This window comes from Mustela nivalis, assembly GCF_964662115.1.
Source record: "Mustela nivalis genome assembly, chromosome: 7".
NCBI lineage: Eukaryota > Metazoa > Chordata > Mammalia > Carnivora > Mustelidae > Mustela > Mustela nivalis.
This window is the reverse complement of record NC_139026.1, coordinates 66,338,866-66,483,044: the sequence shown is the minus strand read 5'-3', so window position 1 is coordinate 66,483,044 and position 144,179 is coordinate 66,338,866. Positions and strand designations below refer to the sequence as shown.

The 144,179-nt window shown below is 39.1% G+C and overlaps 2 protein-coding genes and 2 pseudogenes across 4 annotated transcripts; 3 read left to right on the top strand and 1 right to left on the bottom strand.

Moving 5' to 3' along the window:
* Nucleotides 1-19,618: 19,618 nt before the first annotated feature.
* LOC309870254 (liprin-beta-1-like) lies at nt 19,619-68,247 on the top strand (the record flags this gene model as incomplete). Its single annotated transcript, XM_082742438.1, has 22 exons — nt 19,619-19,675; nt 20,932-21,027; nt 22,723-22,797; nt 23,734-23,847; nt 24,753-24,884; nt 29,428-29,520; nt 29,843-29,935; nt 31,289-31,403; nt 34,628-34,689; nt 37,838-37,922; nt 48,040-48,194; nt 53,600-53,715; nt 54,688-54,744; nt 56,049-56,118; nt 58,322-58,493; nt 58,957-58,989; nt 61,120-61,252; nt 61,539-61,667; nt 63,159-63,309; nt 63,994-64,105; nt 64,253-64,341; nt 67,945-68,247. 22 exons carry the CDS (start codon nt 19,619-19,621, stop codon nt 68,245-68,247), a joined length of 2,442 nt encoding a protein of 813 aa, XP_082598564.1.
* Nucleotides 68,248-74,754: 6,507 nt separating this feature from the next.
* LOC309868510 (rab15 effector protein pseudogene) lies at nt 74,755-75,511 on the top strand (annotated as a pseudogene). Its single transcript has one exon. The product of its transcript is annotated as a rab15 effector protein pseudogene (transcript).
* A 5,448-nt stretch (nt 75,512-80,959) lies between these two features.
* LOC309868501 (small ribosomal subunit protein mS35-like) lies at nt 80,960-124,220 on the top strand. The gene is made up of 8 exons (XM_082738426.1): nt 80,960-81,143; nt 85,138-85,184; nt 86,792-86,959; nt 89,675-89,735; nt 97,399-97,538; nt 103,133-103,242; nt 105,535-105,604; nt 123,937-124,220. Exons 1-8 carry the CDS (start codon nt 81,032-81,034, stop codon nt 124,204-124,206), a joined length of 978 nt encoding a protein of 325 aa, XP_082594552.1. The 5' UTR covers nt 80,960-81,031; the 3' UTR covers nt 124,207-124,220.
* A 9,079-nt stretch (nt 124,221-133,299) lies between these two features.
* On the bottom strand, nt 133,300-139,852 carry LOC309870253 (MANSC domain-containing protein 4 pseudogene; annotated as a pseudogene). Its single transcript has 3 exons — nt 139,291-139,852; nt 136,418-136,552; nt 133,300-133,940 (listed from the first exon to the last, which is right to left on the bottom strand). The product of its transcript is annotated as an MANSC domain-containing protein 4 pseudogene (transcript).
* Between the last annotated feature and the right edge of the window lie 4,327 nt (nt 139,853-144,179).

Below are 144,179 nucleotides of genomic sequence, written 5' to 3'. Positions count from 1 at the left end.
ATCCCCCACTCATTGTGATTTTGTCCAGTAGTTGCTTCGTGTGCTTCAGTCTCTCAGACACCTAGTAGGTAGCGACCTGCTGGTCCCCAGGGGAGGTTAATCCATAGGGAAGTGGCAGAAGGTAGGCAAGAGGAGGAGGAGGAGGGGACACAAGGACCTGAATGCTCCACAAACTATATGTCTTTTCTGTGTGGTTGAGAAAAGATCTTGCCATTTCTCTCTGATGTTTACTCCAATGGCAACAAACTTTTCTATGTAGCAAACCTTGACAATGGTTCCTATTTCTTGAGCTCTTAACTCTGGGCTACATGTTGTAGACACTGTTTTAGATGTCACTTCCTATTTCACACTCACAGCATCTCTTTGGAGTAGTCTCTTTTTAGATCTTTTTAATCTCTTTTTAGTAGTATTGGCTCCATCTTCCCAAGGGGAAATTGAGGATGAGTTTCATAAGTTTGCATGGTTACAGGGCCAGCACTCGAAGCCGCTCCCACCTCTGTGTCACCGGCTGCCCTACAGCTGTATACAGCTACTGTTGATCTGTGTAGCAGGGTTCAGCATGTTTCATGTCACTTAGTTTTTAAGGATTTGCTGGGCTCTTTATTTCCTTGAGGCGAAGTAGTAATTAAATCAGCATTTTTTCCCCTTTATTTCTAAGTCAGTCAAGGATGTAGCTACAACACATCATTATTTGGTTTAAAAATTATTCTTTTTACCCCCTGAAGGTAGTATGTCAGGGATCAATATTAAGAAAACACTAGAGATGGATTTTTTTTTTTTTTAAAGCCGTAGCTTGGATTCATACTTTCACCCTTCCAGTAGGTGAAGAGTGAAAGAGTTACTTTCAAAGAGTAGGAAATGAGGTGCTTCATGGTGAGAATTTATGGATGAGAGAGCACTTTGTATGTAATTCCAGAATACATTCCAGCCGGTGACTGTTGCAGTTAACAAATGACAAAGAGATCCTCTCGGAATTAAGAAATTTAGTCTTATGACACCCAGAAAAAGCATTCCCTCTTGTGACCCCTTTCTGCAGGTGTTCCCCTTTTCAACTCTTCCTGTGTGATATATGTTCCTTTCTCCACTTCACAGGTGGGGAAACTGAGGACGAGATGAACTGAGATTTAGTGACTTATCTAAGGTCACACAGCCATTGAGTGGTGGAGCTAAGATCTCCCCGGGTGAGCCTGGGCTCACAATCCTCAGCAGGACGCGTGTTCACTAAGTGGTCCGCGTTGGGGTGGCAGTTTCATCTTCAACTCAATATTGAAAAGCGTCTTCTCTTCAAGTGAATTTGAGCATGCTGGGTCTGGAGAGATGGAATTGTTTACTTTTAACTGCTTACTCATTCAGCCCTTACATGTTTACTTAGGACAAATGCTTATGCTGGATGAATATTAAAAACCGTTTTGATCTTAGAAAATTTACTATCTGTGTACCTTTGGGAAGCAAAAACAAATTGCAGACTGGTAAAATTTAGTCCTTATTTGCAAGCTTTATTTCCTTTGGTTCCCCAAATTTGCACACACAGAGAGAGCATCATGGTCAGATTTTAAGGACCATTGGCAGCAGGAAAAGTAAGCAACATGAAGTAGAGACCCCCCCCCCCCCCCGGTGGCTGCCACCCCAGTGAAGTCGGTTGGCATAAAATGTGACTGGCTGGCTAGGTGTAATGGACAATGTGAGGTTCTTGCTGAAGAGTACTCTGTTCACTTTGTCATTTGAAAAACAAAACAAAGACTCATTTAAACGGACACGTTGCAGGCACCTTTGAAAACATCTTACTGTTTTAGTAGGTGTAGGTGGCTATTACCCACATGTCCTATGTCATGGTACATCAGTGTTGATTAGACTCCTGCTAGGAGATCACACATGGGCAACTTGTTCCCTGTTTCTTCCTCATCTACCCTCTTACCTGCATTTTTCAAATGTGGGTCTCCCCATTCTTTCTTAGGATATTGTTAATTTTGAAGACATTGTTGTATTAGTGGTAGATGTGGTGTCTAAATTTACTACTTTATTTCAAACACTAGAAAACTAAGAAATTATAATGGTAGTATCTTATCTCAGTGTGGTACTTCCTGAGAAACTGTTGCCTGTAATGTCTTGACCATCCTGTGATGAGTATTATCCCCATACCAGCAATAGTGAATTGGCGTGTTTGGACTAGGGTCAGAGAGCTGCTTCAGGTCTTTCTGTTGCATTGTGCTCTGCTCACACTCCTGTAAACTTGAGACCAAGCACCAATCTGGGAGACTGACCCAAATGTGTATCCCATCTGGCCTTCAAGGAGTCATTAATTTCTGTGCGCTACACTGGAACAAATTCGTTTTTTCTTTTCAATTCAGAAGTTAAAAGTTACAAGACTTTTATGTAGCATCTGAAGCTGATGAGCAGTATTTGATTGTATTACTGAATATGGGGCTTAAAACCAGTGTCTTCTCCTTTTAAAATTATTTTATTTATTTGAGAGAGACAGAGATAGTGAGAGAGAGCATGAGCAGGAAGGAGAGGGAGAAGCAGACTCCCAGAACCCTGGAATCATGACCTGAGCCAAAGGCTGACGCTCAACCAGCTGAGCCACCCGGGTGCCCCTAAAATTATTTTCTATTATGATAAATGAGCATTTGTTGATTTAAGTATTTGTTAACATACGGAAGCCCCCGTAAGGGTGCTGTATCAAAATATGTTTAGTTTGGTGCTTATGTAGCCCTTTGTATTGTGTTGTGAAACAGTATATAAGATGCCCTCGGATGGAGCGGTGGGATGGGGGGGGCGAGAGATCTGCCAGGAGCACTTGTGGTAAAGGGGTCTTTGAACCACCCTCTAGCACCCACCCTTAGCATATGCACCATAGAAGGTGCTAGTGTGTACCTAACATGGAGCCTCCTCAATGGGGCGGAAGAATTGGAAACATGCTGAGTAGAGAGACAAGGGAGGTTATGCGTTCCTCCCTTAACACTTGCTCCCGCTGTTGAAAGAAATATTAAAATATTAAATGTTAATATAAATTATTATTTAATGTTAATATGAATAAATTAATATTACTATTAAAATATCTTTGGTTCTTGGCATAAGGCTAAGCAAGACTACTCTTGGTTATATTGAGTTGCTTATCTCTAATTGCTAACATTTGAAAAATGCTTCATTCTTGTGAATTCTGAGATAGGAGTGAAATTTGAGGTGTCATTTGGCCATTCCTCTGTCCCCAGGCAGAATGGCACCCAGCTTGGAGAGCTAATTTTCTTTAGATCACCAGCACATTCCTCAGTCTGCTTTAGCAGTTGATGCCATTTGCCTTCTTAATGGTTAAGAAAACTGACTCTCTGGGCCTTTTTATCTCTCTTTCAGGTCTAACTTCAAACTTGTGGCTGTTAATTCAAAACTCTATGCCATTGGTAGGCAGGCCGTTTCTAATGTTGAGTGTTACAATCCCGAGCAGGATGCCTGGAATTTTGTGGCACCCTTACCAAACCCTCTGGCCGAGTTCTCTGCGTGTGAGTGTAAGGGGAAAATTTATGTCATTGGAGGATATACGACCAGAGGTAAGTGAAGGGGCCAAGTAAGTGATCCTCTTCCACGTGAGCTTGGGCAGCCTGGGGAAATGCTCTGATGTACATATTGTAATTTCATACATTATATACTGGACATTTGCATATCTGGGAGGAAGAGAGTTGAGTATTACAAGGGTACTTTGGACAGAAGGGACCTTTGATCCCTTTGTGTGAGCATGAAAATTGAATGGGGTAGAGGATGTGATGAAGAGAATACGTATTTTCTTTTTTTTTCTTTTTTTAAAGATTTTATTTGTTTATTTGACAGAGAGAAATCACAAGTAGATGGAGAGGCAGGCAGAGAGAGAGGAAGGGAAGCAGGCTCCCTGCTGAGCAGAGAGCCCGATGCGGGACTCGATCCCAAGACCCTGAGATCATGACCTGAGCCGAAGGCAGTGGCTTAACCCACTGAGCCACCCAGGTGCCCCAAGAGAATACGTATTTTCTTTCTGCTCTGGAAGCCCAGCCTTGTGAGCAGCTGTCTTGTGACTGGACTGGGTAAGTGCCATCCTTCTTGCAAACACATTTAACACTATGGAATTTAGGGCCAGAACATCCTTGTGGATCTGTGTTTTCACTTTCTTCGTTCTTGAGCACAAACCTATCAGACAGTTTCCAGAAGCTCAGCTCAAGGCTGTTGTTCACATAGTGAAAGAGGATTACAAAAGACAACAATATAAGAGAACTTTTTCCTGACCAGAGGTGGGAGGTGGTTGTGCTTTTTATTAAGCTGTACTGTTTTTGGTGGGCATTTGGCATTGATAATTTGGAAATAAGTTTTCCCAATAGGTTTTTTACTGCTGTTCTTGGTAGATAGCATCTCACATGATAATGACAAACTTGGTTGTGTTAGGAGGCGGTGGGGCCCACCAGATAGAAGTGTGTCTTGCCTTTTATCACTCTCCCCCACTTGTGTCCGAGTTACCTCTTGGCCAAAGAAATTTATTTATTTTTTATTTTTTAAAAAAGATTTGATTTATTTATTTGACAGGAATAGAAAGCGCATATCTTTGAGGGAGCCACTGTTGAACTCAGTACAGGTGCTGTGTTTATGCATCTAAGGAGAGGCAGTGACCAAGAGAAATGCATGGGACGCAGTGAACTTTTTTGTTTTTTAATGCCCTCAAGTTTTTATCCCTGTGGAGCTAGTCCCAGTGCCTCTCCCTCATGACTTTCCAGTAAAGATAAGATAATTGCCAGCTTTTTGGGGTAATAAATAATTGAAAAAGAGAGAGAGAGACATAGCAACCATTTCTTTTACCTTCTACATTGGTGTTTGGGTACGGTGGTCAACTTCATGTGTTTAATGAAACCAAATGTTCTTACAAAGAACATTTGTTGTAAAGGCCTGTAAAATACATTGTTTGAATTTTAGAGATAAACCTCATACCTGTCAAGCAGGTTTATATAACACTGAAAAGTAAGCCCAAATATGTAAGCAAGTCTGAAGAAAATGATTTTGTTTTGCTGGTACGGCGCACATACTTTTTTCTCTCATTGGGATCCTACTGAGTAAAAAATTGACATGGGGTGGGCAATAAAATTTACGTTAATCTCTCCAATTCTGTGTGTGGAGAAAGCTGAATGCTCTCTATGTATGCTTGGTAAGTTTTCACGACAGTTTGACCCATTATGACATTATTGATTCTAGAATATGAGTATCTAAGGTAACAAACACTTGTCTAGTGCAACTAGCTGAACTTTGTAGGTTTCAAGGTTGAGCGGTTCACTTGAAGGAGTTGTTTTAGTTTTGGATATTATGATAATCGGAATCCCAAAATGTTTTGGTTATTTCGGTTAGCGTGTGTCTGGCAAGTGCGGTCATTCGAAGCTTAAGATCACAGCAAAGGTAGGACCTTCCAGGGACCACTTCCATTTTGCTCTCAGTCCTTTTGATGTATAATGGGCCTCCTCTAACCCCAGCCCCATGTGTGTGACAAAAAGTGGAGAACCTGGTCGTAGTTTAACATGTAGCTAATAGCGTCATAGCATATTTGACACCATAATGAAGAGGAGATAATGAAATATTTCCTGTTTTTAAGCACTTTGACTTGCTTTCTGAGATATAGCATGATAACCCCAATGAGACAAAGAACATTTGTTGTAAAGGCCTGTAAAATACATTGTTTGAATTTTAGAGATAAACCTCATACCTGTCAAGCAGGTTTATATAACACTGAAAAGTAAGCCCAAATATGTAAGCAAGTCTGAAGAAAATGATTTTGTTTTGCTGGTACGGCGCACATACTTTTTTCTCTCATTGGGATCCTACTGAGTAAAAAATTGACATGGGGTGGGCAATAATATTTACGTTAATCTCTCCAATTCTGTGTGTGGAGAAAGCTGAATGCTCTCTATGTATGCTTGGTAAGTTTTCACGACAGTTTGGCCCATTATGACATTATTGATTCTAGAATATGAGTATCTAAGGTAACAAACACTTGTCTAGTGCAACTAGCTGAACTTTGTAGGTTTCAGGTTGAGCGGTTCACTTGAAGGAGTTGTTTTAGTTTTGGATATTATGATAATGGGAATCCCAAAATGTTTTGGTTATTTCGGTTAGCGTGTGTTTGGCAAGTGCGGTCATTCGAAGCTTAAGATCACAGCAAAGGTAGGACCTTCCAGGGACCACTTCCATTTTGCTCTCAGTCCTTTTGATGTATAATGGGCCTCCTCTAACCCCAGCCCCATGTGTGTGACAAAAAGTGGAGAACCTGGTCGTAGTTTAACATGTAGCTAATAGCGTCATAGCATATTTGACACCATAATGAAGAGGAGATAATGAAATATTTCCTGTTTTTAAGCACTTTGACTTGCTTTCTGAGATATAGCATGATAACCCCAATGAATATTTCAAATTCTGTTTCTTACAAAGAACATTTGTTGTAAAGGCCTGTAAAATACATTGTTTGAATTTTAGAGATAAACCTCATACCTGTCAAGCAGGTTTATATAACACTGAAAAGTAAGCACAAATATGTAAGCAAGTCTGAAGAAAATGATTTTGTTTTGCTGGTACGGCGCACATACTTTTTTCTCTCATTGGGATCCTACTGAGTAAAAAATTGACATGGGGTGGGCAATAATATTTACGTTAATCTCTCCAATTCTGTGTGTGGAGAAAGCTGAATGCTCTCTATGTATGCTTGGTAAGTTTTCACGACAGTTTGGCCCATTATGACATTATTGATTCTAGAATATGAGTATCTAAGGTAACAAACACTTGTCTAGTGCAACTAGCTGAACTTTGTAGGTTTCAAGGTTGAGCGGTTCACTTGAAGGAGTTGTTTTAGTTTTGGATATTATGATAATGGGAATCCCAAAATGTTTTGGTTATTTCGGTTAGCGTGTGTCTGGCAAGTGCGGTCATTCGAAGCTTAAGATCACAGCAAAGGTAGGACCTTCCAGGGACCACTTCCATTTTGCTCTCAGTCCTTTTGATGTATAATGGGCCTCCTCTAACCCCAGCCCCATGTGTGTGACAAAAAGTGGAGAACCTGGTCGTAGTTTAACATGTAGCTAATAGCGTCATAGCATATTTGACACCATAATGAAGAGGAGATAATGAAATATTTCCTGTTTTTAAGCACTTTGACTTGCTTTCTGAGATATAGCATGATAACCCCAATGAGACAAAGAACATTTGTTGTAAAGGCCTGTAAAATACATTGTTTGAATTTTAGAGATAAACCTCATACCTGTCAAGCAGGTTTATATAACACTGAAAAGTAAGCCCAAATATGTAAGCAAGTCTGAAGAAAATGATTTTGTTTTGCTGGTACGGCGCACATACTTTTTTCTCTCATTGGGATCCTACTGAGTAAAAAATTGACATGGGGTGGGCAATAATATTTACGTTAATCTCTCCAATTCTGTGTGTGGAGAAAGCTGAATGCTCTCTATGTATGCTTGGTAAGTTTTCACGACAGTTTGGCCCATTATGACATTATTGATTCTAGAATATGAGTATCTAAGGTAACAAACACTTGTCTAGTGCAACTAGCTGAACTTTGTAGGTTTCAGGTTGAGCGGTTCACTTGAAGGAGTTGTTTTAGTTTTGGATATTATGATAATGGGAATCCCAAAATGTTTTGGTTATTTCGGTTAGCGTGTGTTTGGCAAGTGCGGTCATTCGAAGCTTAAGATCACAGCAAAGGTAGGACCTTCCAGGGACCACTTCCATTTTGCTCTCAGTCCTTTTGATGTATAATGGGCCTCCTCTAACCCCAGCCCCATGTGTGTGACAAAAAGTGGAGAACCTGGTCGTAGTTTAACATGTAGCTAATAGCGTCATAGCATATTTGACACCATAATGAAGAGGAGATAATGAAATATTTCCTGTTTTTAAGCACTTTGACTTGCTTTCTGAGATATAGCATGATAACCCCAATGAATATTTCAAATTCTGTTTCTTACAAAGAACATTTGTTGTAAAGGCCTGTAAAATACATTGTTTGAATTTTAGAGATAAACCTCATACCTGTCAAGCAGGTTTATATAACACTGAAAAGTAAGCACAAATATGTAAGCAAGTCTGAAGAAAATGATTTTGTTTTGCTGGTACGGCGCACATACTTTTTTCTCTCATTGGGATCCTACTGAGTAAAAAATTGACATGGGGTGGGCAATAATATTTACGTTAATCTCTCCAATTCTGTGTGTGGAGAAAGCTGAATGCTCTCTATGTATGCTTGGTAAGTTTTCACGACAGTTTGGCCCATTATGACATTATTGATTCTAGAATATGAGTATCTAAGGTAACAAACACTTGTCTAGTGCAACTAGCTGAACTTTGTAGGTTTCAAGGTTGAGCGGTTCACTTGAAGGAGTTGTTTTAGTTTTGGATATTATGATAATGGGAATCCCAAAATGTTTTGGTTATTTCGGTTAGCGTGTGTCTGGCAAGTGCGTTCATTCGAAGCTTAAGATCACAGCAAAGGTAGGACCTTCCAGGGACCACTTCCATTTTGCTCTCAGTCCTTTTGATGTATAATGGGCCTCCTCTAACCCCAGCCCCATGTGTGTGACAAAAAGTGGAGAACCTGGTCGTAGTTTAACATGTAGCTAATAGCGTCATAGCATATTTGACACCATAATGAAGAGGAGATAATGAAATATTTCCTGTTTTTAAGCACTTTGACTTGCTTTCTGAGATATAGCATGATAACCCCAATGAGACAAAGAACATTTGTTGTAAAGGCCTGTAAAATACATTGTTTGAATTTTAGAGATAAACCTCATACCTGTCAAGCAGGTTTATATAACACTGAAAAGTAAGCCCAAATATGTAAGCAAGTCTGAAGAAAATGATTTTGTTTTGCTGGTACGGCGCACATACTTTTTTCTCTCATTGGGATCCTACTGAGTAAAAAATTGACATGGGGTGGGCAATAAAATTTACGTTAATCTCTCCAATTCTGTGTGTGGAGAAAGCTGAATGCTCTCTATGTATGCTTGGTAAGTTTTCACGACAGTTTGGCCCATTATGACATTATTGATTCTAGAATATGAGTATCTAAGGTAACAAACACTTGTCTAGTGCAACTAGCTGAACTTTGTAGGTTTCAGGTTGAGCGGTTCACTTGAAGGAGTTGTTTTAGTTTTGGATATTATGATAATGGGAATCCCAAAATGTTTTGGTTATTTCGGTTAGCGTGTGTTTGGCAAGTGCAGTCATTCGAAGCTTAAGATCACAGCAAAGGTAGGACCTTCCAGGGACCACTTCCATTTTGCTCTCAGTCCTTTTGATGTATAATGGGCCTCCTCTAACCCCAGCCCCATGTGTGTGACAAAAAGTGGAGAACCTGGTCGTAGTTTAACATGTAGCTAATAGCGTCATAGCATATTTGACACCATAATGAAGAGGAGATAATGAAATATTTCCTGTTTTTAAGCACTTTGACTTGCTTTCTGAGATATAGCATGATAACCCCAATGAGACAAAGAACATTTGTTGTAAAGGCCTGTAAAATACATTGTTTGAATTTTAGAGATAAACCTCATACCTGTCAAGCAGGTTTATATAACACTGAAAAGTAAGCCCAAATATGTAAGCAAGTCTGAAGAAAATGATTTTGTTTTGCTGGTACGGCGCACATACTTTTTTCTCTCATTGGGATCCTACTGAGTAAAAAATTGACATGGGGTGGGCAATAAAATTTACGTTAATCTCTCCAATTCTGTGTGTGGAGAAAGCTGAATGCTCTCTATGTATGCTTGGTAAGTTTTCACGACAGTTTGGCCCATTATGACATTATTGATTCTAGAATATGAGTATCTAAGGTAACAAACACTTGTCTAGTGCAACTAGCTGAACTTTGTAGGTTTCAAGGTTGAGCGGTTCACTTGAAGGAGTTGTTTTAGTTTTGGATATTATGATAATGGGAATCCCAAAATGTTTTGGTTATTTCGGTTAGCGTGTGTCTGGCAAGTGCGTTCATTCGAAGCTTAAGATCACAGCAAAGGTAGGACCTTCCAGGGACCACTTCCATTTTGCTCTCAGTCCTTTTGATGTATAATGGGCCTCCTCTAACCCCAGCCCCATGTGTGTGACAAAAAGTGGAGAACCTGGTCGTAGTTTAACATGTAGCTAATAGCGTCATAGCATATTTGACACCATAATGAAGAGGAGATAATGAAATATTTCCTGTTTTTAAGCACTTTGACTTGCTTTCTGAGATATAGCATGATAACCCCAATGAATATTTCAAATTCTGTTTCTTACAAAGAACATTTGTTGTAAAGGCCTGTAAAATACATTGTTTGAATTTTAGAGATATACCTCATACCTGTCAAGCAGGTTTATATAACACTGAAAAGAGTGTTTATATAACACTCTAGGATCATGACCTGAGCTAAGGGCAGTTGCTTAACCAACTGAGCCACCCAGGCACCCCTGCTTATTGCAATTTCATATTGTCACTTATTAAACAAGTGCTTGGAAATTTTAAAAAAACAATGGTTCTTCACCAGTCTGAAAACCATGGTCTAGGTTCTCATACCTCCGTGTCAGAGCATTTGAAAGGCTCGTTGAACGGAACAGAGAAGAAATACATAACTATCTGTTGTCACCTTGCGTGAAAGATCTGAAACTCATTTTATTAACTGGTGGAGTGTGTGGTCTTGCAGTTAGGTAGACAGTCGGCCACTGCGTGTTAAGTGACTGAGGTAATTCAGCTCTGCCAGTTCAGAAAATTTCTCTTCCCTAGCTGACGTCTAAGTGGGGTTGTAATTTGGCCTTGAGCTGTCACACCTGCTGGGAAGCATGTGTCATTTAAAAGGATATAATGGTAACATCATTGTTTTTTCAGATCTAGGTTGGAATTTGCCCTTGACAAACACAAAATGATGAGTGACGCAAGTGATATGTTGGCTGTGGCGTTGGAGCAGATGGATGGGCTTACAGCAGGTAATCTGCGTCCTCTGAAAGATGGAATCATGACATTTACTCTGCACTTTTGGCTTTTTCATTCCAACTCTTTTATTACCTTTTCCACTTTATTTTCATTTATTGGTTGCCTTTAGATTCCTCGTGGTTTCACATTAGCCCCTCTTCTCTATTTTATACCAGTATCATTCTCAAACTTTGTTTGAAAATGTCTAATTCCATTTCCATACTGTAGTTCTGACTCAAGGAGAAAGAAAGTATTCTCTGGCAATGCTCTCGGGTTCCCTTCCTCCTCGGGAGCTTTGTACTATCTGTACTTTACTGTACTCCCAATAAACCTTGCTTTGCTGCCGACCCCCCCCCCCCAAAAAAAAGTAAGTAAGTACATCTCATGGGATTTCGGTGCAGGTAGTAGCTGTAGGTCACACTTTGAGAGATACTGCTCTACCTAGGATCCATGGATATTCTGATCTATTCCCTTGAATTTGACATTTACTTTGCCACCAGTAACTCTCACCTCTATTTACTTTCTCAATTCTCTGCTAAGCTTTGGGTCTCTAACTGCCAATCAGATACCTCCTTTGAAATAGCCGATATGCATATCCATGTCATCACAGAAAGAAAAAAGGAATGGACTCTGGGTCCATGACCTGAGCCAAAGGCAAACGCTTAATGACTGAGCCACCCATGTGCCCCTTAGCCATTCCTTTTTTTCCCCTCTGAAGTCTGTCCTGTCTGTGCTCTGCCGTGCTTTGTCCTGGCAACCCTCTCCCTTGATGTTCTTGGCATTCTTGCTTTCCCGCTGTAGTTCCTCATTCTCTAGACCACCAGAATTTTCTTTCTGAAACACAGATCTGGTCGTATTCCTCCCTTATTATGAATCTTGAGTGATTCTCTGTTATGGAAGTAGAGCAGAAACAGTGTAGATCATGACCTGCTTGTTTTCTCATCATGACCAGAGGGACTGAACAGTATGTAAACCCTTTCAGATGCTTGTGCTCTCCTAGGGGTAGTGGCTCCTTAAGGTCTCATGTCACATTCTGCGTTTTGTCACAGGAGAAGTACCTTTATGTATTTAGGAACCCATGGTCATGAAGAAAGGTTGAAGGGGCCAGTGGGTGGGGTTGTCATCCATCTGATGGTCTGATGGTCAGGGTCGAGGTGTGGGTAGCATCTACTGCTCCTCCATTCTAGCTACCTAGCCCCTGTTGCTTATCTTTTCTGGTCATAAATTTGACCCTACTCTGTTTCAGTGGTTTGAAGAAACCACAGGTGTTTTCATTGTCAGAGGTTCTTCCCTTGAATGCCATGGCAAGTCAAAGTTTGGCCTCCTTTGTTCTACTTGTATATCCCGAGACCAGATTTTAATTTGACCTCCTTTGTAGATTAGACCACATCTTGTGTACTGTGTTTAGTTCTTGGAATATCCGTTTCAAAGAGGTTATTGGTAAAACTTAAGAGGAGGTGACCGTGAAGGCGAAGAAACAACTTCATCTGGTAAGCAAGTATATTCTTGCTCAGGGCATGATAGATACTTTCACACAGTTGAAGGACTATTACGTGGAAAAGAGATTGGACTTACTGTGTCACAGTTTCGGAAAATAGAACCAGAGCCAGATCCTAGGCTGTTATCAGAGGTTATAACCTCAAATTCTTAGTGGAACTCCGTAGTCAAGACAAGTGATGTTTCTGGACAGTAGTTGAGGACTGACGTTTTACATACTCTACTAGATGAGTATATTTGTTCCTTAGCCCTGGCAGGGCTTCAGGACCAACATGAGAGTTCTTCGGAAAATCAAGACTTCCTGGGTCTCAGCTCACACTGACGCAGTCAGGAGCTTTTTGGGTAGGACCTGGCTTTATTTTCTCAAATTACTATCAGTAGCTCTCCACCTAAGGTAGAGGGAGATGTGATTGCAAATATTTGAGGAGTTTTTCTAAATATGCATTTCTCCCCTATCCCTCACCTTGTTTTGTGATGGAGACTTAAAAGAGTAGAAGGTTATTGTGGGTACATCTATTGTGAATAGTATTATCAGGTGATTGTAGTGCTTTAAACTACTGGAATAGGACACGATAGCCTGTTTTGTTTTTAAAATGCTCTACTGTTCCTCCCTTTCCCGGACATACTCTCCTCAATTTCTATTTTTCTGGATTTTCCTCTCAGCCTTATATGGTTCCTGAGGGGAAGATCATGGGAAGTATTTAACATTGGGCCTAGCATATCAGTGGTTACCATTATTACAGTTTGGCAGATTTGGGTCCTCATCATTTGGTCTAGTTCTTTGGAAGGTCAGTGGAATGGACTAACTAAAGGAAAATGCCTCTCCCTATGGTTGGAATTGATCAAGCTGTGTGGCAACTGGAGAGAGAATTTACACATTGGTTCACACTTTTCTTCCCTTTATAAGACCCTCAGATTAATGAGGTGGTAGTCAAAATATCATAATTATTGACACTTAAAGTTAGTACTTCTAATTAATATGTATATTTGATAGACCAGAAAATAAAAATCAAAGAGATGAAGAGGTATATATGAGTGATTTCTGAGCAGGCAATGGGTTAGTTATGTACATTCAAGTCATAAAACGCTTTCCCTTATAAGTAATAGGGAAAGAAAGGCTGTAAAACTATTTTTTAAAGCTGATATTAGCAAGAGTTTTTGATGCTAGGCTGCAAACAAAATCATGGGAGAAAATGTTAACACACACACACTCCTGTACATACGCAAATGTATACATGTAATTCATTGAAATTCTCCAAAGATTAAATTCTGGTAAATTAACCGGAAGCCAGTCCTGTTACCCTTGACATTATGCTATGCGGTTTCCACCAAATTGTGCAACTTCTTTTACAGGGAATTTCTCAAAATCTTATGGTACCTAAATTTATATTTTGGGGAGTACTTGGCTCTATCCACACTGATCTCTACCTTCTTAGCCCTTATTTCCATGAGGTCAGCACATCTTTCACCAAAGTCCATTCATTATGTTCTTACCATAATACACAGTTGAAGTCCCTGTTAGGTATTTGGTGATTGATATTTACCATCAATTATATGGATTTTATTTTTGCACCGAATCACTATGACTTGGAGAGATTCACACGACTCCTTTATTTTCTTTTCCTTTTTGCTTATTTTGATTATTCCTCACTGTGACTGGACTTGCTTGCCCCCCTCAGCTTTAGGACATTATGTAATATAAACCCTGTTGTTCTCTCTGTGATTTTTTTTTTTTAAACTTAGGTTCTAAGGCCCTGGAATATTCCAGTGGAATTTTTGATTGCCAGTCTCCCACCTCCCCGGGATTCATGGGAAGCCTGCGAACTCTGCACCTTGTGGAAGACCTGCGTGGCTTGTTGGAGGTGATGGACACAGATGAGAAGGAAGGGTTGAGATGCCAGATCCCAGATTCAACAGCGGAAACACTCGTCAAATGGCTTCAGAGTCAAATGGTAGATAATGGCACATTACAGATCCTGCGCTCGGAATCTCTTGTGGCTTATTCCAAAATTTAGAACATAGAGTAGCTGATTAGAGCAACAACAACAAAAAAGTACAGGGCAGCAGGTTCACTGTGATTTTTATCCCTTAATGCATCCCAGTTCCCTTTAAGGATAATGTTAGTGTACATTTCATGGGCTCCAGCCCACCACCTGATTTTGCCTCTGAAGGTGGACTCGCTTTCTTGGATGACCTGCTGTGGCCTAGAACAAATAGTCCTGTAAAGGAAAGAACCTTGCACGTAATAGATGCTTTCTCAGTACTATTGGAAAATTTACTGTAAAAGGACCAAGAGCAGTTCAGATAGGAAGCAGAGTGAATAGAACCTCCAAAGGCAGCGAGGCAGAGGTCTGCAGTATCTGATAGGAAGTGCCCTCTAGTGATCTGTGGGGGTCATGTCAGTTCTAGGGTGTGAGGGAAGCTATAGAATTGGGCTTCCAATCGCGTTCTTCTTCCCGGAACAGTGAAGCCCCTTTCTAGGCATCCGTCTCAAAAACAGATGGCGTGGAGGATCTGCCCTTTCCCTGAACACTTTGGTATATACCATGGTTTTAATACATTTGGAACAAATAAAATCTAAAGAATGCCACTAAAAATATTGAGAGAAGAAGATAGAAAAAGTGTTCTTTCTGTAATACGAGTAATGCCACTGAACTATATGCTTAAGAATGGTAAAAGTGACAAATTTTCTGGGTATATCTTACCACCACCCAAAATGAGAACATTAATACTGTGATAAAACTGATGGTTGGATTGTATCTTGGCATTTCCCAATGCAGGTGCTGGAGACAACAGACCTGAATTTCAATTTGGGGGCTGATTCTTAGAAGCTTGCATGATTTGGGGGAGATTTTTTAAGCTGTTTGTCTCGTTTCCTCGTTTGTGAAACAGGGACAACAGCTTCTGCCGCACGGGAGTGTGAGTCCCGGGAGCGAACTTATGAGTGCTTGTCAGTGCGCCTGGTAGACGAGTCGAAAATACAACACTGAAGAGATTGTAGAGGATGGAGGGGAAACTACGGGGTCCATCTGCAAAGAGGGAAAGAAAGTGTTGGCTCCAGTTCCGTGTCACTCCTACATGGTTCACTTTTTTACAAGGCTACAGACATTTTTCAGACTATGGAGAAGCTTTTACAATATTTTAGAGACTTCTTCTCAGTTACATAATTAAGATTTCATTTATGTTTAATGATAGCCACCTTGGGAGTTTATGTCCTTAAGACTGATACCGATCTTCTCATTAATGCCACTGGCCCTTTGCAGTTCTAATTACTTTGTCTGGGCCAGGAGACCCCCTGGTTTCCTGTCGGGTGTCGCGTCTTCCTTCCCTACTGATTTCTGCTGTATCATTCTTTCATATGATCAGAAGCTGGTTCAGAAGAAAGAAAATAGTCACATTAATAGTTTGTTACTTGTGAGGGGATATTAAATCACTAAGAATGAATTTGTTTGAATAAAGTAGCTATAGCTGTAACCTTCTAAACACTGACAAGTTTAAGACTCCGAAGTTCCTCTCCTGTGGTTAAAACAAAACAAAAACCCAAATCTGTTGAGTATGCCGTATTTGGTCAAGTACTGAGATATCTCTATCCTGTTAATAGAGATATTAATGGTGGAGAATTAATGGTGGAGAATTACATGCTTTATCAAGCTCTAAGTTCAAGAGGGCAAACAGAAAAATATGTCAAATTATTTGAGCCAAGCAACTCTATGAGTTGCCTAGAACATTCATACTATGCTTTTCCCAATAGAAGACGTTGAGGATCGTGACCTTGATCAGGGCATAAAATCCCACAAGTGACCAGTTGCTTAGCAGCTTTAGTATGAGGCATTCGCAAAATCAGCAGAAATGACAAAAGTGCAGTTTTTGACAAAGTGAGTGGAACTGCGATGATAGAACTTCAAATCGGCATCGTGGCCGATAAGATAAATTGAAGTGTGCCTCACTGGCTTCTGACCTGATAAGTCACAATACATTTCCATCGTATTTCTACATTTAAAAAATAGGTCCTATTAATTGCAAGTGTATCTTCTAAAAAAGTTTTTAGAACAAGTTTCATAAAAATAAAAATACTCATGACGTGAGACGTGGGGCACATTCTCTCCAGTCCCTGACTCTCCGCCACATGACCCATTCTAGGCCCGCCGTCCCCAGAATCCCCCACTGCTCTCTGCCCAGCTTCCCTTTTCATGTGTGTCTCCAGGGAATGTTTGTTCCAGCTTTGGCAAACAAGGCCCATCTTAAGATTGGGTCACAGAGTCACAGATCATCTGAGTTCAGCAGTGTCTCACTGAGACATCCTAGCTCACGTGAAAGCTTCTCACCCCCAGAACACTTGTTTCTTGCTCCCGTTGGCTATTGAGTGAAGAAGATGTGTTCTATTTCTGGAAAACAAACACTGAGAAAAATTACAACCCAGAAATAAATCCATATTTCTGATTTTGACCACATCTGCTCTCTTGACTTGGAAAGTACAGGAGGTACTCAGGCTTATCCTGAGCTTCGGGCTTTGAAGCACTTTCTGGCGACTTTGAATAAACAGGCATCTTTTTCTAGGAGAGGGTCATGAGTGGGCTTTTTGGGTGTGACGCTGTATATGTGAGATGGATTTCTCCCTTTGGATTTCTTTTTGAGCAGACCTGATGAGATTTTGGAAGAAATAGACATCTTCCTGGAAAGATTGTCTGTATTGCCCCGGGTTCGTATTTATTTTTTAGAGTCATAACAGAAATTTCAGAGGAGACAATAAATGGTGTGTTTCAAGATTGATGGAGGCAGACCTGCTAGTACATAGCGTCATCAGCCAATCAGTGGGGACACTCCAGTGGGGATGCTCCAGTAGCTCCCAGTGGCAGTGCTGTTGCCCTGAGATCATTATGCACGGCACAAGGTGAGAGCCTCACCGCCCTGATTCCATCACACTTGGAGAGAGGACAGGGGAGTGGAGTATTGTTGCCTGGTGGTTTGACTTCCAGTGCTCTTGCCATCACGTTCATTTATTCTTTGGACAACAGTGTATGAGATTCCTTCTTGTGCTGGTAGGCCCTGGTGAAATGTGACTGTGGTGTTCGTGGCCTTCCTGTCTTTCTCCGTTTCTCCTCCTACTCCAGTATCTGGTAGAGAGCAGGCAAACAAATGTCTGCACGCAGCAGTAGAGAGGTAATGCTGGTTAGGGTGCACGAGGCCCTGGTGTGAGAGGGTTCTTTGAGTGGCTGGAGATAAATTTAACCAAAGGAGATTTAGAGGGCTGCGCCTTCCTTTTTTTTCCTTGATACAGAATTTTGAAAAATGTCATCATGAAATAAAAAACTGGATGGCAGTTTTTAAAACTAATTTAAAAAATAAGTGTATTGAGGGGCGCCTGAGTGGCTCAGTGGGTTAAGCCTCTACCTTTGGCTCAGATCATGATCTTAGGGTCCTGGGATCGAGCCCCACATTGGGCTCTCTGCACAGTGGGGAGACTGCTTCCTCCTCTCTCTCTGCCTGCCTCTCTGCCTACTTGTGATCTCTCTCTCTGTGTCAAATAAATAAATAAAATCTTAAAAAAAAATAAGTGTATTGACTTTGGTGGAGACTGTGTATCTGTGTGTGTGTGTGTGTGTGTGTGTGTGTATGTGTCTGTGTGTGTGTGTCTGTGTTATAGCAGCAGTCCAACTGTTTCTTAACATTTGTTGTCCTTATAAAATGGAACTGATTTTCTTTTCCATATTGTCATTTAGCTACTCAGCACTCTGATTTGGGAATGTTCTATTCAAACTGAGTTCTGTGTTACAACAGAAGTTAAGTGTAATTGTGGCAAATCACTGCTTGCTTGTTGGTTTGGGATTTAGACAGGACAGTAGAGCTCTGGAAAGAACAAAGCAAAACGAAGCTGGGGAGAGAGGGTAGTCAACTGGAGACCAGTGCAAACCAACAGAACTAAGAAAATTAAAGGAAAATATAGCACGATACTTTAAGTGAACATAGCAGGCAAAACATTCCTGCCTACCTTGAAGTAGTAACCGTTGATATTGTTGTGTGATGGGTATTTAAGGTCTCTACTTTCAGATACAAATGAAATTTTGTATAATAAAACAGTTTTTGAAAGGGAGGCATGGGAAGCAAGATGCTAACATTTATTACATCTTTATACTTGATCGTGGGTCTACTTGACCATTAAAAGGAAAATAATATAAATAGAAGAGCTTCTATCTAGATGACTGTGGGTGAGGTATATTGTGCCTTTAGCATTATATGGAGCATCTGCTCCATGAATTCAGACAACTCATATTCCCAGGGGTGGTTGCTGGCTAACTTTTGGACTCTATAATTCTGTAAGGAATAGAGCCATTTAGACATTTTACCCGTCGTGCCAGGAATATCCGGCAAACACCACAAGTTCCTTAATTAAAGTATCACTGTTGCATTCGAGCTGGATCCCTTGCCTTGCTTTTCCCTCCCAAGTGTCCCATACCCTCCTCCACACGCACTGTTAGTTGGCTACAATACTATTGAAATCCCCAAGCTGATGCTGATTTTGACTTAAACTTTCAGTTGTATCGAATGTGGTCAGGATGGAGTTGCATCATGAGTGAAAGTAGGAAGAGTTATTTTGAAGGCATCTCTGGGATTTTGAGTAAAGTAATTTGAGCTGGTGTTCAGTGCTTTGGATGTCAAATAGACTCAACAAGAGTTGATACTCAATGTATTTTTAACTCTCTGCCCATGATTTTATAAGAATCTTGGGAGAATCAAAAGAAATGTAAGGTAGTTTTGCCTTGAGGGATCATTAAGGAGAATAAGTGACCAACTCTTGTAAGGTCATGAGGAAGCCATCCATGGCAGAATATGGTGAAAAGCTAAGTGGTGAAGGACAAGACAAGACAGAGAAGGGAAACCAGTGTAGGGGCAGAAGAGAGTATGGCATAAGGTAAGAAGGAGGAGGTGAGAACTGGCTAAGAAAAATGGATTTGTAGAGGCCGAGAGGAATGATGAGTGAGTATAGTGGTGGACACACAGCCTTGGAGTAGATGTTGGAATGGCCAGTGGAAGAAAGTTCACTAGGAGGAAGAAACTGAGAATAGTATGGGTAGAGGTGGTAATTGTAAGTCTCAGGGAAGCAGGAAATTAAGGATCCAAAGGTTATGTGGAATAATGAGCTTTGAGCAGGAAGTAAGACTCAATTCCCCCAAGATGGCGGAAGAAAGGGAAGATGTCGGAGGCCATATATACTCTGCTTTGGAGAAGATAGTATGTAAGGGAGTTCATGCAAGATAGTCTCAAGTATAGTCCATTAAAAAGGCTCTGAAAACACCTCCTAAACATGGTAGCAAGAGGGAGTACAGGCTTCAGGTCAACCACGGAGTGAGAAGTGAGAGGGCCAACTTGCAACCAAGTGTTCATTCATCCTGTATTCATCTGATGGTTATTGAACACCTATCATTCGTTATTCATTCCATAGTCATTTGGTTTGAACTCACTGTGTGCCAGGTGCAAAGGCAAACCTACTCACAAAGAAGGCAGTTTGTTGGAAGAGGGGAACATACATGTAGCCACGTCTAACCTCATCTGTTCAGTGTGTTGCCTGCCACGATGAGGATTCCACGATCTGGAATCTCTAACTGGCCTATGAGTGAACAGTTAACTCAAGGAACACTTCACAGGCCAAGCCCAGGTTGAGCTGGACTTTACAGAGCGAGGAAAGATGAGGAAAGGGTGGGAAATACGGCTCGCGCCAAAGGAATAGATTTCGAGAGTGCATGCCACGTGGGGAGGTTTTGAGTGGTCAGGTTGGTAAAGCTTGGGAGTTGGAGGAAAAACAGAGGTGGTAAGGTATTTGCCTAATGGAATTTACCTCCTGCAAGGATTCTTAAGTCCAAGATAACAGAATTGGCAGAAATAGAAATAAATGTGTGAAGAGACTAGACTTTCACCTGCTTGACTAGGTCAGTGCACTCCTTGAAAAGTATTTAACTACTCCATTGGTGATTCTTAACTTTGGCTTTGTTTTGCTGTGGTGACCTGTGGTCTTTTAAAAAAAGAACTCCTTGAGCATTATGAACTCTTGTAAATATCACTAGTCTCGAGAAGTGTGAGTATGTATGCTCATAGTGAGTCAGTTTTTAGTATTTTGATTCTAAGATCGTTTTGTGATACTGATTTTGGAACATCTGATTTCCATTTCAAATGCAGTAGCTTCGTGAAACCCTTCTAGAACTTGCTATAGCAGCATTTCTAATCTTTCCATCGGAAGAAATAACAACTTTTACTTTTTATCCTCAGTGAACAGAAACCTTTTTTTCTACCTCATGAAATGTATCTGTTTATAAAAGCACGTGGGGTTTTAAAAGCAGATGCCTGCTAACATTCATCATCAGAATGAGGAATTCAAAGCTGTAGAAGGCCAGTCTGAGTACTGCTTCAGATTGAGAACGTGTATCATACATCCTGGCTCTGTTCCAAAAAACTGTCCTTAAGAAATTACGTAAATTTCATTTTCATGGCAGTCCCTGGGGTTGGAAGTCTTTCAGGCCACAACTTGTAATGTATTTGGATACTTCGGTTTACAATATGACCAGAATTATGCAATGGTTATAGGGCAGGTATGTGGTCAAGCTGATGTTAAAAAACTTTATCCACTCTAAATACATGTTGCAGCCTTCCTCCATTAGCTTCTGATTCTTTTGTGGCCTCATGGGCAATGTATCCAGTGCATCTAAGTTTTTAGAAGCAACATGCTGCAATTTCCTTTTTTGTTAGCATTTGCATGTACGTGTGTGTGCGTGCGCTCAACACATGCCTTTTATTACTTCCAGAATTTATATGGGAAACTGCATTATTTGGAAAGGTAGTATAAGAATACCAGTTAATTCTGGAAAATAATAGATGTCACATCTGCTGTGTTCTTGGACAATAAGGTTGAGTTTGTGTTTCTCTGGTTTAAACCTAAAGTTATTTGCTCTTTTTTTTTTTTTAAGATTTTATTTATTTCAGAGAGAGAAAAAATGAGAGAGCATGCACAGGGAGGAGAGGCAGAAGCGGACTCCCTGCTGAGCAGGGAGCCTGATGTAGGACTCCATCCCAGGACCCTGGGATCATGACCTGAGCTGAAGGCAGATGCTTAACCAACTGAGCCTGCCAGGCGCCCCTGAAGTTATTTGCTTTCTTCATTGACCTCTGGATGGCCCTATCTAACTAATTTGAGCTCCAGTGGCTTTTATTTCTGTTGTAGTTGAATGAGGAATCAGGAAATTCTATTGGGATTACCCCTCATATGATTATGAGCTACTTACATGAGATAACAAGGGACATATCAGATATACTGCTGTATTTCAAAATGATGTTTTTATATTGTGTGCTCTCCGTGAGCCTTTTTGTGTATCTCCTTAATGGCTTTTATATATGAGACAGCTGAGAAAAAGAAAAATGTGACTCGCTTTCCCAATCGGTGTTTCCTTCAGCATTTACACCATGCACAGACATGTCCGAATCTGATAAAAACGTGCGGGGCTGGAGGGAGGTGAAGAAAGTGAGCACGAATCTAAGCAGAGCCCCAGGCCAGTGCTGTGGTTGCAGGATGATACCTGTTTCCAGGCTCTGCGGGAGCTTGGCGTAACCTAATAGAGTTGAGCAAAGTCACAAAGAGTGAAGTCAGAATGGGAGCTAATAAAGTTCCTGGTAAGGTGTGGATGGGGATGGTTGGGGAAGTAGTTGTGGACTGCTTCCTAAGCTTTCAGGGGAAGGAAGAAAGGCTTCAAAGACAAAGGGAAGGCTTGCCCTGAGATTTGGTCCTGAGTAACAGGGAGGAAGCTGATATGAGCTGCCCCCAAGGCCTCCTCTGTAAAGACAGGCATTTGCAGTTCTGGGTTTGCAACTTGGGAGGAGAGGGGAGGCACATAAGGGCAGCCCAGGACATTCCCAGTGCCCCCACCCAGAAATAGCACAGATCATTCAGGGGGCATAAGTAATTTCTGCCTGACCACACACTCGCGAAACTTCGTATGACCCAGCTATGCGTCCCTGCGAGCATGTTAGTAACCACTGTTCCTTTTAGGTCATGATTTTTCTGCTTGATGGGAACTTGTCTGGTTTGGTGATAACATGCCTACCATGCCCATTTTACCTATTTTGAGGCAAATGGACCAAGTTTTAGACTCGTGTTTTCTAGCAGTGGTGGCAGCAGCTGGCTGAATTCTATTCAGGTTCCTTGGATTAAGAATGTATGCCATTTTATTTGCTCACAGTCGTTTCAGTTTTAAAGAGAGTCAAGCCTTACACGTACTCCTTCATCTTTTCAGACAAATGGAAATGGAGAGGTGTATCAAGAAAGGCTAGCACGTTTAGAGAATGATAACGAATCTCTCGTTCTTCAGGCAAGTGATTTTTAACAATGCTATTCTTCCTCCACAACATATTTACAAAGACCATTTTAAATTGGGATGGCATATTCAGATGCTTGGGAGCCGGATTGCTGATAGAAATAAGTGCTGATAGAAATAAGTACGTACACACAATAGGGAGTGGTGAGGACTGTGGTAGCACCAAGGTGTGCCTCCCCGGTCTAGAGTGAGCAGCCTCGGCTCCTCTGATGACAGCCACAGTGTCATCTAAGCTGACTTTCTGATCTGGTCTGTCATCTTAGTTGATCTGGTGTTTTTAATTTACAGCATAAATTGCAATTTTATACCACAGATTTTCATAAACCTGAATGTTTTTGAATCTGAATCTATTTAATTTTCAATTTTAAAAATGATCCTGTGAGCTGAACAGAACAGAAGTGAGTAGCGGACTCTGGTTTAGTGGCTAAATTTGAGTTTTCTTCTTCTTAATGTTTTAAATGCACGACAAACATTTTTATTTTGGTATTTTGAGTTAAGTAAATTGCAGTGTATTTATGGGATTGGTGATCGTGGGGAAAGACTCACGTGTAGTCCTTGACAGCTTCTCTTTCAAACGTAACTCTCTTAATCTCTAATACTACCTCCCACTCCCATTCCAACCTCCCCAAAATGATGATCTATGCACATACCCTCTCGCATAAAATGGTTGAAATGAAGTTAACCTATAACTACAAGGTATTGCATATCCCCAATCAGCCCTAACCTCCTTAAAAATTGGGAGTCTGCAGGTCAAGAAGCATCACTTAGATAGGATTGTAAAGGACTGCTGTCTTATTGACAGCTTTTTTTTTCCCCTTACAACAAATGGGTAGTGACATCATTCCAGTTTTTGTTCTATTTAGAGAAATAAAGTTTGTAGTGGGACCCAAATCCTTCCTAATCTATTGCAGTATTTTGCTCTATATACAGGTAAGTGTGTTAACAGACCACGTGGATGCTCAGGGGGAGAAGATTCGAGATTTGGAATTTTGTCTTGAAGAGCACCGGGAGAAGCTGAATGCCACAGAGGAAATGCTGCAGCAGGTATGTTCAGAAGCCGTCACTGAGGTGGGGTATTCTTGCTCGCCTGTTTGAAGTTCTGCACTTGTTTGTTGTGTCCCCTCGGACGCAGCATTGAAGTTCATGATTCACCGAGACTGGCATAGTTTAAGCAAAAACCGAGGGTAACAGGGTCTCAAAACACATGCATAACATAGAAAGCGTTCATGTAATTTGAATCTGGAATAAAATACTGATAGGATTATAGGTAGTTTTAATGTTCTTCTTTAAATTTGCATATGGTTTCCTAACCCCCAGATATGAGCATATATTTTATGATTAAGAAAAAAGATACGTACCATATGTGACTTTTATGGGGAAAAGAAAACAAACCCAAACTTGTAATACACCACACACACACACACACAGTGCTCGTAGACGAGAGGGCCTATAATATAGCGGGTAGGGTACGTACTGGAGGGAGACTGTTTCAGTTTGAGTCCTTGCTCTGCCACATCCTTGCTGTATGACCTTTGGCAGGTTTTCAGCCTCTCTGTTCCTCACCTTCCTCATTTGTTGAACACAGATAATTCCTGAGTTATCTTTAGTAGGAGTTTCTGCTTTAGAAAGTTGTTTTGAGGATCGAACCACATCAGAACAGTGCCTAACACAGAGCGACCCTGTCAGCATCAGTGTTCTCATCAGGCTTTGAAGCAGTTAAGATTTCTGCATATCTAGAGCATGTACGTCTCCCCAGGAAGTAAGCGCACACTTAGTTCTGCTCCATGAAGGTTCACAGAAGCAGATAATATTTTCAAATTTTATCTGTTTAGTGATTAATCTTTACCACATTCCCGACTTGATAGTTACTGCTTTGCAGGGTAAGACACAATCATATGTGGTGATTTGTAATAAAACAAGTTTTGAGTGTATCTCTTAAATTCCAATAGGAGCTTCTGAGTAGGACATCCCTAGAAACTCAGAAGTTGGATCTGATGGCTGAAATATCTAACTTGAAGCTTAAACTGACCGCTGTGGAGAAGGATAGATTGGATTATGAAGACAGGTTCAGAGACACGGAGGTAAGTGATACCCTCCCCCTTAACATACATATGCGTGTGCGTGTGTATATGTCATACACATATTTCCAGAGCAAGTTGAAATTCCTTGTAGGCGTGAGGGGGAGGTAGTTAATGGCTACGTGCTCTCGTTCATCCGTGCTCCTTTTTAGGAATAATCTTTAATTACATTGGCTTCTTTTACATTGACTTTTTAATCACTAAATGCTCATGGCAATATTTATTGTGAGACTTTTTGTTGTTCATACCTTTTTTTAAATTGTGAGACTTTTGATATGAAATTTTAATGCTTTCATTAGTCTTTAGAAAGAACTTTTCACTTTGTGACATTTGGAGCTTCTCTCTGTTCGTCTGCCTGTCTGTCCTCCTGTCCGTCCTCCTGTCCATCTGTAGTGGTTTTCTTCATTATGGAAATAATGGGTTTAAGTGTATCACTTTACTAATAGCCATTTTTAAATTTTACTGATTATTTTCTATATAATAAGTAGGTTTGAAAATATGTACAGAGAACATGCTTTTATTATATAATCATAAAAATCAGATTTTTAGAGTTTATTCAGTTTGGCCTTCTACTTTTGGTCTCTTCCACACATAAATCATACCAATTAAATAAAGCTCAGTATACTTTTGTGAAATTTGGGATAGATTCTACAACTTGAAGTACCCATTTTTGTGGTTAAACATGTTTTGTTCTTTGGGCTGTTTTATTGTTAATCTGGGTCTTTTATTTGCTTATTATTTGTTGTTGGGAAAAGAGAGCATATCCGTTTGAAATCTGTTTATTTGGAAAAAATTTGAAGATCTGCAGGACTCCCTTATCTCCCAGGGAATCTCTTCCTTTCTCTCTCTTTTGTTTCCTCGGTTGGAGTATGGAAAGTTGTCATACTGCATTAGAAACTGCGTCCCAAGAAGCGGAGAGGAGAACTCATTTAAGTATTCTTCCCCCTCTGTTTTCTTTGCACACGTTTCTTTGAAGCCAACTCTGTACCATCATGATAACGGGGTCCCTTAGGTATGTTACTAGCTGTGGGCAAGTCCCGCATAGACTGGCTTTAGTGAGATTTACTCCATTGCTATTTTCCAAATTCAATTTTCTGCCAAAATGGAACTGTAATGGAAGGTCTTGGCGTGTTACTTCCTCAACAGCAAAAGGAAATCCCCAACTTAGTTCACGTTCAATCTTCAAAAGTTCTTTGTCAGTCACCTATATGAGCATGTTCCTCACTTGATTGAGGCTGGGGCTCTTAGAACAGAGCTGAGAAAGTCATCCAGTTTCTCTAAAATTGTCCCTTTTGTGCTTTCTTGAAAAAATCCATTTGGATATTTTCCTCTATTTTCTCTCTGTCATTCCCTGACTCCACACTTGCTGCATAACATGACAGAGTTCAGTCAACAGATGGACTGCGTGCCATGGAGGTTACTCTGGTGCAGGGAAAGACGTCGCAGTGTTCTGGTCAAGAGTTGGCCCTTTCCCTTGTGTCCTTAAAGCTGAGGGGGAGTCATCCTGCATGACTGGTTAATTTGGATCGGGGATGTTAACCAAGCATTGGGACTAAATAGAAGTGGATGTGTTAGGATTTTTTGGTAAGACTCCAGAGCAGTAGTCACATCTCTTGAGTTTGTCTGCGTTTTTTTAAAAAAGATTTTATTGAGTTGAGAGAAAAAGAGCGTGTGAGCAGGGGGAGAAGGTGAGGGAGAATCTCAAGAGACTTTGTGCTGAGTGAGGAGCCTGTCGTGGGGCTCGATCCCATAACCCTGAGCCGAAGATCAAGTCAGAGATGTAAGCGATTGAGCCACCCAGGTGCCGTGTCTGCATTTTTTTAATAAAACTTTTTTTTTTTTTTCCTGGTGCTTCCTTCCTTTACTCATTACTCATGCATTTTCAATCATAAACAAAGTGATCCTGTCATCAGACTTTCAGTAAACTCAATCCTTGATTTTTTTCTAAGATATTTAACACTATTGGTAAAATACCACATGCATATCTAGAGATTATAAACTATAATCTGATCAACCTCATTACATATAACAACAAATAAAATAGTCCTCAAAATTAAAACCGAATTGAATATGCTCTTTCCTATTTTTGTTCCCTTAATAAAATGTTTGGTGGGGGCGCCTGGCTGGCTCAGTCAGTAGAGTGTGCAAGCCCCATATTGGGTCTGGAGCCTCCTTTAAAAACAAACAAAAATTTCCCTGGCTGTTTCATGAATCCAAAATTCCTTAACTTTGTCTTAGAATTTTAGATTATTTGGAGATTAATTTCTAAGAAAATATTGGAGTGGGGAAGAAATACAGGCACTTCTGAAAGATTAAGGGTAAAAGTCTTGAAATCCTGGAATTTTGAAGACTTGCCTGGAATGGCTGATAGGAGATGCTTAACACTATTCAACAGTGCCCCCTTCTGGTAAGAGTACAGATGCCAGAAATGACGTTTCTGCGGAGCCTGAAGTTTCTCGGAGAGGGAAAAGGGACTAGTAACAAGGGTTTTCTTTTTATAAAGAACTGAATTGGAAATAATTTGAATTCCATTATTTTAAAGTCTTATATTGAGCTATTTCCAGATTTTCCAGCTTGACTGACTGTGGAAAAACAGGACTTCTTTCAGGTTGGAGATTTACATTCATACTTAGTGTTGCCAGAAGGGAAATTTGGGTAGGGTTTGTTTGTTTGTTTGTTTGTTTGTTTGTTTTTTAACAGAAAAATTATCTCAATTTATAATTGTGGTTTTTTTAGTTACTTCTTTTTGCAAGTTGTCACTGTTTCTAAAAGAAGAGTTAAAATAAGACAATACCAAATAGGAATTCAAAGCTGCTAGCCATGAAAAAGTGGCAAGATATATATTAAAAAGACCAGGAGATGAAGGAAGGTCACTAAGAATTCTAGTATGCAAGAATGATTAATAAATGGGGGATAAATAAATGGGAGAAACTGACTTTTTCCTTAGACTTGAATTCCGAACCTGTAGATAAGGAATCACAGCTAAAATGTTATTAAATGATGTCAAACAGTTCCTGACCTCATTCGTGAAAGGAGGAAACAGCTGTTCCCTTACTGAGGTACTGTACTAATAACAACTGTACTAGGGGCACCTAGGTGGCCCTGTCAGTTAAACCTCTGACTTGAATTTTGGCTCAGGTCAGAATCTCATTGAGCCTTGCCTAGGACTCCATGCTTAGCGGGAGTCTGCTTGAAACGTCTCTCCTTCTTCCCCCCTCTTTAGGAACAACAAAAAAAAGAAAAAATAATTATAATAATAACTAATGAGTAATTATTATATAGTACTGTTAAGTAATTTAGGAAAGGCATCCCTCTCCCCATGTGTGAATCATTACTCATAGAAGTTTAGTAAGAAAGTTTTATTTCTTATGGTATTGCTTCTTTTTTATGGCATTTTTGTATAGTTCTGTCATCTGTTTATTTGTGGCTCAGGAGTAGAGGACTTGTAAAATGAGGAATAAAAACATGTTAAGCATTGGTGGAGTCTTGATGGTTTGTAATCAAAAAAGAAATCCTTTCCACAGTATTTGAAGTTGGTATTGTGTGGCATTCTGATTCCCTTTTCCTACTGTCTGGGCTCTAGACAAAAATATGTTACTGTTTCTTAGAACACTTAGACAAGTTTTACAAGCAAATTAGTTTTTGTTTTGTTTTGTTTTTTTAATGTGAAAGAGAAAAGCTTCTGGCTGTATTTGTATTATGAAAACCTTAGGATTATTTTCTTTTTTCTGTTCCAAATGTAACATTCATGTTATGACAATGTATTTGTAAATTACAGGGCCCTCATCCACCCTCAAGCTGAGAATCCTTGGTTTAAAAGGTTTACATTTCAAAAAAAACAATAAAAGGATTTAAATTCCATTCCATTCTCCCAGACTGGGTTGATGAACAATCTATATTTTTGTTAGACAAAGGAAGAAATTGTAAAAATATTTTTATAAATAATCCACAGATCACTGAAAAGGCCCTAAAAGTAATGGCTTTACTAAAGAAAATTTTTCTAGTTAATTTTTAAAGTTGGAATCTATATGGTGATTTTTAGTCCAGAAATAGCTGATGATTGATGTATGCGATTGGCTACCTTTGTTAATCAAAATTGAAAGTCACCTTTTAACTCTTAAGCATAGGAGACAAACTGAGGGTTGCTGGAGGGGTGGGGGGTGGGGGGATGGGGTAAGGGGGATGGGCATTAAGGAGAGCAGTGATGTGAAGAGACTGGGTGTTATATAAGACTAATGAATCACTGACCTCTACCTCTGAAACTAATGATACATTATATGTTAATTATTTGAATTTAATTTTTAAAGAATTACCTTTTATTTCCATAATCTCATGATTGTGGGCCAGATGCATGGAGAATTTAAAATAGTGTTTTAACTAGAAAGATGCTTTGGGCCTCAGGGAGATACATTTATTTCCATTTGTCTGATCCAATTCCTACAACCTGAACCCAGGGGCTTGTTGACTAGGTTTCCAAGCTGCTATTTTGGCCTACATAGGTGTGTTGTTGCTTTCCTGATATGTTTCATTGTTCCTCCTTTGACAGGGGCTAATGCAAGAGATCAATGATTTGAGGTTAAGAGTCAGTGAAATGGACAATGAAAGACTTCAGTATGAAAAAAAGCTGAAATCAACCAAGGTAAGCTTTCTCAATGGCAAAAATTTGTAAACAGCCTGCCTCACTTACCTATGATCCATAATACAAGTTCTCAACTCAATAGATGATAAAGAAGTTATCTTACAAGTGAATGAAATTTCCCCCCAAGCTGGAGACTTTCTTGAATTTGAACACCACTATTCTGAATTTTTAAAACTTGGGGCTTTAACTAATCTAGTGAAACATAACCTGTTATTTCTGTTAGTTAACCTAACCTCCTTTATAAACCGATACTATTTTCTTGGATATTTAGGCTTGTCTTTTTCTATCTGTGGTTTCTTTCACACCTCTGTCTCTCTACCAGTCTTTAATGGCCAAACTTTCTAGCATGAAAATCAAGGTGGGTCAGATGCAGTATGAAAAGCAGCGGATGGAACAAAAATGGGAGTCACTGAAGGTGTAGTAGACTTTGGGTAATGGGGTCCTGGGCCTGTTTGCTTTCTGGCTTGCGCTGTTTTGCCGTGATAGTGTTTTTTAGTAGCATGTGCATTCATCGTGTGTGTGTCATCTGTTTTTTTAAAAATACATTTAAAAAAGCTGATGGAAGGGCCAGTGCGATCCCTGATGTTGTTTTCAGAAACATATGAAATAATTAATGAAAAATAATAAATGGGCAAAATAAAAATATTCATTTAGAAATTTGATCTCATTCTCTTAGAGTACCTGAGATCCAAGCTTGGTAAAATAGTTGTAAAAATGCACCTGGAAAAAGATATCCATTTTGCCTCAGACTGCTTCTTCCTTTGGGACTTTCTTACAGGTTAACTGTATCCTGACAGTGAGTTGAAATTACTGCTGTAAAGAAGCTTTTTGCCAGTGCTACTGAAAATTCCTTGTACTTGGGATCCATGCCTATCATAAGTAAAAAGTATAGGGCCAGCTTTCTTGCGTCTTTGGAGATCTTCTCATAGTACTAAACACAATACCTACCTTAAGAGACTGAAAATAAAATGTTTATCAGTTATAAAAATACACTTATTAGCACTGCAGAGCTTTATTTTCTGTGCTAAAATACAGCCAGCAAAATTTCAGTTTGCTAAAGCTAATTCTTCACCAAAATTAAACTGAAAATTTAACATTAGTAAATAGAATATTGGACTTGGAATCTTTAATAGCTACATAGTAGACAAGAAGGGGGGGGGATTTAAAATCTGTTAAATCTTTTTTCCATTGTTGTGGGAGACTCTGTCCTTTTATTTTGGTGATGAAGATGAATTAGTTAGTCCCATGATTTGGCTAACATTGTTCACCACTTGCTACCTTACCCATCAATTAAGCTCTGCCTTGTTCATGCTCAGGGAACATGAATGCCATCTTGAAATACTAAATAAATCTCAGTCAAGTCTTGATATATATTTTCCAATTTGCATTTTATTTTGCTTTTATGACACTCGGGGTCTAATTTGATTATCATCCTGGATTAACTGGGGGAGGGTTTTTTTTGTTTGTTTAACATAAGCTTTAAAACTTAGGCTACTCAGGTCCTAATTACACTTTAAAGCATTTTGTTTTAATTTGGTCACACAGAAACTTGAAACACTTATTCCAGAATTATTAGACATTGACCTTCATTAATTGTCTTGCTTCCTGCTTCCTCTTGCCACTGTCTGGTTTCTGAAGTCTGCATCTAGATTCCTATCGTTTTTGTTTCATTCCCAAAAACTCATTATTGACTTAAGAGTTAACATGCTCCCTGAATATTCTCCTTTAGTCATAATTCCCTGTTGTAAAACGAGCTTATCATTTGTAGGACGAACTGGCATCTTTAAAAGAACAGCTGGAAGAGAAGGAATCTGAAGTAAAAAGGCTACAGGAAAAACTGGTGTGCAAGATGAAAGGAGAAGGGGTGGAAATTCTCGATCGAGGTGGGCACATACATTTGACATTTGTTCTCTTACTTTCTTAGAAACCTCCCTGTGCAGCCCTCCCTTCCTCCCCACACCTGCAAAAGAACCCCGTGTCAGTGGTGAGTCCTTTCAGAGAAAGGAGAAGGGTAGCGGAAACCAGCTGAGGCCAGGACAGCAGGGCCTCCTCCGAAACTCTTCCCTGTGCCTGGGGATCTAGTAGCTTCCTCTTCAGCAGCTGGAGGAGAGCAACTCTGTACTTCATGCGGTGTTTATTATGCATTACTAAGTTGTGAATTCTGTTGAGACAGTTCTTGTTCTGATGGCAGTACAAGGAAGTGATAGAAAGCATTAAAAGGGAACATTATCATGTCCCAGGTTTAATCTCCCTCTGAACTGAACTTGAAACAGCATGAACTAAGAGATTTAGAAACCGTTCCTTACACTTTTGAGAGAAGAGAGGAAAGGACTTTGCATCTTTGGAAGATCAAGGAAAATTTCTTATGGTGGACTGAGCCCTCAACCTGCTAGAAAGCAAAAATAATCCTCTTTTTTGAAAACGTGTGTGAATTTATCAAAAATTTTTCTCATAACTGAGGAAGTTTGTCTTGAATATTGTATGGACTGTCATTTTTAATACACGTTATATGTGATAGAAAATAACTTGAATGAAATGTGTTTTTTATGTTATATTTGGAAATATAAATGCACAGAATACCTGACAACACTAGGTTTGATTTAACCTTTCTTTGCTATTATAAATCACTGTGGCATGCAAACTACAAAGCAACTTCTAACTCTTGAAACTAAAAATTCCATTGAGTGTAGCTTTAGTACATTTTTATGTGAGCATCGGTAACCTCACTGTCTGAATAATGAAGGGCTTCAGTTAGGTTACCTATAATGTCTTTCTTGGTTCTAGAATACCCTGGCTTTATATCCCTGTAGTTGTAATTCCCTATGGATCAGAAAGCTAACTCATCAACCATTGAAGGATTTTTCCCCCCTTGTGTATTTTGGCATATAATAGAATTCTGGCGTTGTGTTTTTTTGTTTTTTAAGGAAGCTCTACACTCAACATGGGGTTGGAACTCACCTCCCCGAGATCAAAAATCACATACTATATACTGACTGAACGAACCAGCAAGGCATCCCTAGATTTGTGTAGTCTTTAAAGGATGTTCACAGATAGGTCATGCCTTTAGGGTTTTAAGAATAAAATGGAATCATGTTGTGGGCTAGAGGACGTGTTGGAGTAGTGGTTCCCAAAGACGGACGCTGGTCTATGAACTGCTTATCGCCAACACACAGCCCGATAAACACAAGAGTCGGGAGCAATGTTTAGAAACTTCATAGCAATCTGATGTTGGCATAAGATCTCACTGCGTGATCAGTGGACTCATCTCATTGAACGGGAGGTAGACCACGTCAGAGTCATTGAATTTGAGTGGTGAGGTTCATGTGTCCTAAGCCAAGTGCTGGGCACATTCAGGAAAGCCATGTGCTGACCCGTAATGGAAATGTTACAACCAAACATCACTAATGGTGTTTTCACCCCGTAGAGTATAAGGACTGTTTGTATTCCACAGACCTAACTTTAATATGCCAGGAAATCAGGGTTCACAGAGAAGAAGTGACAGAGGTAGAAACTCAAATCTAGGTCTTTGGATGAATTATATTCTCTTTCTAACCTTACACAGAGCATCATGCATTGCAGTACCATTCCTAAAGCCACAAAATAGTGTTTAATATTCAGTTTTTATAGGGTTAGCTTCTTTATCTTAGGCAAAAGACTAAATAATAGTACTTTAAAAATATTTATTGTTGTAATGTATATACTAACTTCCAATTCGATGGGTTTTCCTACACAGATGAAAATCTTAAAAAGAAGCTCAAAGACAAAAGTAAGGTTTTTGGTGTCTTTCCATCAGCCTTTAAATTCACCAAAAGTACTACTTGGACTGTTCTTTGCATGTGTTTTAAAAACATTTATCTCACCAAAGATGTGAAGTTGCTTCATCGATAAGCTCTCCATTTCTTCAGAGTGCACAAAATAGAGCGTATATAAACAAACAGTAAAAACAAGGAGTAAAAGGTCATTTTGCTGATTTTTCCCCCCCCGATTCAGCCCTTTTGCTCCACAGGGTATAGCAGAACACCCAGAGTAACAGAGGGGAGGAAGAATTTTTTTTGTAGTTCGGGAGACAGAGTATCTGAGGAGAAAATTACTTTTCAAGGTTTTGTAGCCCACTTCTTCCTGAGATCTACATTAGGAACTAAACATACCCTGTTGGTGTTAGACAAGAGATTGTACCCAGGCCGATTAACAGAACCCAGATTATCTAATGCATCATCGAGATAAATCATTAATTAATAGACTCTTTCCTCCAGATGTTGAATTCTTACACCCAGGGAATTGGGCATCAAAAAAAAAAAAAAAGGCATTTTCTACAGAATATACCTTCATATTGAAAGTGTTTTATCAGTGATGAATGATGCATTTTAAAACTTACCTTAAGTAGTAGTTTGTTTGTTTGTTTTTCTCAGAAGCAGGTAACCTTAGCTCAATTTTTTTTTCTGTTTGAATTTTTTAAAATTTGTGATTTCGTTTTAGGTTGACATTTCATCTTAAAATATTGGTTCTTTTATTATTAAAGTAATGTGCTTTTGTATTTGACTGTCAAATTTTAAGGAAAATCACATTTACCTTTTAAAATAGTGTCATAAATGATGTTTATAGATGAAGCAAAGTACTTATCCTTCTGTATGGAACCTACAACCACCTTCATAGCATGACTGCTATTGATGCCACATTCCATCAGGCTCTTGCCATTCATGCCTCCATCTTGGTTAAAACTGAGTATCCTGTCCTCTGCTTATGTCATTGTGTACACCGTCCATCGCTTTCGCCCACTGCTTTCTAGGTTTCTTGTTTCTTTTTTTTTTTTTTTAATTGAAAAGCCGTGTTTTCATGGTTGTAGCACTGAAATTTCACCTTCCGTGTTCTCGTGAGGATTTTGTTATTGCTTCGAGAGAGGGTAGTTAGCTCTGACCCATATTGTTTGCTTCCTGGAGTGATAACTATTCAGGCGACATGGAAGGTGTTCATTTTTCAGATTTTCCCCAAAAGAGGATATGGACGGTAAACATTTCATTAAAACACTTCAGTCTGAAGAGTCAGCCCCTTGTTATTGTCACACACCTTAATAAAACTGACTTCTGACGTGTTCTTGTGATATTTTCAGATATTGAAGTGCAAAAAATGAAAAAGGCTATGGAATCTTTGATGGCAGCAAATGAAGAAAAGGTATCTAGATGAAATTAAAGTATTTATGTGGGTGTGTACCACCATTTTGATCACTCCATGAGTTTTCTTGAGATATGCCAGGTTGGAAGAACCCTACACACTACTGATGTTGAGGGACAGCCGTTCTGCCTTTCTACCTTCATGTGCCTGCTCTCGGTGATGGCAGTTGTCATTGTGACTGTGTGGGTAGAGTGGTGACCGGCAGCACTGGGTCCACTGAGATCTCCCTCTCCCACCTCCCTGTGAATCTGGAAAAATGTTCAAGCCCTCAGATCATTTCTTTATATTCAGGTGGGAAATGAGAGAAAGGATACAGTCCATAGTGCATCCTTTCTGGGCTCGCATGAACTCTGAAAGGGGTGGTCCCTGACAACTGTTAGCTTCCCGATGAGGTTAATTTTCTTCCTATCATTTTCTTCACACTCCTGGATTCTTTCACATGAGGGATTGTCTCTGTTCTCCTGAGAGGTGAGATACGAGAACAGAGGCATCAGTACCATGAAATAAAATATGGCCCTAGGCTGTCTTTTAGCTTTGTTGGCCAAATGCCAGGGACTCCAGAGTCTTCTTTCCTGTTGCTTCACTGATTTCATTCTGATGAGAGCAGGGAAACAGTGTCCTCTAAAGCAAGGTGTTTTTTCATGGCCTACCTGATCAGCCATATACCCAGCGGACAGCAGCAGTCGGGTTCAGCTCGCATCATCAGAACTACTCTTACACCTCATGTTACTCAATGAATAGGACAAGGAGGCATTTTCCCAAGAAAAGAGTCATTTCAAGGAAGTAAAAAAACAAGCAACTGCCAAAGAACTTTGCCTTGATCTTTTTGTCTCAGCTTGTTTCTTTCTCTAATTCTTGTGTTCTCTGTTTTACTCTATATTTTTGCCGTTCATTCTCTTTATTTGCTCTTTATTAGGAAATAAACTCATTGCCCTCTCCACCCACCTATATTTAGGTTTCTTTTTGCTAGTCTTTACCACTGTGGAATAAAAAGGAAAGTCATTAGCAAGGGGCCCATGTAGTTTTTACTTTTTTTTTTTTTTTAAGATTTTATTTATTTGAGAGAAAAACAGCGAACAGGGAGCTTGATATGGGGCTTGATCCCAGGACTCTGGGATCACTACCTGAGCCAAAGGTAGACGCATAACTGACTGAGTCCCCTCGGTGCCCCCATAGCTTTTACTTTTAAAAAAGTAATCACAAATTCATTTAGTCTTAATTTCTCTCTCTCAAAAAGCATCAATAACAAACAAATCTCCCAGTGTTGACTGAGGGCTTACTAGACATTCAAACTGCTTTAGGAGCACCAACGCTGACATAAGTTTTTAGTAGTTCCAGAAGGCTTCAAAGAGGTTGCATTTGAGCAAAATCTGAGGAAAGGCAAGAGTTGTTTATCAGGAAAACGAAAGCTGCTAAGGAGAGTATCTATGAACTAAACATGTCTCAAAAGCCCAGACTTGGCACAGCCTAGTGCATGTTGGGAAAGTTCAGAATGAGATAAGGTAGAGGGGTATATGACGCTGACATTTACACAGGTTGACAGGGTTTTTGAAAACCTTATTTTGGATTTGAGGGCTCCTGGGTGGCTCAGTTGGTTAAGCACCTACCTTCGGTCAGGTTACGACCACAGGGTCCTGGGATTGAGCTCCACATCAGGTTCCCTGTGGGAGCCTGCTTCTCCCTCTCCCTCTGCCCCTTCCTCCTGCTTCTTCTTCTCTCTCTCTCACCCTCTTTTTGTCTCGAGTAAGTAAAAGTCTTTGAAGTAATTTTTTTGGGGGGGATTTGAGAACAAGTTTCTAGTTTGAGTAATGAGGTGAATGATAGTGCCCTCAAAGAGTTAAGGGGATCTAAGCTCAAGTACCAGGGGCAAATAATGAGCTTAATTTTAGAGACATTCACTTTGATGTGCTCATGGGACTTTTAAAAGGAGATTTCTCATAGAAAGTTGGAAAATGAATCTAAATTTGGGGGTTAATGTATAATTATAGATGGGGTAGGGAGTGAACCCAGTCCATTTTAGGAAAAATACAGAATTATAGATTTTCGGAGACTAAGCTATAGTTGATATGTAAATTAGCTTTTGCTCCATGACAAATCACATTTATTATTTCTCATACTTCTGATGGTTGATTAGGGGGTTCTCCTGGTCTGGGCTGGCTTTGTTGATCTCTGCAGTTAGCTGGTGGGTGGGATGGGGCTGGATGGTCTAGGCTGGTGTGACTCACATGTCTAGTGATTAACATCCTTGCGTAGATTGGGCCCATCTGGGATGTCTCTTTTCCAAATGATATCTCGTCTTCCATTAGACTAGCCTGTGCTTCTTCACATAGTGAAGGTTCCCTGGAGCAGAGAGAGAGGGCAAACCCTAACCACATTTGTTGATATCTCTTTGACCAAAGCAAGTCACATGGCCAGGCCCAAAACCAGTGAGAGAAGAGCTAGGGAGCCCATTTTTTTAGGATCCACCAGAGTGGGGGTAAAGGACAAAATCTTAAAGCACTAACATTTTATAGACTGGGCTGGGTAGATAGTGGAAGTAGAATATCTATCTGGTCAAGGGATTAAGAAATCAAAATAGAAGAAAAGAAAGAGTGGAAAGAAAAGTGAAGGAAAAAGGAGGAAAGAGTGGGGTCAGTCAAGTATCAGAGGTCAAATTAGAAAAAGGATGAAAAGTTCTCTTATTTTTAGTAAATGTGAAGTCTCTGATGACTCTGATGACTAATTGGTACAACTTTGGCTGAGTGTTTTGAGAAGAGAAAGGCCAGATTATGATTGATGACAGCAGGTAAAGACAACAGGTGTAGTAGATCTTTCTTTCAAGACCTGCCCATAAGTTGGAGAGGAGAATAATTAAAGTTGATTTTTTTCTTGTTTTGTTTTTGTTTTTGTTTTGTATCTTATTACCTAGTTTTGTTTTTGTTTTTAAAGATGGCAGCTGAAGGATAGGATCTCTAAATTTAGAGGTACTTTTTCTCTATCTCTGATGTACGTAGGAAAACTGGTAAAATGTAGATATTACCAGTTTTACTAAAGTTTAGAAATATTCCTTGAATAATGTAAATAATTCATGTCTCCCTATTCTTTGTGTTGCAATTACTTTTACTGTTTAAAGTCATAGTTTAAAGATGACAATTTATTTTATTAATAGGATCGGAAAATAGAAGATCTTCGACAGTGCCTGAATAGGTACAAGAAGATGCAAGATACAGTGATACTGACCCAAGGTAAAAAAGGTACTGTAGCTCTATAGGTTTTTCTACTTTACTTGATTTTAAGTGGCTATGAACTTTAACATTTGTTTTCATTTTCCTGGAATATCCATTATTCCAAAATAGTTTGTTTATTCATTTATTCAACAATATCATTAGGAAACAATATCACACACTTTCTTGGTGAGTAGGCCAAAGAGAATACTGTGGACTGGTTGGTCAAGGAGAACCTCTGTGTGGAGTTCATCAGATAGCATTCTAGACAGAACAGTGTGTTCTAGAGCCTGTGGGGAGGGGCATCTGGGTGGCTCAGTGGGTTAAGCATCTGCCTTCAGCTCAGGTCATGATCCCAGGGTCCTGGGATCGAGTTCTGCATTGGCCTCCCAGATCAGCAAACAGTCTGCTTCTCCCTCTACCCTTCCCTCCTGCTTATGCTTTCTCTCTCTCAAAAATAAATAAGTAAATTTTATTCATTCATTCATTTATTTGTTTGTTTGTTTGTTTGTTTGTTTATTAAAAGAGCCTATGGGGAAAATGGGCTCGGTGTATTTAAGTAGTAAAAAGACCGTTGTGACTGACTGGAAGGAAGTGATCAGGGGGAGGATGAGAGGAGATGAGCCGAGCGGATAGAAGTTAGCGTTGGCGAGGTCAGGCAATGTGAGGCATTCAGCTCTGTGAGCCCAGAGGGATCCACGGAAGGGTTTTTACAAGTCTGCGGCATTTTCGTAACAAATGGACCATATTGGGAGGAGGGAGCAGTATCAGAAGAAGAGAAGCCAGTCAAGAGGCTCTTGCAGGATTCCAAATGGAATGTTAATAATGGTACTGATTAGAAACACATTTTGGTGTTCGAACTAACACAGTGGTGTGACGAATTAGATGAGAGTGAAGAAGAGGAAAGAATCAAGAAAGACTGATGTTTTTGACTAAAGCGACCGGGGGTGGGGGGTGGGTGTGTGATGATTCCATTTACCAAGGTAGCGAAGCCTAGTGAGGGCGCACTGAAATGATTAAGGGGGGTTGTGTTCAGCTTTGAATGTGTTAAGTTAAAACATAAAATAAAACCAAAACCATAAGACATCTAAGTAAAAATAGTCACGCTTTGATGGGGATTAAGGAGTGCACTTGTTGGGATGAGCACAGGGTGATGTTGGGAAGTTTTGAATTACTATATTGTATACCTGAGACTAGTATTACACTGTATGTTAATTAGAATTAAAAACTTAATAAAATAGTTATGCCTTTTGATGTGGTATTATTCTATAGGTGCATGGTTCAGTTGGCCATCCTCAAATGTGGAAAACCTCTGGGGGTCATTTAAAACAAAAGTGTTAAGAACGTTGGAAGTTTTCTCATTCATTAGCAATGCAAGGTGGGGTTATTTGCTCTAAAAGTAAACATGAGTAATAAATTTTTTCAGAGATACTTGTGAAATACTCAGATTTTGGAATTTCAATTTCGATGAGTTCAAAAAGAAAGAAAATCCTACTTCAGACGAGGATTTCTGAGAGGGGAAAAAAAAATGGATCTTCATCTTATTTTCCACAGGACTTAGTGTATGTTAAAATTTTAAATATCCAAATGAGCAAGCAAATGAACCTCTGTCAGTGTTCTTACAGCGATTCTCATCACTCAGCATTTTCTCTGCCTTCAAGAGAGTGTCTCTTTTTAGACAGTATTGCAAATTAACAAGTGATTAATTTTTACGTAGTCATAACATTTATTTTTTTTTAAAGATTTTATTTATTTATTTGACAAAGAGAAAGATCACAAATAGGCAAAGAGGCAGCTGAAAGAGAGGGGAAAGCAGGCTCCCTGCTGAGCAGAAGACCCTGAGATCATGACCTGAGCCGAAAGCAGAGGCTCAACCCACTGAGCCACCCAGGCACCCCTGTAGTCATAACATTTAAAACAGTATTTGATTTTATAGAATCTCAATACTGTAGTTTTTATATTTAAAAATCAAAGGAAAACATTAATTTCTATAATTATGAAACATAAGAAAACCAAGAAAAGAGGTATTCTTCATAATTGCACTGACATGATCATTTTTGTCAGTTTCATGGGGTTTTTTGTTGTTGTTGTTGTTTGTTTAATCTGGTTTTGTTTTAAAATAGACTCCATGACCAGCATGGAGCCCAACATAGGGCTTGAACTCACGACCTGGAGATCAAGACCTGAGCAGAGATGGAGTCTGACGTTTGGAGCACCTGGGTGGCTCAGTTTGTTAAGCGTCCGACTCTTGCTTTCAGCTCAGCTCATGATCTTATGGGTCGTGAGATCAGGCCTTACCTTGGCTCTGCACTCAGGTGGAGGCTACTTGAAGATTCTTTCCTTCTGTCCCTCCCCTGGCCTGTGCGTGCATGCAATGCTCTCTCTCTCTCAAATAAGTAAATAAAGCTTAAAAAAAAAAAGAGAGAGAGAGAGACACTTAACCAACTGAGATACCCAGGCACCCCTCCTGTACTTTTTTTCATCTTTTTTAATGCATATAAAATGTGTAGAAAAAGGAGGTTATTTTTCGTTTTCTTTTCCAAAGTTAGTTGTATTATTTTACATTGCCAACAGCAATGTATCACTTGCCAACACTTGGTATGGTATTTGAAACTTCACAATCCTGTACATTTGATATGATTTTGATTTAATTGGTTTAGTGTTTAAGTATTCTCGTCACAAGTCCCTCGTGATGAAAAGTATTGGACATCTTATCATGTACTTACTGACATTTGTATATTAAAAAGAGGGAGTTTTTAACCACCATTGAAAATTATGTCCTGTTCTAATGAATAGTTTATAAACAGTGATTTCTAACTAGTATTTGTATTTACTTAGTCCTTAGAGAATGCGAATAATACCTACATTTTAATGAAATTAGAATAAATGCCTAATAAAAATATAAGAAGGTAAGTCTAGTTAACAGCTTTAAATGAGTTTAGGATTTTGTACTATTCAGAGAATAGTGTTTTAAGCATCAATTTTTGGTTTTAAAAAAGAATATCTGACATAGTTGTTCAGCAGCTAATCCTTTTCATTGCTGAAGATGTAGAAGTAGTTCTCAAAGTTGGCCGCTTTCCTGGGTATGTGGTTGCATTTGTCCATAAGGCTGTTCTTTCTTCTTTAAAATAAATGGCACAGAAGGATCATCTTAAGGAATCAGAAGATTGCCTATTGTTGTTTTTTCTTCTTTATATGTATGTGGTTTTTGTTTTGTTTTGTTTTGTTTTGCTTTAAGAACACAGAAATGATGATGTGAGTGCTGTGAAATGTGTAAACCTGGCAATTCACAGACCTGTACCTCTGGAGATAAAAATACATTATTAGTTTATTAAAAATTAATAAAAAAATAAGAACACAGAAATGATTAATGATGAATATTGAGTTTCTCATGGTGACTGTGTTGCTGTTCAGAATTAGTTTGTAGTACCACTGATATTCTCCAGCTTGGTTGTTTCTTTTTTTTTCTTTTCTTTTTTTTTTTTTAATTTTTTATTTTTTATAAACATATATTTTTATCCCAAGGGGTACAGGTCTGTGAATCACCAGGTTTACACACTTCACAGCACTCACCAAAGCACATACCCTCCCCAGTGTCCATAATCCCACCCCCTTCTCCCAAACCCCCTCCCCCCAGCAACCCTCAGTTTGTTTTGTGAGATTAAGAGTCACTTATGGTTTGTCTCCCTCCCAATCCCATCTTGTTTCATTTATTCTTCTCCTACCCACTTAAGCCTCCATGTTGCATCACCACTTCCTCATATCAGAGAGATCATATGATAGTTGTCTTTCTCTGCTTGACTTATTTCGCTAAGCATGATATGCTCTAGTTCCATCCATGTTGTTGCAAATGGCAAGATTTCATTTCTTTTGATGGCTGCATAGTATTCCATTGTGTATATATACCACATCTTCTTGATCCATTCATCTGTTGATGGACATCTAGGTTCTTTCCATAGTTTGGCTATTGTGGACATTGCTGCTATAAACATTCGGGTGCACGTGCCCCTTTGGATACCTCATTTGTATCTTTAGGGTAAATACCCAATAGTGCAATTGCTGGGTCATAGGGCAGTTCTATTTTCAACATTTTGAGGAACCTCCATGCTGTTTTCCAGAGTGGCTGCACCAGCTTGCATTCCCACCAACAGTGTAAGAGGGTTCCCCTTTCTCTGCATCCTCGCCAGCATCTGTCATTTCCTGACTTGTTGATTTTAGCCATTCTGACAGGTGTGAGGTGATATCTCATTGTGGTTTTGATTTGTATTTCCCTGATGCCGAGTGATATGGAGCACTTTTTCATGTGTCTGTTGGCCATCTGGATGTCTTCTTTGCAGAAATGTCTGTTCATGTCCTCTGCCCATTTCTTGATTGGATTATTTGTTCTTTGGGTGTTGAGTTTGCTAAGTTCTTTATAGATTCTGGACACTAGTCCTTTATCTGATATGTCGTTTGCAAATATCTTCTCCCATTCTGTCAGTTGTCTTTTGATTTTGTTAACTGTTTCCTTTGCTGTGCCAAAGCTTTTGATCTTGATGAAATCCCAATAGTTCATTTTTTCCCTTGCTTCCCTTGCCTTTGGCGTTGTTCCTAGGAAGATGTTGCTGCGGCAGAGGTCGAAGAGGTTGCTGCCTGTGTTCTCCTCAAGGATTTTGATGGATTCCTTTCGCACATTGAGGTCCTTCATCATTTTGAGTCTATTTTTGTGTGTGGTGTAAGGAAATGGTCCAATTTCATTTTTCTGCATGTGGCTGTCCAATTTTCCCAGCACCATTTATTGAAGAGGCTGTCTTTTTTCCATTGGACATTCTTTCCTGCTTTGTCGAAGATTAGTGGACTGTAGAGTTGAGGGTCTATTTCTGGGCTCTCTATTCTGTTCCATTGATCTATGTGTCTGTTTTTGTGCCAGTACCATGCTGTCTTGATGATGACAGCTTTGTAATAGAGCTTGAATTCTGGAATTGTGATGCCACCAACGTTGGCTTTCTTTTTCAATATCCCTTTGGCTATTCGAGGTCTTTTCTGGTTCCATATAAATTTTAGCATTATTTGTTCCATTTCTTTGAAAAAGATGGATGGTACTTTGATAGGAATTGCATTAAATGTGTAGATTGCTTTAGGTAGCATAGACATTTTCACAATATTTATTCTTCCAATCCAGGAGCATGGAACATTTTTCCATTTCTTTGTGTCTTCCTCAATTTCTTTCATGAGTACTTTATAGTTTTCTGAGTATAGATTCTGTGTCTCTTTGGTTAGGTTTATTCCTAGGTATCTTATGGTTTTCGATGCAATTGTAAATGGGATTGACTCCTTAATATCTCTTTCTTCTCTCTTGCTGTTGGTGTAGAGAAATGCAACTGATTTCTGTGCATTGATTTTATATCCTGACACTTTACTGAATTCCTGTATAAGTTCTAGCAGTTTTGGAGTGGAGTCTTTTGGGTTTTCCACATATAGTATCATATCATCTGCGAAGAGTGATAATTTGACTTCTTCTTTGCCGATTTGGATGCCTTTAATGTCCTTTTGTTGTCTGATTGCTGAGGCTAGGACCTCTAGTACTATGTTGAATAGCAGTGGTGATAATGGACATCCCTGCCGTGTTCCTGACCTTAGCGGAAAAGCTTTCAGTTTTTCTCCATTGAGAATATTTGCGGTGGGTTTTTCATAGATGGCTTTGATGATATTGAGGTATGTGCCCTGTATCCCTACACTTTGAAGAGTTTTGATCAGGAAGGGATGCTGTACTTTGTCAAATGCTTTTTCAGCATCTATTGAGAGTATCATATGGTTCTTGTTCTTTCTTTTATTGATGTGTTGTATCACATTGACTGATTTGCGGATGTTGAACCAACCTTGCAGCCCTGGGATAAATCCCGCTTGGTCGTGGTGAATAATCTTTTTAATGTACTGTTGAATCCTATTGGCTAGTATTTTGTTGAGTATTTTCGCATCTGTGTTCATCAAGGATATCGGTCTATAGCTCTCTTTTTTGGTGGGATCCTTGTCTGGTTTTGGGATCAAGGTGATGCTGGCCTCATAAAATGAGTTTGGAAGTTTTCCTTCCATTTCTATTTCTTGGAACAGTTTCAGGAGAATAGGAATTAGTTCTTCTTTAAATGTTTGGTAGAATTCCCCCGGGAAGCCATCTGGCCCTGGGCTTTTGTTTGTTTGGAGACTTTTAATGACTGTTTCAATCTCCTTACTGGTTATGGGTCTGTTCAGGCTTTCTATTTCTTCCTGGTTCAGTTGTGGTAGTTTATATGTTCCTAGGAATGCATCCATTTCTTCCCGATTGTCAAATTTATTGCCGTAGAGTTGCTCATAGTATGTTCTTATAATAGTTTGTATTTCTTTGGTGTTAGTTGTGATCTCTCCTCTTTCATTCATGATTTTATTTATTTGGGTCCTTTCTCTTTTCTTTTTGGTAAGTCGGGCCAGGGGTTCATCAAATTTATTAATTCTTTCAAAGAACCAGCTCCTAGTTTCGTTGATTTGTTCTATTGTTTTTTTGGTTTCTATTTCATTGATTTCTGCTCTGATCTTTATGATTTCTCTTCTCCTGCTGGGCTTAGGGTTTCTTTCTTGTTCTTTCTCCAGCTCCTTTAGGTGTAGGGTTAGGTTGTGTACCTGAGACCTTTCTTGTTTCTTGAGAAAGGCTTGTACCGCTATATATTTTCCTCTCAGGACTGCCTTTGTTGTGTCCCACAGATTTTGAACCGTTGTATTTTCATTATCATTTGTTTCCATGATTTTTTTCAATTCTTCTTTAATTTCCCGGTTGACCCATTCATTCTTTAGAAGGATACTGTTTAGTCTCCATGTATTGGGGTTCTTTCCAAACTTCCTTTTGTGGTTGAGTTCTAGCTTTAGAGCATTGTGGTCTGAAAATATGCAGGGAATGATCCCAATCTTTTGATACCGGTTGAGTCCTGATTTAGGACCGAGGATGTGATCTATTCTGGAGAATGTTCCATGTGCACTAGAGAAGAATGCGTATTCTGTTGCTTTGGGATGAAAAGTTCTGAATATATCTGTGATGTCCATCTGGTCCAGTGTGTCGTTTAAGGCCTTTATTTCCTTGCTGATCTTTTGCTTGGATGATCTGTCCATTTCAGTGAGGGGAGTGTTAAAGTCCCCTACTATTATTGTATTATTGTGGATGTGTTTCTTTGATTTTGTTATTAATTGGTTTATATAGTTGGCTGCTCCCACATTGGGGGCATAGATATTTAAAATTGTTAAATCTTCTTGTTGGACAGACCCTTTGAGTATGATATAGTGTCCTTCCTCATCTCTTATTATAGTCTTTGGCTTAAAATCTAATTGATCTAAGGATTGCCACTCCTGCTTTCTTCTGATGTCCATTAGCATGGTAAATTCTTTTCCACCCCCTCACTTTAAATCTGGAGGTGTCTTCGGGCTTAAAATGAGTTTCTTGGAGGCAACATATAGATGGGTTTTGTTTTTTTATCCATTCTGATACCCTGTCTCTTTTGACAGGGGCATTTAGCCCATTCACATTCAGGGTTACTTTTGAGAGATAGGAATTTAGTGCCATTGTATTGCCTGTAAGGTGACTGTTACTGTATATGGTCTCTGTTCCTTTCTGATCTACCACTTGTAGGCTCTCTCTTTGCTTAGAGGACCCCTTTCAATATTTCCTGTAGAGCTGGTTTGGTATTTGCAAATTCTTTCAGTTTTTGTTTGTCCTGGAAGCTTTTAATCTCTCCTTCTATTTTCAATGATAGCCTAGCTGGATATAGTATTCTTGGCTGCATGTTTTTCTCGTTTAGTGCTCTGAAAATATCATGCCAGCTCTTTCTGGCCTGCCAGGTCTCTGTGGATAAGTCAGCTGCCAATCTAATATTTTTACCATTGTATGTTACAGTCTTCTTTTCCCGGGCTGCTTTCAGGATTTTCTCTTTGTCACTGAGACTTGTAAATTTTACTATTAGGTGACGGGGTGTGGGCCTATTCTTATTGATTTTGAGGGGCGTTCTCTGAACCTCCTGAATTTTGATGCTCATTCCCTTTGCCATATTGGGGAAATTCTCCCCAATAATTCTCTCCAGTATACCTTCTGCTCCCCTCTCTCTTTCTTCTTCTTCTGGAATCCCAATTATTCTAATGTTGTTTCGTCTTACGGTGTCACTTATCTCTCGGATTCTCCCCTCGTGGTCCAGTAGCTGTTTGTCCCTTTTTTGCTCAGCTTCTTTATTCTCTGTCATTTGGTCTTCTATATCACTAATTCTTTCTTCTGCCTCATTTATCCTAGCAGTTAGAGCCTCCATTTTTGATTGCACCTCATTAATAGCTTTTTTTATTTCAACTTGGTTAGATTTTAGTTCTTTTATTTCTCCAGAAGGGCTTTTCTATCTCTCGAGAGGGTTTCTCTAATATCTTCCATGCCTTTTTCGAGCCAGGCTAGAACCTTGAGAATTGTCATTCTGAACTCTAGATCTGACATATTACCGATGTCTGTATTGATTAGGTCCCTAGCCTTCGGTACTGCCTCTTGTTCTTTTTTTTGTGTTGTATTTTTACGTCTTGTCATTTTGTCCAGATAAGAGTAAATGAAGGGGCAAGTAAAATACTAAAAGGGTGGCAACAACCCCAGGAAAATATGCTTTAAAAATGAGAAGAGATTCAAAATCGTGAGTCGGGAGAAAGGGGATAAAAAGAGGTTCAAAAAGGAAGAAAGAAAAAAAAAGATAAAAGAAATTAAAAAAGAAAAGAATTTTTTAAAAAAGAAAACACCTAAGAAATATGTAAAAAAGAAAAAATATATATATTAGATAAACTAGTAAAAAATCGTTAAAAAAGAAAAAGGTAACAGTTTAAAAAAAAAAATTTACCCGAAGGCGAGAAGGAAAAAAAAAAATGAAAAAGAAAAAATTAAATTAACTGCAAGACTAAAAAAAATCACAGGAAAAAACCATGAGTTCCGTGCTTGGCTTTCTCCTCCTCTGGAATTCGGCTGCTCTCCTTGGTATTGAAACCGCACTCCTTGGTAGGTGAACTTGGTCTCGGCTGGATTTCTTGTTGATCTTCTGGGGGAGGGGCCTGTTGTAGTGATTCTCAAGTGTCTTTGCCCCAGGCGGAATTACAGCGCCCTTACTCGGGGCCGGGGTGAGTAATCCGCTCGGGTTTGCTTTCAGGAGCTTTTGTTCCCTGAGCGCTTTCCGTTGAGTTCCGGAGGACGGGAATACAAATGGCGGCCTCCTGGTCTCAGGCCCGGAGGAGCCGAGAGCCCAGGGCCCCACTCCTCAGTGCGCCCTCAGAGAACAGCGCCCAGTTACTCCCGTCTGCCTGACCTCCAGCTGCGCTCCGAGCTCACCGAGCCTGCGACCGGTTCAAGGTAACACTGAGCTGTGAGCCTACTGTCCGCTCTGTCTCTGTAGCTGGCTCTCCCGTTCCAATACCCGCAAGCTCTGTGACACTCAGACACCCCCGATCCTTCTGTGACCCTGCGGGACCTGAGGCCACGCTGACCCCGCGTGGGCTTCGCCTCGGTTTAGCCTCTGGAGCGATGTCCCTCAGCGGAACAGACTTTTAAAAGTCCTGATTTTGTGCGTGGTTGCTCCGCTGCTTGCCGGGAGCCGGCCCCTCCCCCGGGGTCTATCTTCCCGTCGCTTTGGATTCACTTCTCCGCCGGTCCTACCTTTCAGAAAGTGGTTGTTTTTCTGTTTCCAGAATTGCTGTTCTTCTTCTCTTCGATCTGCCCATGGATTTTCAGGTGTTTGCAATCTTTAGATAAGCTATCTAGCTGATCTCCGGCTAGCTGAAGCAGTCTCAGCTTGCTACTTCTCCGCCATCTTGACTCCTCCCCAGCTTGGTTGTTTCTGAACTGAAATTTGTAAAGCCCCAAATTCTGAAACAAAATTAGGGAAGGTTGTTGGACTAAATGAACTTCTGATTTCAAGGCTGTGAGTCTGTGGTAATAGCTATTAATACCACCCTCAGGCTCCAGGTGCTCATAGTTTAACATTTCTCCTCGAGGTCCTCTTGTTATTTTTCTAAGGATTTCAAAGGAAACTCACTTTTGATTTTTGAGGATGGGAAAAATGTTTATATTCAGTTGGTATTCTTCCTCCAAAAATGAAATGTAAATGAAAAGCTGCCATTTTTCTCCTTTTCCTAGACCAAGATGGCGACTTGGACGGTCTGCTCACTTCTGGTTCCGTCTCCACTTTGCTGGATGCGCAGGGTTTTAGTGACCTGGAGAAAAGTGTATCATCTACACCAGTCACGGGATCTCCCAGTCGTGACCCATTTAACACAAGTGTTCCAGAAGAGGTATTTACAGACTCTCAACATTATCTTTGTAGTGAAGAGACTGTGTCATTGAAGGTTAAAATGCTGTTGACAGCAGGAAAGACCTGGGATCTTTTCTCAGTGTGGCTACTGACTGAGTCTTAGCAATTTTCATGTCAAAACTCAGTCTGCTAGGACTTTATTTGAAAGATTGGTTTTTCCCCCCCTCTTTAATAAATAAATACCTTGGGCAATGTCAAAATTGCTTAAATAATTCAGGAAGAACATGGGAGAAAGATGTCATCCTAAATGGATTACAATCTACACAATAATAATCTTTATTAGTAAAGAACAAATAGGGAATAAATGAAGAGGGATAACGTGAGATTATATAAAGAAGTTGGTTTTAGTCACTTCCAATGTTGTCTCTGAAAAATTCTGGTCTAAAATCTTCCCTGACTTCTTTAGACTTGGAAAAAAGCAGCTGGACAGGAATATTTAGTCTTGAACTCATCGTTAACTTTTCTTTCACACATCAGACTGGTGCCAAAATCTGTTTCCATTACCTATTGCAAACCACCCCAAAAATTTGTGGCTTGAATGACAGCACTTGTTTTGCTAACAAATGTGTGATGTGGGTAAGGCTCAGCAGGAGCATTTCTTCTTCGCTCCACTGGGCAATAGTTGGAATGGTGTGAAGGCTGGAGGCTTGAGTCATCCGACGGCTACCCATTTGTATATCACATGGTTGGTTGGTACTACTGTTGGACAGGACCTCAGCTGAGGCCCTAGCTGGAAATACCTGTGACTCCCGGGCTTTCTTCTAGCAGAGCGTTTAGATCCTAAGGATGAGCATCCCAATAAGAGGACTGGGCATATTTATATCATCTTTTATGCTATGACTCGGAAACCCTGTGGCATCTCTTCTCCTGTAGTCACAGGCCCACACACATTCACAGAGAGGAAACAAAGACCCTACCTCTTGATGGACAAGTAATATCACATTTGAGAAGAACACATGGGATGGCATATACCCCTACGACCATATTCGACTAGTACAACTGCCCTCCACTCTCTGGCTACAATCATTTATATCCGTCCCCCATGCAAAATGTCCTCATCCCCTCATCAAAGACCTCTTGGTCTTACTCCAGTCAGGCTTCCGCATCCCAAGACCTTGTCATCCAGACCCGGTCAAGATGTAGGTGCAGCTGCTCAGGTTTGGCTTCTCGAGTAGCACTCCATTCCATGTAAAGAACCAGGAAATTCAAGGTCAAGTCATTTGTCCCCTACACACCTGACATGCAGTGGTGGAATGGGCATAGTAACTACTGGGCATTCCCATTCAAGAAGAGGGAACATAGACATGGAAGACACCCACGTATCATTAGTCAGTAGCAGTTCCCAAATCCAGCCAGGCTCGTGTGGCCAGTTCCTTGACAGGGCCCAGACCTTTGGGCTCTTGGTTGTTCCTTGGGAGTCATCTTTCCATTTCCAGGAGAAAGAACCTGTAATTGCAGATGAGTTGTTTTCTGCAAAAGTATCTATACGGGTCTAGGGCCTTCTGCCTTCTACTATCTCTGTCCCTCTTGGTTCTATTTGGTATAATATTTTATTCATTTGGCATTTCTTATGAATCAATTTATAATCCACTCCGTCAGGTAAAGGATATCCACAATTGTCTTCACCATAAGACTTTCTCTGTCTTAAGTTTTCTGTATGGCTGCTATGGAATCTCCCTCTGTTTTTAGAGTTGTCGAACTTTTTGAAGGTTTCAATGAGACAGCTGTACCTTAAGTCTTCCTGAGGTCTTAACCTAGGCACACCCGTGGCTTCCTGACAGCACCTCCGTCTTTGCCCTAGAACTTTTAATTTTAGTGCAGTGTACTGTCTAGAGAAACTGGGAATGGGAAAAATTGTTTTTGTTATTGTTGTTTTTGTTTTTTAACTAAATAGTCTTGACTACCTTATGTTTTCCAATTCCCCCTTTGGTCGTCTTTCCTTTAACATATTACTGTATTCAGTGAGAAAAAAACCAAGTGGCATCTTTTCTTTTCCTATCTATTCCTGCTGATTACCTAATGAGAAAATGAAATTTGAATTGCATGAAAATGAATTCAAGGAGGAAACATTTCTCTCTTCACTATAGGAGAGGGCTAAAAGATGTCAGTCATAAGGATTACTGGGTAGGGGAAATTGGAAGGTGGTGATCAAAAGGTACGGACTTCCAGTTATAAGACAAGTGTGCTGGGGGTATAAGGTACAACGTGATGACTATAGTTAACACTGCTGTCTGGTATGCTGGAAGGTTGCTAAGACTGTAGATCCGAAAAGTTCTCATTGCAAGGAAAAAAATGTGTTTTTTTTTCCTTTCCTTTTCTTTTTTCTTTTTAATTTATACGGTACTGCATGTCAGTGATATCCCAATAAAATTGGAAAAAAGAGGCAAAGGATTAGTTAAGGAATAAAAAATATTTTAGAGGGGGAAATAAAAAATATGTTAGAGGGGGAAAATCCCCTAATTGCTAATTATATTTCTACTGAAGGGAAAAATAACATTTGACAGTCAATGAGTATGCTTGCTGCCTATTTACAGAATGGCAGATGTTACATGTAAGATTTGCCCAGATAGTCTCTTTAAAAAAAGTCTTTCCTATGTGAATTGTACTTTAATGAGACTTTTCGTTTGGAACCAGAATGATTTGATGAGGATTGAGTGTGTTCAGCCATATTGTTAAAGAAGAGCTAGAAGGGAGATTGGAGTTGGGAGTTAAAGTCCTAAGTTCAAAATGAAATCAAGGAAATGGATCAGTTTGTTAGTGGGCCATTTCCTTCCCCATGTTAGGAACCCGGGGAGCTACTGTGAACTTGACAACACAAGGGATGATGGCTCAATAATTCGCCCAGAACTAATCATAAAGATTCAAATTAAAAAAAAAAAAAGAAAAAAGAGAGTGAAGTAATCTCCTATTTTACAGCAATAGGACTTCTTAAAGAACAAAATTCAGGGGCGCCTGGGTGGCTCAGTAGGTTAAGCCTCTGCCTTCGGCTCAGTTTATGATCTCAGGGTCCTGGGATCAATCAAGTCCCACATTGGGCTCTCTGCTCAGCAGGGAGCCTGCTTCCTCCTCTCTCTCTCTGCCTACTTGTGATCTCTCTGTGTCAAATAAATAAAATCTTTAAAAAAAATTCAGCTGAGAAAATTTTTAACACAGGGATGATGGCTCTGTAAATTGCCCAGAACTAATCATAAAGATTCCAAAAAATAAAAAAATAAAAAATAATAAATTGCGAAGCAACAAGATCAGACTTGTTGTTAAAGAACAAACTTCAAATGAGTAAATTTGCAACATCTTACTGGCTTTATTCAGCAATTTATGAATCAGGCAATGTCCGTTTTAGCAGATGGAAAGGAACTCTACGGATCTGTACAAAATGAAGGGCTTTTTTAGGCCGAAGGAAGCAGGAGCAGAGGATCAGGCTGGTCATTTGCTGGTTGGTTAAGTAGGGTTACTTTCCTTAATGTGCAGCAAAGAGAAGTCTCGGGGCAGGGTGGGTCAGGTAACTTACTAAGGGCAGGCAAGTGCCGATTGGTTGACCTAGGTCTGCCTTTTCTGGGAGTGCCAAGCACGGAAACTTAGCTAAGCTTGGGTTTACTGACATGGAGCTTAACAGGAACCACTCCGTCTTGGGCCCAATCAGATTATTTCAACAGACTTCACATGTTATAACCTCTTAGTGTCAAGGAATGAGACCACCGCTCAGTAACTGGAACAAAAAACCACAGAGCTAAATGTACTGCTTATTTAGTTACCTCGGTGAACTTTGTTGGTCAGGGACAGTCTCTTTGATCATATGTGGGGCATGTGGGGTTGCTTGGAGCTCAGGGATTGAGGGACTCTCAGAGGCTAGAGAGAGTTGACATCCGCTGTGGATGTGTGGTTACAGAGGTGAGACTGTCATTGATTGATTGGCATCTAGAAGTGTGTTCCAGGTTGTAAGTCCCTACCTTCCTGGCTGACTTCAGAAGGAGGGACGGTCACTGATTGGTTGGTTGACTGGCAGACTGAATTCACTGAGGAAAATTTTATTTTTTTATCACAATATTTTTTAAGTGATTCATGTATTGTAGTTTATGATGGGCTCTTACACCATACTGCTCTACAGTCATCGAAAATTATTTAACCCCAGAGTATAAAATTTGTTCCATAGATTCCATCCTTAGGGTACACAAAGCATTTGTTTAGGAAGGTGTTTTTAGGCATTTTTGTTGTTGCTGCTGTAGTATTATTAAGCCAAGTGTTTTAAGTGGTATCCACAAAGAACTGGTTTGGGGGGTGCCTAGGTGGCTCAGTCGTTAAGTGTCTGCCTTCTGCTCAGGTCGTGATCCCAGGGTTCTGGGATGGAGCCCATCATCAGGCTCCCTGCTCAGGGAAGTGGGAAGCCTGCTTCTCCCTCTCCCACTCCTCCTCCTTGTGTTCCCTCTCACCATGTCTCTCTCTGTCAAATAAATAAAATCTTTTTTTTTTAAAGATTTTATTTATTTATTTGTCAGAGAGAAAGAGAGAGAGCAAGCACAGGCACACAGAGTGCAAGGCAGAGTCAGAGGGAGAAGCAGGCTCCCTGCGGAGCAAGGAGCCCGATGTGGGACTCGATCCCAGGACGCTGGGATCATGACCTGAGCCGAAGGCAGCTGCTTAACCAACTGAGCCACCCAGGCGTCCCAAATAAATAAAATCTTAAAAAAAAAAAAAATCTGGTTTGAACAACATTCTATATTAGACTAGTGATAGAAAATAAAGTGAAAACAGATGTGTTTACAAAGCACTTTACCCAAATCTCATCTCAAATCATGACAACCCTGTCAGGTAGGCATTGCCATTCTCATGTTACAGAGGAGAAAACTGGTGCCCAGTTAAGTGACTTGCATAAGGTTAGAACCAAAGTTTTTACTAGGGCTTAACGTTGTCAGGATCAACTATTGACTTACTTGATGGTATTATGTTTTATTCAGAACCAAGTTCAAAAATGACCTTCCTTGGGGCACCTGGGTGGCTCAGTGGGTTAAGCCTCTGCCTTCAGCTCAGGTCATGATCTCAGGGTCCTGGGATCGAGCCCTACATCGGGATCTCTGCTAAGCAGGGACCTGCTTCCCCCCTCTCTCTGCCTGCCTCTCTGCCTACTTGTGATCACTCTCTCTCTGTCAAATAAATAAATAAAACCTTTAAAAAAAAAAAATGACCTTCCTCCAGAATGTTTTCTCTGACTTTAACAGTCATTGATGTTTATATCCAGAGACCATTTTATAAATAGAAGAATAGTGTTTTTAAACATAGGTGTATGAAATTTTTTTGATGGACCATGTAATTGTCTCCGTTATTTTTATTTTATCTCTGTGACTTCTGTCTTATTTATTGGATTTTTTACTTTCTCTAATTACATTACAGTTCCACACCAGCATCTTACAAGTTTCAATGCCTTCATTACTGCCAACATCTAAGGGCCTGGAAACGTCTGAAAGCGCAAAATTGCCTCCTCAACCAGAGACTTCATTCGAAGAAAGGTATGTCATTTATGACCCAACATTGCAATATAAATGTTCAGCAGAGTAGATCAAGCAAACACAAGAGTGCATTGCAATTTATTTACAGACACAGGTTTTACTGTGAGAGGCAAGAAACTGTAAGGCATGTGCCAGGGGACCAGTGTAAATCAATCACTACAGTCAGTTCTGGATTATTGAAATAAAGGGTGTGAAGCAAGAAGTCCTAGGGCAGGAGTCCAGGGAGGTGTGGTGTTCAGGTTAGAGAGAGATTTTAGGGGACTCAAGTTTTATGTCCTAAGTCATGGGGAGCCGCCAGTGGGTCCCAAGCCCCATAGCAATGGTCATGTGGCCCAGGCTGTTCGGAAGAAGGATTTGGGACAGGGATACAGTAGTTTCTCCATTAACAAGTAGAATTTTGAGGGAGCATGTTCTCAATTACTTAACCTTATAATGAGACCAAATAAAAGAAAATTTAATAGAATATTTTAGGGGCACCTGGATGGCTCAGTGGGTTAAGCCTCTGCCTTTGGCTCAGGTCATGATCCCAGGGTCCTGGGATCGAGCCCCACATAGGGCTCTCTGCTCGGCAGGGAGCCTGCTTCCTCTTCTCTCTCTGCCTGCTTCTCTGCCTACTTGTGATTTCTCTGTCAGATAAATAAGTAAAATATATTTTTAACAAAAGAAAATATAGTAGAAAATTTTAAAAGAGAGGGGCAGCTGGGAATCCTCAGTAAATTCAGCAGCTGACTCAATCTCAGCTCAGGTCTTAATCTCAGGGTTGTGGGTTCAAGCCCCATGCTGGGCATGGAGCCTGTGTTTAAAAACAAAACAAAACAAAACACACATGACTGTTTTAAAAGAGAAATCGCTTCCCCAGCACAATTTTTTGTTTTTTTGACAGTTCTGCTTGCTTAGAATATATATGGTCTTTTACTTGTGTAGCACACACATTCCATTTTTTTTTTCCTTTTCTTTTCTTTCTTCTTTTAGTGATGGAAAAATAATCCTTGGTGCTTCTGTTGAAACCCAGCCGTGCGATAGTCTTTCGTAAGTCATGTTCTTGAATGTGGAAAATGTCATTGATACCTGGGAGAGAGGAAGCTTCTGACAAACTCACAGTGACCACTGTGAGAAGCGGATGACTGAGGCCTGAATACATTAATGCAGGTGTGGTGGTTGGATGTCAGGGAAAGGGGAGGTTGTGAGTTAACAAAGAGATACTTGCTCATGGACTGTTATCCATTATCTCGTGCCAAGTGTTTGCACGGCTTTAGCCTTCCTTCATCAGTTTTCATGTGAAGTGCAGTGCTTTGAATTTCAGGTTTGCACTGGCTTGCATTTTGACCCTAGCAGAAAAGAGTCACAGAGAATGATGTAATGGCTGGAAAGGCTGCAGTAGTTTTTTGCATTCTTCATGTAGTAAACCGGTCCATTATCTATGTTTATCCAAGTTTAAGTCTGAATTAGGAAAATCTCTTACCAGAGCAGTATTCAAAGATGAGATCTTCTCTTTTCTCACCAATATCTTTTACTTTATTTGATACTGGACAAGTCTAGTAACTTATGTACACATGAGTACATGAGAATTGCCTTTTAAAAGTTTGTGTATGTGTGTTACTCTGCTTCTTAGAGCTTTTTTCTCTCTCTAAACTGGTCACCTATTCCTGACTTCCATTTTTGAAAAGACAGCCCTGTACACTTGAATGCTAGTTATGTGAAAGGGAAAAAAATCTCTGGATGTTTACAGTGTCACTTCACCTTTGCAAGGATAGCAAACAAATTATTATGGGCAGCCAGGGGGATTTTTCTTGTATGCCTCGATCAGAACTGTAAAATGAACTACTTGGCCAGATTCAGAAAATGGATTCCTTTGTGAATTGAAAAGTAACACTTCTGTCCTTTATTTTAATTACAAGGATTATATATAAATAGTATGTGAGTATTTTAGAAGTTCCCTGGTATATTAACTAAAATTTAAATAAAAATAAAAAATAAAAAAGTTCCTGGTCTAAATGTATACATAAAAGGATACACCACTGGTCCATGGAAAAATGCTGGTTTATTTTCAAATGTTGACATCACAAGGAGAGTCCTAAGTGTTTTTCCAGCTATTCTAACATGTGTGGGACATTTAGAGTTATTGGCAGGACAGTTAACCACCTCTGCTTTTAAAAGAACTCAATGTTATAATTTAGTAAAGCACATAAGTGACTGCCTGAATCCGGATTTTCTTTTATGACCAGGATTCAACCCACACACAGTTTTAGTTTCTTTCCAAGATATTCTCCTAAGAAACAGTGGCACCAGAGCCACTTATTATTAATCCTAATTACTATTATTGTTATTTTTAGAACTTCAAGTCTGCAAAAGTCCAGCAGCCTGGTCAATCTGAAGAAAGAGTCATCAGATGGGGTTGGTTCTGTGTTGTTTCTCTGTCTGTTACCCTGAGACGCAAATATTTAGGGATCCTCACATTTTCCCATTTTCCAAAGAAAACTGTCAAGAAGAGTTTGAGGTTTCTCTAATGCAGATTTATTAGATACCACAGTTAATGGTAAATATTAAGAAGGGTGAATATGAACAGTTGAAACTAGTGTATATAATCACAACTGAAGACTAATTAGCCATTATTGGAAATAAATGGAACTGAGATTGTATAGCTTAGAAGTAGATAAAAGTTTATTTTAATTTCTAGAATTGTGTGTAACAGTTTGTGAATATATGAAGCCATTCCTATGTCCAGATTACAATGGAAAAATGTTTGTGATGTCTGATACATGGGATTGCTTAACTGTCTCCAAAAAACCCAAACTCAGAACCTCCAAAACATGTTATATGAAAGAAACCAGATACGAAAGATCAGATAGTCCACGATTCCATTTATGTGAAGTATGTAGAGTAGATAAATCCATAGAGACAGAACCCAGTTTGGCGGTTGCCAGAGATGGAGAGGGAGGAACGGAGAGAAACTGCTTCCAGGGTGAGGGGTTTTATTTAAAATGATGGAAATGTTTGGGAGCTAGGTGGAGGTGGCAGTTATATAACACCGTGAGTGTACTTAATGTCCCCTAATTGTTCAGTTACTTTTTATGTTTCACCTCAATAAACTGTTGGGGAGGTACAAAAAACAGACAAAACCCCCAACTCTCAATCAGGCTAGTGATATTCTTAATTATCATATTTGGGCTTCCTAAGACCTCACAAAACATCCTTAGGTCACCCGCCCGAGAACAGCTGTTTATTTAATATAGCCACTGTGTATACAGCAAACATTTTGGTGTTCTGTTTTTTTGTCTTTTTTTTTTTAAAGACCTCATCAACAAGGGCTCTCGTTCTTCCTCCAATTTTCAACCATTAACTCTGTAAAGGCTACCTTCTGGTAGGCCACTTCCAGATGCACTCCCTTGACTGCTGGCTCTGAATGCCTTGAGTTGTAATGTAGGTGTCCCTGATAAGGCATGGACTGTGCACACAGCTGTAATTACAGGCATCCTTTGTCCTTTTTTGTCTTGCCAATTCAATAAATGATTAAATGATTTTGACATCTGTGGTGAGACATAGGTAATAGTTGCACTAAACTGTGGCATCTATAAACTTGTAGTTACGATGAGCAATAAATTCAGAGGATAAAATAACCACCTTCAAAGCTTGTGTCCCCTCTCCCCTTTCTCTACCTCTGCAAAAACAAAAACAGAGGGCAGGAGATGTTAGAGGAATGAGGGCATGCAAATCAAAGCATCTTTGGATCCTACTAAAACAATATAATAGATCATGTTACTGGAACTGCTAATTCAAATAACAAGAAAGCTAAAAAATCAACAGTACTTAGAAGTATAACTTAATTACAGTTAAGTTTCGCGATAAAGACCTTGACCTATTAGAGACAGCCAAAGAATCTTCTGAATCGATGAAGAAAAATTTAATTATAACAAGTTTAGTTTTGGTGTTAAGTGTATCAAGCATGTCATAGTGTTTGAAAATTGGTTATCTGTGTCGGGTAACTTGCAGGCAAGGTAATGAATATGTCTCAGAACACCCTCTCAAAAACAAAATGTTTAACGGTCACTGGTTGTGTCCTCATTTGACTAGTAATTCCTTGAGTAGAATATTTAAATAACTGGAGTAGAATCTCTTTCTGCTGCTGGTGTAGAAGCTTGGAGATAACGCCTACTTTGCACAGTGATTATATTACGCTGGGCTTCTGATGCAGTTACGGTACAAAGACTGTGAACTGCATTGTAGCCTAGTCCATGTCATAACCATTCGAAAAATAGGAAGCCTGCTGGTATTCTGGTTATGCAGTACCTTATTTCCATGTCATTGGGGGAATGAGGCAAATAAAATAAAGCTTGAGAATTTCTATGTCCTAAATACTTCACATATGAAGCATGCCGGTTATAGGTCAGTGATGAACATGTTTTTGTTGCTGCTCTTGCTTCCTAAGTAGCTTTCAGAACTGACTTTCTAAATTGTAATATGGTGCTTGGTGTTCATAATCAACTTATCAGTTCTGTGATTCTTTTAAATAAAATCACATGTGTAACAGATCAGGTGTTGTGCCCAGCGTGTACTCCTAATTGTGCACAGCCACGCTGTGTTCCATTTATTATTACTTGTCTTTTAGGATAAAGCTCCTGTAGAAAGCAGCCCATTCAGGGGCCTCCCTCCGAAAGCTCCGGGGCGTGATGCATCCGTGGACGACAACCCCTTTGGCACTCGGAAAGCCAGATCATTCTTTGGGCGTGGCTTTTTTAAAATAAAAAGTAACAAGAGGACAGCAAGTGCACCAAAGTTGGGTACGTATGGCCAGCGTGCTTTTGCTTTAATTCACTCAGGACGAGGACAGGGTCAATCCCCTGCCTTCCCTGGTTCATTGATCTGTGCGTTTCTCGTTCTCAGAAATGAAGGTGAATGCAAGAAACTGACCCCTTGGGTTTAATTCGGTGGTAAAGATAGCTCTGTGCAGGCCATCACCCTGCTCTCCTTGTTGGAGTATAAGTGTAGAGGAAAGACCAAAACCCTTGACACTCTCTGAGTTCATTGTAAACAGCTTCTCATCTGTTTCGAAAGTGGACCAATTAACCCCATATTGTTCCTGCTAATGGAGTCTGCGATGTTGGAAGCACAGCGCAGTGCTTGCCTTTCCTCCCCCGTGTGTATTTTGTGAGTAGGACTTTGAGCTGTGTTTCATTTTGTCATTCTCCTGTGTTCTCTCCATTGGGCTGCGTGTGATTGTGTGCATTGTTGGGATATCTGAAGATCGTAAACGAAGTGCCAGTGCACCCACCCTAGGTATCGTACCCCTGCATGCCAGCCTTCGCCAGTGCTGTCCTCCAGGCTGACTAATCCTTGCTCTTGGTATCTGCAATCTCTAGAAAGCAAGCTGGCAGCGATCAGAAAATGTTGTCCTCGACTCCAGAGAGTTCCTTCCAACTGCTGCTAAAGTGAACTTTCTGGAGAGTCTTTGCTTCCCAGCCTACGTGCTGTTTTAACCCCTGCTAATGACACCTTGCCAGGAGCTCTGGGAGGACCCAGAAGCGCACGGCACCCTCAGAGTCCAGGGCAGGACTCTCCTGCCTCGTACCTTCCAGCTTTCTCACCCTTCCAGTGCATCCTGTCTCACACTAACTCCCAGGTCCTAACAGTTCCTTCTCCATGTCTCCATTATCCCCAGAGAGCAATGTTTTCAGCCAAATCGAGAAGTCTGTAGAAGACATTGCAAATGATTGCTTTAGACTGACTTTTCTTAAGGGAATGTTCTTCTGACATTTATTGCTTTGAAGATGGAAGTGGCATTTAGTGACACTGGAGGAAGATTTCTGGGATATTTAAGGAGCCTCCCCTAGAGTGATTTTAGGAGAGGGGAAACTCCGTTTTCCTTTTTAAAAGTGTGGGGCATGGGAGGGAGGAAACATCCTCAAAACAAAAAAATGGAAACAGGATGCTTTTAGAATGAGGGTGAGTTAGGCAACATTTTCTGGTATACCCGTACCCATGATGGCTTTGGGGTTTGGATGGAAAGGTTCCTTTGGATTTTCCCTGAGATACCCATACACCAACTCATGTGGGTCAGCACAGGTTACTTTTCTCCCTTTGCAGTCTTACATTTCTAGAATACACATGGGATAAATAAAATCCAGACAACATTTTCAAATGTTTTTGCATCTTTCTTAGAAGAAATACATTGTTAATGCTAAGAGCCCAGTGCTGCTTATTATAACCTATAATCACAGCTGTGCTTCGTAGAAAAGTCAACCTCTGCAACTTTTGTATCTTGCTGAAACACCATTTCTGTGATTTTTGTACAACTTTTTCTTTCCCGTAAAAGTGTCGTCTCACACTGAGGAAACAGTACTGCTTGTGTTTGTTAGTGGGGGATCATGTCTTAAGGGGCAGGTAAAAGAATTAAGAAATAGAGAATGCTGGGAGAACTGGGCGTAGCAAATTTGGATGTTACTCTTTCAAGGCAGAATCAACAGACACTGATTTTATATCAAAAGAAAAATGTGTGCATATCCAGTACAGTCTTTTCTCAGTAGGACATAGCAAGTTATAAATAGGAATAACTCTCTTGAAAAAAGACTGCCAGGGCTTGGTGACTAGGATCTGATGTAAATGCCAAAGGAGAGGAGGGAGTGAAAAGAAAATGCCAAAGAGTGTGAATGGGAGTAACAGGAAGAATATTAATTAGTATCAAGGGAATATTAAATAAGAAAATCTAAGAGAATTCTTCTGAGAATTGGATGGATTTGTTGAGTCTAAGATGTTCCTGGCACAGCACATTGGGAATATCCATAAACGTTCAGATCCTGAGTCTGGGGAGAGAGATTAGGACCAGAGATTGTGATACTGGCTGCTTATGAATGAGGGAAGCCATCATTTTGTGCCAGGCACGGAGTGGGTGAACTTGTTCAGAGATCCTGCTGGCAGGAGCCTAGAACAGAATCTCGGAGTGGAAGAAGAGGAGAAAACAGGTCCTATAGCAGAGAAGAAACGATCAGATGACAGATCTGGGAGATTGTCCTAACAAGATGAAGGAGATGATGTTTTTGAAGAATGTGGGAAGAATGTCAGCAGTACCAAGTGCTGCAGAAAAATCGAGATTAATTTAAGTGATCTCAGATCACTTAAAGAATGTGGCAATCCTATCCCACCTTTGAACTTCAAAGAGGTGGTAATTTGTGAGTTAATGAATTTAGGCACAATATCATATGCGATATTATACACATCATTCACTGATACACAGCAGACGGTAAAGCAGAACATAAATTTGTGTTCCATCTGTAATATTTGTAGGGTGGTCTTTACAGACCAACAGAAGAAGAATTTGTGAAGAGTTGCTAAAGTTAAGAAGGGTAGCATCTAGTCATGTTCATTCCGTACTTTAAAACTCACCAAGTATGTATTCTGTTCTTGGGATAGCTGAAACAGAGAAGGAGACAGCTGAGCACCTAGATCTGGCTGGTAGATCTTCCCAGCCGAAAAATTCGCAGATATCTCCACCATCGCCGGATTCCAAAAAGAAATCCAGAGGGATCACGAAACTCTTTAGAAAGTAAGTAACACAGCAGACAACCGGAGGGGGCTTTGTGTTGTGTGTTGCTCAAATGTAGGAATAAATGGAAGATTGCCTAGAAACAAGTATGCAGTTGTAAGGCTTTGCTGTTCCTTTGATGGAAGGAAGATTGTGATCTGGGATGCACTGACTCACTGGGTCTCAGTTAAAGTGTAAATCCAGACATCTTTTCTGACCATACATAAGCAATGTTCTCATTAACTTTAAAGTCCTAAGGTCTCCTCAGGTCTCTACAAGGCAATGTGATGTTGTTTCTTCTATTCAGACTTAGGAGAAGTCAGTCAACTACATTCAACCCAGATGACCTGTCTGAGCCTGAATTTAAAAGAGGAGGGACAAGGGCAACTGCAGGGCCACGACTGGGTTGGTCTCGAGATTTGGGACAATCTAACAGGTGAGAAAAACTGAACGAATGGACTTTGACATCTCTACCCACATGTCCAGGCTATGAGCACTTGTAATGTTAGTATTGTCCCTGGGCTGAGCAGTAGAATCCCTTGCTTACCCCTTTGCCTGGCAGAGGGGTCCGTCATCTTTAGAGCAGTGCGGGTTGGCAGTGGTTGGTGAAAATCATGCAGAAGATGAGGGCTGCGTGAGCCAGGGGAGGAACCAAAGCTAAAGTGTCAGCAACATCTGTGTAAGAATGATTCTTTGACTTCAATCTGACTGAGAAAATAGTTACTCCAAGTACTCTAAAGCATAGCTCTAGAGAGATGGGCTAACATAGCAGTTAAGAGTAGGTTCTAGAGACAGACTGCTTGGATCTGATTGCTGGCTTGGCTGCTTCCTGTAACCTGGGTGACCTTTGAGCAACTACATCCATACTCTACGCCTCCGTGTCCCCTGGTATGAATTAGTCTAATTATGAAGATTAAAGGAGTTTATATGCGTTGAGTATCTGGTAAATAGTAACTGTTCAGTGAACGTTAATGACTAATGGATTCTGTGAACGCACCTACATAAATTCATTAAGACACAAATTCTAACGGAATTTAATCAGGATTAAATAATCCTGAATTTATCAGGACTACGTAATGCTTTATCTGTTAAGACTCTAGGAACTTTTCCTACACCCTTACCACAATTGAGGGCTGTTTTGAAATTACTGTACTGACCTACTGAGCATGAGAAGGATGGGGTTGGCAAACATCTAGCACAAACCATTACACTTAGTCTTTGGAACATGGTTTCTCCTACCCTCGCAGAAGACTGGGCACAGGTTTTATCAAGGAGGAAACCCTGGCTTTCTCCAAACACATGAAGGTCTCATTTGCCATGTGTTCTCTTTATACACAGTAGAGGATCTCCTTGTGCTGTTTTAAAAAAAAATAAAGAAAATTTTTGTTTATCTACATTTTTTTTCCCCCAAAGAGGAACACGATTTACATGTCAAAGTAGAAAATTTGACCCAGAAATTACTGTGATTATGTTTCCCTGTACTCAGTGATGGCATGTTGCGCTCTTCTCACTGATAACCATTTGGAGAGAAACCATAATTCTGCTACAGTTCAAGTTAGACTTGATTTCTTTCCATCTAACCTAGTGTTTTCTGTTTAGAAATTCAGTCTTCAAACCACGTTGACTGAAACTAGTACAGTGACTTGACTTGTTGGTTCAACTTGTTTTTCTTCCACAAATATGTTTCTTGCTCAAACATATTGAATCTTTTGTGGTTTCATTTGAAAATGAAAGCTGTGGTCCTTTTGAGGTAACTTTCAATGCCAGTACCACCTCCCCTAAACATGGACTGAAAAGTAAGCTTTTCATGGTCAAATAGGGCATTACTAGGGAATTTCTACATTCATTCAGTATAAGTTGGTCAACCTTGAGAAGCCACAGGGCTGGCTTGGAATTGTTCTTCACACAGTTGTTCGTTTTCTTATAGCGACTTGGATATGCCATTTGCCAAATGGACCAAGGAGCAGGTTTGCGATTGGCTTGTGGAGCAGGGCTTGGGGTCCTACGTGAATTCAGGCAAGCACTGGATTGCATCTGGCCAAACACTTCTGCAGGCTTCTCAGCAAGATCTGGAGAAGGTGACTGCTTCTCTGTTTTGTTTAGACAATGGCTACTGAGAAAGAGAATATGATTGTAGAATTGTTTTATACTCCAGAAAGGGGAGTGGGGGGAGCCAGTCAGTACTCTTGAAAAACTGTGTTTTCTGCTTCACACTTTTTTTTTTTAATTTAATCGCATGGATTTAACAAGAAGGACCTGATCTTAATGATTCCTTATGAAACATGTAAGCCACTGGCTATTTTAATGAGAAATAATTGTATAGACATAATAATAAACCTTAAGCTCATATTTCTCAGAATCTTTGTGAGGCTTTAGCATTGGCCCAACTTCTCAGTGTAATGTATGCAATTCAACTTTACTTTGCAAAAAGGAAAAGGAAAGAGCCCTACATCTTACGTCAAATTATTTAACATATTTCCTAATTGTTTAACCTTTTGTACAGAAAGAATAGAATTCCAGTCTTGCTGAGGAAGGAGCCTACTAGGGAATGGAACATCCCACTAAACTAGTTGCTGTGGTCTTGGCTTTCTAGGGGCCTTTTGTTCAGCAACATTTCACCAACTTGACTTGGCATGCTGACTGAACAGGATTGTCGGGTCTTTAACACTGGCTTCGTTTGGGGGGAGCTGGCATCTTTTGCCAGTGGCATCTAGCCCATAGTGACAGAATGGTCAAACCAGTGTTTCTGCTTATTATTTCAGGAACTTGGGATTAAGCGTTCACTTCATCGAAAGAAGCTCCAGCTGGCACTGCAAGCCGTGGGGTCTGAAGAAGAAACCAACCATGGAAAGCTGGATTTCAACTGGGTTACTAGTAAGAGATTTTAAATTCACTCATTCATGAATGAGTAAATGAGTGACTGAATGAATGAATGAATAAATGAATGAAGCTGCTTTTTCTTTTGAATCACAAGTACAGGTGTTGCGTGGCTTACTAACAACACCGATTTCTCTCCTGTAGGGTGGTTGGATGACATTGGTCTCCCCCAGTACAAGACCCAGTTTGACGAAGGACGGGTAGATGGTCGAATGCTCCATTACATGACTCTTGTAAGTGATTGGCTCCTGGGAGTTGGGGAAGGGGAGTGTCAAATTGCTTTTCTCTGGAAAGACACAGAAATAGTGAGCAAAATACATTGTTTTCACAATGATTCCACCAGAGTTTCAGGGTGTTGCCTTAACTTGAGAAGAGCCAGAAGAGTTTCTGTTAAGTTGAAGTCAGAGGATTTGGTGATTGCAGTATCGTTGGGAAATTTAAAACTTGGATTTAAGCTGTATGAAGGCTAATCTAAACTCAGCTCTCCAGGAAGATGGTTTTATGTATATTCGACAATGTAGACCCTGAAGTGCACGCTTTGAAGGGGTAAATTTTCGCATAATTTTATATGCGAATTATATGTTATGAAGATGCTTTGTTTTATTTTATTTTAGATTTTATTCATTTATTTGAGAGAGAGGGTGAGATAGAGCACGAGCCCGGAGAGGGTCAGAGAGAGGAGGAGACTTTCACTTAGAAGGGAGCCTGATGTGAGGTTTGGTCCCGGGACTCTGGGATCATGACCTGAGCCGAAGGCAGCCACTTAACTGACTGAGCCACCAAGGCGCCCCTCTCCTAACGATGTTTAAAAAATAGAGTGTAGAGTGTCGAAGCCCTGGGGGTTTCTGAGTTACACATTCCTATATGCAGTGACTGCTCAGAAGAGACCACCCTTTTGACCTGACATCTAGAGACCCGTCTCCTCTCCTCCCTTCTGCTTTGGAGAATGTTACCCAAAACCTGCCTCCTTTCTCTCTTTAGCCCCGTTCCACTAGGGGAGTAATCGCAGAGGCAAGAAGTAGACTGAGGTGGACTCTCTGATTCCTGCATTACTGTTCCGTATTTTTATCCTTCCATCTAAGAGGTAGAAGGACTTTACAACAGTGGAAGAGACGGTTTCCAGGAGAACTTGTTCTAGATTCCGCAGTCCTGTTAGTGCACTGCTGCTTTAGATTCTTTTCTTTAAAAGGCCTTTTGTGAGCTACGCTCTGGAACCAACCCCGAGAAGTATCTTCTTTAAGTTTGTTGAAAATTTGGGGCATCTGGGTGGCTCAGTGCGTTAAGCCTCCGCCTTCAGCTCAGACCATGATCTCAGGGTCCTGGGATTGAGCCCCGCATCGGGCTCTCTGCTCAGCAGGGAGCCTGCTTCCTCCTCTCTCTCTCTGCCTGCCTCCCTGCCTACTTGTGATCTCTGTCTGTCAAATAAATAAATCGTTTTTTTAAAAAAAGTTGTTGAAAATTTCAAACAGCTTATTTTTCAATGTCAGAATTGTGGGGTTCCTTTCATGGGATTCATTTTCTTCTCTGTCATTGAACCAAAGTCCGTACCTTGGTGGGCACCTGCTTGTAATAACACGAGCGCGTGGCACATTGCATGTATACTGTGTGCCAGACACTCTTCCAAGCTCCGTACTCCTATGAATACTCCAGTTTCAGCAAGCCTTGAGGTGACATTCTTGTTATCCCCCAGTGTTTAGGTGAGGGAATGAGAAACTTGAGAAATGGGGTAGCTCAACCAAGTTTCCACAGCCAGAAAGTAGTCAGAAGTCACAGGGTGTTTGAACCCAAGATGTTTCCAGATTCCTCCTCTTAATAGCTCAGCCTGCAACAAATTCAGTAAATACTTGCCTGCTTGTCTAGGTAGGTATGCTTCTGCACGAACGTGAGTAGATTCAGGCTTAAAACCACAAGAAAAGTGCACATAAATTTTGTGACTATAAAAGAGTAAATCATCTTAGACAATTAGACCTCAAAAGTTCTGAGTCACAAAAATACCTATTTGAACATGATATCCTGGGCTGGATCCTGGAATAGAGAAAGGACCTAGTGGAAAAGCTGGTGAAATCTGAGTAAAGTCTGTAGTTTTAATTACCATTTTTTTGTTTATGTTAATTCCTCAGTTTTGATGACTACATTATGGTTATAGAAGGTGTTAACCATTAGGGAAAGCTGAGTGAAGGATATATGGAACTATTATCTCTTCTTTGGCAACTCTTTGGTAAATTAAAATTACCTAAAAGATTTTTTTAGGGGCACCTGGGTGGCTCAGTGGGTTAAGCCCCTGCCTTCGGCTCAGGTCATGATCTCAGGGTCCTGGGATCGAGCCCTGCATCAGGCTCTCTGTTTAGCAGGGAGCCTGCCTCTCCCTCTCTCTCTATGCCTGCCTCTCTCCCACTTATGATCTCTCTCTCTCTGTCAAATAAAAAAAAAAAAAGAAGAAGAAGGCGGTGGCACCTGGGTGGCTCAGTGGGCTAAACCCCTGCCTTCGGCTCAGGTCATGATCTCAGGGTCCTGGGATTGAGTCCGGCGTCGGGCTCTGCTTAGCAGGGAGCCTGCTTCCTCCTCTCTCTCTCTGCCTGCCTCTCTGCCTACTTGTGATCTTGCTCTGTCAAATAAATAAATAAAAATCTTTAAAAAAACAAAAGATTTGTTAAAAAATCTAAAAATAGTATCTGTTTTGATTTAAAACAGCCCTCTAAAAAAAATGTCTCAAGCTAAAATAATTTGCATTGTATTTACATTGTAATCACGTATTTAGATTTTTTTAAATCTGAAAAACTTGAATTAGTTGAAACTGACCCACGTGGAAATGTTTTGAATGGGTGTCTCAATCTTAGATTAAAATGTGTTGAATGCCTTCTAACTTACCATAAGGAAGTGCCTTAAAGAAATTGATCCAAAAAAAATTCAGGAAATAATTTTGCTGAGTAGCTTTAAGAATTTAAGCTGATTGTCCAATATTTTTATTTAAAAACTATTTCTATAATAGATTATCACCCCCCCCCCACCACCAACAAATGTGTTTATCAGTAAGGTGTGTCTAAAATGGATATTTTTCTTGTTTTATTTTCTTGATGTGTTTGGAAATAGACTGGTGCTTATCTTGACACTGCCCTCCACATCACCTTCTGAAATAATTTGTTTTGGTGTGTTTGGTATGTTTGAAATGTTCCCAATAACCACAGACAGGAAAGTTACACCTGGAAGGAACTGATGGTGATACATGTTGCTACTAATAACTTCTTCATGTCTCCTTTCTCTTTAACTCTCACCAAAACCTTCTCATCGATCACAGACTCTGCTGGATAGAGCATAATAATCAAGAACTAGAGATTCCTTGAGGCTTGGGGAATACTATAACAGAGATACTTTTCTGATTTTCTCCCAAATGGTGATGTGCCTTAGTTCAGCAAACCTAGTTCTGCTGTCCTCACGGAACATCATGGGCTCTTAACTCTTTGCTTTATCACACCAAATCAAAGTGTAACCCAGCCAATTCCTTTCCAACTGTGCTCTACAGAGCTGTGGGGTCTCACGATCCTGTTTCAAAGTGTCCGGAAGAGAAACAGGTGAAACTTGGCTTCTGTTGATACAACACTAATTTTTTGGTGGTTGTTTTTAATTTGGGGTCCTGGAGAGGATTTTGTTGGGAACAGGAAAAAAAGTGTTCTGTTACCAAATAAAGGGTTTGAAAATACAAGCGCTCGAGGCCTGTTGGTAGAGGGGTTTCCTAGTTTTACTTGTTTTCTGAAATTTCCCTGAGAAGGTCCTCCTGCTCTAGGCCAGCTCAGTGAACTCCTCTTTTTGTTGTTGTTTTGTTTTGTTTTTTTTTCCAGGATGACTTACTGTCTTTGAAGGTCGTGAGTGTGCTACATCATCTCAGTATCAAAAGGGCTATCCAGGTCCTGAGGATCAATAACTTTGAACCGAACTGTTTGGGGAGGCGGCCGTCTGACGAGGTAGCACCTGAGGTTGAGATTCCCGCTGCATGCGCTCTCCATGCACGGGACAGCTGTGCGGGCAAAACAGACACACGAGTCTTCATGGGCCGGCAGGGAAGGCTTCTGCCATCCTCAGAGCCTCAAGTCCAGCCTCATTACCTTCTCGGGCTTTATTTTCCTATATCCCCCCCATTGTGATGGGTCTACCTGTGTAACCACAAAGATTGTGTTTTAATTTCCCTCCCTCCTTTTCTCAGGTGTCTCTTATTTTCTTGCCTCCTTAAGCCACAGAGTTAAATATCACTCTAGAGACTTGTTTTCCTAAAGCACTGCTTCATGAGTTTGTGAAAAAAGCTTGGAACACTGGCACGGATGCCTCAAAACAAAACTGAGATTAGCAGACCCCTTTTCACCTTTTCTGTAAATACTTAGTGGGATGTCGAGGGAATTGTGCTCTAGAAGGCAGACTTTGTAGAAGGTGCAGTTTGAGTGTTTGGGATCCCACAGTCAATGGACTAACGCTCCTTTTATTTTACTTTTTTCATAAAAAATAAAATGTTCCAGATTTCATTGTTTATGCACCACACCCAGTGTTCCATGCAATACGTGCCCTCCTTAATACCCACCACCAGGCTCACCCAACCCCCTACCCCCCTCCCCTCCAAAACCCTCTGTGTGTTTCTCAGAGCCCACAGTCTCTCATGACTGAAGCTCCTGGTGGTTGTTTGTTCTCACAGAACAGCGTCACCCCGTCCGAAGTTCAGCAGTGGACCAATCACCGGGTGATGGAGTGGCTGCGCTCCGTGGACTTGGCAGAATATGCCCCCAATCTCAGAGGCAGTGGTGTCCATGGTGGGCTCATGGTAAAACTCTCTTTTAATTGAAAAACTGACTTCTCATTTTGTTTCCATCAGTCAAATGAGTTAGGACATTATCAGTTTGCTTGTCATAATCCTAGCACCATCAAACTGAGCCCTCCTGTAACCATTTCTAGGGAGTCTTTACTTTCCGAGTATTTTTCCCCATCATGTATTTGTATCATGTAGGGTTAGATCAGATTTCAATCCATTGTCTCTTATCTTATGTGACCATCTGGCCACTGGTTCTCATGTGAGGCGCAGCACCAAAGGCGTGAAACACCTGCCACATCCAGATTCTATTTCTGCACAGTGATATAAGGAGTCGCCTTCCAAAGGCTCCACTTTGGGGAGCTACAAGCCCTAACTTTGGAATGCATGGATGTTGGGAACGGCTCTACTTCTCACTGGCTTAGGCAAAATAAAGATCTATAGCTTGAAAATCAAAGTCCATGCTCGGTCTCTCTGGGCTGTTGTGGGATCATTGGTGATGACTAAATGAAGGAACTTTGCCAATTACAAAGCACAGGGCAGACATGCATGATACACAGTGCCTTAAATGACTTTTTTTTTTTATAGGTTCTAGAACCTCGTTTTAATGTAGAAACAATGGCTCAGCTATTGAACATCCCACCAAGTAAGACCCTCTTGCGAAGACATTTGGCTACTCATTTCAACCTTCTGATCGGGGCCGAGGCCCAGCACCAAAAGCGTGATGCCATGGAGTTACCAGATTATGTACTCCTGACAGCCAAGGCCAAAGTGAAGGTTGGTTTAGGCTTCTGTCTTCTAATAACTGGTTAAAGCAAAAACTAAAGCTGGGGCTTGGTTTTGACCTGACTGTCCCATTTTCTGGAGTTTCCTGAGTCTTGTGGATGGGATAATGGTCTGTGCATCTTTAAGAGTAATTAAGAAAATGCATTTTTGCAAGTGTCTTTCTGGGGGAACCTTTGCTCACATTTATTCTATTAGAGTTAACAGTGATGAAGAAGATGACGTTGGGATGCAGTCAATGTATTGCCAATGCAGAGTCCATGACTTGGGCTCAAACATTGATTGCAGTTGTTCTATGGATAAATCCAGCAGAAGAGGAAGATTTCTCACACAGATTCAACTTGTCTGGCTTGCAATGAACCAATCTTGCAAGTTAGAAAAAGATACTTAAGAAATGACTCAAGGTAGACCAACAGAGAATGGCTGTTTCTGGGTATACCCAGATTCATGGGTCATACCAAATTCAGATTACATTTTCTTCTTTTTAATCATTTCTCTGTGAACTCTTATGAGTCTGTTATCTCAACCAACTTAATGTGGAGATAGAGTTTATCAGCTCTTCTGCAAATTTGTACTAATTTCTTTATATATAGAAATATAGATATTTCTCTCTCTCTCTCTCTTTTACCTCCTCTACCTGCCTGACACTTTCTCATTAGCTCCCTTTCTCTCTTAAGAGATCTGCCAGATTTGAAACTTCTCAAAGACTCTGTTCTATTTAAATTCTCACCATCAGCCTGATCACCGTCTGCTGAACTGATAGTCTCAGGGACTATGCAGTGACTCAGATGGAGTTTCTCTTCCAAGTATCATTAGAAATTCTCTCTCCAAACAAGCGAGGATTCCTTTAGCAACCTCAGTTCTGTTATGGAAGCATAGCCGGCATACAGGATAATCCTAGCTTCCCCTGAAAAGAAAACACAGTTAGGACCATTCTCTTTTCCTGATCTGAGATGGGAAAACCTTGCAAAACTGGATTCATCCCTGAGAAATATCATTGCATTAAGTCCTGTTTAATCAAAAACTAAGGCTCTTGGCATTTTTTTGCATATCACCGTGACTGCGCAGCTAATTGGGGTGAATAAGTAGAACGAGCTTAATCTTCTGAGATTCATAATCTGGATCATTTATTATATTTGGGCACATCAATCATACACACACAGGGTGCTTTTATTTTTGTCACACCAATTTAATCATCCAATTGCTTTTCTCTGTAAATGGAGTGAATATTTGAATCATGCATATTCTCAATTCTCTGCCATATGAGTTTTATTAAATCCCTGGATGTTTGCTTTTCTTTTAAAGCCAAGGAAACTTACCTTCGGCAATTTTTGGAAACTGAGAAGGAAGAGACAGGAAGATAGGGAAAAATATATTTGTCCTATGGAACTGGGACATCCATCAGGAAGTACCTCTAAGAAGGGATTTAAACCTGGATTGGACACGCGTCTGTATGACGAAGATGATTTGGACTGGTTGGAGCAGGTAAAGGCAATAGGACATGCCTGTTTTCTTTCAAGTTCCTCCAGCCATGAAACACTAAATGGAAACTTGATGCACTGTGTCTACTAATCAGTTTTTTCTCTAATATCTGAAAATATAATAAGAAAATAATAGTCAATAGCTTCCCAGTTGCTTGCTATGTCCCAGGCACTATCCTCAGCAGTTAACGTATGTCAGCTTTCACTGACAGAGCCTTGTCATCCTCAGTGTAGGGGGAAGGAAACCGAGGCACGGAGAGGCTGAGTAACTCACCTGAGATAGAAGAGCAGCTTGAAGACCTGGGCTTCCAAGCTGCCAGGCTGGGCTGTTCACTGATGTTATACTGTCTCTGGGTTATGGAAGTCTGTGTATTAAGTCAAGTGGAAATACACAGCTCATGTAGTCTTTTTCAATGCAAAGTCCTGGATTTGAGTATTGCCCCCTAGTCACCAATCCTTTGATGTCATTGTCAATATCAGAGCATTAGGCTAGAGGTGCCAGTAAAGGGACATTTTGGCTCATTCTTAGCCTCTGGTTGCTGTAACGAAAGGAGGTATCCCCAGAAGTGTTCTGTTGCTCCCAGCCCGTTTCATATCACTTGCATTATTTCTTCTTCGACTTCTCATTTTGCTGTCCTTTCTTTGAAATGATGCAACCGAGTAGGTCACATGATGGGTGTGTTCTTTACAGATGGAGGATTCAGAAGACACAGTGAGACAGATACGGGTGTTCACCGAAGGCATCAACAATCTAACGGTAAGTCTGTAAAACGAAGTTAAAATGTTATTCTACAGGGGCACCTGGCTGGCTCCGTTGGTGGAGCGTGCGATTCTTGATGGGGTTGTGACTTCGAGCCCTACGTTGGGGGTAGAGATTACTTAAAAATAAAATCTTTAAAAATGAGAAGAAGTTTAAAATAAAAATGTTATTCTAAAAAGATATTTAAAATAACCCCAAAGGACTGCATGTTTTAACGGAGCGTGTGTCGTGCCGAGCTCCTGCTTCCTGTTTCATGACCCCATCCCCTTGTTTTCCAGCGCAAGTTAAAGGAGGACGACATGTTTCGGGATTTTGCCGCCCGTTTCCCCAGTGCCAGCATCACTGACGAGGACTCCAATGTTTAATCTGAGCACTTGGACGAGCACGAGGAGCCCCTTGGCTTTCCTCCACCTGATTTTTCAAACAACTCAAAGAATCTAGAACAAACAACAGATTATATACAATTGATCATTCCACCTTCTCGGAAATGGACACAGAGGCCTGGGTTGCGGGGGACAGCGTGTGCCTATTCCGAAGACGCCATGAAAAATGAGACACTGGTGAATGAGAGTGTAGTGGTCTGTCCTCTATTTAATGTAAAAATCTGTGATATATTTAAAGTGTTGCATTTAATATGAGTGTTTTACTGTAGCGTTTCACGTTCCCATTCAACAGTACCCAGGATTTGGGGATCAGGAAGCAGTGCGTGGATGATCTCGTCACGTCAGTGTGACAACACTGTAGCTGTCAGCATAGGACATTACATGCTTTCAAAATCCGTATGTGGAATTTCCTCAAGTGTTCCACGTGCCTGCTAAATTCCAGCGGCCACCTCCACTTGCCACCTCTTGTCCTATTTTATATATTTTTCTAAATACGTGTATATATTTAGTACATAGAAAATAGAACTTTTATTTTGTGACATACAGGAGATGATGAAAGCAAATGCAGTGCTCCAAACAGTCATATACCAAGTGGTCCTCGAAAGGTTGGGATGATCTCTCCTTCTCCAAGCTGAATTTTAATGATATTAAAAATGAGTTAATATTGATCATCCCAACTAAATTAGGGTATATGAAATGCCCCTTCTCTGATGACACATCACCCAGTTAATTGTTGAAGAGTTGAAAGTTTCAGCCTTCATCTTGGATCCTTTAGCCTCAAAAGGAAGAACACCAGGGACATTTGAATACTATTAACTCAAATGAATTCAGAAGTTCCCCCCCAAATTTGTAGAAATTTCTGAAGAAATCAGACCCAAACAAAAACCTTCACAGTATTAAGCTGCTTATTTTCCTTCTTGCTGAGTATCTCATGACATCAAAATACTAACGATCTACCTACTGTTATTAATTGTATATTTCTCAGGCTATCAGTGGATGGGATTTTTTTATGTTAAGCTGAATATGCATCTGAACATTTCGTCTCAGAGTTCAGTAACGCTGAGGCTGCACAAGGAGTTTTAGAATGGCTATATATTGATGAGAAAACGTAATTCATGTTTTTAGCACAGGGCCCAGATGACATTTATTTCTAAAGGAAATAGCGGTGGCAAAAACTTACTGTGTTTATCATTATTTTTAGGGGTAGTCGAAAAAATAACCTATTTTTTATTCACTACTACACTTCCCACGATAGCCAACATGGTAAAGACACGTCACAAATTGGTGTGGGGAGAGGCAGTTCAGTATGTGCCCATGGATTTGCTTATAAATTCTATTTGAATATCAGTGGTGTGATCTTGCAAGTTCTTAGCAGGTTACCAAGCTTTTCAGCAAGGGCCTATAATACCAAATTACTGTTTATTCGTGACTAAAATGATCTGATGCTAATAATAATCCTTTACTCTCTACTATTCATTGTCTGGTAACTGTATTGGACTCTTACATACTAGTATTTTTTTTAATGTGAACATATGTCACCATTTGAAAAACAATTTCTTATTCAAACCTGGTTAAAAAAAATATGCCAGAAGACTGTTAGAGATGCCAAATATTCTTTATTCAGGGCAGTGTAACATAACTGATGATATGTGATAAAGTTAAATATTTTTTTGATGAGATATATTTTATTTACAAAACATTGTGCACTGCTGGTTTTAACATATGAAAAGAAATAAAGTCAGTTGATAATTGTCTCCTGTTTTTATGCTCTGTGACTTTATTTTCCTTTGTGCAGAATACCCAGTAGGCTTTATTTCTGACCTATTAGAACAGTGACACAGATGCTTTATCATTTGCAAACTCCCATAAATTTCATGGGGGAGGGTTATAGCTTATATCGACAGGTAGAAATTTGAGGGCTCTGAGGAATTTCTGTACAAAAGGAAATAGGCAGCTGGACTGGGTGCGGCGTAAGGAATCCTAGTAGAGGGGTTATTAGAAAAGCAAAGGGAAATGACTCGCCATCAAAGTTGAAGAAGTTTGTTTTAGAAGGAGATGTATATTCCTTTAAAGAACTAAATACTGTCTTTAAGTAAAATTTGAAAAGCGGAAACCTATCTTGGAAGAGATTGCCCAATATTAGAAGTGGAATGAACATCGCTAGAGAAGAACAGATGTTTTGGTGAGAGTTAATCATCTCTAACTTAATAAACCAGCAGGAATGTGTGAATACAACACACCTCATTGGCAAACAGAGAGACCGGGCATGTTTGTTTAGCTGTGTGTCTATGTGCTCAGCTACGCCACGTCAATGCTGAGTCAGAAAACTGGGACTGCATTACCAGACATGACTTCACTGTAAAACACCGTAAAACTTCTCCGAAGAAGTCATTCTGCATGAGCTTCATACGTTCGATCTCCGGAAGCAGTATTGATCAGGTGAAGAGGAAATATGGGGCAAAACTCATCGCAACAGTTGCCTCCGAAGGACAGCAAAGAGGATTCCAGCATCTGTGAGGTTGTCAGCGAGGCTATAGTCCATGCAGCTCCGAAAGTGAGGGAGTATCTTGGATTCGAAGATCCTCTGAGCAATCTGTGCCCAGCTTCCAACACTCTGAACGAGATCTTCTTAATCCACTTCATCACTTTCTGCCAAGACAAGGGAGTGGATGAATGGCTCACCACCACCAAGATGACCAAGCACCAAGCTGTACTGTTCGGGGCAGACTGGATTTGGACTTTCTGGGGAGCCGACAAACAGATCAGGCTTCAGCTGGCAGTGCAAACTCTGCAGATGTCTTCCCTCCCTCCTGTGGCATCTCAGCCCTGTGACATGTCCCCTCCAGAATCCAGGGCAGGGGGGTCTTCCAGGAAGAGAAGTCGATTTGATAAGCTTGAAGAATTCTGTCACTTGATAGGAGATGACTGACTGGGCCTGTTTATCATCTTTGGGGTGCCAGGTAAGCCCAAAGACATCAGAGGAGTAGTCCTGGACAGTCAAAAGTGAGACCGTGCGGGGCCAGTTGCCAGGACAGAAGGCCGTGGCACAGTTTGTCCTGGAAACGGAAGAGTGTGTGCCCATCAGAAAGCTGCTGGGGAACTGTCTGAGTAAGAAAGATGGGCTGAGAGAGGTGGGCAAGGTTTATATTAGCATCCTCTGAACTGGACGTGGGCAAAGAGACTGTAAGGCAAAAAGGAAAAAGTATTTCAGCGAGCTCATCCACATGCATCATCCCAGCATGGGATTTTTTTTTTTTTTCTCTACCCACCCTCCATTGCAAGAAAATAATCACCTGGATCAAAGCATATAATGTCATGACAACAGGGGGGGAAAAAACCCTGCTCATATTGCAGGGAAAATTAATTTATTCAATAATAAAAATAAGAGGAGAGAATAAAGTCAGCCTTGAAGTTTGATTTGCTAAGAAAAAGTCTTTAATTGTTTAATAAGTCTAGAACTGTAAAGTGTAAAATGTATTTTTACTGCTTGGGTGGGAGGTGGCAGGGTGGGGGATAAGCTGGTCCGTGAGACTACAGAATGGGATTAATTACACTGACAGCACCAGTCCGATTCAGGACCCCTAAACAAAACCTCATTCCCTCTCTTCCTATGAGCTCTGCCCTTGATCCCATCTCCTCCCCAGCTGCTTTTTCTGCGCACAGAGACTCTTGGTAGGATTCACTTTGGGACTTGCTTGAAGTGTCCACTTTCCCTAGGCGTTAAACACAGTGACCCCTGAGGTGCCTGGGTGGCTCAGATGATTAAGCATCTGCCATCAACTCAGGTCATGATCTCAGGGTCCTGGAATTGAGACCCACATCAGGCTCCCCGCTTCTGCCTCTCCCTCTACTACTCTGTCTGCTTGTGCTCTCTCACCCGCCCTGTCAAATAAAACATTTAAAATAAATAAACAGTGACCCCTATAGCAATCCCTCGTAATGATGATTAACATGTATCCACTTATAAAAAGCATTTTTGCTTAAAAGCCTGGGTGGAATTGTAATAGTAGTAAAAGAGAGGAAAACTAAGTGAAGCAAAAAGTGCTTAGGAATGTAAATGAAAGATTCATTCACATGATTGGTAAATGCCTAGGTTTATGTCAGGTGTTGTCCTACACCCTTCCAATCCAGTAGTAAGAACAAAGTCCCTACTCTTGGCGATTTCTCTTTTAATGATGGAAGACTGACAATTGACAAATATATGATTATATAAAATGCATCTTAAAAATATATCTAGTGTTATGTGAAAGCACGGATAAAGGGATAGTGAGTGAAGGGGGTACTACTATATATGGGGTTTAGGTTAAGGAAGACCTCTGAGAAGGGATAATTGACCAGAGATCTGAATGAAAAGGGAGAGCATTAGTACAGAGAGATCTGGGAAAGAATGTTCTAGGCTTAGAGTACTGCAAAGGCAGAGCCTGAAATGGGAGCAGAGTCAATGTGTGTAAAGCAAAGCAGAGGCGGCTGGTGTGAATGGAGTCCAGGGAGCCCGGGAGAGAGTGATAGGAGTTGAAATTGAAGTACCCAGCAAATGAAACAAGCAAATCACCCTTGTGAGGACCCAATTTTATTGTGAGTGATAAAGGGACAGACAGACATGCCTTGATCAGATTGATCAGACTTACTCTTCAAAAAAAATTTCTCTTAGGCACCTGGGTGGCTCAGCTGGTTAAGCCACTGCCTTCGGCTCAAGTCATGATCCCGAGTCCCCGGGTGGAGTCCCGCATTGGGCTCCTAGCTATGCGGGGAGTCTGCTTCTCCCTCTGACCCCTTCCCCTCTCATGCTCTCTCACTCTCTCTCTCTCAGATAAATAAATAAAATCTTTAAAACAAAAAACAACACCTCACTTGATTACTGGGTGGCGACTAGGCTGTAAGGAGGAAAGAGTGAAATCCGAGCCCATGGGAGCAGCTGGGAAGCTGTTAAAAGAGTTGAAGGTAAAGCATACAGCGTTTGCTGATGATTGGATGTAGGGATGAAATCTACCACAATTAATGCTGTATTTCCAAACATCTTAAATATTAAGGATGCAAGGGAAGAAATAAAGGCACACACTTTGAATGAGCCTGGAAGCTACCCTGACACTCAATGTTTCCTTGGCATATGTGGACCCTATCTGTAGCAATGCTGTGTCAAGGAAACTATCAAGAAGGTGGTTAGGGTATGGGGATGAGTTCAATTAATTTGAAGGAGATGATGCTTGTGATAACATTTTTCCATACTAAATTATAAGCTAACAATAATTTTGGGAACTCTAGTACAAATTGTAAATATCCATGTTCTAAACAACTGGAAGATATAAATCAAAGACTTACCATGTCTTCTTTATTTCATGAAAATAAAAATGTGAAGGTTTTGCTGATTTAAAAAATATTGTATTTTTAAAAAATCTGCATTCTGCTGTAAAAAAGTATGGAGATACAGAAAGTTAAGCCTTCGGGAGTCTCACCCTCTCTCCATACCCACTCTCTCCAGTTTGCTGGAGAGTTAACATTAAGAATATTGCTTAATTAACAATTCTGCTTAATTAAGAATTTGCTTAAGAAATTTGCATAATTAAGAATTAAGAATTTTGCTATTAACTAAGACGTTTTGAAGAAGTTTTAACTAAAAGTAGCTCTCTGACAGAAAGTCACTGGATTAATCTGGGTTTTAGATATAATAAAACCCCATTATAAAAATCCTTAATACTTAAAATTATTCCACGCAGCATTGGCTATAATTTGCAGGGCCATAATTTGGTAAGAAAGCTGAACAAAAAGTTTTTATCCTAAGTGAGCAACTGCACTTTTAAGAATTCTTCCAACTGAAAAATTATGTAATTCTTAGTGACTCCTAGGTACATGTGTTACTGTTTACACTGCATGAAACATATTATTGCCTGCTGACAGGATTGCAAATGAGTTCTTTTAATTCAGAAGGAACCTTACTGTACTTGATGTCTGGGAAAACAGTAAGTATTTTTCTAGGTCCTCTAACTCTGGTCATGTCTGTCCACTAACGTCTTAGGGAGATAGTAAGACAAAAGGAAAACACAGGAGGGCAGGGTGAGGACAGGAGTCTCAACTTCCTGCTCAGAAACCGAGAGATCCCTGAATATAAAGTAATTCTGTAAAGATTCATAATTCTTTTGTCCCTAAATTTGTATGGTATAGGTCTTGTAATTAATTCACTGTACTAGAACATACAAACTGGAGAGTACAAAAATCACAGCTGTATTGACCATGAGCTTAATTCCAATGACTACCATTTATTTATTTTAAGATTTTATTTATTTATTTAGCAGAGAGAGATCACAAGTAGGCAGAGAAGCAGGCAGAGAGAGAGGGAAGCAGGCTCCGTGCTGAGCAGAGAGCCAGATGCGGGACTCAATCCCAGGGCCCTGGGATCATGACCTGAGCCAAAGGCAGAGGCTTAACCCACTGAGCCACCCAGAGGCCCCATGACCACCATTTATACTCTGCCTTCTGCAACATAACTACTTAAATCACAACAGCTCTGAGGAAGATCTTAAGGTTCCATTTTCCACGAAACCGAAGCTCAGAGATGTTAGATAGATTTTCTCCAGAACACAAAAAAACAGAGCCTGGATTCAAACCCTATACCCATCTGACCAAAAGGCTGTACTTTTAATCTTAAAAACAGAGGAGACGGTAGCTCACCATGTGAAGACAGAAGCAGGGATTGGAGCCATATATCTACAAGCTACTGCAAACCATCAGAAGTGAGCAGAGAGGCATAAACAGATTCTCAGAACTTCCAGAAGGAACTGTTAATCTTAAAACTGTCAATTATTTTACCAGCAAAAATGAGTTTACTAGGGATTAGCAGAGACTTGCAGTTTAGGACATGAATGCTACAGCAAAACCATTGGCATGTATGGAGAACAAATGAGATGACTGCTTTGTTACAAAGAAGGGAGTTGGGAGGGGCTGTTATGGATGAAAAGTCCTAGAGAGTAAACTGGGAGTTTGTTGAGGCATGTTGCCTTTTCCTTAGCTAATCCTGACAGTCTCTTCCTGACTGGGCTGTTTCCTGCGGGGCTTAGTAAACTGGTATCCACTGGCAAGACCTGCAAGGTACTCTCTGTTCCTGGTGGGGTCTGTACTTGCTGGCTAGTGGTAGGATGTGAGAGCTCCCTCATCTGGCCTCTAGACTTCATTTTAAATGATATTTCCTTTTATTAATTTCTCCTGCTAACACCTGGATTTGGGGTTTTTCGCATCTAGAACTGGTGAGAGAATAAATGTTATTTTAAGTCACTCAATTTGTGGTACTTTCTTAGGGCAGCCCTAGGAAACTAGTCCATTTAACACACTGTACTTCTGCTTTGGAACAGTTATGGGATGGTAAAAGGCCAGGAAAGATGAGAATGGTGATTATCACGAATACTTGTCCCTATCTGCCAATTACCCTCCCCCACCCCCCAACAATACTGATTGATGTCCATAGCACAAGGAATGCTTGCACACACACTACTCTGGGACACCTGCACCCCCCTGCTCTACTTGGTATGCTTACCAAGAGTCAGTCGTGTTGGTTCCCAGTTATTCCTGTTACTGTAATTTTGTACTTTGGTTAAATATTATAGTACCTATTAAAAACAATAGAGGATAATTTTTTAATGGTTGTACATTAATCCATCCTAGGGTTGTCAAAATAGGTTTCAATCCAAGATGCCTCGAGGCAGGAAGACCTTGAACTCACCTCCTTTACAGACACACAAATCTACAACTTTTTATTGAAATAGAGGAGGGCAGAAAAAAAAAATCTCATTTTAAAAATGACCATTATTGGGGCGCCTGCGTGGCTCAGTCATTAAGTGTCTGTCTTTCTCTCAGATCATGATCCCAGGGTTTTGGGATTGAGCCTCCAGCCCCGCTTGGGGCTCCCTGCTCAGCAGGGAGCCTGCTTCTCCTGCTCCCCCTGCTCATGCTCCCTTTGCTCATGCTCCCTCTTGCGCTCTGTCAAATAAACTTTTTAAAAAATCCTTAAAAAAAAGAAAGAATGACCATTATTTTTGAGGTCTTGATGAGGTCTTTTTGTAATTCTAACCTGATCTACAAAGGAGCTAACGAAATCATTAATAACAGTCACAGCCTATGCACACAGGGCGCTCACTGTAGGCTAACAGTTCACCCAGAGCTTTCGCTATATTTACTTGATTAGGATCAACCCAGCCAAGAAAAAATGAAGTCAAGTTTTAAACAGAAGTAGTTTGGCTAGAGGCCATCCTTTTAACTGTCTCGTTCTTAGAGTATATCACTTGCACCAGCTCAAGACTTCTTTAAACCGAGAAAGTGTGGAAAGGCAGCAATGGCAAAGGAGCAGGGCCCTAAGGTAAACTGCCAGACTCTTGTGTCATCTGAAATCCCAGCCAGATCACATTTGCCTTCTGTAAGCCACATTTTTCCCCATCCCTTACAGTCCTCTTTGGACTCACTGCGTATGTATGTATGTATGTATGTATGTATGTATGTATGTATGTATGTATGTATGTATTAAAAATTTTTTACCTTTTTGTTTTCTTCTATTAGTTTTTCCTATTTTGGGGCTATCTTCTTGCACATTTGACTCCAAGCGGACTTTGCAGGCCCGCCTATTTCCTGTTTTTCCCCCGTAGGGGCGGGGCAAGGTGGGGCGAACCTGCGCAGTAGCGGCCTCAGAGCCGCCCCTTGACTCCCGACTGCGCTTGTCCCATCCGGCTTGCCGTCCTCGCGACCATGGCGGCTGCCGCGCTCTCCGCGTGGCTGACCCTGCAGCCGGGGACCAGGACCCTGCGTGCTTTCTGTACCTCCGTGTCTCCGGCCACCCGCTCCGCGATACCAAGCCCGCGTGAGTGTCTGTCGCCTCCCCTCCGGGCTTTGCGGGAGGTGAGAGGGCGGAACACCGAATCCATGCTAGCCGCCGCGGTGTCGGAGCCCGCACGGCCTTGGGGAAGCCGGTACGTCCTTTGCTCCCGGTAGCAAAGCCGCAGGTGTGGGTCTCTTTTCTGTACCCCTGTCATCGGATTTTTAGTCGCTGATTTCTGCTTCTGGATGGGCTGGACGTTGCGAGCTTTCTGCCCCTAGCCCCTTACAGTGAGTGACCCGCGCTTTCTGGTCCTCCCTTTGCGCGGCCACTGGCACAGGGTCACGCTAGGTACTGGTGCCGGGTGATGTTTGTTGGGCAGTGCTGAACCATGGGTTTTCTCGAACGTTAAGAGAAGCATACAGCTCTCGTGGGACAAATTGCCGCTCTGAATTCCAGCCCTAGGTAGGCCACCAAATGGGATGACCTTCATTCAACAGACATCATTGAGATGACCTTCATTCAAGACACTTGTTCTTACTTGGAAGAATCTGTGGAAAAGACAGATCTGTTAACGGAGTCACACTATATGCAGTGTGAGGTGCTGTAATGGAAGCGTGAATAGAGTAACGGGCATTGAGGAAGAGCCCTCGGGAGGGAATCGGGAAAAGCTGTGTCAAAGAGGGGGCGTGTCCAGTCATTCACCAGGTGCTGTCCAAGCTACCGTCTGTACAATCGCTAATCTTTGTATTACCAAGAGTTCAGTCTAGGCCACCATCTCTCACTTCTACAGTAGTTTCTTTACTGGCCCCTATTTCTGCTCATGCTTTCCTACCTTGAATTCTCATAACTAGAGTGAAGTATTCACACTTGATCTTAGCCAAAAGGCTGAGAAGCGATAGAGTCAAGTATTCAAAAAGGGAATCTTCCCTTGCCACTCCCTTGTTCAAAATCTGTGAATGATTCCTCATTGCTTTAAGATAGGATAAATTCCTTAACTTGTCAGAGTGGCCCTTTATCGTCTTAATGATTGTGTCTTGTAAGTTTTTTATTCATTCTGTAAATACTTAACCCTACTGTTTGCTGGGTAGTGTTCTCGATAATGGGATATAGCAAGGTCTCTCACCTCATGATGTTTATATTGTTTTGGGTAAGTCAGACTATAAACAAAACAGTGTCAGTACAGTGTCAGGCGGTGATTAGGGCTTTGAAGGAAAATAAAGCAGGGTATTGAAAATGATAGATTGGAGGAGTACTGGCTATAGGGTAGATAAAATTTGAGTAGTTAGGAAAGACCTCCTTGAGGAAGTGACATTTGAGCAGAGCTCATGGCATGGTATCATGCCAAGATCTGGGGGGAATAGCATTGTTGACATAGGGATCTGCAAGTGCAAAAGCCAGGAATTGAGAACAAGCTTAGGGGTGTGATCAAGGAAGAGAAAGAAAGTCAATGAGGTAAATGAACATAGGTAAGTGGTAGTCTTAAGATGTCAGAAAGAGGGCGCCTGGGTGGCTCAGTGGGTTGAGCCTCTGCCTTCTGCTTAGGTCATGATCTCAGGGTCCTGGGATCCAGTACTGCATCAGGCTCTCTGCTTGGCAGGGAGCCTGCTTCCTCCTCTCTCTTTGCCCACTTGTGATCTCTGTCTGTCAAATAAATAAATAAAATCTTTAAAAAACAAAAAAGATGTTAGAAAGATAAGTAATGATCTGATCTTACACGGCTTTTAGGATTTTATTTTAAGTTTGGGATTATACTGGAGGGTTTTGAACATGGAAGTGATATAATTATTTATTTCAGGAGAGGAGGAGCAGAGGGAGAAGGACAAGCCGACTGCTGAATGTGGAGCCTGACGCAGAGATTGATCTCATGACCCCGACTGAGATCATGACCTGAGTCGAAATCAAGAGTCAGATGCTTAACCAGCTGAGCCATTCAGGCACCCCTGATTTAAACTTTTAGAATATCACTGACCCCTGGGGCACCTGGGTGGCTCACTCAGTTAAGCATCTTCCTTCTTTGACTTGTATCATGATCCTGGGGTCCTGGGATCAAGCCCCGTATCAGGCTCCCTGCTTGGTGGGGAACCTACTTCTCCCTCTGTCCACTGCTCCCGCTGCTTGGCCGCGCTCTCTCTCTCTCTCTCTCTCTCTCTGTCAGGTAAATAAATAAAATATTTTTAAAAAATCACTGTGTGAAGAACCAACTTTAGTGGGCTAAACGTGGAACGGCTCGGAGGACTTAACTGATGGATTTGATATGGGGCATAAGTATAAGTCTCGGGAAGCAGGTTAGATTCTTATCCTGAGTAATCGGATTATTGGCAGTATCATTTACAGGGGTCAGGAAGTCTGGAAGAAGAAAATTAAGAGCTCTCTTAATGATGTATTGTAGTTGAGGTGCTTATTAAATATTTCCAACTTCTTTTCTTAATGTCCTTTCTGTTCTAGTCTCAAATTTCAGCTATCTTGAACTATTCCCATTGATTTTACATTTCCTTTTCTGTGTAGAAACTTTCTCACTTGCCTGTTCCCAGCGCTACCTCTTGCTCATCCTTAAGGTTTAGGCTTAAAATCCAGCTCTTCAGGGCAGTTCTCTCCAACTAACTAAGTTTTGTCTTCTGCTATATGTTGCCCTTAATAGTATGACTATTTATTGAAATCACTTGTTAAATATCTTATTTGACAGACCACATTCTGTGAAAGCAAGGTCTGTGTTTCTTTTGCTCATTGCTGCCTTCTCCGTTTCTGGTATACAATATCACTCAAATGATTGCGTGAATAAATGAATTACTATCAAGGGATGAATAAAAATGTGTCAGATAAAGAAATGAGATGGGGAGGCAGAAGGGGACAGAAGCCAGACAGGTGGAAGGGGTGCACATTCCAGGCAGAGGGGCCAGTAAGTTTGGAGAAAGTCCACAGGCTCTGGTACTGGAAGTTTAGTTTAGCTGTGGGACCTTGTGAAGGGAGATAAAGCTAGAGATAGAAGTGGTTCAGAGTGTGGAGAGTCCTATATGCAATCCTGTTGTCACCCTAACTCTTTTTCTCGGCTCTAAATGACCTCTAAGGATAATAATAGTACTTCCAGTTGTTGTGAACAATAAGATTAAGTGAGATAATGAAAAGCATGTAGCATAGTGCCTGGCATGTGAAAGTGCTGCATAATTATAGCACTGTATGCTGTGATGAAGCAGAACATTTAGAGAGACGAAAGCTATATACTGTATGTAAATAACTTACTGTCTTCTATAGTTATATGATTTATTAGGAATGGCCATGATTTTTGTTTTTACTGGCATTACTGTAACATTGGCTAATATGTTCTAATATGCAATACAGAAGGAAAAACAAAGGTTTTTGTTTTTGGTAGAACCAAATAATGCCAAATATGAACAAGTATATTTATAGTTAAAACATTTCCATTCAAATATCTTTAAAGATGTAAAGTTCTTATTTCTAACTAGATATTTTAATTGGGAAAGTGAGTTTGATGATGAACCTTAACATTTATTAAAAATATTTCTTTAGGTGATTAATTCACTATATCATCAGTCACAATACATTTTTTATTTAAATAACTGGACTTTGGGGCACCTGGGTGACTCAGAACCCTGAGATCATGAGCTGAGCCGACGGCAGCGGCTTAACCCATGGAGCCACCCAGGCACCCTTGAAATCTACTTTTAAAGAGATTCTAAAACTTTCTGCTCAGGGTCCTGGGATCGAGCCCCACGTCGGGCTCTCTGCTCGGCAGGGAGCCTGCTTCCACCTCTCTCTCTGCCTGCCTCTCTGCCTACTTGGGATCTCTGTCTGTCAAATAAATAAATAAACAAAATCTTTAAAAAAAAAAAATAGTAACTGGACTTTTCTTAACTATTTCTGACTTTTCATTAAGATGATTTAGTCCCAGAGCTTACAGAAAATGGATTATTATTTCATTTTCATGAATACCTGAAATAATCTCAGAGTTTTGGGATCATGATCACTGTTGAACAACTGTACATACTCAGTTCTCTGTAACTACTGTGTTGTCTTTTAGGTACAGCAGGCAGAACACCCAGATATGAAAGACCACTGAGAAGAAAGGTAAACAATGTGCTCTACTACATATTATCTTTATGATCTCTGAAGTTCTAAAGTGAGGCAGATATTGATGATCAGGCAGAAGAATGCTGCCCGAGAAGGCTTCACAAGGGGATGCGTACTTGGTGACTGCCAGAGCTTTGGCTCTATTCTTTGACTGGTTTTTGTCAGTACCCCAAGAAATGGATCCTCTTTGAGAAATAGACTCACATATTCCTGGGAAATAGGTATATAAACTAGAATATAGAATTATTTTTGATGGTGCTTTTAATAATTATGAAGCCTGGGATGTGTGTATTAATCTCACCAGTTTGGTCTTACGCTGTAGGCAAGTCTATAAAAGAATCCGAATCCTAAGGTCACTTGTTGAGGATGGAGTCAGAACAGAGACAAATTATTAGATGGAAGTTAACTGGTACCAAATTATAATTATCTAGAGTAGTTATTTTCACAGGAATATTACCTTCTTCCAAGGCGTACACTACCCTAGTTTTGGTATTGCATTATTGGGCATTGCCAGATTTTGCTTCTTTAAAACCCTACTTTTATATGCCAGCCGTCCCCTTCTAATGAATACAGTTTTTAAAAAAATACGTGTATGTTAATGTGATTGACTAAACTGTCACATAGCTGTTCTCTGAAACTAGGAGACTTATAATCTCTCATTATATATGTATTCAGTTAGTTTAACCTACTTACTTATTTCTAAGTTCATATTATTTATTTCTTATTTCCTCTAGTTCTCAGTTATCAGTGTCTTCTCCTGTACTGACTTCCATCAATAAAGTTCTGAAAACTATTTTAACTTGGGAAACATTCACCACCTTACACTGGTTCAGCTTATAATTTTTCAACTTTATAGTGGTGAGAAAGCAGTACACATTCAGTAGAAACTGTTGTAGGAATTTTGAATTTTGATCATTTCCTAGGCTAGCATTATGCGGTATGAGCTTGTGCGATGCTGGGCAGTGTCAGTTAGGTATAGCCACAGAGTCATGAGGATAAATAACCAATATACTTAACAACCAGTCTGTACCTTATAACTATTCTTTTTTTTTTTTTGTAACTTTCAGTACAGTATTCAATAAATTATATGACATATTCAACACTTTATTATAAAATAGGCTTTGTTTTAGAAGATTTTGCTCAAATGTAAGCTAATGTAAGTGTTCTGAGCACATTTAAGGCAGGCTAGGCTAAGGTATGCTGTTTGGTAGGTTAGGTGTATTAAAAGCGTTTTTAACTTATGGTGTTTTCAACTTAAACACTGAGTGTCCAATAAACCCATCATAAGTTGAGGAAGATCTGTATTTCAAAATACATTGTTACTCTTCAACAAAATGTAAAAAATTTGCTAAAAGTCTAAATCCACAGAAATTTTTAGTGAAGGAAGTGTGCTATTAAAGAAGATCCTTACCAGAAGCTTTGCAGAAACAGTGCAAAAATATTAGGTAGATTTGGTGTTTTTCATTTGAATAGCAGCAGCTTTATGAGAGGTCAGATTTTACATCAGTTGCAATTCTGCTTGTGTTTCTTTTTTGTAGGTTTTTTGCTTTAAAATTAAAGATCATATTCATATTTAAAATACTAAACCATTTTCTGTTCTATAGGCACTACCTCCTAGGACAGAGAAAATGACTGTTGACCAAGATTGGCCTAGTGTTTATCCTGTTGCAGCACCATTTAAACCTTCTGCTGTACCTCTTCCCATTCGAATGGGCTATCCAGTAAAAAGGGGGGTGCCCATGGCAAAGGAGGGAAATCTAGAACTATTAAAGGTAAGGTCAATTGCTGATTCATTGGCTAAGAATTATTTCTAAAGAAATGCTGGTCCTCTTCCCACTCCTACCCTGCCTTGTACTTGAGGGTTCAGTATGTAGCAGCAGGTATTGTATTTTAGTTTAAACTTTTTTTCAGGTAATAATGGATGATACATTCTGATTGTCCATGGTAGAGAAGACTCAAAGAGTCCTGAGCATTTAAGAATATAACCAGTTGATCCTATGGCTTCCTTTCTGGCTTTTTCTTTTCTATTGTATTTTTTCTACCTATATCTTTCAAATGGAACTCAGAAAAATGAAATGACCTAATTTGAGATTGAGAATTGTGACTGAAATTTACTTTTTTTTTTTTTGGTAAGATTTTATTTATTTATTTGAGAGAGAGAGGGTGAGGAACCATGCACACAAGAGAACACCAACGGGGCAAGAGGCAGAGGGTGCAGGGCTTGATCACGGGGATCATGACCTTAGCTGAACACAGGCGCCTAAACAGCTGAGCCACTGAGGTGTCCCTGAAATCTACTTTTAAAGATTTTTATTTATTTTTGACACAGAGAGAGAGAGCACAAGTAGGCAGAGAGGCAGGCAGAGACAAAGGGGAAAGCAGGCTCTCCACCGAGCAGAGAGCCCAATGCAGAGTTCAATCCCAGAACCCTGAGATCATGAGCTGAGCCGACGGCAGTGGCTTAACCCATGGAGCCACCCAGGCACCCTTGAAATCTACTTTTAAAGAGATTCTAAAACTTTCTGCCCAGAAAAGTAGAATATCATTTAATATTGTTATAGTCCTTCAACTTCTTTATTTCGTGAAGCAAAATATGTCATATTCAATGCTTCAGTTGGTAGCATCTATAATGATTTATGAACTATAAGCTTTTTTTTGAAGATTTTATTTATTTATTTTTGCAAGATAGAGGGAGCATGAGCAGGGGGAGGGGAGGAGCAGAAGGAAAAGAAGACTCCCCACTGAGCAGGGAGCCCAATGCAGGGCTCAATCCCAGGATGACCTGAGCCGAACACACACACTTAACCAACTGAGCCACCCAGGTGCCATGAACTATAACCTTTTTAAAGAAAATATGAATATGTTTTGCCTGAGAAGGCATATCTTAGATGGTTCATGTTATATACGGTAAAATTGTCATAAACTGTGTTTTCCACTATATGAGAATCTTTTTCTTCTTTTTTTTAATTGGAAGTATAGTTAACACACAATTTTACATTAGTTTCAGGTATACAACGTAGTGGTTTCACAAGTTTTTGTGCTATACGGTGCTCACTACAAATGTAGCTAGCATCTGTCACCATACAGCCCTATTACAATATCATTGACTATATTTTCTATGCTCTACCTTTTGTCCCTATGATTTACTTACTCCATAACTGGAAGCCTTTATCTCCCACTCCTCTTCACCCATTTCTCCCATCCCTCCATGTCCCTTCCCCTCCAGCCACCAGTTTGTTCTCTGAATTTAAGGGTCTGTTTCGGCTTTTTGTTCATTATGTTTTTAGATTCCACATGTAAGTGAAATCATATGGTATTTTCTTTTTCTGACGTACTTCACTTAGCATATGTATGCTACTTTTATATGCTACTTTTATATGCATCGCATATATATATGTTTAGTATTGAAAAACCGAAAAACAAAAAATAAGTTGCTAAAAGATGGTGGTTAAAAAATGAGATGGTAATATGGAGAAGGAGTTGACTGCTGCTAGAGAGGGGTAAATGAAATTTGGAAATCTGAATGTTTCAAGGGATAAAAGAAAACAAACATTGAAGAAATTGATCATTTCTTTAAATGAAAGAAGGGAACTTAGTTTAGGGGTGTTTGGATAGCACAGTGGTTGAGTGACTCCTGATTTTGGGTGAGGTCATGATTTCAAGGTCGTGTGATCGAGCCCCACATTGGGCTTCGCACTCAATGCGGAGTCGGCTTGAGATTCTTCTCCCTCTCCCTCTGCCCCTCCCAGCTGTGTGCACACATGTGCACGTTCTCTCTGTCTCAAATAAGTAAATCTTTAAAAAGCAGTTTCTACTGAGGGTTGCTGGGGGGAGGGGGTTTGGGAGAAGGGGGTGGGACTATGGACATTGGGGAGGGTATGTGCTTTGGTGAGTGCTGTGAAGTATGTAAACCTGGTGATTCACAGACCTGTACCCCTGGGGATAAAAATATATGTTTATAAAATGGTTTTCCCTTGGGGGAAAAAAAAAACATAGACAAAAAAAAAAAAAGCAGTTTCTAGAACAGTATGAATCCATTTATGTAAAGTCATATACATGTATCTGTTTTTTAAAGAGATGTCTAGAAGCATGTTAACCAAAGTGTTAAGACTGTAGAACCTTGAATAATTTGTATGTCTTTTTGTATTCCAGGGAAATTAAGATGATTAAACAATAATCTGTGTCCTTGAGTGCTTTTAGTTTTATAACTAAAATATGTGTACCTGTAGATTTTTGGCAGGAAGAGTACTATAAGAACAGCATTTTTTCCCCCCACAACGGCCAGTCATCATAAGATACATCATGAATCTATATTTCCCAGAATTCATTTATTGAATTCATAACACATGTGACATAGAATTAATATTGTAAAAACTAGATTTTATTTATTACAAGGTTTGTTGTGCTTAGGATTTAGTTTTATGAAATTTTTATTTTATGTTTTTGAGGTAGTAGGTGAATTTATCCTTTAAATTTCTCTATTTTAGATCCCCAATTTTCTGCATTTAACTCCTGTAGCAATTAAAAAGCACTGTGAAGCTCTTAAAGGTAAGTGATTGTTTCAGTATATGAACTTAACAATAACTTTGAACATAAAAATTTCATTTCTAATGATAAAGGGGTCAGTTCATCAAGAAGATATAACATTTGTTTATGCACCTAAATTTACGCATCTTAGTTTATGCACCTAAGATAGGAATACCTAAGTATATAAAGCACATATTAACAGAACTGAAGGGAGAAACAGATGGCAGTATAGCAATAGGAGACTTCAATATACCATTTCCAACAATAAATGGATCAGTCAGAAAATCAGTAAGGAAACACTGAATATAAACTATATGTTAGACTGGATGGGTTTAGCAGATGTTTACTGAACGTTGCATCCAAAAGAAGCAGAATACAGATTCTTCTCAAGCACATATGAAACATGCTCCAGAACAGATCATATGTTAGAGCAAAAGACAAGTCTCAACAAATGTTAAAATACTGAAGTCCTATCAGGCACCCTTTCTGATCACAGTGGTATAAAACTAGAACTCTATTACAAGAAAAACCCAGAAAGTCTTCAACAAAATATTACTTAATCAAATTCAACAGTACATTAAAAGGATCATGTCAGATCAAATGGTATTTATTTCAGGAATGCAAGTATGGTCCAACATAAAAATCAGTCAGAATGATGTATCACATTAACAAAACAAAATTAGAAGAAAACATAGGCAGTAAGCTCTTTGACGTGAGTTTTGGCAATGATTTTTGGATTCGATACCAATAGCAAAGGCAACAAAAGCAAAAATAAACAGGTGGGACTATACCAAACTATAAAGCTATAGCACAGCAAAGAAAACCATTGACAAAAGGAAAGGGCAGTCTACAGAATGGGAGAAAATATTTGCAAACTTCGGGTCAGAGGTTAATATCCAAAATATATAAAGAATTCATACAACTCAATGATAAAAAATCCCAGACAACTCAATTTAAAAATAAATAGAGGATTGGAAGAATTAATATTGTTAAAGTGTTCATACTACCCAAAACAAAGTACAGATTGAATATAATCCCTATAAAATACCAACAGCATTTTTCACAAAACTAGAAAGAAGCATCCAAAAAATTTGTATGGACCCACAAAAGTCCCTGAATAACCAAGAGTCTTGAGCAAGACCAAAGGTGAAGATAACACAGTCTCAGATTTCAGGATATACAATAAGCTACAGTAATCAAAACAGTATGATATCAGGACAAAAGTAGACATATAGATCAATGGAATGGGATAGAGAGTCCATATAAGCCCATGCTTATATGGTAAATTCAGCTGTGACAAAGGAGGCAAGAATATGCAATGGGGAAAAGACAGTCTCTAATAAATGATGCTGGGAAAATGGGACAGCTGTATGCAAAAGAATGAAATTGGACCACTGGCTTAAGTCACACACAAAAATAAACTCAGAATGGATTAGTCATAAATGTGGACATGAAATCATAAAACTGCTTAAGGAAAACATGGGCATTTCTTCGACATTGATCTTAGCACTATTTTTCTTGATATGTCTCTTTGGAAAGGGAAATAAAAGCAGAAATAAACTTTTGAGACCACCAAAATAAAAAGCTTTTGCGCAATGAAGGAAACCATCAACAAAATGAAAAGGCAACCTACTGAATGGGAGAAGGTATTTGCAAGTGATATATCTAATAAGGGTTATATAAAATATATAAAAAACTTACACAACTCAACACCAAAATATCCCAAATAATTTGATTAAAAAATGGGCAGAGAACCTGAATAGATGTCTTTCCAAGGAAGACATACAAATCATCAGTGGACAAGTGAAAAGATGCTCAGTATAACTAATTGTGGAAAGATTAGTGCAAATCGAAGCCACAAGGAGCTGTTGCCTCTCACCTGCTAGAAATAGTTACCACCCAGAAGGCAAGGGATACCAAATGTTGGTGAAGGTGTGGAAAAAAGGGAAACCCTATTGTACTAATGGCTAGGGATGTAAATTGATATAGCCAGTATGGAATATAGTATGTAGGTCCCTTAAAAAATTAGAATTCCCGGGCGCCTGGGTGGCTCAGAGGGTTAAGCCTCTGCCTTGGGCTCAGGTCATGATCTCAGGGTCCTGGGATCGAGTCCCGCATCAGGCTCTCTGCTCAGCAGGGAGCCTGCTTCCTCCTCTCTCTCTCTGCCTGCCTCTCTGCCTGCTTGTGATCTCTGTCTGTCAAATAAATAAATAAATAAAATCTTCAAAAAAAAAAAAATTAGAACTCCCATGTGATCCAGCAATCACACTTCTGGATATATATATGTATGTGTGTGTGAATGTGTATATGTGTGTGTGTGTGTGTGTATATATATATATATATTTTTTTTTTTTCCAAAAAAAAAGGAAACATGGTATTGAAGAGATATCTGTACTCTTCTGTTCACTGCAGCATTATTTACCACAACAAAAAATGGAAACAACCTAAGTGGGGAGTGCCTGGGTAGCTCAGTCATTAAGCGTCTGCCTTCAGCTCAGGTTATGGTCTTAGGGTCTTGGGACTGAGCACTGCATTGGGCTCCTTGCTCAGTGGGAAGCCTGCTTCTCCCTCCCCCACTTCCTCTGCTTGTGTTCCCTCTCTGTCTCTCTTTCTGTCAAATAAATAAATTAAAACCTTAAAAAAAAAAGTGGGGTGTGTGTTTGATATTATTTAGTTATGAGAAGGAAGGACATCCTGCCATCTGTCACAACATAGATGGCCTTGAGGGCATTGTACTAAATGAAATAAGACAGAGAAAAACAATTGGATTATTATTTCACTTACATGTGAAATTTGAGAAGGCTGAACTCAGAAGAGTAGGGGCTACGTGGGGGAGGGAGATGTTGGTCAAAGAATACAAACTTCCAGTTTTATGATAAGTTCTGGGAATCTAACATACAGAATAGTGATTATAGTTATTAATACTGTGTTCTCTACCTGGAATTTGCTGAGAGCAGATCATAAATATTCTTAACACAAGAAGAAATGGTAATTACGTGACACTGTGTTAGTGTTGTGAATGTAATCATGTTGCAACATATATTAAGTGCATCTAGTCAATATATCGTGTACCTTAAACTTACACAATGTTTTATGTCAACTATATCTCAATAAAAATGGAAGAACAAAACCTCATTTTTATTGTATTAAATTGTCTTATATTCATTGCTAGTTTCTCCTTTTTTTAGAAAAATTTTCAAGTTTTCAGTGAATTGTTAAGATGTCAAATCTGCAAGTTCCTTTTTTTTTTTTTTTTTCTTTTTTTTTGCAGACTACTCTGCAAGTGGCTATGAATAATAAATAGAACCGGAAATTGTAGTCCTTGTTCAGGTAGACTAGGGACTTAATTGTTGCATTATAGATAGCACATACATAAAGTGATGGAAGAAAATATTGCAGAGTGTTGCCTATAGATAGAAGTCAGTATAATCCAAACTGAAGATAATGTAGAAAGATGCCAAGTCAATAGTTATAGAGTCAGTAATGGGATACTTTGCAGAGAGTTATCTTGAAGAAACTATTTAAAATAAGAACTTCATAGTGATACATAGATGTGGTAACATCAAGTAGCAGAAAAACTGATGATGAAAAGCAGTAGTGTTTTATTTCTCCTTTCCCCTCAGCCCCTCATTTCAGAAGTGTTCTCTTTTAGTCATTGTTTAGGTCTGATAATTACTTGCTGAGAGTATATTTGCTTATTTTTTCCACATAGTCTCATATTTATGTATGTATGTATGTATGTATGTATGTATTTGACAGAGAGATCATAGGCAGAGAGACAGGCAAAGAGAGAGGAGAAAGCAGGCTCCCCGCTGAGCAGAGAGCCAATATGGGGCTCGATCCCAGGACCCTGAGATCATGACCCCAGCTGAAGGCAGAGGCTTAACCCACTGAGCCACCCAGGTGCCCGATATAGTCTCTTTCTATACAGTATTTATTATATATTCTTTCTCTGTATATTTTATATATGTATAGTTATGTTAGTATATATTTTTCATTATACATACGTAAAATGGAAGTAATCACCAGACCATGACTATATTGCCAGTTCTAAATTTATTGAATTTGAACAATATTTATTGATTCCTAGATATTGGCAGAGAGAGCATGCAGAGGGGAGGGAGAGAGGAAGAGGGAAAGAGAATCTGAAGCAGAGGGTCACCTGGGTGGCTCAGTAGGTTAAAGCCTCTGCCTTTGGCTCAGGTCATGATCCCAGGGTCCTGGGATTGAGCCCCACATTGGGCTCTCTGCTCAGCAGGGAGCCTGCTTCCTCCTCTCTGCCTACTTGTGATCTCTGTCTGTCAAATAAATAAATAAATAAATAATCTTTAAAAAAAAAAAAAAAAGAAAAGAATGTGAAGCAGACTCCTTGCTGAGTACAGAGCCTCACAGGGGACTCAGTCTCATGATTTTGAGATCGTGACCTGAACCAAACCAAGAGTCGGCTTAACTGACTGCACCACCCAGATAGCCCTCACTCACTTATTCTTTTTCCTTCCCACATGCACGGAGGTAAAGGCAAAGAATTTTTTTTTCATAGTTTTATGCATGTTTTCATATATACATAGACTCAATTTCTCATCTCATTTGCATTGGACTACATACAGAAGGACATTAGAATTGTTTTAGGTTCACAGCTGTTAGTGATTGGTTGTGTAGTTTAATTCAAGAGTTAGTACCTTTGAATGAATTCTTCATGCTAATTAAAAAGGAGATATATAAATGCTCAGTACACTTGTTAAGGCTTTTCAGAAAAGAAATGAAATGTAAAAGCTCTTCGCAGGTAACGTGATAATGCTGGAAGGAGAAATAGTATAGTGATCATGATTATGATATAATTTGAGCTTTTGGAAGGGCCTTTTATTGAGAAATGTAAGGAAGAAATAAAGAAGTCAAAAAGTAGGAAGAATGACTTTACTCTTATATGAAGGAAGAACAGTTTCTCCTATCTTCTTTCATGGATGTGGTCTTTTTGGGATAGTAGAATGCATTTCTATCCTTTTAGTATGTTTCTGTTTATATTGGTGCCTAGTGATAGACTGTCACTGATCATTATTCCAGATTTGTTCCTTGTTTGGCACAAACCATGTAGCACTTTTTGATCCTTTGTGAAGCCAGTTAAGGAATGTTCTGCACTGTGATAAATCTCATTTTTTTCCTTTTTAAACATTATTTTGGAATGTGCATTTATAATGTAGAAATGGGTTTTTAAATGAGGTACTTCTAAAATACTTCATAATTCTTAAATGAATGGTTTTCATATAGCACATTCAGAAAAGTTGCATTATATTTTAAGTGTTTAAGTGTTTAATCTTTCTTTGATTTTGTCTTTACACTTTTGCCAGCTTCTAGATTTAGCTTGTATCTTCCAAATAACTCAAAAGCTTTTAAAATATTTCTTCTCAATTTTCTTTTAAAGTAGGTCAGTTCAGATTTTATATCTAACTTGCAAGTGGAAAATCTGAAGCACAGGAAAGTTAGGTAATTTACCCAAACTTTAATAATCAGTGGTAGAAGTTAAGTAAAAACCAAGGTCTTTCGAAGTCTAGTCTATTGCTCTACCTATCAGATGAATAGGGGTCTATTATGTACTTTCCAGTTGGCTGTATTTTTTAGACATATAATCCGGTAATTTAAAAGTTGTAATTATCATCTGGTTATTGAAATGACTTCTTCAAAGTTATAAAAAATAAAAGAGTCAGTACAAACCCAAGAACTCATAAAATTCTCCAAACTAGTCTCTTATAAAGTGCTTGGCAGTGTGGCATCTTAGAGTGCAGGATATTGGAATTGTTCCATGATGGGAATAAAATTTAACTTCAGTAATCATGCTCTTTCCATTTTATTTAAATGTCAGAATTGTGGAGCTACTTCTTTCCCCTCAAGTGTGTGAGTATTGCTCTCTTAAGCAGGGTGTTCAGGGAATGGTGTGAGCTATACTTAATTTGTTACCATATATTTAGCTATAAATCTTGGAGAGTCTTTGTGGCATTTTGCTGACTGGTATTAAAGCCTATAAAGGGAGCTAAATATAGTACCTACTATAAGAAAATTGTTAACTAGGGTAAAGCCTCTGCCTTCGGCTCAGGTCATGATCCACGGTTCTGGGATCGAGCCCCACATCGGGCTCTCTGCTCAGCAGGGAGCCTGCTTCCCTTCCTCTCTCTCTGCCTGCCTCTCTGCCTACTTGTGATCTCTGTCTGTCAAATAAATAAATAAAATCTTAAAAAAAAAAAAGAAAAAATTGTTAACTATAGGAAATGTTATTGACAAAGTACCTTTCACTGTCCCTTAAATGGTCACGTGGAAGGGTTTCCACATATGCCTGTGCTTGTGACCAGCCTCTCCTGCAGTCATGCTTTTTGGAGAAAGCACAGACCCCCTGAGATTTAATAGGTTTGACCTAAGAAACCAATTACTTTTAGGTATTCTTCGAATGAATGAAGATTCTTAGAATGCAGTGAAATTTCCATGGAGGGGAGGCTGATAGTGCCAGAAGTACATCTCAAGCTGAGAGCCCTCTACCTCACTAACTTTATAGGAATAGGGCAAAATGAAATCAGCTACCTTCTTACGGAGTCCCTCAATACAGATAGCTGTAGGACATGCCAGGAGCTCTTTTTCTTTTCAGCCCCCTCTCCCCTATTCCCCACCCCTCCACTGAAGGCCTGAGTTTGTATGTGCTGTGGAGATCTGTGCTGTGGAGATAGACGGTGCACCACATTTTTGTCACAGTGCTTGAAACTTCCCATTGTGGCCCACTTCTCACAGCCAGTCCCATCTCCCCTTTAGGCTAGTTGTGTTGCCTAATCTGAGGACAAGTCTGTTCCTTTTTCCATTTAGCTTCGTTGGCACAGAAGTCACCTAGAGGAAACATGAGTTACTGTAAGGATCTACTTAGTAATGCCCTAGCCTGTACCTGTTCAGTTTGAGGCCCTATTCAGCTCAGTTTCTGAGAGAATGGAGACCATATCTCTCTTCTAAGAGCTCTTTCAGAGCCTTTTTCAGTTCCCCTCAGAACTTTAGTAACTTTCATTTGGGAATGAATTACTATTAACTGTTGCTTTTCTCAAAAATAATTCACTCTGAGCACTATGAACTGTTTGCTTTTAGTTGGTGAGTGAGGGGGGATTAAACTGCCCCATAACTGGGTATGTGCAAAGCTATAATAAGCTTCTATCAAGTCATAGCTTCCTTTTAACCAAGCTTACTGCTCCTCACCAAACCCAAGTTATCTGAGTCTTTCATTTAATCACATTCCCTAACGAGGATTCATCTGAGAAGAAAAGGGGTGAAGGATGATGATGTGTTTGTGAGGTGCTTCTAGAAGAGAGTCTGCTCTTTCATTCCATGTAGCTCGAGAGTCATCTCCCTCAGTGATTTGGTCTGGTAGCGCACATTGCAACGAGAATGTACTTGGCGAAACTATACTTGAGATTATTTTTCTTTTTTTTTTTTTTTTTTTTTTTTTTTTTTAAGAATTTATTAATTTATTTGACAGAGAGAAAGATCACAAGTAGGCGGAGAGTCAGGCAGAGAGAGAGGAGGAAGCAGGCTCCCGCTGAGCAAAGAGCCCAATGCGGGGCTCGATCCCAGGACACTGAGATCATGACCTGAGCTGAAGGCAGCGGCTTAATCCACTGAGCCACCCAGGCGCCCCGAGATTATTTTTCTTAATTCTCAGATTTCTGCACTGAGTGGCCAGCTGCTCTGGACAGTGATGAAAAATGTGAGAAGCATTTTCCCATTGAAGTGGACACAACTGATTATGTTTCAGCAGGACCATCTATCCGAAACCCCAAAGCACGAGTAGTAACCTTAAGGGTAAGGAATATTTTTCTAAAAATAAGAATTATTATAATTCATTAATTCAAAATAACATTTTGTATATAGAAAACTGATACTGTAGAAAATTTGGAAAACAGTGAAAATTTTAAAGTATTAAATAAAATTGCCTCTAATTCTACTACTTATAAATAACCTTGACTACTGGAATTCATTTTAGTATATATATAGTCAACCTTTGTGTATGTTAATAGGATGATACTATATTTGATTAGTTATCTGCTCTTTTTTATTTAACAATGTGAATTAAAATTTTTCCAAGGTTATTAAACATTCTTTAATTTTTTTATTGAAGTATAGTTGACATACATTATTATATTAATACCAGGTGTACAAGCTAGTGATGATTATATACATTACAAAATACTCACTATGATAAGTGCAGTTACCATCTGTTAGCATACAAAGTTATCACTCTTTAATATTATTTTTTTATTTTATTTTTAAGTTATCTCCATACCCAAGGTGGGGCTTGAACTCAAAACCCCAAGATCAAGAGTCACATCCTCTACTGAGTGAGCCAGCCAAATGCCCCTCTTTAATATATTATTAATGGCTACATAGAATAACGTAAATCAGGGTCTTTTCTATGCTAAGAGAGTGTTTGAGGCTGAACACTGATATATAATAAGAGACCAAAATCTGAATATTTGGGCTTTTTGTTTACTCTTTCAGAGATTTCTTAGGAAATAAGTGATAAATAAGAGTGGTTTTAATTCTCCTTTTTAAATATCTATACCTTGTTTTTATCTTTTCTTTTTGTCTTTTTCATTAGGTGAAACTTCTAAAATAATGTTTATGTAGTCCTTTATGCTGTTCTATACAATGGATGTGCCTCTGGCTTTTAGCTTCTAAGTATACACTGGTATTCAGTTTGAGATAATAGCCTCTATTAGGTTAACGATGTGTCCTAGTCCTATAGCATTTTTGAAATGATCTCCTTTGAATTAATGTAGTAATGAATTATATGGTTGTATTTACACTTACTGAAGTGTTCTGAACCCTGATTATTTCATAGTACATCATTCTTTTGCCTTCCTATGGATCTGCTCTGTTAGCATTTTATTTAGGATCGTTTGTTGCTTGGAGAAACATTAAATCCCTGCTCCTACCCATCAGAGCATGTCACATACTATTGCAGTTCCAAGTGTCTTGCTGTATAGTAACTTTCAAGTTAGTATTTGAAACCACTGTTTTCTCCGGTAAGAGTCTTGATCCACATGGCATAGCTTTCTCACACAGCAGTCACAGAGCAGTTACCTGATGGGTTTTTGTTTTTTGTTTTTTTGTTTTTAACTAAAAAAAAAATTAGATTTATGGAAAACTTTCAAGGATAGTTCACAGAATCCTCCTATATTTCACACCAAATTTCTTATGTTGTTAACATTTTTACTATTGTGGTACATTTATTACAACGAGCCAATATTGATACATTATTAATTAAAGTTCATACTTTATTCAGATTTTCTTTTTAAAGATTTTATTTCTTTATTTGAGAAACAGCACTCATGAGACAGAACATGAGTTGGAGGGCATGGGAGAGGGAGAGGCAGGCTTGCTGCTGAGCAGGAAGCCCTGTTGACACCAGGCTCTGTCTCAGGACCCTAGGATCATGCTCTGAGCCAAAGGCAGATGCTTAACAGACTGAGCCACCCAGGTGCCCCTATTCAGATTTCTTTAGGCACCTCTTGACTGTGGTGGTTTCTCAGAATTTACTTGTTTTTAGTGACCTTGACAGTTTTGAGAAGTACTAGTTATGTATTTTGTGGAATGTACTTCATTTTAGATTTGTTTGATTTTCTTCTCATGCTTAGACTGGTATGTATTTTGGGGAGGAAAACCTCACCAGTAAAGTGCCATTTCGTCCTATCATAGCAAAGGTGGAGACTCCTTTTTTTTTTACACTCAAAAAATTAGATTTTGTACTCCATGTAGTTTTTATTTTAAATCAGAACAGTCCATGTTTGGGGTGCCTCACCAGTAAAGTGCCATTTCGTCCTATCATAGCAAAGGTGGAGACTCCTTTTTTTTTTACACTCAAAAAATTAGATTTTGTACTCCATGTAGTTTTTATTTTAAATCAGAACAGTCCATGTTTGGGGTGCCTAAGTGGCTCAGACAGTTAAGTGGCTACCTTTGGCCAGGGTCATGATCACAGGGTTCTGGGATCAAGACCTACTTTGGGCTCCTTGCTCAGCTGGGAGCCTGCTTCTCCCTCTACCCCTCCCCCTGCTCATGTGTGCTCTCTCTCTCCCTCCCTCCCCTTCTCTTTTTGTCTCTTTGACAAATAAATAAAATCTTTTTAAAAAATGAAAAAGAAAGAGCTCGTGGGTGGCTCAGTGGGTTAAAGCCTCTGCCTTTGGCTCAGGTCATGATGCCAGGGTCCTGGGTTCGAGCCCCATATCGGGCTCTGCTCAGCGGGGAGCCTGCTTCCCCCTCTCTCTCTGCCTGCTTCTCTGCCTACTTGTGATCTCTGTCTGTCAAATAAAATCTTTATTTTTGGGGGGGAGAACATGAGAGAGAACCTGAGTTCTCTTCGGGGGTATAGGGAGGGAGGGAGAGAGAATCCCACGCAGTCTTCTTGCCCAGTGCAGAGCCCATTGTGGGGCTTGATCTCACAACCCCAAGATCATGACCAAAATCAAGAGTCAGATATTTAACCAGGTGTCGCCTGGCATGATTTAAAGTTATATTGTGAAGCCAGTCAAATAGTATAAAGTACTATATTAAGAGATACTCGGGGCCACTGGGTGGCTTAGTGGTTAAAGCCTTTGCCTTCAGCTTAGGTCATGATCTCAGGGTCCTGGGATCGGGTCCCGCATCGGGCTCTCTGCTCAGTGGGGAGCTTGCTTCCCCCTCTCCCTCTGCCTGCTTCTCTGCCTACTTGTGATCTCTCACTCTGTCAAATAAATAAATAAAATCTTTAAAAAAAAAGATACTCAAATTTTTAAATTCAGAGAAAGAAAGATGGTATCATATTTTTCTTGATGATCATAAAGGTAGTGCTGAATTAAAAACAATATTTGTGTAGGACTTTTCTTTAAAAATGGCTTTCTTCTATTTATTCTCATTTATTCCTGACAAAAATCCTGTGAGTACTTTGTTTTGTAAATGAGGAAACAGTAAGATCAAGTGATTTAAGGTCACTTAGCAAAGTTGCAAATCTAGAAATCAAACCCAGGTCTTGTCTTTTGTATATAACTATAGTTCTTTAACTGACGTACTATGCTTCTAAATAGAGAAGGTACTTCACACAATTAGGTTTATTTCTCAATTTATGTAACTCTTAAATATGGGCATTTGAAAGTATATACATAAAACCATGATCTCCTATGATTTGAAATGTCAGTGTTGTTTTGGGGGATAATGTTAATACAGTATTGATGCTTTAAAATGTAGCAAAAGAAAAGTCCAAGCATTCTTTGGAATTTTGGAAAAAGAATGGTAATGATTGCTGCTCAATTTCAGAGTCAGACTGTTCATCTAGTTTAATGACTACAATTTTGCAGTGCCTTTGAGTGCTAGCAGGTGGCGTGAGTGTACCACATGGCTCTAAAATATTTGGAGTTTCTGGCATAAACGCTGTATAATTTTTGAACATTCAAAGTGTTAATGTGAATGTTAGTTTTAAAGCAGTTACAATAATCAGCATTGGTGCCATTTTTTTTTTTTTTACTACTTCTTACATAAAAAGCTAGAACACTTAAACTTTTTAAATTGTAAATTTTTAAATTTATTGTTGAAAATGATTACATTGAAGGGAGTTTTAAAAGGAAAAAAATCATTCCATTCTCTTATTCTAACGTAAAAACTATTCTTTGTACTGTATCTGTATGCATGCATATGTACAAGTATGTTAATAATTAGGGGTACATTCATTTCACTATTTCCTTTTAAGTAATTCTTATCGTTAATAATCAGAATTATATTTCTTATACCTCAAGCTGATAACCTGGTTGTTGATACGTATTCTTTCCAGGGGACTGTGGTAATTTGCACTGCCTGCACATAGGACCATTCTGTTAGGTTGATATTTAATAGTCAATGTTTTTCCTGCATTTATTCTTTAAAAGTATATTTTTATTTATTTATTTCCTATATTTTCTTAGTTCAAATAAAAATTCACAGTGCTTAAAAAAAACATGTATCCTTTCTTTTTTTCATTAATGTGTTCATTCAACAAATACATGTCATATGTTCTTTAAGTGCTAGGCCATCACCAAAAATGGGACTGATACCGTTCTTACCCTGGAGAGTTTGCAGGCTAGTGGGAAAAATGGAAAAATAAATAAGCTCTTCTGCTATAAAGGCTTGAGGGAAGTGCAGGGTTATTGAAGCTAACGAGAAGTAGATGTGATTGTAAAATCTTATTGAGCCTTTTTTTCTCTTCATATAGTTATGGATTTTTCTTATTCTTAATGCCGTCCATGGAAAAACAGTGTGTGGCTTACCTTACTTAACTGTATTCTAATATCTAACCTATTTTTCTATGTCAAGTCTAGTTTTCTTTTAGATACCTTCAATCCATGCCATAATTCTCTCCAAATTAAAAACTGTTCATGTAGTCCAGTGTTTCCCAAAATATGTTTTAAGGAAGACTAATTCCATGAACTGTCCCTTGAAAAATAGAATATGAGGTCAGATAAATCTGGAAATTGTTACATAAGAACCCTGCGTCTTGAAATTTCAGAATGCTCATTAGCATATTACCACTTCTAAGAAGTCCTTCTATAAAGAACCCAGTTTAACTCTGTATTATCTGAATATATTCAACAAAAATAGCCTTTTTAGAGAAATAATTCTTTTTTTTTTAAATATTTTATTTATTTATTTAACAGCCAGAGAACACAAGTAGGCAGAGAGGCAGGCAGAGAGAGAGGAGGAAGCAGGCTCCCTGCTGAGCAGAGAGCCCGATGTGGGGCTCGATCCCAGGACCCTGGGATCATGACCTGAGCAGAAGGCAGAGGCTTTGACCCACTGAGCCACCCAGGCGCCCCGAGAAATAATTCTACTTAACAGCCTCTCGGACTAGTATTAACATTTTGAGAAATGTCGAGCTGAATTTTAAATGTCTTGATCCTTCATGAATGCTCTGTACCATCTTCCATGAGATACCTGTACCTTTTAAAATAAATATCCCTAAGCAAGTTGCAATGATAAAAGTCTCATAATTGCATGGTGGAAATATCTTAAAGCATTTTTGTTTTATCCCAGTATTCTTATATTCCAGCTTTACTAATACTAATTGAGTTTAATTCTTAGTGCTACTCATAAGCTGTAATATCATTTATTTAAGAGACTTATTGGTTTTAACAGGAAAGGTGCTAATGCCCAGAACTTTCAACTCAAAACAGTTTCCTCCTCCTCCTTTTTTTTTTCCCCATGAGTAAGATCAGGCTTCATAATGCATGCCGTTTGCTAACTCTACATAGACAACAGTACAGGTTGCAAAAGTTTCTTTTTGGTTAGTTTAACATTAAATGATATTGATACTGGGTTTTTGGGGTTTTCTTTTCACTAAACAAAGTATCTGAAATAATTCTTTTCAAATAACTTTTTCTTGTATTTTTAAGGTTAAACTTTCCAGTTTGAATTTAGATGATCATGCAAAGAAGAAACTCATTAAACTTGTGGGAGAGCGATACTGCAAGACTACAGATGTACTTACCATCAAAACAGACAGGTAAAGAAAAGTTCAGCCAATTGGTCATTGTGTTGTTTTTATTGGTCATTGTGTTGTTTTATTATCTTCCAGTCTTCTGGCAGTCCTTTCCTTAAGAAATTACATTGAAAATCAGGGTATACATAAACAATGAATTCTGATACACTGAAAAGAAATTAAAACAATAAAAAAAAAATCGGGGTAGCCTTATACATCAACATAAACTAACGTATTAGGTCAGTGAAGTTGTCCCATTCATGTGTTTATTTATTTTATTTTTTTCTTAAAGATTTTATTTATTTGATAGAGAGAGACACAGTGAGAGAGGGAACACAAGCAGGGGGAGTGGAAGAGGGAGAAGCAGGCTTCCCACCAAGTAGGGAGCCCGATGCAGGGCTCCATCCTAGGACCCTGGGATCATCACCTGAGCCAAAGGCAAACACTTAACAACTGAGCCACCCAGCCACCTACATTTCATGTGTTTAATATCTTCACACTAGTCTACTGTTGCTGTCCTCTTTATGGACATGGAGAGGCTTGCCTAACTGCCTAGTTAAATTATTATTGTTATTTTTCAGTCTGGATTCTAATATATCCATGTGAATAAGACTCAGGGAAGATGTTAGAAGAGAACAAAAGTGTGCTTGGCTAGTGATTAAGGTTTAAACTGATTTTTACAAAGTCAAAGATCTTTCAGTTTAAAATTTAAATGATTAAATACAGAAATTTAATTTACCCAGGCAATTTTGTAAATAAGAATTTTAGTGAATTTGCTTCATAAAAACAGTATTAAATTTACCTCCTATGAATTTATAAATTGTGTTATTTGAGGTGAAGAAGGGTTATTGGTATGTTTTTACAAAAGGGTTTTTTTATTTCTGTTTCTGGAAGGCGGGGAAGGGTAGAAGGAAAGGGGGAGAGAGAGAATCTTAAACAGGCTCCATGCCCACCACGGAGCCCAACACGGGGCATGATCTTGTGACCCCAAGATCGTGACCTGAGCAAAATCAAGAGTCAGACACTTAACTGACTGAGCCCCCAGGTGCCCCAGGATTATTTTATTTTTATCTTACCATATTTGGCTGTTTCTGAATTATGTCAAAAGACCTGCCTTTAGAGAAAAGCAAGTGGGCAGATATCTTCTCTCCCTTCCCATTCTAGTTTCAAAGCTCTTGGAAGTCATTTAAGTTTTATGTCCTCCTTCTTAATGGTGAGAAGTAGTAGTATGGCATATATAAATGAAGGCAATAATGAGGGGTGGAAAAAACTTGGGAACCCTGGTTTTAGAGTATTATAGTATGGGGGAAAATAGATTTGAGATATATTAGTAATATTCTTTTTTACTGTCTTTAGAAAATGTAAAATAAGGTTGAGTTTTTAGTTTGTGCAGCTTAAAAAATTACTTTTAAAGTGTTGCTCTTTTAAATTCTGTAAGTATCTGACAGAGTTTTTCCCTAAGTTTTCCAGTGTTGGTGGGTGTGGGTGTGTGTTTATGGTAGCAACTATTTAGAGAACTATTAAACCTAAATATGTAGAATAAGCAGAGTACTGTTAAAGTCACTTGTCATGTGATGGTTTTGTTTTTTTTTTTTTTAAGATTTTATTTATTTAATTGACAGAAAGAGGGAGAGAGTGAGTCCAAGCAGGGGGAGCAGCAGGCAGAGGGAGAAGCAGGCTCCCCACTGAGCAGAGTCCAACATGGGACTCCATCCCAGGACCCTGGGATCATGACCTGAGCCAAAGGCAGATGCTTAACTTACTGAGCCACCGATATGCTCCTGTCAAATGATGATTTTATTTTATATTTAAAGAAATTGGAATTAATGATTTCTAAAAGCTTAATTTGTTATCTCATATTTATATAGAAGTTTTATCTAGTATTAGGTCATTAATTCTATTTTAAATACAACAACTTCAGTATAGCATTGAATAGTATAGCTTATTTTTTTTTAAAACTTGGCTCTGGAGAAATCAAGATGAACGTTTTGATTAGCCACTGTCTTTAGTCTATCTCTATTTTTAAAATGAACTCAGTAGATACACTCACACTGTCCAGCAGACTCTTAGCCCCAAGATTGTGAAGGGCACTTGGATTAGACACAGTCATATTAAAAATAGTGTAAAACTATTATCAGATACAAATAACTCCCATTAGTGATGAAAACAACGAGAAATAAAAGGTAGGATATTCCCTGAATATAGAGAATACCTGAATATAAGTTATCCTTTGTATTTAGTGTTTGTATATTTTGCAAATTATTTTATGTACTGAATTTTTAAAATTTTGACTTCTTCTCTCTCTTTCTCTTACAGGTGCCCTTTAAAGAGACAGAATTATGATTATGCACTCTATCTGCTAACAGTTTTATACCATGAGTCTTGGGTAAGTGATTGTGTGTGAATGTTTAATAATTTTGTCAGGATAATTTAGATGGTGTTAACATTTCAAAACAGTCTGTGACAGTTAGTCAGTTGAGGATTTAATGAACCACTAAACTACAGATGAAATGTTATAAATAATTTCTACTGACATTGAAATTGAGGACCTTGAAATAGATTATGCAGTCCATCTCAGTTCCATCTTACAGAAATCAGATGACCAAATACTAAATGCCTTTAAAATTCAGAGTTTCTGTCTTCGTTTAGAAGATCTGAATTTTTTTTTCTTTTGTTTGACTTTGGCTGAAAGTTATCAAAGGTATAGAAGGGAGTTCATCTGTATAACTCAAGAATTTAGAATGCATCCTGCTGTTCAAATAAACTTCATAACAAAGCCCCAAAACTTTATAGAAAGGTATTTTAAATATTTATTAAAATTTTTAGTTAACACATAGCCTTTTGTGTGAACATTTCACTAGTTTACATTAGGGACAATTAAGGGCAATTATTTATTTAATTTTAGTATTAAAAATAGTCTTGTGTCTGAGTTTTTTGAGATTTAATACAAGCATACACATTTATTTATAAGGAAGTTTTTGCTTGAGCATCAACTTACTAATTTAAAGTTGGTATCTAATAGTTTGGGTAACTCAAAGTTTTAAATATTATTTTTTAAAATTAAAATAATTTAAAATATGCATAAATTAATTTTTTTGCAGCTTGCCTAACAGACATGGGACTCAGTAGTATTTTCTATTAGGAACATATGAAGGAATGGAAATAGGAGAGTGTCACTCTCTTTAGATGTTTGAAGGACTTCATATTAAAGAAAGGTTAGATTTGTTTTTCATGACTTTTAGGTATTACAACAAGGTAAAAGCAATAGAGAAACAGACTTTGTCACTGAGTACAAACTTTCTAAGAGAGTCCTCTAAAGATGGAGTGTGCTACTTTTAATTGGTAGAGAACATTCCATCCTTTGGCTACTTAATGGAGATATGGTGGTGAAAGGATCACTCTCTGTGGATAGATAGTTGGATTAGATGCCCTTGGGAATCTCCTGCCATCCCTGAGTTGTTGTAATTGAGTAAACACATGCAACCATTCTCCAGACTGCTCACAGCATTCTCTTCATAATAACAGTAAAACTGTAGCACAAGAGCTTAAGTGGAAAAGAAAAGAAAAGGAAATTTTGTTGCCAGGTTACTAAAGAACAAAAAGTAGCTGGTAGCTTTTCTCTTCTGAGGTATTCTAATTATCATACTTTATCCAGATTTTCTAGTTCCTGGCTTCAGGAGCAACATCATAATAGCAGTTAATCTCTCTTTCCTGTCAGTTGATTTTATAAATGCCTTTGGCTTAATGTAATTAAGTTCTCTTTTGAACCAGCAACATGGTTGAATTAGCTATAGCTCTATGGCTGATCCTGAAAGAGTTAATACCAAACAATAAAAACTGACCAGTTATGAGTCTCTTTTGCCAGCAGCCTGTAAATTGAATTTGCCCCAAAGGAAATGACAGGCATAAATAAATTCAGTGAAAGTTGACTTACTGGATTCTTTCTGTGGTTCCATGACATAGAATCCAAACAAGTTTGTATTCTGGATTCACACAAGTAGCCTTTGATCTTTAATGCTAATTACTTTGATGCCAGAATAAGTGGCCACATACATCTGTCCTAAACAGATATAATTAAATAATTTCTGTATTAAACTTGGCTCTTAATCCTTTCTAAATAAGTACCATCAATGAAGAAGCTTTAAGAGAATGCAGATGAGCCGTGAAATTTTGCAGAGCTGGTGGAACAGAATTTTTATTGAATTGAAGTTCTTTTTTCCTTCACTTTCCTTCCTTTCTGGAATTCAGACTTGAAATTGATGTTACCAAACTGGTATTTAATCAAATATTTAGAGAACCCCCTTTTAATCCATTTCTTTTTAACTAGTTTCGGAGTATTTAATACCTAAAAGTAAGCTGCTCTTAATTTTCTGGCTTTTTAACCTTTTTGTGGAGGTTACCTCTAAGTGTTGAGGGGAAAGTAGTTGATTTTATGTAGCACACAGTTCGGAAACTTCTATGAAAACGTGTTCATCTAGACTTGAGGATAAAGAAATTTACTACTGTATGCTATTCAAACAGTTTAACTTTGGAAGTATCAAAGTAAATGTTGAAAAGCATAGATTTCACATACCGTAGACTTCAAGCAGTGAGTTAAAGAATGGTTATGGCAGTGCTAGGAGGTGATGAGACATGCTTTAGACCATTTATCCTTCCACAGTTCAAAGAAGGAAAGAGAGTTGTAGAAATTTGTTTCAGTCTTTCAGTATGACATGTTGTTAGCATAGGAGTGAATTAACTTTTATCCTTTGGAACCTGATTGACCTGGATTTGAATTCCATTACTTCTTATGTAGCTTTGGCCAGCTATTGGCCTCCTAGGTTCACTTTTCTTCTAAGTGTTTTCGGGTAGAATTTGCATGAAATGTCTGGCAGGTAGCAGGCTCTCAGTAAATGGTGGCTATTAACATTATTGTTAATACTAAAAGGAAGAAAGATTTGTCTTTGGATTTCAAATTAATTTATTCCCATTTAACTTGACAGAGACTTTATATAGGTAATCAGATCTGTACCCTGTTGTATTTGAATTTTTAGAACAGGTATCCTTCTCAGCATTCTGACATGCTGATAATAACAAAACTTCCTAGATTTTAACTTCGTGCCATGATATTCTTTAAAGCTTCCACAAGCTTTAAGTTAAGAAATGATCAGATGAAACATTGTAAAATGATTTGCACAAAAGGTAGACACTGGGGGAAGAAAAAAACACTTACTTTATAGAGATCTGAAATCAAATTCCAAGGATTCTTGAATAATTTGATATTTAATTACTAATAGTTCCTTTTTTAAATTTGAATTTTCAACTGTCTTATGTGGATTCCATGATAGTCTTATTGCTAGTCAAAAATACATCTAGCTTTATACTAAATTGGTTCTGGAAAGCCACGTAACAAACTTCTGAGTCGGGTAATTTCAGACTCAGAGTTCATTTTTTTTTTTTTTAAGATTTTATTTATTTATTTGACAGAGAAAGATCACAAGCAGGCAGAGAGACAGGCAGAGAGAGAGAGGAGGAAGCAGGCTTCCCACTGAGCAGAGAGCCCAATGTGGGGCTCGACCCCAGGACCGTGGGATCATGACCTGAGCCGAAGGCAGAGGCTTTAACCCACTGAGCCACCCAGGCGCCCCTCAGAGTTCATTTTTGAAGTAAAGAGTTCATGTCAAAGTAAGAAGTTCAGGGGCAGTGGGGTGGCTCAGTTGGTTAAGCATCTCTTTTCAGCTCAGGTCATGATCCCAGGATCCTGGGATTGAGCCCTATGTTAGGCTCCCTGCTCTGTGGAGATCCTGCTTCTCCCTTTCTCTCTATCTCAAATAATAAAATCGTTAAAAAAAAAAAGTTCATTTTTAAAGCCGACCTTATCGCAGATGTATCTGATAATGAAGAGTCCTTTTGCAGCTCCATCATCACCATTTAATGTTTGGTCTGTGAGTTCCTTATGATGTGTGGAATACATGGAATGCACGTATATTTCCAGGTGATAGTAAAGAACTCTTTTTTTTTTTTAAAGATTTTATTTATTAATTTGACAGAGAGAAATCACAAGTAGATGGAGAGGCAGCCAGAGAGAGAGAGGGAAGCAGGCTCCCTGCTGTGCAGAGAGCCCGATGCGGGACTCGATCCCAGGACCCTGAGATCATGACCTGAGCCGAAGGCAGTGGCTTAACCCACTGAGCCACCCAGGCGCCCCAGTAAAGAACTCTTGAATGATGTTTGTAATGTTGTGTACTCTTTCCTGCATTCAGCAATAATTTTGTCTTGTGTACCACGTACAGTGCTAGGTATTGCTCAGACTATGAAAGTGAAAGAGCTCTGCCTTTAGGTACCTTTATTTCTGGAGAGAACCAGTAAGTTATAACGTAGTCTGTTTCACTCAGTAACGGAGGTAGGAACACGGTGCTGTGAGAGCCACTGATGAGTATTAATTCTCCCTGGAAGCTTCACAAGAACTGGTGACTGGTTCTGGAAGATAAATAGGAAGATGCAGTAGAGCAGTGGGTGAAGGACTCTGGCCTTGTGGATGTAGAGAGCCAGCGGAAGTTGGGTGTGGCCGGGGTGTAAGGCTGATAGGGCAGAGGTAAGGAGTTGAGACCAGGAAAACAAGTCAGAGCCAGGTTATGAACAGGTTGTATAGCTTATTTACAGAGTGTAAAATTGTATCCAGAGGGCAAAATTGAGCTGAGGTAGCATTTTACTAGTTGTTTAAGAAAGTACCCCTTTCACTTTTTTAATGTTTATGAAATAGTAAACCATCCGTATAGCAAATGTCAGGTGTGCTTTCATTAAAATGAACTGTTTATTGATTGATGGGGTAAAAGTTTACTGGTTGCCTATTACTTGCTTGGTGTTGTTGCATATGGGGTTTAATATATAAGGAGGAAGACTTTGTCTTTTCCATTGAGGAACACTAGTAGAAACAAGGTTTAGTAGTAAATATTACAAAAGTGTTGTTATATAGTTTACGATGTTGTATAGGTTACTATTTAATTTTTAATTTTTTCTACTTATTGTATATCCTTCAACACTTCAGTTGATACCTGCTTTGAGCCTATTTTTTATGATATAATTGATGTATAATATTATATTTGTTTCAGGTGGTAAAGTGTAATGCTTCCATAACATATGTTATGAAATGATCACATTATGTCTAGTTAACATTCATCCACTCATCACTGCATATAGTTACAAATGTTTTTTTCTTGTGATGAGAACTTTTGAAATTTACTCTTAGTAACTTTCAAATATGCAGTACAGTATTATTAACTGTAGTCACCATGGTGTACATGACATCCCCATGATTTGCTTTCTAACTGGAAGTTTGTACCTATTAACCATCTTCACTCACTTTGCTCAACCCTAGCCTCTAGCAGCCACCAGTTTGTTCTGTTGCTATACGTTGAGGTGTTTTAGATTCCACACATAAATGAGATCATATGTTCTATATCTTTCTCTGACTTTTTTTCACTTAGCTTAATGCCTTCAAGAGCCATTCATGTTGTCACAGATGGTAGGAGTTCCTTTTTTTGGCTGAATAATAGTCCATAGTGTATATGTATGTATGCTTGCATACATACACACTTAACTCTTTATCGGTTTATCCATCATTGTACACAGAGATTGTTTCCATGTCTTGGCTATTGTAAATAATGTTGCAGTGAACTTGAGGGTGCAGGTATTTTTTCAAGTTAATGTTCCTTTTCTTTGGATGTATACCCAGAAGTGGAGTTGCTTGATCTTGTGATAGTTATATTTTTAATTTCTTGAGAAACTTCTGTACTGTTTTCCACAGTGGCTGTACCAATTTACATTCCCACCAGCAGTTTTCTCCTTATCTTTATCAATACTTGTTATTTCTTGTCTTTTTGAGAATAACCATTGTAACCGGTGTGAAGTGTTCTTTCATTGTCTTTCATTGTCCTTTTGATTTGCATTTCACTGGTGACTGATGTGGAACATCTTTTCATGTGTCTTTCAGGCCATCTGTATGTCTTTGGAAAAGTGGGTATTTAGATCTTCTCATTCTCAAATTGTTTTTCTGCTTGAGTTGTTATGAGTTCTTCATATATTTTGGATATTAATTCAACAGATGAATTTGAGCCTTTTATTCTTTGCGTTACTCCTATCTCACATAAATAGCAAGTTATACTGTCTCATCTATATTGGTTCATAGGGCCCTTGACCACAGACAGTTGTGCCATGTATGACTGGAAACAGTTGACTGTTTCCCATGTGTGTTTTTGTTATTCCATGTATGTTTTGTCTTTCTGACTGATCATAAGGTCCTCATTAGCATATATCCAACCTTACTGTATTTTGTTCTTCATAGTATCTAGGTCAGTGCTATATAAGAACACTGAATGTTTAATAATAGTTGTCCATTCTTTTAGATTTCCATAGACCTTTTTTTTTTTTTTAAAGATTTTATTTATTTATTTGACAGGCAGAGATCACAAGTAGGCATAGAGGCAGGCAGAGAGAGAGAGGAAGAAGCAGGCTCCCTGCGGAGCAGAGAACCCAATGCAGGGCTTGATCCTAGGACCCTGGGATCATGACCTGAGCCAAAGGCAGAGGCTTTAACCCACTGAGCCATCCAGGTGCCGATATCCATAGCCTTTTGAAGTAGAAGTCTTCAAAGTAAGGTGACAAAGTATCAAACTCCCTTTTTAGTAAAAATGTAGCATACTTGTTAGATCTTAGCAATGATTAGCTTACTGTTCTAGCTTAATGATCTATTGATAAAATTGTTAATGATCAGCAATCATGATTGTGCCCAGTTTATAAAAAATATCTTTGCAACAGTTTGAGATACTTAATTTTCATGGATGTATGATTTATGTGTAGATTAGGTTTGCTTTTCATTTGATTATGTTTTCTCAAATATTTACAAAGTATTCTTAATTCCTTATTGTTTTGGAAGTTTTCCACAAACATTTGCTTCTATGAGTTTATTTCCTGATGCTAATTTATATTTGACTATGGTAGTATCCTCTGTATTATAGAAAAATAATGGCTGCTGTAACAGGGTACATCTTTTCAATGTGAAATGTATTTATGCATAAACTTCTGAGTAATCTAATCATGCATAAACTAATATTACAGTGTTTATTAAAGAAAAAAATAACTAAATACATTAATTGGATTCCCATGATGAGTCTGAGCATTTGTAGTAGAGCAGTAACAATAAAGAGTGCTTACTTGCTACCTTTTCCTTGATTCCAGGCAAATAGCACATCTGGCCTTTATTTAATTTATTTTTATTTTTATTATTGTTATTGTTATTTTTAGAGAGGGAGCAGAGAGGAGAGAAAGAATCTTTTTTTTTTCTTTTTCTTTTTTATAAACATATAATGTATTTTTATCCCCAGGGGTACAGGTCTGTGAATCGCCATGTTTACACACTTCACAGCACTCACCATAGCACATACCCTCCCCAATGTCCATAACCCCACCCCCCTTTCGGAAACCCCCTCCCCCCAGCAACCTTCAGTTTGTTTTGTGAGATTGAGTCACTTATGGTTTGCCTCCCTCCCAATCCCATCTTGTTTCATTCATTCTAGGAAAGAAAGAATCTTAAGCAGGCTCCAAATCTAGCACCCAGCCAGATGTGGGGCTTGGTAGCACAGTCCTGAGATCATGACCTGAGCCAAAATCAAGAGTTCGACACTTAACTGACTGAGCCACCTAGGCTCCCCTTGGCTTTCGTTTTAAAAGAAATTTTTAATCTTGCTCCAGGAGTCACCTGTGTCTCTTTCTTTTTTACCTTTGCTTTCCAAATGATCACCCTGGATAAAAATAAAAAGGAAACCAAAAAGGGGATGAGGAGTGAGAGAGGACCTCCATTTTTTTTTTTTTTAAGATTTTATTTATTTATTTGACATAGAGAAATAGTGAGAGATGAGCATGATGAGCAGGGGAGAGAGGGAGAAGCAGTTTCCCGCTGAGCAGGGAGCCGCATGCCGGTCTCCATACGAGGATCCTGGGATCATGACTTGAGCCGAAGGCAGACGCTTATCTGATTGAGCTGCCCAGGTGCTCTGAGGAGCTCCATTTTTAAAAAGTACTTTAAAATGGTGTCTTTTTCCTGAACACAATAGTGTTTAGTGTGTCCATCCATTTTAAATTAGTACTGACGTTGAAGATCAGGAATCAGATTTATCTGTTACAACCTCTTCATGATATAAATTGAGAAATCAAGATTTAGAGAGATACATAGTTTTTCTCAAGTTTACAGAGTTTGTTGGCTGAGGGACTCGAGACTTGAACTGCAGCTTCAAAGTTCATATTCTTCCCATGGTATCATATTTAGTGTTATTCAACTTTGACTTCCATTAAAACAGACTATTAAATAAGAGATGAAATCAAATCTGCACTTTAGCTGCTAGCTTACTATGTTCTCAAACTGAACAATTGACAGTTGAAAATTTATTTCCAGGGCACCTGGGTGGCTCAGTTGGTTAAGCTTCTGGCTTCAGCTCAGGTCATGATCCCAGTGTCCTGGGATGGAAAGCCCTCTATTAGGCGCCCTGCTCAGGGGCGAGCCTACTTTTCCCTCTCCCTTGGCCTCTCCCCCTGCTTGTGCTCTTTCTCTCAAATAAATAAAATCTTTTTAAAAAAGAAAAAAGAAAGAAAATTTATCCCCCTAACCTGTTTTCAGGTAGTGGTTGCATTAGACTCACCTGGGAAGCTTTTTTTAAATTACGGATCCATGAACTCTACATAATTAACATCTCTAGTGGTGAAACTCAGGAAGGTTTCATTTTAAAGTCTCCACAGAGGAGTCTGATATAAGTTCTGATTGTGAATAATTTCCCCAATCTTTGAGTCTTCTTAATAAAGAAACTACACAGAAGGCTGGTATATCTCTTTTAAGATGGTTTTTGTATATGTGTCTAGTATCAGTTAGTTGAGTGACCGCCTTCAGCTCAGGTCATGATCCTGGAGTCTCAGGATTGAGTCCCACATTGGGCTCCCAGCTCCACAGGGAGTCCGCTTCTTCCTCTGACCATCTACCCTCTCATGCTCCCTCTTACTTGCTCTCTCTCTCAAATAAATAAATAAGATCATTAAAAAAAAAAAAGAAGAAGGGCAAAAAAATTTGTCCATGATACAGACTTTTTTGACTTGATGTGTTAGACAATAGGCAGCTGTTCTGTATTCTTGGATGATGGCACAATTAAGGTGACACTTCTCTTTGCTGTCAGGGAAAACATCATATTACATCCTTTAAAAATATTTTCTCTTCCTGTTGCCTACTGCTACCACTCTGAGTCTTCATCATCTTTTAACTATAATAGCCTTATTGATTTTCCCATCCCGTCTATCTTCTGGATTTCTGTTAAAGTAATTGTTTCTAAAAAGCAAATCTATTGTGTCATATTGCTTTATAAAGTCCTTCAGTGAGTGGTTCCCTATTACCCAGGATAAAATCTAACCTACATAGCCTGTCTGTTCACAACAGTTTGCCACCTCATTACCAGTTCTCAGGAAATATAAGCTATGTATTCTGTATCTCAGCCGTAATGAACATAATGTGTTCTTTTATAACTTTACATATGCTGTTCTTTCTGCTTATGATTTTTTTTTCAAATTGATCAGCCTTGCCGATTCATATGAATCTTTTAATACACTTCAGATGTAGCCCGTCCTAGAAGTTATCAGTGTATCCTTTCCTCCTCCTCCTGTTAGCATTCTTCTTATTGCTTCTATGGTAATTGTCTGACTGACCCTGTTAGACTGTGAGATTACTGAGGAGAAGGACGTATCTTTCATTTATTGTTGCATTCCCAACCCCGAGTACAATGTCTGACAAAATAGCATTCAGTAAATTTTTAAAAAACCAATCTGAATTAAATCGAGTTCCTTGACATACTCAGTTAAACATTTGGCCATGGTAACTGAAAGAATTGGCAGTAGTCTTTCTTTTTTTAAAAAATCCACTATGGATATTTACCTCTTCTTATTTTTTATGATTTTCAAATAACTTGAATTTTCTTCTAATGCTTAAACTGTTTTTTCCTCATGTAGCACAATGCCTTACTTATAATCATGAGAAGTGGAATATTACTGTGATTCATGTTCTAGGCAAAGGGAGCTGTAATTAAGATGGTAAAAGGTGACAACTTTGTGTGTTCAGTGGAACAGCTATTTCATTGCCTTCTGTTACATCAGAATACACTGACCAATGCATGGAATGCAGTGTTTTTCTTTGTATTGAATTTATGCTTACAAGAGGACAAAAAGGTGATAGATGCAATTAAATTATTCTTTTGTTCTTTATATTCTTTTTTACAGTGTATCTGTGTTCCTTGGAATATGTTGTTCTGCCACTAAAAAGCAGTATGATTTGGCAAATTATTTAATGGGTCTGGGCTTCAGTTTTTGGTCTATAAAGCAGATAGTAATAGTACTACCTCATAGGGTTGTTGTGGAAGTTAAGTGAATTATTGTATGTATGGTGCTGACATACGTAGTAAGTATTCTAAAGTAAGTATTCTAATAGCTATATTCATCCCATGCTGCTTTCCTCACCTTGGCCTCCATTCAGTTCCGTGATTATACTGAGGTCTTTGCTATCTCCAGGTCTTTCTGGATGCTCTTTTCTCTGCTGGGGTTGCAGTCTTCCATTTGATTGGCTCCTACTCAACTCCAGGTTTCCTACTAGACTGGCAATTGCAGGACAGCACAGTGTGTGCCTGGCAGGGTAGTTGTGCAATAAAGATTTATTAAGCAAATGAATAATTGAGGCTTTGTAGAAAGGAGAACAGATCGTGTAGAATGAAAGGTTGCTTCCTCTAGGGTTGTAGTCAGAACAGGTTCTCTCGTTGTAGGCAGGGAAGAAAAAAGAGAGCCCAGATATGTGTATATGTATTATATACACACTCATACAAATTAAATGCTAAAATTATAAATGTTTAGTGGTTGAAGTATTAAAATAGGAGTTTATAGGTTAATCAAACTCTGCCTAAATGGTGATCAATTTAAGGTTAGTGATATTTTTAATTGCCACCCAGTAATTTGAAGATGATATTATTTATACTTTAAAATTAATATATTGCAGCTACACTTCAAAAGAAGAAACTCTTGGAGCGCCTGGGTGGCTCAGTTGGTTAAGCATCTCCCTTCAGCTCAGGTCATGATCCCGGAGTCCTGGGATCAAGCCCTGCATTGGGTTCCCTGCTCAGCCAGGAGTCTGCTTCTCTCCCTGCCCCTTACCCCACTCATGCTCTCTATCTCTTTTGCTCTTTCTCTTGCTGTCTTTCAAATAAATAAACAAAATCTTTGGGGGTGCGGTGGAGAGACTGGTTGAGGAGTACGTGAGAGTTTATATAGTGCTATCTCTTTTGTATGTGTTTGAAATTTTCTGTAATAGACTCCTTTAAATCACAAAAACAAAATGTATTTAGCCTCATAGAAAATGATTAACTTAGAGGTGCCTGGGTGGTTCAGTCAATGGAGTGTTGGACTCTTGATTTTTGGCTCAGGTCATGATTTCAGGGTCATAGGATCAAGCCCCCAGTTGGGCTCCGTGCACAGCACTAAGTTGGCTTGTCCCTCTTCCTCTGCTCCTCCCCCTGCTAGCATGTGCCCTTTCTCTCTAAAAAAAAGAAAGAAAGAATTAGGAAAAAAAGAAAAGAAAAGAATTAGCTTATAAATTGGATTTTGGGGGCACCTGGGTGGCTCAGTGGGTTAAAACCTCTGCCTTCGGCTTAGGTCATGATCTCAGGGTCCTGGGATCAAGCCCTGCAACAGGCTCCTTGCTCGGCGGGGACCTGCTTCTCTCTCTGCCTGCCTCTGCCGACCTGTGATCTCTGTCTGTCAAATAAATAAATAAAATCTTTTTTAAAAAATTGGATTTTGTTCCACTACATTATTATTGTATTTGAATAATGAGGATTTTTTTTCTGTTTTTTATTTCATCAGCAGATGCCTAATACGAACAAGCATAGGTACCCTTTTTCTAAAATACTTGGATATGAAAACATTCATTTTTAGCCAGGGTACCTAGAGACATCCTGCTTCTCCCCGTACTGCCTAGCACATGGTGGGTTCTCAGGAAATGTTTTGTGAAAGAGTATTCAGGAGCAGTCACAGACCGAAAGGGAGTTTTGTCTGTTGAGCTCTTTCATTGCAATTTATTTGTTGAAGAAATCTTGGGCTCTTGTTTGCTGTGGGCTTTCCCATCATTTGAATTCTGCTGATTGTATCACCATACTATAATTTTTTAAGTTGATAGTTGTATCTAGAGCTTCATCAGATTCTATTTTGACTTTTTAAAAACTACTGTGTAATTAGTATTGTGCTCTTCCATCAGGAAGTCTATGGTATCCGATTATTTTTGTGAAATTTAACACTATTAATTCTTTAAGTTTGAAGTTATAGAAAAATTATGTTTTAGATGGTGAAAATTATAGGCTTTTGAATAAAACTATTGGGGGCGCCTGGGTGGCTCAGTGGGTTAAAGCCTCTGCCTTCGGCTCAGGTCATGATCCCAGAGTCCTGGGATCGAGCCCCGCATTGGGCTCTCTGCTCAGCGGGGAGCCTGCTTCCTCCTCTCTCTCTGTCTGCCTCTCTGCCTGCTTGTGATCTGTCAAATAAATAAATAAAATCCTTTAAAAAATAATAAATAAATAAATAAACTTATTTAAGAAAATTGATCCAGACTAAATTTCCCAAAATTTGTTATTGCAAACTTAAAAAATAAGTTTTGATTTTTATTTGTATAAGACATTGTCTTATTCCATTTAGGTTGCTATAACACAGTACCACAGACTGGTCTGTTTATAAACAAAAGAAATTTGTTTCTTGTTTTTTTGAAGTTTGAGATATCTAAGATCAAATCATTGGCAGGTTGGGTGTCTAGTGAGGGCTCACTTCCTGTTTCATAAACAGCTATCGTTTTGCTGTCTCCTCACATGGCAGAAGGGGCAAGGGTTTTCTCTGGAAGCTCTTTCACAAGGGTGTTAATCTCATTCATGAGGGCTCCACCTCATGACCTATGCATCTCCCAAAGACCCCACCTCCAATGCCACCATTTGGGAATTCCATTCCTACAAGAATTTAGGGTGGGCATTGGGGGGGCGGAGACCCAAGCATTCAGTCTATAAGAAATATGTTAAGATTTGTTGGAACTTGTTAAGTAGAATCATTGGGAATCTTGGAGTTATATCATAAAATATAAAAAGATTTCAGAATCTCATAGTTATAATCCCATAGTACAGATCTGATATGTATAGCAATGTAGTTTTGTGTTGGTCTGTTTTGGCATTCATTAATTCTGACTTCTGCTCTATCTAGACTGTTATTAATCCCATCCAGCTCTTCCTTAGGCATAGCCTTCAAGGCTTTTGATTGGGAACTTGGTTAATCAACTTCTATATCTGCTGTAGAGTCATTTGTACTTTTCAGAAGTTTTGAGCTTAGCTTGGTGTAACCTCTAACCTTGAAACAGAATCTGGTAGATGTTTTAAAAGGGTGATTGGGGTAGGGGGTGCCTGGGTGGCTCAGAGGGTTAAGCCTCTGCCTTCAGCTCAGGTCATGATCTCAGGGTCCTGTGATCAAGTCCCACATCAGGCTGTCTGCTTGGTAGGGAGTCTGTTTCCCCTTCTCTCTCTCTGCCTGCCTCTCTGCCTACTTGTGATCTCTGTCAAATAAATAAATTAAAAAAAAAAAAAAAGGGTGATTGGTTGTGCATTTAAAACACACTTCTTCCTTCTAGTGCGACTTTGTCTCCTAAACATTCTGAGATTATGGGGGATTTTACTTTGCTTTTTAGAGGTGTGATTATGATTTCCCAGCTTCTCCATAAGTAACCCCAGAACTAAAACCAGTCATGTTTGGGATTCTTCAGTTCCAGTCTGTTTTATAGAGCCCTGTGTAACAGCTCAAATTTCACGTATTCCTCTATACCCAAGAAGAATCCTGCATTTGCCAAGTGCCAGTCTTGTACAGAATTGGAAAATGCCCTCAGGAAAGAAAATGTTTAAGGATTTTCAAAAGGATCCTTCTCACATCCTTGCAGCCTGGAATTCACATTCGTCTAGTCATCACTGATTCTGTAACTCTGATATCTTTTTTTTTTTTTTTAAGATTTTAAAATTTATTTTAGAGAAAGAGTGAGAGTGGGGGAGGGGCAGAAAGAGAGGGATTCCCAAGTAGACTCCCTGTTGAGGAGGAAGCCCTACTGGGGGCTCCATCCCAGGACCCTAAGATCATCACCTGAGTTGAAATCAAGAGTTGGGTGTTTAACTGACTGAGTCACCCAGGTGCCCCAAGGATTTTATATTTATACCTCTTGAAAAATATTCTAACGTGACAAGTAGTATGGACAGTATTACTGCCTTTATATCATTGACAAAGATTAAGATGTTTTAGAATAGCTTCCTAATATATCATTTATAGAACAGCATCTCTTTTAGTTAGTTCTGTTCTCTCATCAATGACAAGCTCTATTTGGTTGTTACTCATCTGTGAAAGCTTATACATTAATGAGTAGTAAAGATTTCCCTCAAAAAGTAAATAAATTGATAATAATTAGCTTTTACTTTTCCTGCTTGAAAAACAGAGACATTCTAAAGATGCTGTAAAGATATTTTCTTTCATTTAACTCAGGACTTCAAAAAAGTAAATTTCTTTTTCTTGACAAGAATGCTATTTTGTGTGTGTGTGTGTGTGTCTGTGTTTTCTAATCTACATCTGATTAGACATAAAATGCCTATATCCGAAGGAGACTGCAGGAAAACTGGAGATAACTTAGTAAGAATAGGCAATTAATTGGGAAAATTTAATCAGTGATAGCATTTATCAAGAAGACATGAAGTTACAAGAATCACGAAAAACATTACCTTTATATCAGGGATAAGAAATAAAGACCTCTTGTTTCTTTAACTATTTTATCTAAACATTATAAAAATAATGATACAATTTTGTGAGTGGGAATAATTGCAGAACATTCGAACAATTTGGTTTGTGTTTATATTTACACTGAAAGTTTCTATTTATTGTTTGATGGGGGCAGTGATGCCCTTGACATAGAAACACATTTTGTAGGTAGGCTAACAAGGATTTGAATCCCACTCTCTTTCATTCATCTTCATAAGCTATGTTTTATTCGTAGCAAGCATTTATTTAGTGTTTACTCTTAGCCAGTTGCTCTAAGTGCATGGATATTCCTTACCTATTTTATTTTATTTTTATTCCTTACCTCTTTTAATTCACAGAACAGCCCTTGGAATCACTTCTTCTGTAACACAAGTCTGTCACAGTAGTAAGTGATGAAGCTAGGATGTAAACTGAGTTCCGTAAAACACCAAAGCCCATATTAAATATTGTGTCATACCACCTCCCTGTGCGATCCTGAGCAACCACACACACACACACCCTAACTCTGTAACCCCCAAAGCTTTGGAAATTGCTAGTTTTTTCATAATTTATTTGGTGGCAAAATGAGACTTGAATGGATGAAAAACATTTACAGCCTTTGTTCATCCCATTTAGTGTGACTGCATACATGTTGCTGCAAAAATGGTGATGTATTTGATTTAGGGTGTCCTGTGGTTGATCTTCTCTGGAAATGTTAACAAAATATATGGTGTATGCACTGTATTAATTTTCTAAAATGTAAAAAATTCTGAAATCAGAAACATTCCCAGGTGGCTATGGCCCCTATTTAACTTCCATATTACTTTATTTTTTTTCTGTAGAGATGTTAACATCAAACCCAGTAGGTTTTAATAAGAATTATATGAAATAATTAACGTATGTAAGCATTTAAGGTCCGTGGCATATAAGTATTTAATTTATTGGTATTGTTACTATCATTATCTTGGAATTTATATTCAACTGTGCAGAGTTTGGATCCTAAAGTTATTAGAATTGTTGAAAACATGAGTTTTGTTTAGCTTGCAGCTGAAGCCCAACACTGCTTTGTGTCTGTGTAGGATTAGTAGGAAACTATGCCTTCTACACATTGTAGTCACTTTGACTTACCACTGGCTATTTAACACAGTATGATTTTCTCCTGTAAGTGTTTGTTATCCCTTAGTGCAGTATTTCCTAACCTTTTTTTGTGTCGCTGCACACAGAGAAAAGTCTTTCCTGAGATCAGTGAAGGAAGAGGGTGCTTGTGCACCGCTGCTCCAGGGTCTCCTGGCCACCTGAGGGCCGAGAGAATCAATAGCATGGCACACTGTAACACTTTGACAAAGCAGCCTAGAATTGTGTACACCAAACATAAGCGGAAGATAAATGAAATGATGAAGATTACAGTGAATTTACTTTTGTTACCTCTTTAAGTATCTATTTCAGAATAGGTGAAAAAATCCACATAAAACTAGGTGAAAGTTATAATTTTTTAAATTGTTCATTTCTTAATTGTCTTCTAGCAGTCAAGAATGAAGTAGATTAGAATTTTTTTTAAAAAGTAAGAGGTAGATTGACTGTTTTACATAGTGCTTTATATATGTATTTGTTGGAATCTTAAGGATACTCATTTGTAAGTTAGAATTATGAAGAAACCATGACACTGTTTCATCATTTAAAGCACTTCTAAGAGTAGATAGGACCAAAGATACATTTAATTTAGGGCATTTGTTTTTTTTAAGGGTCTGACATTTATTTTTTCCCCAAATATTACAGTAAAACGTAGGTAGGGTAGGATGATTTTGTCAGTTTTCTTTTTAATGTAAAATTCAGAGTTTGGCTGTTGGAAGTTATTTGCAACAGGCTTGTATGCACAGGATACAAGAAGTTGTTTCACATTATTCACCCACCCCGCCCCTTTGCCAAGTCTATGGGGTGAATCACAGCCAGATTAAAAAAGGAGTGTAGAGTTAATTCTCAACCAGATAATATGTTTCTAGAATGTTAGTTGAGATGTTTTCCTCAGCTATAAATTCAGGATAGGGAGGTGGGGCAAACAGTATATAGGGAGTTGTGAGTATAGCCCCTTTGGCTAAGGAATTTGAGGGTCAGGGAGACACTCCACATCCTATTGGTTTATCTTGAAGGAAAGGTTATTTAGTTTGAAGGATATAAACAGGATTTCTTTTTCTTGTGGTTCTTTGTGGAGGAGACTCTTTCCTTGCCTTCAGTTAACCCAAATGGGGTTAGCTGAGTCCATGGCATATCCAGGGGCCTATTTGCAGTTGGTGGGGCTCCTCTTTACCTTTTGAGGGATGCATTTCCTGTGCTTTTTCTCTTTTCCTTTTTTGTTTCTTAAGATTTTTTAAAACTTTTATTTATTTGATAGACAGAGATCACAAGTAGGCAGAGAGGCAAACAGAGAGAGAGAGAGGAGGAAGCAGGTTCCCTGCTGAGCAGAGAGCCTAATGCCCCAGGACCCTGGGATCATGACCTGAGCGGAAGGCAGAGGCTTTAACCCACTGAGCCACCCAGGCGCCCCTCTTGTGCTTTTTCTTTTTTCATGGACTCGAATAGTGAGGTTGGGGACAGGAGGGAGGCAGAAGTGGAAACCGACTCCTTGGTACTCACTTAATTCTGAACAGACTTGGAGCTCTGTCTGCTCAAGTTGGGGTCTTTTTCAAGAGGAGTTTTCAGAGATAAAATAATTTTGACAGCCTTACAAATCTTTCTTTTAATACTTCAGAAATGTTCTAATTTGCGGGGTTTACCACCTTCAAAAGCTTTAAGAATATTGGATGATTCTATAATAGTATATAGCTCAGAATATGTTATTTTGGAAATAAATATTGTTAATATGTTATATTATGTTAGAATATGTTAGTTTGAAAAGAATGTGGCTGGCATTCAGCACTTCATTGAACCAGGGCTTATTATTTATCAGCTGCGTTCCTTAATTTTTCACAGAATGTTACATCTTCATCTAAATCACGAATCTGAATTATATTACTATAAAACCTAACAGTGTTCCCTAAGATAGCATAGTAGTAACTTTTGTAAGAAAAAACATGTTAGTGGGGAGCCTGGGTGGTTCAGTTGTTAAGCATCTGCCTTCAGCTCAGGTCATGATCCCAGAGTCCTGGGATTGAGCCCTGTATCAGGCTCCCTGCTCCAAGGGAAGCCTGCTTTTCCCTCACCCGCTCCCCCCTGCTTCCCCTCTCTCACTGTGTCTCTCTCTATCAAATAAATAAATAAAATCTTTTAAAAAAAAAAGAAAGAAAGAAAGAAAAGAGAAAACAAGTAGTAACAAAAATTGTTTTCCTTAGAGGAATAGAAAATAAAGATAATAACAAAATAAAATTCCAGAATATATGAAGTCATTAGGACTAAAAATCATGTATTACACATGTATTTTATATTTTTATATTATTGTAATGATTGGTATTCCTTGTCATCCCCACAGGCATGTTACAAAGATAAATACAGTCTTTTCTCAACTCTTTATTATTAACCTCAGAAATGTGCAAGTGTTGATGTGTTAAGAGTTTAGGGATTAGAAAGCTGCAAAAAATGAGTTTTCTGTCTCTTTTGGGAAATAGTGTTGCTTTGTGAGTGGAATTTGCAAGCCAGATAAATTCTGTAGAGTTAGTGAGTGGTAATGTAGTAGTCACTTTACAGAGTGTGGGGTCCTGAAACAGTTGGCGCAGGTGGATAGCAGTGCTGTAAGGGAGGGAAATCAAAGTTCACATACAAAGTATCCATAGGGACTCCACATTTTGCAGATTCTCTTTCCCTAAAACAAAAACAAAACTTTGTTTTTGGATCGTATTTCTCAGATTTCAGAACTCATTTTTTTCCTTTCAGAAAACTGAAGAATGGGAGAAAGATAAGACTGAAGCAGACATGGAAGAGTATGTATGGAACAATAGCTCCTCTGAAAAAAATATTCTGGAAACACTTCTCCAAATCAAAGCTGCTGAGAAAAATCTGGATGTAAATAAAGAAGAGCTCCTTGCTACGAAAGAAGTTGAAGAGTACAAAAAGTCTGTTGTTAGTCTTAAGAATGAAGGGGACAATGAAAATACCCTTTCTCAGTACAAAGAATCAGTGAAGAAACTATTAAATCTAATGTGATTTATTTAGAAAAATCTCCTTGATTTAATTTTTATTTTATGATTTTTAAAAATCTCCTTGATTTAAAATCTCCATGATATAATTTTATAATTATCTCACTTTATATAAATTTGAAAATGCTAAAAAAAAAACCGTTTTTACACATTTCAGATTTTTTTTATTAGTTTCAGAGGCTTAGTGATTATTATTAGTGATTCATCAGTTGCATATAACATACCCAGTGCTCATTCCATCGGTTTCCCTTTTTAATACCCATCCCCCAGTTACCTCATCACCCCACCCACCTCCCCTTCAGCAACCCTCAGTGTGTTTCCTAGAGTTCAATGTCTCTTACAGTTTGCCTTCCTGTCAATTTTCATCTTATTTTATTTTTCCTTATCTTCTCCTGTGTTCATCTCTTTTATTTCTTAAATTCCACATATGAATGAAATCATATGGTATTTGTCTTTCTCTGACTTACTTATTTTGCTTAGCATAATACTCTAATTCTATCCACATTGTTGAAAATGATAAGATTTAATTCTTTCTGAATAAAAATACTACTGTGTATATATACCTCATCTTTATCCATTCATCTGTCAGTGGACATCTGGACGCTTTCCATATTTTGGCTGTGGTGGACGTTGCTACTCTAAACATTGGGGTGAGATGCCCCTTTGGATCACTGCATTCGTATCTTTGGGGTAAATACCCAGTAATGCAGTTGCTGGTTCATAGGGTAGCTCTCTTTTCAACTTTCTGAGGAACCTCCAAACTGTTTTCCAGAGCGGCTCACCAGTTTGCATTCCTACTAACAGTGTAAGAGGGTTCCCCTTTCTCCACATCTTCACCAACATCTGTTGTTCCTGACTTGTTAATTTTAGCCATTTTGACTGGTGTGAGATGGTATCTCATTATGGTTTTGATTTGTATTTCCCTCATGCTGTGTCTGCAAGCCATTTGTATCTTTTCTTTGGGGTAAAGTCTGTTGGCGTCTTCTGCCCATTTCTTGACTGGATTTTTTGATTTTTGGGTGTTGACTTTAATAAGTTTCTTTATAGATTTTGGATACTGGCCCTTTTTTTTTTTTTTTTTTAAATTTTATTTACTTGACAGACAGAGATCACAAGTAGGCAGAGAGAAAGGGGAAAGCAGGCTCCCCGCTGAGCAGAGAGCCCGATGCGGGGCTCGATCCCAGGACCCTGAGATCATGACCTGAGCCGAAGGCAGAGGCTTTAACCCACCGAGCCACCCAGGCAACCCGGATACTGGCCCTTTATCTGATAAGCCATTTGCAAATATATTCTCCCATTCCATAGGTTGCCTTTTAATTTTGTCAGCTATTTGCTGTGCAAAAGCTTTTTATCTTGATGAAGTCTCAATAGTACATTTTTGCTTTTGTTTCCCTTGTCTTTGGAGACATATCTAGCAAAAAGTTGTTGCAGCTGAGGTAAGGTTGCTGCCTATATTTTCTTCTAGGATTTTGACAGATTCCTATCTCACGGTTAGGTCTTTCATCCATTTTGAGTCTATTTTTGTGATGGTGTAAGGAATTGGTCCGGTTTCATTCTTCTGCATGTGGCTGTCTAATTTTTTCAGCACCATTTGTTGAAGACACTGTCTTCTTTCCATTGGACATTCTTTCCTGCTTTGTTGAAGATTAGTTGACCATAGAGTTGAGGGTCCATATCTGCTCTCTGTTCTGTTCCATTGATCTATGTGTCTGTTTTTGTGCCAGTACCATGCTGTGTTGCTGATTACAGCTTTGTAGTAGATTTTGGCTTTATTTGCTGGTCTTTTCCCAGCTCCTTTAGGTCTAAGGTTAGGTTGTGTATTTGGGACTTCTCTTGTTTCTTTCTTTCTTTCTTTTTTTTTTAAAGATTTTATTTATTTATTTGACAGAGAGAGAGAGATCACAAGTAGGCAGAGAGGCAGGCAGAGAGAGGGGGAAGCAGACTCCCCACTGAGCAGAGAACCTGATGTGGGGCTCGATCCCAGAACCCTGTGATCATGACCCAAGCCGAAGGCAGAGGGTTTAACCCACTGAGCCACCCAGGCACCCTACTTCTCTTATTTCTTGAGAAAGGCTTATGTTACTATATACTTCCCTCTTAGGACCATCTTTGCTGTATCCCCAAGGTTCAGAACTATCCTGTTTTCACATTTATTTCCGTGTATATTTTGAGTTCTTCTCTAATTTCCTGATTGATTCTTTAATAAGGTGCTCTTTAACCAACATGTATTTGTGTTCCTTCCAATTTTTCTCTTGTGATTGAGTTCAGGTTTTAAAGCATGGTGTTCTAAAAATTTGCATGGTATGATCTCAGTCTTTCTGTACCAGTTGAGGCCTGATTTTTGATGCAGTATGTGATCTGTTCAGGGGAATGTTCCATGTACATGTGTACATGTGTATTCTGTTGCTTTAAGATGAAATGCTCTAAATAGATCTCTTAAGTCCATCTGGTCTGGTGTGTCATTCAAAGCCCTTGTTTCCTTTTTCATCTGCTTAGATGATCTGTCCATTGCAGTGAGTGGGGTGTTGAAGTCTCCAACTATGATTGTATTATTATCAGTGTGTTTCTTTAATTTTACTAATTGGTTTGTACAATTGGCTGCTCCCAAGTTAGGGGCATAAGTATTTACAGTTGTTAGATCTTCTTGTTGGGTAGACCCTTTTATTATGATACTGTGTCCTTTTCATCTCCTATTATAGTCTTTGGTTTAAAAAGTCTAGTTTGATGTAAGGATGGCTACTCCAGCTTTCTTTTGATATTCATTAACATGATAAATGGTTCTCCACCCCCTCATGCTCAATTTGGAGGTATCTTTGGGTCTAAAATGAGTCTCTTATAGACAGCATATCAATGGGTCTTGTTTTTTATCCACTCTGATATCATGTGTCTTTTGATTGGAACATTTAGTCCATTTACATTCAAAGTAATTACGTAGGAAGTTATACCATTGTATTTTCAGTAAAGTCACTGTTTCTGTAGATTGTCACTGTTCCTTTCTGCTGTTTGTTACTTTTGGGTTCTCTTCCCTCAAAGGATCCCCTTTAATATTTCTTACAGGGCTAGTGTAGTAGTCAAAAATTCCTTTAGTTTTTGTCTAACCTGGAAACTCTTTATCTCTCCTTCTATTCTGAATGACAACCTTGCTGGATAAAAGTATTCTTGGTTGCATATTTTTCTCATTTGGTACCCTGAATATATCATGCCAGTCCTTACTGGCCTTCCAGGTCTCTGGGCAAGTCCGCTGTCAGCTTTATGTTTCTACCATTGTAGGTTATGGACCTCTTGTCCTAAGCTGCTTTCAGGCTTTTCTCTTTATCTGAAATTTGCAAGCTTCTTTATTGTATGTCCAAACACAACTCCAAACTGAGAGTAAGGGGTTAGAGAACCATTTATCATTACCTCAATCTTTTTATTGATTTTGAGGGGATGTCTCTGTCCCTCCTGGATTGAATGCCTATTTCCTTCCCCAGATTAGGGAAGTTCCCAGCTGTAATTTGTTCAAATAAACATTCTGCCCTCCCTCCTTCCCCTTCATCTTCTGGGACCCCTATTATCTGGATATTATTTTGCTTTATGGAATCACCGATTTCTGGAAGCTTTCCTTCGTGGTTAAGTAGTTGTCTCTCTTCGGCTTACTTATTTTCCATTATTTTGTCTTCTATATTACTGACTCTCCTGTGCCTTATTTATTGTCACTTTCAGAGCCTCCATTTTTTACCGCATCTCAGTAATAGCATTTTTAACTTTGGCATGACTGTATTTTAGTTCTTTTATTTCTACAGTAAGGTGTTCTTTAGTATCTTGAATGCTTTTTTCAAGCCCAACTTGTATCTTTATAATCATTGTTTTAAGTTCTAGTTCAGACATCTTACTTATATCCATATTAACTCCTGTTCTTCTTTCTTTTGTTATTAAGTTTCTCCATCTTGTTATTATGTCCAGAAAAGAAAAGAAGAAAGAGAGAGTAAAGACGACAATATTTCTAAGAAGTGGCCACTTTTCTCTTTGTAGCATTGCAGCATTTCTTTTATCAGATCTCTGGTTGAAAATGCAAGTGTTCAGAATGATTTGATAACTATCTAGCTGAATTCCAGGGATAAGACTAACATAGGGTCGTTACTACTCCACCATGTTAACTCTAGAAGCCACATCACATTTAAAATATTTTCTCATACTAATGCATCATGGCAATGATTATTCAGCAGTTTTGTTATTTGTATGGTGTGGCAGTAGAACTGATTAGACGACCTGTGTGATTCCTTCTGGTTTGAAAGTATTTTAATTTTATTTCTGCCATCACTTTAATATTCATGTATATACATATGTTGTTATTTTATCTCCTATTTCTTTTTATACAAATTAGCACCTATTGGTTGCTTTTAAATCCAGATCTTCCTCAACTTAGGATGGGGTTATGTCCCAATAAATCCATCTTAAGATGAAAATATCGTAAGTTGAAAATATATTTAAAACACCTAACCTACCAAGCATCATAGCTTAGTTCAACCTACCTTAAACGTGCTCAGAACACTTAACATTAGCTTACAGTTGGCCAGAATCATCTATCACAGAGCCTATTTTATAATTAAGTGTTAAATATCTCATGAAGTTTATTGAATACTGTACTGAAAGTTAAAGAATGGTTTTATGGGTACAAAGTGGTTGTCATTAAACAGGTTGTTTACCCTTAGGATCACATGGCTGGATAGGAGCTTCGGCTGCTGCTGCCCAGTATCATGAAAATGTATCATCATATATCACTAGTCTGGGAAAAGATCAAAATTCAAAATCTGAAGTATGGTTTCCTCAGTACGTTACTGCTTTCACACCATTATAAATTCAAAAAATCGTGAGTCAAAATAAGTCAGGACCAGCTGTAATGACTTTGGTTATTTAGGAGGCTAAGTCCAGAACGTACTTCCCTGTATATAGTTCAGTGCTTTTTTTTTTACATAACTACTGTCCACCCAATGCCTTTTCTACAGATGCCAATTGTGATTAGAAACAGGTTCTTGGAAGTATTTTTCTAAACTGAAAAGTTTGCTCCATTCCTCTCTTTTGGGCTCACTTTATGTTAATTCAACTCTGCTTAGCATCCTTCTTTCTGTTTTCTGGGGCTCACTTCTCCAAGCCAATGCTTGCAGAAAAGTGGAAATGGAGGTTAACTGGTATTCATCTCTTTAGATTCCCCAGTTAGAGTTTCTGCAGCTCAGAAAAGAGATGAGGTGTAAGACCTTGAAATTAATTGGAGTAAATGACAAAGTAAGACTTGTCCTATGAAACATTCCATTCAATTTAACTGTCAATTCAGTATTTTTATCTATTATGTCTACCACTTCCAAAGTTGTAAGTGGTTAAGTTAATTAAAATAGAATTTTATTTTCTATTGAGTTTAATTACTTGGAATTAATGAGTTTGTTACTTGTCCAAAACTTACTTTGCCTAACAGAATTAGAGAACATAAATGAAAGCCAAAAAGAATTTGAAAACAGTTACCCAAAGGATTTATATGAAATGAAGGTATGATTTAGTATTAGCAAGTTCAAGAATCTGTATGTTATTAAGTATGATAAGATGACCTTGACTGCAAAAAGAGAGATACATTGTAACCCACTGCATAGAAATAGTAAATTAGGGTGCTTGGATGGCTCAGTGGGTTAAGCCGCTGCCTTTGGCTCAGGTCATGATCTCAGGGTCCTGGGATTGAGTCCTGAATTGGGCTCTCCGCTTGGCGGGGAGCCTGCTCCCCCCACCCCCAGCCCCCCCGCCTGTATCTCTGCCTGCTTGTGATCTCTCTCTGTCAAATAAATAAAACCTTTTTTAAAAAAATATAAATAAGTAATAAAAATAAAAAATTTTTTATTAAAAAAATAGAAATTAAAAAATAAAATTAAAAATTAAAAGCATACTTTAAGTGTATTGAAATGTTATATTTCTTAGAGATTCATGGAGTTTAAGGAATTTCAGATGCAGAAACAGTATTGAAGAAGGGAACATTTTGAAAATAGAGGTTGAGGAGAAATCCTTTGGGAACATGTAAAGAGATGGTAGGTTAGGGTCATCCATCTTTTGAAATAATACTATAATAATAGATAAAACAGAGGAGGTAATGCTGTGTAATAAAAAATCTGACCTGGCCCAAAGAGAGCTCTGGCCTTTGCTTGCAGCTTCTAGGAGGTAATCTATGTCATACCTCATAGGAATATCTTTGTTTAGGGTGAGAGCCAGTCACAATGGATTTTAGGGTGGGGCTGGCCACACCTGACAGTCTTAGCCATGCCGGCAAAACCACATGATTTAGAGGAAGGGGCATTAAGTCACCTGGGATCAGTCCACCTGGCAGCTGAGATGGTCATACCCATGCAATAGAGCCTCTATAAAATCTTTGAACTGCTAAAGTTTGGGCAGGTTTCCCTGGCTGGCAGTACTCTGGGCATATTACCATACACTGGTGCAGGAAAAGTAACATATCTTGCCTCTAGGGGCAGACACCAGAAACTATAACTTTGGAACCCTCTGTGACTTCATTCTATGTGCTTCTTTCCTTGGCTGACTTTAATCCATATCCTTTCCCTGTGATAAACCATATGAGTATAACAGCTTTCCTTGAGTTCTGTGAATTATTCTAGTGAATTACCAAACCTGAGGGTGGTTTTTCCGACAGACCTCCCCGCTCCAAATTTATACTTGGTGTCTCACAGAGCACTGTACCCTCTAGCCTTTGCAGTTTGGGTATCTCCAGGCAACTGATCTGAAGATAGGCTGTAGCACTGACACTTAATGGCAAAATCTTAGAGCTGTGAGATTAATACAGAACTGCCTCAGATAGAAAGCAGTTACGATCATTATAATTTTAGCAATAATTAAACTACTGTTTTTCATTAATCGGATCTTTACCCATCCTTTAAGATATTAATTGAGCCAATATATACAATGAACATCATATTTATCCTTTAACCAAGTCTAAGGGATATTTGCTACATTGATAACACATTGACTGCTGACATCAAACTTAAAATTATATAACTCAGAAGTTGCTTAAACACATAGGCAACTAAGAAGTAGGATAAATCTGTTCCCTTAATTGTGACATGCTTTAGTTCTTTCTTTGCATATGTCTTCCCCAACAGTGGTAAGTATTTCATAATACTGGACAGTTACAGACTTTTTAAAAGAGGTCTGGCTAGTTACAATGTTGGGAGGATTTCAGTATTATCATTACTTTGCAATTGAGTTTAACAATCTTGGCCTTGGTTGTTGACTGGTTGTTGGCCTTGAGAATCTTTTATTGTTTCTTAAGAAAGTTTTAAATTCTATTCAGAAGTTCTCTTTTGGTCCTTGTGGCTTCCAGGAAGGACATGGTTTCTAGGCTCGGCGATTTTTGCTTCCTGGCTGACACTGGCCTGGTTGCATCTGCAGTCTAATAAATGTCTTCAGTTTATCTGATGGTCACAGATAGTGGCTGAAGAAGAGGAGTATGAGTTTGGTTTCTTACAAATGTAAATATGTTTTCTCAAATTATGGTCATTTTTATAAAACTACCAATTTTAGGAAATGAGCAAATTCTAAGAAACCCCAAGGAAGAAAAATGTTTTTCTAGCACCCCTGGTTTTTTGGAAACCTTTAAAAGCTTGTATATAAAAAATAAAATAAGGTAAATTAAAAACTTGCATATATTTTAAAGAAAAATAGTCTTTTAAAAGATTGTACAAATAATTTTTAAAGACTGCTTCCTGAGTTATTTATTGAAATATAATTTTAGGGTAATTTAAGTCTTTATATCCTCCCTATGTAATATGAATAATTTTTTTCCTAATGAATTGGGAAAGAAATTGATAAAATTTAATATTTAATATCATGACTAGTAAATAAGGGTAAGTTGATGACATTTTAAAAATCAGATTTTTATTTGTAGCTAATATTCCACTGATAGAGATTTTTTATATTTCTTCCTTATATTAAAAAAAGAAACAGACATATTTTTCCCCCACATAGTATCAACACTAGGGAAAGAAACAGAAACACCTCTTAAGCCACTGGACAGTTTGTTTTAACATAAGAGAGAACAATACTGTTTTATTAATCCTGTAATAGGGCTTTCTTTTATCTATTCTTGCGTATTGGCTGTCTTTTAGTATCTCTCCTCACATTTAAAAAGAGTTTCAAGGGTTAGATTAAGGGTCTAAAGCTTAAAATCATTGGAGACTTGATTGAATTAAAGTGTCTGCACTTCAGGGTGGGGGTGGGGGTAGATCTGGTGTAAGATTTGGACAGAGCTCAAATACCTACAGCTAATGTTTGCACCTGGGAAAACACTACATACACGTGAGGGCTGTAAACTAAAACTCCCAAACTTTATTCAACAGAGATCAACACAATTCCAGTACCAGAGTTAAAGGCATGTCAACTTTAAAAAATGAAGATGGTTTAGGATTAAGAAGAATTAATCAGTCGAACATCAAAACTAAATTTTTTTAAAAGGCAGCATTTGCACATGTGTTAGTAACCGTAATAATAGCACTTTTCTGTCCAATCCACTAAAAGATTTTATTAACATACATGACAATTATTTGACCTTGACAGGAAACATATGATATTATGGTGTTTTCCTCTCTGTATTTTTTTTTCCATGTTTTTTGGAGGCTTTTAATCTAACAGTGATTTCCAGCATGAACTTTTGAACCAGATATCTATTAAATCCTGCCCTCCCTAATATTAAGCTATGTGACTTTAGGGAAGATAGCCTCTCTCTTCTCATTTTCCTCATCTGTAAAATGTGATAATAATACTATAGTCATTTTAAAAAGTATATCTAATTCATAAAATTATATCCATGAGGGAATACATGTATAGCACTTAGAAGTATATCTCTCACACTGTGCTAAACAAGTGCAGGGGTCAGAATTTTGGAACTTTGGCAAAGGGTAGACTATTCACAAAATAGAAATGATCAAAGCAGTTAAGTTTATGAAGATTATGGCCTTGCAATCCTGTGCAATATTTATTTTTTTTAAACAAACAGCCCTTGTCTTACAGAAAACTAAAAACGATACCCTTGAAAGCTTACAATCTTGTAACTTTTACTATTAAGAGTTCTTCTTTAGAGTGTCAACTTTTTGACATGCCTGGATCCTGCCTTTCTCTGCCCTGGCTTATACTGGCCCTGCTGCTTTCTCCAGCATCCAGATGCTAGGATGATCATACAACAGCAAAGAAAGATGACAGAGGTACAGAGGGCCACTGGAGCCAGCCACATCTTTGAAGTCACAGATGCCCCATCAGGTGTCATGTCTTCATTCTCAGCTGTGTGGTTTCTGCTGTTGGACCCCTTGGTTTTATTTAGTAATTGCTTGCTACTGTTTAGTCGGGATGGAATAGGCCTATGAAAAGCTTTTGTGTCTATGGGAACAAAGAAAGGAGAAATAGTCTTGTTATCTGGATTCTTGATGAAATCAGTGCTGTGTGACACCATATTTACCTCTGTGGTAATGGAGTTATTCAGGGAAATGAGTTTTGCCCAAGAATCTGTGGTTAACTCCTTGGAATACCTAGTACTGTTTGTGTTGACAACCGAATCTTGATGTGTGGTTGATGGTAGCATTTGGTTTATCACTGTGGTTTGTTGTTCATCTAAATGCGTAGCTTTTAAAATCCTTAGTCTGTCCCGTGTGTTAGATGAGGAACGAGTATTTAGATATGTGGGACGTGATTGTTCAAAAACCAGCAAATCTGGATCTATACCTGAAAGATAAATAAGGCATCATTCATTTTATTTTTTATTTCAAGGAGAGAATATCAAAGCACAGCTTGGAGAAGTCTTGGGTTTGCCACCAAGTTAGTGAACTGAGCTTAAGTTCAAGTTCTACTATTGCATATTTCTGGAAGGCTTAGAAACGTCCTGGCCACATTTGAATTTATCTTAACTTTCAAGAACACTTTCTGTTACAAACAGCTGGCTCCATCATGGAGGATTCTTTGTGTCTGCCGGGGCTTCTGGGTAACAATAGCCAATGTTAGTGCAAGAATTGCAAAAAAAGCAGTAACCATTTGAGATATGAAGCATCTTAAAGTTTTAAAAAAATAAACAATACAGAAGTATAACTGTATTCAAAATCATGAGCAAAGCCCTCTGTCTCCTCCCTTCCCAGTCCCTGAAGGTAATGACTTTGTCTTCAGTATTTTCTCTCTTGTAAAGGAACTCCTTTCCCTCTGACTTCAGACACAAGCAAATATTGTTCTGTCTATAAAGGGGAGGGGAAAAAACTTCTCAACAGCTTTTCAGTTGTCTCTCCTATCAGTTTCTGTCTCTCTGCCTCTCTCCCTCTCAACATAACGATATCCATTTCCTTTCTTTGTTGTTTGCCTTCTGCCATCTTGTTCCATCCACACTATTCTGTCAGAATTATGCTTCTGAGATAATCAGTAGTTTCCATATTTCCTGGCCACCTCATTGTTCTGACTTCTCTTTTACCCTCAATCCTGCTGGCCATCCTTTCCCTAAAATTCTCCTCTTGTGACTCCCTGGAATGCAGACTCTCTTGACACTTTATCTCAGATTGCCTGTTTCTCATTTTTTCTTTCTTTAGCTGGTTCTCTCCTTGGTTCAAATTGGTTGTGTGCTTTCCACAATCTTTAGTCTGTTCTCTTTTCCCTTCATCTCACCCCTTCACCACACACACACACGAGTATCCTCATCGGCTGTCACCATTATGTCAGTGGCACTGAAATCCGCATCACCTGTTATTTCCTCTTTCTCGGTCCCTGGTCTCATTGCTCCTGTGGTCTACTGAAGGTTCCCACCTAGACATCTCATGTCATCACTGAACAGTCCCAAAGCCAAAATCATTTTGTCTGGCTCTCTATCCCTTTCGGTGACCTCACCAATCTTCCATCACCCAAGCTGGAATCTATGTACTGCAGAGCAATCTTGGACTCCACTCTCTTCTTTTCCTTCATCCAAAAAGTGGTTCCTATCTGGTTCCCTCTCAATGTGCTGGTAATCATCCCTCCTCTTCATTGCAGTTACGGTCACCTTCTCCAGATCTAATGCTTCCCTGACTAGATATTCTAATTCGCATCCTGCATATTATTTTTCCAGACTAAAGACAATCACACTCATCACTTTAATGATAATGTTCTCTCACTAAATTCCTTTGCTGGTTCTCTGTTGCTGACAATGTCAAGTCCAAACACTGCTTTGTCCAAAACACTTTTGTAACCTGGCCTACCCTATCCTTACCCAGATTTTCATTGCAACCCCGAAAGTGCCCCTTTTGTAGCCAGATCTGTTTTCTACTCTCCCGTCGTGTGATACAGAACTCCTTGTCTTGCCTCTGCCTGGCCTCTTCCACGAAGCTGCCTCTGAACATAGGTTTCTTTAGTCTCCTCTTCTTTTGAGTGCTTGTACTTGAGGCAGTATCACACATTTTTGTATTTAATTAGGTTCTACACTAATTGTGAGCCTTGTCATATCAACTAGATTGTAAGAAACTCGAGGGCAGACATACAGCTGCCATCTTCTGCAATGCTGCTCCTGGCCTGAATTAGGTGTTCAGTAAATAAAACCAATGACGAAATTTAGCGCCTTTGTATCCGGATGGCAAAAATCTATTCTTTCACATTTACCAATTTGTACCATGTGTTTGTATACATGGGCAAGGCACGCTTAAATGTGTATTTATCTAAAATAATGGTTATCTTGGGACCATTGGTAGGCTAATGTATGTTAGTATGTGCATTTCCTTGTCCTTGACATCAATCTTTGTAGAAGCCTTGTATACAGTGTCTGTCCATAGACCTCAAAACTGCCACTAAGCATTTTCTTTGTTCCTAGTAGTACGCTTAGCCCCTCCAGTAGGAATGCCTTCTTCTTTTTTTTTTTTTTTTAATTTACTTATTTTTTTCAGCGTAACAGTATTCACTATTAGGAATGCCTTTTTGGGCTTTTGCTAGGGGCTCCTGGAATATAGGTAATGCTTAAGCTCTTCTTTGATCACATATAATTTGTTATCATCTGGAATGAATTCATCAGTGCTGAGCATGCCAAACTAGAGCAAATTTATTTGTAGTTTTCTGCCCTGGATGCCCAAAACTTTTCCAGATAGAGATCATGGGAAAATAGTGGTTCAGGTTGTTACCAGCCAGTTTCTAGGTTATACATCTCTACTAGAGCGTTACCAACATTCTTCAGCATAAACACAAAATGCACAAATCATTACCTTCTGTTACGTTATATAAAATGGCACTGGTTCCAGGCTCTAATATGCAGCTCTCCAGTGTGGGGCAGTGAACATGGAGGCAGTTGACATTGTCATGCATGGGATCATGGTAGAAGACAGCCACGTTACAGGAAACTGAAAGGAAAAGTGCATCTGCAGGTGGTTTTGGTTTCTCCCAGCTGGAAGAGCTCTGAGTAGCTTCTATTTCTTCCAAGAACATGGCATTCACACCAGTATATTGCAGGGCTATGTGCAGACATCTCACAGAACATGGTGAACTACAGTAACTGTTTCTATGAATGTGGAAAATGCCCTTTTAAAAGAAACTGTCCATGGATTTTTCTCTAATCTTTCACACATTCCATTCCACACAGGATTACCTGGAATCATTTTCCAATCCCAGGATTTTATGTTCATGAAAGTTCAGTTGGCTACAGAAGCCCCTGGGGCTTATCAGATTTCTAGTTGCAGTGCCCTCTCAGAATGCTAATGCACCGGAGTTCACCAGAGAAAGAAAAACAAAAATCAAGTGACAGATGTTGTAACAAAAGAGGGAGTCATGGGAAGGCAAACACTGCAATTACTGGGAGAGGCCCGGATGGTAGAAAGGCAGCAGGCCAGGTGAACGCTACCCTGACCCTGATTATAGGGGAGCACTAGCCCCATTTGCAAATCACACATCCAACGGAAAGCCCATTCAATGTCCTTTAAAGAGGAAGAGAGTCCACTGACAAGGATGTGAACATTTGGAATTCTAGTGGGTGGGGGTACGTCACTGATGCTATCCCCCTTCTCCTAAATAACTTTGCTCCATAAAATGCATCATGTTATTTCTGGAAACCCTTAAGTCTGATTTGCTGAGTGCCAGTATCCAGTCTGTCCTCCCTAAAGTACAAAACAGACTTTCCTCCTGCTGCACTGTAGTAGGAACCATGCGCTGGGAAATCTCCATTGACCAAAGGTATCAACTTCTTTAATAAAATAAGATTACAGAGGGATAGCATACAATTACCAGACCTCAGAGTATCCCTAAAGCTGTTGTGGAACTGTGGGTGGCCAAACCTTTGCTGCTTCTGTGTAAGGTTAACTGTGGGGAGCTCTATCCCACCCCTCCCCCGTTACCTCTGGGCCAGCCAGGAGGATAAAGAAGAGGACAGAATTCAATGAATAATACATTGCTAATACATTTTAGATTACAAATGCATTCCTTAAAGACTGGACTGTCAAGTTTAAGGGAAAGGATTAAAAAAGATTCAAATTTAGACATTTAAATTTTTGATAAGAAAGTAGTTGATGCTGTAAAGAGAACAATTTTGAAAGAAGTTTTATATTCCTCTTCGTGTACATTTTAGAGTTCCAGCTCTGAACAGGTTAGTTATTGCAGGACTGTGGCTTTTTAAAGTTCTGGCTTCCAGCTAAAAACAGACGTGTGTTCGTGCCCTTTCTTCTGGAGGAAGAAAACCACAACTTGGAAGCTACAGAGGCTCTAAAATCATGGAATTCTACTGGATGCTTAAAGTATCCCTGGAAGTCCAGAGGACACAGTTTCCCTGCGATGGACAGTCAGGTAAATGGATACCATGGGAAAATGCTGAAAGGTACACCCCCCCCACACACCTTCCCTTCAGGCTTATGGGAGTTAGAAGCATCTTTAAGGTGAGAATCTAGATTGGCAACCTTTTCAAAAAATTTTCCCTTGGGGCACCTGGGTGCCTCAGTCAGTTAAGCGTCTGCCTTTGGCTCAGCTCATGATCCCGGGTCCTGGGATCAAGCCCTGCATTGGGCTCCCTGCTAAACGGGAAATCTGTTTCTCCTTTCCCTCTGCTGTTGCCTCTGCTTGTACTCTCTCTCTCTCACACACACACACACACACTCTCTCTCTCTCTCAAATAAATAAATTCTGTAAAAAAAAAAAAAATTCCCTTTAAAAAATTAATTGCTCTCTTGTGTGCCTGATTAACTTTCTAGGGCTTCGCCCGGGACAGCTTCTCACACTGTGGTCAGTTTACACCCTTGGGTAGCCTCAGTACACATCCCAGAAATCTGCCATGTGTACTTGGATAGGAGGCACTGGCAATTAATAAGTCAGTATCAAACCATGGAAAGAAAGTGTAGAAGAACCAAGAGAATTATTTTAACGTATTGTGTTGCTTTTGCTATTTCTTTCCAAGTAGCTTTAAAATCTTGGAAAAATGAAAAACAAATGAAAGTAGTCTTTAGACAATTATAACTGGAAATTCTGCAATAATGAAATGTTTTCCTTATTATAAACCTTGATCATATTACATGGGTGATGCTTAACTCTGATTCTGGACTTCAGACAAAAAAATCAGAATATTTAAAATATATATTTATTTTCTTTCTTTTTGCTAGTTGACATATATCTACCTATGTCCTTCAAAACATCTAAACAATCTAAATTCTTGCTCCATGCAACCCACATTTGCTCAACACAAACAAGCACATTTCAAAAATTTGAAATATTGAGATCACCAAAAGAAGTTTGAAAAAGAAATTATTGTATTATTTTTTGAAGCCAAATATGCCATTTTGGGGGGATGTGGAAATATTGTTAGTTAACCCTCGAGGAAATCGTTTCATTTAGCGCTTTAGTGAAGAAAAGAAGATTCTGTGTTACCTGTGGGTTCCATGGCACTCTGGATCATCACCAGATTTGTAAACTGAGCCGGAAATGATCCAAATGGGAAAGTCAGTCTCAATCTCTCTCCTGCCTCCCCCATCCCCTTGTCTCTCCCTCATCTTCCCTAGTCCTGATCATCTGTTCCCTGGAACCTCTGCCTAGAGCTCCTTACTTAGGTCTTCATTTTCTAAGTTTCTCCTGATTTTTGCTCAGGCATATCATTGATACTTACCATCCTTCCTAAGGCAGCAGCTCCTGCTACATTTCTGGCCGGTACGTTCAGAATAATACTTCAGGAACTGAGCTCCCAGCTTCTGAGACTCCTCCAGGTCAATCAGAAGACCTGGAAAGCGACGGATCCAACAGTCTCTATAAAAAATGGTGGGTGAGCAGAGAGAGTCTGAGGTCCACCCCATGCTCAGCAGCAGCACCAAGGCTGTTTCCACCACTGCCACGTGCATTTCCGTGGTAGGAAGATCGGGCAAGAAGTCTGAGATCCAGACAGACGCCGAAGCTGACCATCAGGGTTGAGGACAGGTTCTGGAATTTCAAAGCTGTTGCTAAGGGACTCTCCTAGAGAGTCACCTTCTAGAAAAGTGAAGCCATTCTTTGACTGCATATTGATTTTTCTTTTGTTTCTTCCCAGCTGAGCCCTAGGTGAACATTTGACTTTCTGATGTTAATTCTGAACATTTTCCAGGCCATTTTGATACTCTGTCCCTTACCCTCTTGAAGATGTGGATTCTCTCCTCTGCTTTTCTTCTTTCTCTGAAAGTGAATAGTCACAGACACCTCTTCCTAAGTAAATAGAAAGACAAGTGGAAATCCTAGCCCAGAGCCTTTCTGAGGAAAACAATAATTTAGTCACTTGACGTCAGATAAAGGAAGGATCCATTACACCAGAAACAAGACATGGTTTGTAAGGGGACTGTTGTATGGTTTTAAAGAAACCTGTGACTGCAGACTTTTAATTTTTAAATTTTTATTATTTTTTTTAAAGATTTTATTTATTTATTTGGCAGAGAGAGAGAGAGAGATCACAAGTAGGCAGAGAGGCAGGCAGAGAGAGAGGAGGAAGCAGGCTCCCCACCAAGCAGAGAGTCTGAGGTGGGGCTCGATCCCAGGACTCTGGGATCATGACCCGAGCCAAAGGCAGAGGCTTAACCCACTGAGCCACCCAGGCGCCCAACTGCAGACTTTAAAAAAAAAAAATGTTCCCCCTATGATTTAAGTTCTGGTATTTACATTCACCAGAAAACCAGTTTGTGCCCTGGTTTAAATTTTTTGTTTTTATTAACAAAATAACAACAACAAAACCTTGAAAGTAAATGAAAACTGAAAATGAAAAAAAATTAATTTTGCAGTGATTTGAAAACATTGAATGTGGATATGTGGATCCTGGTCACTTCTTGGAGCTAGGCATTCCCCAGCCCCTCAAAGGTCAACCACAGACTTTCTTTAAAAAGAGAAAATAAAACATAACAGTGAAAATTGTGAAGAAGTTCAAAAAGTGGAAGGGGGGGGGCACCTGGGTGGCTTAGTCATTAAGCATATGCCTTCCTCTTGGTTCCTGATCCCAGTGTCCTGGGATTGAGCCCCCATTGGGCTCCCTGCTCAAGGGGAAGCCTACTTCTCGCTTTCCCACTCCCCCTGCTTGTGTTCCCTCCCTCGCTCACTCTCTGTCAAATAAATAAATAAAATCTTAAAAAAAAAAAAGTTCCAAATGGGGGCTTGTTTGCAAGTTATAAAAGATACTTCTTTGTGAAGCATATACAAAATGCATAATATCTCTGACTAAAGCAGGGAAAGTTTCTAAGAAATGTGTATTAGGGAAATGAAATGGTTTTAAATTTCTAAGTATTAATAAAAATCACTTCAATTGCAAGGCCAAAACATTCGAAAAGATACTAAAGGAGGCAAAAAATGGCCTCTCACTTTTGTGAAGGTTGTAGTTTCCATATCCCATGATGATGTCCACGTTGACAAAGTAGTTCAAAATATGAAACTGTTGGGTTTTTATCCCATTTTTATACCAAGCTTAAGTGAAAATCAGCTTTTGGCATAAAGTACGGCTGAACTGCTCTTTCTTACTTGGCACAAAAATGTTAACATTCTTTGAATTTTCATTTCTCTACCTGTTTTGTAATAATAGCCTATCACATATGCTTTAATTTTTAGAAATATATGATTTAATCATCAATAATAAGCAAATAATCAAAGGGCTGAATAACTTTAAAAACAAAACATTTTACTTTCTCCTAAGCAAAAATTATAACATGGATTAACTCCTAACCCTGCATAAGCCACCTAAAATATACTAAAAATGATTAATGTGTTATTCTATTGAACTTCTCATAGAAAACAAGTTTCAGTTGCTTACCGGCAAATAATCCGACCATTCTGTCTGTTCCAAGGAGAAAGGGAAGAGAGGTTTCCTGATGGCAAAGTAAGTGACAGGCGAGGAACAAAAAGATTACTCCCTTTTTTTCCATGAGGTTCCATAGATACAGCAATTAGTTCATGCCCCGGGGACATAAACCAGAAAGTCAGCTTTCTAACCTTCTCCCCTCAGTGTCTTTCAATCACATTAAATGCAGTTTCTTTTGTGTGATATAGAATTCCTTGAAGTTCTCATGTATCCTGCAGGGATAATGGAACAACCCATAATTGCTTAATCCTTTTGCTGTCAAATGGTGTTCAAGTAAAGATCAAAGTTGCATTTTTTAAAGAATCTCCAAATACCAATGTAAAAGCATGCTTTAAAATTTTTTAAACATTTTTTTTTTTTTTTGTGATTGCATAAACATTCAGTTGGAAACCAGGAACTTCTTGGAGCCAAATATTTTGAAAAGGAGAGATAGAAACTGGACTGCAGGGGCAGAGGGAGGAATCCACAATGGGCTGAGATATGTGGCCCAGAAACATCTAGTCTCAAAATTGTCCATGTGAGATGAAATTACAGAAACCAGAAAGCAATTCCAACTCTGAATAAAAAATTGCTATATAGGCTTTTTATAGATTTTATCAAATATTGAGAACTGTTACACTATTGCAATGCAGTGATATATTGTATTTATTTCCAACTGAGTGCTCTTAAGAAGGGTTCAAAGATTGTATTCTTACCTTAAAAACCACATTTTTCTTCCAAGAGCTTGATTCAGTTGTTCTAGTCTGGGAACCAGAATTCTTAAAAGCGTCCCAGGTGATTTACTAAGATGTTTGGAAAACACTGACATAACACTGACTGCAAAAAAATGGAAGTTTTACTTACATTAAGATGCTCAATCGGAATTAAATATGAACGATTTTTATTTTTTTTTAATATTTATTTGAGAGAGAGAGAGTGCACACATGGGGGGGTCAAGGTGGGGGTAGAGAGTGAGGGGGAGGAAAAAACAGACTCCCTGCTGATCAGGGAGCCTGACCTGATGGGGGTGGTATAAAGATGAAAGGGGTTGGATCTCCTGTCCCTTCCCAGAGATCATGACCTGAGCTAAAGCCAAAAGTTGGATAGCCAACACACGGAGAATCACCCAAGAGACCCTGAGCCATTTTTAAAGAACTGTACTACTTTATAGTCATTTAAATTGTCCCACATGCTTGCATGAAAGGAAAATATTTCAGTTTTGCTTGTTAAAAAAGAAAAGGAAATAATCTTTATTAAGATGTTTTGCTTTTTATTAAATTGATATATGTTTCACTTTAAATACCCAAACTTTTGGGGCACCTGGGTGGCTCAGTTGTTAAACATCTACCTTCGGCTCAGGTTGTGATCCCAGGGTCCTGGGATTGAGCCCCACATTGGGCTCCCTGCTCCATGGGAAGCCTGCTTCTCCCTCTCCCACTCCCCCTGCTTGTGTTCCCTTTCGTGCTGTGTCTCTCTCTGTCAAATAAATAAATAAAAATCTCTAAAAAATTTTAAAAAATAAAAATAAAATAAAAATCCAAACTTACAGAAAAGCACAAAAAGGAATAAAAACTACAGTCCTATAGTCTTAACACTTTCATTAACATCCTTCTAGACATCTTTATAGAAAAAAAAAAAAATATATATATATATATATATATATATGCCATTGTACGTAAATGGATTCATGCTGTTCCAGAAACTGTTTTTTAAAGATTTATTTATTTATTTATTTATTTTAGAGACAGAGAACATGAGTGGGAAGGGCAGAGAGGAGGGAGAGAGAATCTTAAGCAGACTGTACACTGAGCATGGACCCCACTCAGGGCTCAATCCCACGACCCCGAGGTCACGACCTGACTTGAAACCAAGAACCTGATGCTTAACTGACTCTGCCACCCATTTGTCCCTCCAGAAACTGTTTTCTAAATACCCAGGGTAAAATTATATTTTTCAGGGTTTCTAAAGAAGGATCTACATGTTTATCCTCAGTTGTAATGGCTCTCCAGTATTTCATTCTACGAATGTACCAAAATTTACTCTGTACTTCAGCTTCCTCAGCTATGAAGCAAAATAAAAAATTGTATTGTAATCCACAAAATCACCGACAATAGTGCTTGGCATATAATAAATACTCAATAAATGCTGGCTACTATTACTATTATACGTTATGTTTTCTAATTTTTTATTATTAAAAGCAACAATGTAATAAACATCTTGTACTTAAATATTTTTTTTCTTCTCAGTCATTAAGGTTGTATTTTCCAGAAATTCTTAAAGAAATAGCCTGTGTCTGACACTTACTGTAGTCTTTTGTTAAAAGATCATAAAATATAAAGTGTCTGAAGTGAGTCATAGTACCACAAAGGCCAGTCTTTATTATTCATTGTTCAGTCAATAACAGATCTATAAAATTATACCACCAACTATATATGAGCAATATTTTCATAAGGCTTAGAAATAATATTTTAGATCTTTTATAAGTGAGTTTATATTGCTTTGACTTTGCATTTCTAGCTCAACAGAAAGCTTACTGTGTAAATTATAAAAATGATTTGATCTTTTAAGATACTTCAAATCCTAAGTGACATTATTATCATTATCAGGGTCAAAAAGCTTACAGGTTTAGTGCCTGGTATTGTCAGACTCACACCCCAGATTCCCTGCCCATGCTAATCTTACTCTGATAATATTACTGTGCGTGAATTGCCTTT

Coding starts and splice junctions, on each gene's coding strand:
- LOC309868501 (XM_082738426.1), top strand. CDS start 81,032: ATGGCGGCTGCCGCGCTCTCCGCGTGGCTGACCCTGCAGCCGGGGACC. Junction 81,144..85,137: donor CTCCGCGATACCAAGCCCGC/GTGAGTGTCTGT, acceptor GTTGTCTTTTAG/GTACAGCAGGCAGAACACCC. Junction 97,539..103,132: donor CACGAGTAGTAACCTTAAGG/GTAAGGAATATT, acceptor TGTATTTTTAAG/GTTAAACTTTCCAGTTTGAA.